The sequence below is a fragment of the Macaca nemestrina genome, unplaced genomic scaffold (genome assembly GCF_043159975.1).
Source record: "Macaca nemestrina isolate mMacNem1 unplaced genomic scaffold, mMacNem.hap1 Scaffold_488, whole genome shotgun sequence".
NCBI classification, from domain to species: domain Eukaryota; kingdom Metazoa; phylum Chordata; class Mammalia; order Primates; family Cercopithecidae; genus Macaca; species Macaca nemestrina.
In genome coordinates this window covers 1-128679 of record NW_027257680.1, presented here as the reverse complement: position 1 = coordinate 128679, position 128679 = coordinate 1, and the positions used below count along the sequence as shown (strand labels likewise).

Genomic DNA, 128679 nt, shown 5'->3' with positions numbered 1-128679 from the left:
TGTGGGGGCGGAGGTCATTTATCTGCTTTTCATTTCCTTCTTGGTTATACTTAGTAACTTTCAGGTAAGGCGTGGAAAGCATGGTACAGGGTGAATTGCAGGCCGCACTGTGGCGCGGTGGACGAGAGGCGTGGGCTGCAGCGGTGTACACAGGGGATGAGAGAAAAGAGGAGACTTCCATCCTCGAGGGAAACACACAACAATTTAAAAAACTGATCATCTAGCTTATATGAGGTCCAACAAATTCAGTTTGCAAAGTTTAACTTCCAAGTTAATTTAGTAATTTTTCTCCTAAGTCATTAATTTAGTACCTTACATTTAAATATATTTCTTTTGTCTAAAGCAAGTCATAAATTCTAAAATGAATGACTAAACATGGAATAATTTAGGAGTACAGCACCTGAAGGGAAAACTGCCAGTATGCTATAATATTGGATACAGATGCTTAAAAAATAGAATGTAGCATTCTTACAATGCATGTCCTTTTAGCATGTAACTTGGTGAGTAGTTTTAAGCTCTATTTGTAGGAATGTGTATCTTGAATACTTCAGGGCACCACTGCAGATGTGTGTGTGAGATGTATAAATACTGAATGTTCTTCTCCCTTCCCTTAAATGAAAAACATTAGCTCCCTTTTTTAAAATTTCAATTTTAATTTTTTTTTGAAGTGGACTCTTGCTCTTGTTGCCCAGGCTGGAGTGCAGTGGCACAATCTCGGCCCACTGCAACTTCTGCTTCCCGGGTTGAAGTGATTCTGCTGTCTCAGCCTCCTGAGTAGCTAGGATTACAGGCACCCACAACCATGCCCAGCTAATTTTGTATTTTTATTAGAGATGGGATTTTGCCATATTGGCCAGGCTGGTCTCAAACTCCTGACCTCAGGTGATCTGCCCACCCCGACCTCCCAAAGTGCTGGGATTACAGGAGTGCTCCACTGTGCCCGGCCAACTCCCTTCTGTACTGATTTATACAGTTGTTTTTGCTTTTTGTTTTTTTGAGACGCGGTCTCACTCTGCCGCCCAAGCTGGAGTGCAGTGAGGCAAATCTTGGCTGACTGCAGCCTTCCCCTCCTGGGCTCAGGTCTCCTCCCACCTCAGCCTCCTGAGTAGCTGGGAATAGACACATGTCACCACGCCCAGCTAATTTTTTTTTTTTTTTTTGTATTTTTAGTAGGGACAGCGTTTTGCCATGTTTTCCAGGCTGGTCTCGAGCTCCTGGACTGAAGTGATCTGCCCGCCTCAGCCTGCCAAACTGCTGGGATTACAGGTGTGAGCACCACATCTGGCCCATTTTTTTTTCCTTCCAGGATTAGTAGGCGACTTTCAGAAAATTCTTCAACCTTGCAAACTTAATTTTCCATAATAATATGCCTCTAGGATAAAAACAAGACAGAAACAAAGAAGTATGTGTGGACTATAGTTAAACATTTTCAACACAACATAGCTTAGGAGAGTTGACATTTACAAAGAGCAGGAGGCCCGTTCAGTGCCTTCTAGGCATTGGGAATGGCGGTCTGTGGGCGACCCTAACGTGTGGGGGTCCTGAGATGTGATCGTGGTGCTCACGCTTTTACCGAGGGCCTCCCCCCGGAGTACCCGAGGCTCTTCTGCAGTTGGCCAGCCGGGCAGCAGCTGCTGGAGAAGGAACAAACAGGAAAAGACAGATGTACACGGTGTTATTGTGGCAGAGAGGTTAAAACCAGGCTCACTCTGTTCTTACTGTTTTAAAAAGCTAATAATGAAGTTCTTAAATATGTATTGCATTTCAGGATTTTAAAACAGTTGTGGGTGTGTCTGTGTCTCTCTCTAGCTCCCGTTCGGGTCTGCGAAGAGAGCTCAGAGATGCCACCTTTTCTTGTTGAGATGACAGGGCCTAGAGAGATGTGAAACCCGTGGTAGGGGGTAACTGACCTGTGGGGAGGCTGGGTCAGCGTGGGGATCCACCCCACTCCACGTTCCTGTAGGGAATCCACAGTTCTAACTCTTTATGATATGGGTAAGATGAACCTGGAAGAGGTGTTGTTTTTTAAGAAGTAAGTGCCATGCTCTTTTTTCCTCATATTTCTCTGTGTTTAAGCAGCATTGAAGGATAAGGCACTAGTAGCAGGTTGGTTTGGAAACAACCTTGTTGGTTATTTTACGTTGAATCCGATATTAATGTTGTCTGGTAACAGAAGTTTTCCTTTAACAACATGGAACTCTGTTGAATCTGTTGCCCCGTTGGCTGAGCCGTCTGAAGTCGGTGCGGTGGCAGCTGAAGACGCCGCTTCCCCTGGGAGGAAGCCTCTGGCTTGGCAGAAGGCACAGCCCTTGATTGAGGGAGTGAGGCGCCTTTGCAGGGACCCCCACACCGCACCTGTGGCTCTCTCCTGCCCCTGTTGGCTGGCCAAGCAGCCTCGCGACAGTGTGCTCAGTGTGAACGTTCACGGGGCAGGCCAAGGCTTTTGTTCCAGAAACACTGACTTCGGAAACGGCCGGTGGTGTGTGTTGAGCATGGCAAGAAAGACTTACGTGTGTTTAAACTTCTTGAACAAAGCAAGCTGATGTTTCGAAGGCTAATGACTTTGCTATGATCAATGTTCAGGAGAAAATAGGGTTTGATGAAATAGAAAGATAGGAGTGGCAAGTGACGTGCTTGTGCCCCATATGACTAAGCGATGACCTGGCCCTTCCACACCAGCGCCTCTGAGCAGCCAGCGTTGCAGATACTGGGTCAATTTAGATGGGACTCCTGGAACTGTCAGTCCCCTGGGAGAAACACGAGTTCTGTGTGCCCACGATCATGGTTCCCGCTACTGTGTCCAACAATGTGCCGAGTTCCGATTTCAGCATCGGGGCAGACACAGCCCTGAACACTATCACCGACCTAAGTCCGTGTGTGCCCCACCAGGCGGGCGCCGGCTGACGCTAACCCGAGGGCCCCGGCCCTTTTTATCTACCAGTGCGCTAGAAACAGCCTTTTACAAATACCATGAATGAGAGCTTCTCGTTATTCCCCCCACCCCCAGAAAATTACGTTTTTAGACTCTGAACGTTTTTGATCTCATTCTCAAAAAAGTTTTACCGCCTCTTCTTCTGTGTGGCCACCGGCGGGGACGTAGCGTGGCCAATACCCCGGGAGTGCCCGTGAGTACCTGCAGTGCTGAGGAGGGCTGGGCCGCACTCTCTGTAAATGCTGAGCCTACATTTCTTTAAGCCTCCAATACCCATTATGATGAACCCCTGCCTTGATGCTGAGGGTAGAAATTGAACCGAATATTTTATAATTGTAGTCATTGTTCTGAACGCACCATTGCACTTGTTATCTCTTTGGTCTTGGCTGTTGACCTCATTTTCCCCTTTGTAAATTGGGGATGTTAAGTTACATCTAAGGCAATATTGGGGCTAGTTGAGTATTTTGCCAAGAGACAATAATAAAACATAGAAATATATTCTTCTCGTTTTTTGTTTTGTTTTGTTTTGTTTCTTTGTGAGACAAGGTCTTACTCTGTCACCCAGGCTTGAGTGCAGTGTTGCGATCTCGGCTCACTGCAGCTTCGACCTCCTGGGCTCAGGTGATCCTCCCACCTCAGCCTCCCGATTACCTGGGACCACAGGCACGTGCCGCCATTCCCGGCTATTCACGTGGGAGTCTGAAGATGCGTACCTAATGCAGGAAGCATTTCATTTTTTTTTAAATTTTAATGTCTAAAATTTTTCACTAATTCTCAAGTTTTAATTTTTCTTGTGCGACTTAGTTCTCAGGAATATTTTTCAGTTTTTCTTTCTTTCTTTCTTTTTTTTTTTGGAAACCCTTGGCATGAAACTTATTTCTGGCACTGGTAAATAAAAAAAAGTATTTAACATACAGCACCTATAGTAAGTAACGCTTAGCACTCGTTTCTTGCTTTTCTGAGCATCTTAAACTCTCTTCACTTTCTTTGCGAAGGAAACCTGCCCAGGTTTTCCCGTGTTCACTGGCTTTGGGGGCAACTTTCACCTTATTTTTGGCAGTCACTAATCTCTGACCTAGATGTTGCTTCTGTTTTCCCAGTGACGGGTGTCACGGCTTTGCTGCTGCGGGGCGGGCCCGGCTGTGGGCTGACCTTCGCGCTGGGAACATGAACATGAGTGTCTTGTTTCAAAGAGGGGATTCCAGCATGGCTTTCCCTGCTCTTTCACCAGCTTTAGCTGAATTTTTGGGTCTGTGAAAGTTGGATGGGCAATGGGAGGGATTGAAGCTTCTTTTTTCCCTAATTGTTACCTAATTAGATCTTGCCCAGAGGGAATGGGTGGAGAATTTGAGAGCAGTCACTGCAGTTAGCTGAGCATCTGAAAGATGTGGGACAAAGCTGGTGTTGAGCTCCCTGTGACTTTTTTTATTTTCAAGTTTCCACACAAAGCATAGGTCCTTGTGGCATGTGATGTACACTTTCAGGCATGAAAAAAATCTCTCTTTAATTCCAGGGTCCTCCGCTATAAATAACTTTCTATTTGTTGTTTTTCAGATTGTAAATATGTAACAAATGTGTAGGGTCAAAATTTGAAAACCAAAATACATGAGGCAAACACCCCACAAATGATCAGTTCCACCCCCTTTGACTTCCCTTGGAGGGACTGTGTGATTTATTATGCGATTGTTTTAAATTCAGTTTTTCATTCATTCGAGTTCCTCAAAGCTAGGTTAAACAATTTCATTTTCTTTCTTTCTTTTCTTTTCTTTTTTTTTTTTTTTTTTTTTTTGAGACAGGTCCTCACTCTGTTTCCCAGGCTGGAATGGAGTGGTGCAATCACGATTCACTGCAGCCTCCACCTCCTAGGCTTAGGCAATCCTCCCACCTCAGCCTCCTGAGTAGCTGGGACTACACGTGCATGCTACTGTGCGCATCTAATTTTTTTTTATTTCTACAGAAACGAGGTATCCCTGTGTTGCCCAGGCTGGTCTCAAACTTCTGGGCTCAAGCAGTCCCCCTGTCTTGGCCTCTGAAAGTGCAGGGGTTACAGGGATGAGCCACCGCGCTGGGCCTTAAGTTAACTGATTACAATAGAGAAAGAACTGGAGCGTGTAGTTAGTTGAGGCTCCCGTTGGCCAGGCACAGCCACCTTGGTAAGTGTATGTGTGTGTCCTCATTGCCCTTCTGATCCTGAGCTCCGAGAAATGAGGCTGTCTTGGGAGTGCTGTGGTTCTAGTCTCGTGATGGGTGAGTGACGCCGGCCGATCAAGGTCACCCTGGCGAATGCAACAGCTGCTCGGGAGCCAGGACAGGGATGAGAAAGCTGCTGAGGGTCCCTCTGTGGACCCCTGAAGGGAGAGGGACCGAGATGTGAACATGGCAGCTGTTTTCTCCAGAGTCCTGTTTACTGACGGCCAAACAGGATGAATCCTGAGAAGGTTTGGATTTGGGTCTGAACTGGGCTTGTCTGGCTGTAGAACAGGAGCTGGTGACGAACTCAGGACATGAGGGCATGAGGCGACTTGATGTGGATGGCTCCGGGTCGCTCCAGCCACTGTCCTGCAGCCGTCAGAGGCTGAGGATGGGTGGGAGTGAGCGTCTCTTCCCTGTCTGGCCACACCCTCTGTGCCCTGTGACTCATGGCCTGGCCCTGGGCAGCATTTATGTTTGGGGTCTGTGGATGGCTCCAGTTGTTCAGTAAATTCGGTGATTCTCATGGGGTGATTGTGCCCCAGGGGATGTTTGCACCGTCCAGGGAGGTTTCTGGTTAGAACTGGGAGAAGGGATGCTCCCAGCCTCTGGGGCTGGAGGCAAGGGACGCTGCGGAATGTCTCTCCAAGCACAGGGCGGGCTCCATAGTAGGAGTCTGGCTCAGGATGTGGCTGTGTTGTGCCCAGGACGCAGCCCTGGGCGGATCTGATGTGGTGAAGTCATCATCCTCAATCGTGATTTCCTTCTTGCCAGCATTGATGCTTAGATGACGCCACAACCCCTCAGAATCTATGCGGTGCTGGTGAGTGGGTCTTCCGGGCAGAACAGAATGAATGAAATACCTCAGAGCAGGTGTTACACATTCTCAGGATATGGCTGCAGGGAGTTTCTGTTGGACTCCTTTCATTCCCTAGCACTGGCTGGTGCATTACTCTGTCCTGTAAGCTTGATCAGGTCACATCAGAAACACAGTAGGTGGATGCCACGCTGCTGTCAGGTGTCACGAAGGTGACGGTGACCACAGCCTTGTGAGTAATTCCTTGTCATAGTGGCCCCACCACGGACCCAGGGGCCCGGCTGTGTTCGGTCTTGAGAGTTTTATGCTTTTCTGGGCAGGGTCTCCCCTGTCTTGAAGCTTCCCTCTCCTCTTTTGGAGACTGAAGGAAGGAGAAGAGGAGCGATAGGGAAGGAGGGGAGAGAGGATTTGCAGCAATGTGGCCATTCCCACAGATTTCAATGTGGAGTTAAGGAGCCGAGACCTCCCCCACCTGCCCTCTTGTGTGCCTCAGGCACCAGGTTACACACACCCTCCGGCTTCCGGTGAGGGCTTCTTGGAGACGCAACCAGCTCCCCGCAGCCAGTCTTGGTCAGTCCTGAGGTAGGGTATTCCCCAGGAAAGGAGTGACATCACCTGTCTGAAAAGCCTAAGGAGCCCCCCACATGGTTGGTGGTGCTGACGGGGCCACATCCTGGGCACCAGACCAGGGAGTATCCCCCAGATGAGTGTTTCTGGCTGGCAAGCAGGCTGGCATTTGGATTGAAGTCCTGCACAAACTGCCATGGCCAGAGCCTGCAAGGCAGAGCCTGTACAGAGCAGCCCAAGAGCTGGGCATGTGCTGGGCCTGGGAGGACGTGGAGGCCATGCCATGGGGTGTGGGGGACCCTGCTCACAGCTCACCTCGTGGTCGCCCAGCACTGACCCATCCACCTTACCCTCCTACCCACCACGCTGTGAACTCATCTGCCACAGATCTCCACCCACTGTCCGAAGCCCTCGGCCCACAATGCTTTGGGTTGCACCAGGGCTGCAGAGCCTGGGTCACTCACTGTTCAACTCTCCTGGGGCGATGTGGGCCCGGCCCTGCGTCCCAACAGTAGCATTTCTGCAGCAGATGTGAGGATATTCACAGTAAGAGGGACAAGTCCAAGTCCATAAACAGTTGGTTTTGCCGCCAAGTGGATGACAAAAATACCTTGCTGTGTGGGGCCGCTTGGAGGTGGGAACAGTGAGCGTGTAGACCTGTCCTGCTGTTACCTTGGTTATCACGTTGAGGTGGAGTCTGGAAAACCCCGGTGCACATGGGCTTCGGAACCGCTCCCCTTTTTGACACCAGAACCCATTTCCCAGTGGAACCCCAGAGCAGCAACTCGGGCTCTTGCTCGCCTGTGTGGCTTTGTGTGTGGCTTCCTGCTGGTGAGCAGAGATGTGGCGTGGGGCTGAGTGTGGCCCACCAGTAATCCAGCTGCATGCCTCCTTCCCTGCCTGAGCGTGGAGGCTGCCTCTGCACGATGAAGGCTGTCACTTGGTGTGGTCCTTACAGCTGTGGGCCCCATCCCACTGGTCGTGGCCTGCCTGCAGAAAGCTATAGGACTGGCTTTGCCTTTCAACCTGCTGATCGCCCTGGCCTCCCTTACCCACGATGAGATGCCAAGAGCTGAGCTGTCCCGCTCGTGACTAACTCGCCACTGCCTACAACCTGCGCCGCTGCCTGCCTCACACCCACCCTGCTGTGCTGCCTGCAGGCCTCCCCTTTCACGAGGACCTGGGCTGTGCCCAGGCAGCCCCCTGTGTCGCTGAGGCCTGTCCTGCTACCGCACGGCCTCCAGAGCTCCCCTCGGCCCCTTGACCCGCATGAACCGGCTTCCCCTGGTGATTCAGGCCCCTTCTGTCCCTTCCTGGACCGCAGCGCAGGCCCTGGGGCTGGCAGGTGAGCACCCGGCACCCCCCGCTAACCGCTTGGCCCTGCTGCTTCAGGCTTACAAAAGCGCGTGCGACATGGCCGAGGTGTGAGGCCGCCGCCAGGAGCTTTGCATCCCCCTGTGTGTGGTGCCGGCCACGATCAGCAACAATATCCCGGGCACAGAAATAAGCCTGGGCGCTGACACTGGCCTGAATGCTGTTGTCTGGGTAAGAGAACCCCGTTTCCTCCCATTGCTTTCTTTCACTTATTTTAGCAATTTGTTTCTTCTGTGCTAAGAATGAGCCAGATTTATTATTACTCTTCTCCACCCCCCACCCCCACTCTTTATTAGCTTGACTTTATGTCGGTCACACTGGCCAGAACAGGGTAAATTTTGTAGCTTCTCTGCCTTAGGGAGAATCTGTCTTTATTGATTAAAAGTGAGATGATATATTCAGTCCTTGGGGTCTTGTCTCTATCGCACCTAGACTAGGGGAGCGGTGAGCACCATTTCTCTGGAGCCTGCCTCTCCTGCCTGCGTTGACTAGCGAGGCTGCAGGGCCAGCTGTGGGAGCCTGCAGAAAGGGGTTTGAGTGCCTGGTATGTACGAGCTCTGGGACACAGCCGTGTCCACTGTGGGCCGCTGCCTGGAACCACAGCCTTCCTGGTGAGACGAGAGGTTCTTGAGAGAGCTGAAAGCAAGCCCTCCTGGGCAGGTAGCTTCACCAACATGTGCTTTGGGAGGAGTGGATCCTGCTGGTCATGGGCATGGTGCTGACACCCGCATGGTGGCCCCTCCGGTCCCTGATAAGCTGACCCACCTCTATGGTCATGAACTGGACATGAGGACCTGTGGGAGTTCCACAGGCCTTTGCTGCAGAGAGGGTCCTCACTCAGCTGCAGACGGGACGGTGGCCATCTTGGCAAGTAGGGTCATGTCAGTGGTTTGGCTGCCTGGTGCCTTCTGAAGAGCAGCCGCTGGCCTTTACCTTAGATGTTCACGTCCAAACCACCTCCGGAGTTTGCGGTGAAAACTCCCAGCCCTGTTGGAGACTCCTTAGTTCAGCTTGGCACAGAACCTCGGAAAACAGCAGTTCTGTTCTGGGTTCTTCAGAACTGACCTCCAGTGCAGGGAAGGGAGCAGAGGGGCCGTGAGGTCGGCTGCAGCCTCCTGTGCCTCACACTCGAGCTGAGGGCCATCTCTCTCCTGGACTTCTCCTTGTTGCGTTCCCTGGTGCTGTGCTGGCCCAGTTCCCTTGCAGAGGCTGGCCCCGACTCGTTCCCTGGACTTTCTTGGGCCCCGTGCTTGACCCCTGTTCATTGAATGCCATTGGGTTCCAGCCATCGCTGGCTTCGCTCTCCTTTAGCACCTTGTAGATGTCCACACATGCGGCGCAGCACTACCCCGGCCAGCGGCTGTGCTTTGCTGCAGGTCCCTTGCTGTAGCAGAGGCGGGACCCCCACCCCCTGCCCCGTCTGGCCACCGACTTCAGTAGAGGCTCGGCTGTCGTGAGGGATACCAGTCATGGGAAAACTGGTCTCCCTGGAGATTCACAGAGCAAGTGGCTTTTTTCTACCTTAACGCTGTAGCAAACGCCACCTTATCTTTCACCACCAATTTATAGTTCTTTACACCCACAGAGCAAAGTGCTGGTGATGTTTGAACTGTAGCCTGGGGCTCTCGCTCCCATGGGACTCCTTGGGGAATTTCCTAGCAGGATCGTGTGTGTGCCCTTTAGGGGTTGTATCTGCCAGGCGCATCCCATTGTGTGGCAAGAATGGCTGAGGTCACAGGCTCTGCCTGACGAGTGCCACTCACAGCTGCTGTCCACGCAGGGCCATGCTTGGGATCGGCCTTTTTCTTGTCAGTGCTACTTTGACTAATTGCCCGAGTCACGGCTGGAGTGACTTGCTATTTTTAGAAGCTAATTCAGGCTTCAGATGCCATCTAGGTAATGAGGAGAGAGTTCAGGAAAGCTGTATCTAAGCTCCAGCAAAGGCGGATTCTTCCATCACAGCTGTCACTGCGTTTACACTGAGAGGAGCACACGGTCGTGGGCGTGGCTCAGGTGTCAGGGCTGCGCTGTTCCACGCACCCACAGCAGCAGCCTGGCGGGACCAGAACTCAGACACTCTCGGGCACAAATCAGCCTCTTGGGAGAGCTGCCTTGCCTGCAGAATTCTTTTGCTATTAAGCGATGGATGTCATTCTTTGAATGAATGACAGTAATTCCCCACCTCAGGATGGGCTGCGGGGGAGATTCAGTTGGAAAAATAACCCATGAGGCTTTGTGCCTCTGGGGATCCTGATGCCCCACCCACATTTTCCTTCCCATGCCCAGGATTCTCTAAGACAAAGGGCAAGTCTTAAAGCCTTACGGCATCTTAAGTCTTAGATCGCAATTAGAGACCCACCCAGTACAGGTGGAACAGTGAAACCCTCAGAATTCTACACTGGCCCTTCAAGAAGGCAGTTGTGGGCTCTTTGGACCCTTGACGGGTTTCTGTCCTCCGTCCTTCCTAAGCACAAAGACGGGAATTCTTCCCATTGCCTGTTTCTCTCCCCATCTCGGCTTCTACACAATGCAAAGTGGCCCTCTAACTAGAGCCCGTATTCAGTTTTGAATACATCAACCAATTATTTTGGGAAGAAAAGAATCTGTCAAAAAACGAAGTATAGGTTGGAATGGTTTAATCAAGCCTATGTTTATTCAACAAAGTGCGCTTTTAAATTTCATCCGAGGTACTCAAGTGAAAATTTCCCAGTGGGTGTTAAACTTTCATGCACAGACTCTCATGTGGCTCCCAGTCTCAAGTCCACACCCCCACTTTATGTTTTTACTCTTGGCTGAGTCCCATGGAGGCCGGTTAGGGAATCCTGCAGGATCAGCCCTTGACCAGGACGGACGGACAGACGACTGGCTGAGGAATACTGTGCTTATGTCATTCAGAGACAAGTATTTCTTGAGCGCCTGCTGTTTGGGCTCGGCCGGGTCCTGTTGATGGTGCAGTGGTGTAAGCCTAGCCCACAGTTCCTGCCCTCATGGAATTTGCAGCCTAGTGCGGACTGCAAGTGAAATAACCACGAGGTAACTGCAGGGAGAGACACCGGGTTGATTTCTATGAAGAGAGGACATGGGGTGCCCCGAGAGCCCCTGACAGAGGGAACTTTGCACTCCTAGAAACCAGGCGGCGTTTTCCTGAGGAAATGACATTTCCCTCTGGGTCAGAGCTGAGGAAGGTGCCTGTGTGTGTCCCGTGGCCGCTGAGACCCTGACCACACACCTGGGGCTGGAAAATAATACTCACTCTCCCACAGCTCTGGAGGGCAGGAGCCATGGACTGAGACCAGAGTGTTTGCTCCAGGAGAGGCCCTCGTGGCCCATTCAGGTGCGCAGAGCTGCGGGCCTTGCACGCCTTGTTCCCTGGCGCCGCCTCCTCCCATGTGGGTGTGCAGCATCCTGCTCCAGGGCCTTCAGCCTCTGCACCCCTCATCTGCCGATGCAGGTCGTGGCACTTAGGGCCCACCTGGGTTGTCCTCAGAATTCACCTTTATCACCGCATGAGGGAACAGTCCCAGGTTCCAGGGATTGGGACCCGGATTCCTTTGGGGGTCGCTCTGCCGCCCATCACTGTGCCTGAATGTGATGCACACAGCGGCCAGCATATCCAGAGGCCCCAGGAGGACCTGGGGTGGCTGGAGCTAGAGCGGGACCTGGTGTCAGAACCAGGCGGAGCAGGGAACCTCGAGAAAGGCTTGACGTGTACTTGAAGTGAGCAAAGAGTTTTCAATGGATCAGATGAATGTTTTTTATAGATAGCTCTCCAGTCTGTGTGAAAAGATTGGAGGGTGCCGGGGTGGGAGCTGAAGCCCAGGTAGAGGCTTTGCAGAGGCCCCGCGAGGTGGGGCCCAATAGCCACCCCTTCTCCTCCCCTTGGCTATTGGGAGCCATGGTGGACTCATAGCCTGTTTAAGATATTGTGAGTAATATCGTCTCCCCCTCTGGAAATAATGAACTCTTTCACAGACGGGTGTACACCTTCAGTGTATTGCTCAGGAAACAGTGATATAATTCTTAAACATCAAGAATCGATTGTAATAATTATCAATAATACTATTAATTAATATTTTACAATTAATATGGATTATTTTAAATAGATGATGGATGACAAAAATTAATTTTTAATAATTATATCATTTATTAATGTTACTAATTTTTAATATTGTTTTTTGCCAGCATCACTTAGTATTGATTTAAGTAAGATTAATTGTTGATATCATTTTATTAATAGTGTTAATATTATTAATTAATACTCATCGTTAATATTCTGAATCAGTATTAATATTTAGTATCTTTGTCATTATTAATGTCGATGATTACTAATTTTTATTATATTTATTAATAATTAATAGGCTTGTTCCTCATATCCGGCAGGGAGAAGATGATATTACTCCCAATATTGCAGAAAGTGTACATTCCTCTATGATGTTTTTCCTAATAACCAGGGGGTAGAGGATGACATTATTGAAACTACCGCAGTGTGTGTACATCCTTTCGATCATCTTGTTCCTTCTATCTAGGGTACGAGAGGATGATATTACTCCCAATATCTCAAGGGGCGTGGATCTCCACTGTGATATTTTCCCTCACATCCAGCCGGGGAGAGGAAGATATTAGTAAAAGCCAGCAGGGAAGAGGAAGATATTACCCCCAATATCACAGGGGTGTACATCACCTTGTGATATTGTTCCTTATATCCTGGGATGGAGAAGATAATACTAGTGGCAATATCGCAGGAATTTTACACACCCACTGCGCTATTGTTCCAAACAACATGATATGACTCCTAGTATCACAGGGGGAGTACATCCTCCTGTGATATTGTTTCTTATATTCAAGGGGAGAGAATGATATTACTCCCAATATCGCAGGGTTTGCACACACCTCCTGCGATATTGTTCCTAATATCCCAAAGAGGAGAGCATAATATTACTCTCAATATCTCAGCAGGTGTACACCTCGTTTCTAATATTTTTCATAATATCCAAGATGGGAGAGGATGATAAGACTCCCAATATGCCAAGAAGTGTATAGCCGCCTGTGATATAGTTCCTAACATCCAGGTGGGGATAGCATGATATTACTGCCCATATCGCACGAGTGGTAAAACCCCTTCGATATTTAGCCTACGATCCTGTGGGGAGGGGATGATATTACTCCCAATATCGAAGAAGGTGTACACCCCCCTGAGACACTGCACCCAATATCCATGTTGGGTGACGATGACAATATACTCAATATCACAAGGGATGTACACAAACCCTGGGATATTTTTCCTTATATCTAGAGTGGGAGAAGACACTATTACTCCCAATAACACAGGGACTGTGGCTGTATACCCCTCCTGTGATATTATTCTTAATATCCTAGGGAAGAGAGGATGATACTACACCCAATATCGCAGGGGGAGTACACCCACCCAGTGATGTTGTTCTTAATGTACTCCATCTCCCTCCACCAGGGATATCGTTTCTAATATCCAGGGGAAGAGAGGATAACATTATGCCCAATATTGCAGTGGAGTGTACACACCTTCCGTGATGTTGTTCCTAGTATCCAAAGGTAGAGACGATGATGTTACTGGCCATATCGCAGGGGGTGTACACCTTTATGTGATATCGTTTTTGACATTCAGTGGGGGAGAGGATAACAGGAATCCCAATATCGTTGAAGGTGTACAGACCCCTGTGATGTAGTTTCTAATGTACAGGGGTAAGACCAGAATATTGCTCTCAATATCACAGGGGGTGTAACCACCCTGCCCCCTGTATGTTGTTCCTAATATGCAGCAGTGTGGAGGCTGATAGTACTCCCAATATCCCAGAAGGTGCCCACACACCTGAGATAGAGTTCCTAATATCCAGCGGGAAAGAGGCTGATTTTACTTTCGATATCGCAGTGGGTGTACACCGCCCCCAACCCCGGGGTATCGTTCCTAATATCCAGGCGGGAAGAATATGACATGGGTGATAATATCGAAGGGGGTGGACACCTCTTCTGTGATATGGTTCCTGATATCCAGGGGGTGAATGGATGATATTACTCCCAATAAAGTAGGAACCGTACAGCCACCCTGGGATTTTGTCCTTAATAACCACAGGGGAGAGATGATATTACTACCAACATTGCAAGGGGTGTACACACCTCCTGTGATATTGTTTCTTATATCCAGGAAAGGAGAAGATGGTATTACTACCAATATTGAAGAGATATACAACCCCCATGGGATATTGTTCTAAAGATACAGGTTGAAAGAGGATGAGACGCCATCCAATATAATAAGGGGTGTACACCCCACCTGTGATATGAATCGTAAAACCTAGAAGAAGAGAGAATGACATTGCTTCCAAAAACACACGGGGTGTACACCTACCTGTGATATTGTTTCTGTCATCTAAAGGAAGAGATGATGATACTACTCCCACTACCGGAGAAGGTACACACCCCCCTATGATATTGTTCCTCATAACTTGTGGGGGAGAGCATGATATTACTTCCAGTATGACAGTGGCTTGACACCCAGTCTGTGATATTGGTTCTGCACACCAACTCTGTACCCCTCGTTTCCCATGCATTCTCTCCACACTTTTGGAAGCTCGTGGGAGGCTTTGTCTTTGGTTACAGATGAAGAGACGAAGGGTCTGAGAGGTTAAGCAAGTTTGTTACTGGAAAGCGGTTCCGATCCAGACCTCAAGAGAGGTTTCCTGGATCTCACAGAAGAAAGAATTCCGGGTGAGTCCATAAAGTGAAAGCAAGTTTATTAGGAAAGAAAAGGAATAAAAGAATGGCTACTCTGGCTGGGCGCAGCGGCTCACTCCTGTAATCCTATAACTTTGGGATGCCGAGGAAGGTGGATCACCTGAGGTGAGAAGTTCGAGACCAGCCTGGTCCAACATGGCAAAACCCTGTCCCCACTAAAATACAAAAAATTAACTGGGCGTGGTGGCAGGTGCCTGTAATCCCAGCTACTAGGAAGACTGAGGCAGGAAAAATCGCTTGAACCCAAGAGGTGGAGGTTGTAGTGAGCCAAGATCACGCCACTGCATTCTAGTTCGGTCAACAGAGCAAGACTCCATCTCAAAAAAAAAAAAAAAGAAAAGAAAAAGAAAAGAAAGAATGGCTGCTCCATAGGCAGAGTGGTGCCGAAGGCTGCTGGTTGCCCATTTTCATGGTTATTTCTTGATCATATGCTAAACAAGTTTTGGACTATTCATGAGTGTTCCAGGAAAGGGGTGCGCAATTCACAGAACTGAGAGTTTCTGCCCTCCCTTCTGAGACCACGTAGGGTAACCTCCAGATGTTGCCATGGCATCTGTAAACTGTCGTGGCGCTGGTGGGAGTGTCTTGTAGCAGCTAATGCATTATAATTAGCATATAATGAGCCCTGAGGACAATCAGAGGTCACTCTCGTGGCCATCTTGGGTTTGGTGGGCTTTGGCCGACTTTACTGCAAACTGCTTTATCAGCAAGGTCTTTATGACCTGTATCTTGTGCCGACTTCCTATCTCATCCTGTGACTAAGAATGCCTAGCCTCCTGGGAATGCGGCCTAGTAGGTCTCAGCATCCCTTTACCCAGCCCCCATTCAAGATGGAATCGCTCTGGTTCACGTGCCTCTGACAAGTTGGCCTGGGTAGAGTGTTCTCTAGTGTGGTTGTTGGAGCTGTTCCTAGAAGTAAGAGGTATTTTCAGTAGGAAACAGGTCTCTGTTAGCCCGGGGACTGGCACTCTGCCCCAGTATGTCGGCCTCAGTTTAGTGATGGCAAAACTGGGGCTCAGAGACATCAACTCCCTCATCCCGAACCCCCAGACTGTCAGTGGTGGGCTGGGGTTTGAATGTGGGGCTTGAAGACCCATCATCTCCTCTGGTCCCCCAGTCTCTGCTGCCCAAGAGGAACAGGATCCAGGCCCCTCATGGCACCAGTCAGGGTGGGTGTAGATGGGGAGGCAGAGTTCCAAAGCTCCCCAGACTCTGAGGCAGGTCGGGGACCAAGAGCAACCCGGACCTTGGGGCCCCACCCCGAGAAGAATGGCTGCAGGCCCGGCCCAGTAGGCAGGAGGTCTGTGTCCTCAGTCAACGTGACGGCGCTTCCAGCTGCTCCAGCCAGGCCGTGCTGTCTTCACGTTTCCAATCATGCAGCCTCCTCTCCAATTCCCAAGCCCAACCCACAGAGACAGCGATCTGGGGTCTACATGAGGTTTGTCAGCAGCTCTGAGCTGCAGCTTCCAGCCAGCCCCACGGCCGGTTCTGGAAAGCTCTCTGCTGCCCCCTGGTGGGGAGGCTCAGGGTAGGGCTCTGGCTGCAAGCATGGGGTCCCAGAACCTCTTGATTCTGTCACCTCTGCTGGGTGGAAAACCAACCCAGGACTGAACCAGCAGATGGGTGCCTGATTCCTTATTATCAGAGCTCCGCCCACTGGCAAGTCTCTCTCCGGACCTCAGTTTCCCCTTCCGTTAAAGGAGGGGCTTGGGGGATACCAAGAAGGGGTAACTGCTTAGTGAGGATGGGAGGTTTCTTCTGGGGAGATGAATACATTTTGAAACTAGATGGCGAGAGTGGTTGCACAGGACTGTGAATGCACAAATGCCACCACATTAATTGCGTTGAAATAGTTAATTGCATGCGATGTGAAAGTCACCTCATTTAAAGTGTGTAAAAAAGGGGCCTGGGAGAGTGCAGTGTATGTGAGAATCACGTGGGACACCCATAGTCTCTGAACCTCGGTTTTCTTGCGTAAACTGGCAAAGAGACCGTGTGAGCCGTGTTCCCTGGGGCCAAGAGATTCCAAGAAGGAAAACCTGGGATTCCTGGGACTAGGATGAGGGCCAGGGGCCGGAAGGGGAGGGGCATGTGGGGATGGCTGGGGTCAGCCCAGATAAGGCTTTCAATACTGGGTAGCAGCGTCTACACAGGCGGAGATCCCTGCATCTCACTTCCTGCGGGCTGACCAGTGGCCAGAGGTGGGACTGGCCAGGCTCGGCCCAACCAAGTCTGAGAGCAGAGGACACTGAGTGAGGGATCCCCGTCGCCACCCTCACTGGCCTGTGGCTCTCCTGACACCACAAGAGAGGTCCAGGAGCTGACTTTGGGTCCCAATGGGGGACACCATCCAGGCTACAGGCTGGCAGGGTGGTGTGGTGGTCAGTGTACTGGGCTCTGCGTGTCTGCCCCTACCTGCTGTGTGACGGTGGGCCAGACACCTAACCTCTCTGTGCCTCTATTTCTTCAATGGTGAACAGGGACACTAGCAGCCCCCACATCCGATCACAGTGGCCTGAAGGTTAAAGGCAACGGCGGCACGAGACGTACAGTAAGAGCTCTGAGCAGGGAGAGCAGGGAGCTGCCCAGGGAGTTCCACCACCATCTCCCATCTGGCCGCCGAGGAAACCGAGGCTCATGGTGACCTGGCCAGGTCTGTTGGACTCAGGATCTTTCTCATCCCGAAGATCAGAGAGCTGTCACCAGGGAAGGAGCTGGCCCCTAGACACAGCCCAGGAAGCACACAGAGAAGGATGCCCTGGGGACTTCGGTATGTTATTGCAAAAAAAACATTAATTGCTATTTGAACCCTGCTTTCATGCCTCCATTTCCCAGAAAATGAGCCACGGAGACACCAGGAGAGGCAGGAGACCATCCTCCTTGCACAAAACCCATTCCCTTGGATGCTGTCCTCAGCGAGGGTGGCTGAGGGCCAACCAGGGGGCCCACCCGCAGAGTGGCAGAGGAGGTAGGTTGACCCTGCGGATGTTGAGCTCTGTGGTGAAGGTCCTGGCCTTCTGGTAGAAGAGGATAAACTTCTCACGGTCCAGGAGGAAGTTGTGGGAGATGGTGGCCGGCCACGTGTAGGTCTTCAGCTGTGCCCTTCTTGTTGCCCAGGTCCATGGCGGCTGCCAGGGCCAGCTGGTAGTACCCGGCTGCATCAAACGGGTCCTGAAGGGGACAGGCCATGCTCAGCAAAAGGGGGACTCAGAGCCCGTCTTCCCAGAGGCCGTTCCTGTCTCCAGGTCATTCCACATGTCCAGCCAATGCTGGCTCACCCCATGAGCCCCGAAGCCTGTGACACTGCTGTGGTCTCAGCTGCAGGAGGTGGGGATGACCCTGATACCCCTGGAAGCCTTCCTGAGTGTCCCTATGCCCCACTCACCCCAAGCCTCCTGCCCCAGTGCCACCCTTTCTGTAGGCAGTGGCTGCTTTCCCCATGGGCTGAGGTCAGGGCAGATCCTGCCTGCTCTGACAGTTCCATGCAGGACTCGTGGCTCCAAGCCACAGCAGGGGCAAAGCGTTGAGTGACCCAGGCTCCCCTCTGGCCCCTGTCCATACTGACCATTTCCAGGCCCTCCACGGGACAGGCCAGGTACAAAACCATCTCACAGGTGTCCTCCCTAGCAATGATCCCTGAAATATTGATGGAGTGTGACTCCCCAGACATCCACTCTTGTTTTCAATGCATCTTTGGCTCAAACTCACCATCCCTGGGTTGGGATGCCGTCTCCCAGACCTCCTCCTTGACCCTCCCATCCCCCACCCGGCACCTCTTCCACATGGGGGTCACCCAAGGAACCTCTCTAAGACCCATGCCTGGCCTGTTCCTCTTTGCCATCTCAAGATGGCTCCCAGGGCCAATGAGAAAGTCCAAGACGCAGCAGTCCATTCCCTCACTGCCCCGCCCCACACACAGAGCAGGGGCGTGAGAAGGCCCCGAGTCACCGCCACTGCTCATCCAATGGCCCCCGCCCAGCCGAACACTGGACTCTGTGCTGGGTGTGTGGCTGAGCCTAACGTCCTTGATCCCAGTCTGAGGGACCTGGGAGTGAACACTGACCACACAGGGTGGCCCAGGCTGTGGCAGAGGGAAGCCCAGGAGACCCCAGACTCAGCCGGGGATGGAAGGCAAAGGCTTCCTGAAGGGGTGGGGGCTTCCCAACTAAACAGGAAGGAGCCAGCCAATGCATATGTCTCTGCGTGTGCCTGTGTGTGTGCCTGTGCGTGTTTGTGTGCCTGTGTGTGTGCACGTGTCTGTGTGTGGGCGCCTGTGTGTGCATGTGCATTTGCGTGTGCATTTCCATGTGCCTGTAGTGTGTGAAGCAGCTGTGAGCAGCAGGCTGAGCCAGGACACATCTAATCCACCCTATTCCAGGGCTCACTCTCACATGTAGACTAAAGGGGACCCCATTTTAGAGGCAATCGGCAAAGATGCCCATTTACCTCTGCTTCTCTGCCAGCCTTCCAGGCCCCATGCAGCCCGGCTTTTTCTCCCACTCCTCTGGGCCCTGGGTCCAGGGTCTCCTATACAAGGAGGAGGGTGTAGCCTTGGAAAGACAGCCGCCCTTGGGGAATTCTGAGGGGCCCTCCCTGTGGGAAGCTGGCCTGCGCTGACAGCATAGTCACGATGAGGCCCAGAGGGCTGTGCATGGGAAGGAGGTGAAGGAGGCCTCTGCCCCTCGACCCCAACCGTGGACTTTGGCCTTTCAGGTACTACTTGGCCCTTTCCTTTCTCCTGGACAGGGGGAGTGGGCGGCAGGCTTGACCAAGTGAGATAAAGGCCTCTTCTGGGAGGTCGGTCCCCTTGGGTCCCAGGAGAGACCCTGGGCAGTGAGCAGTGTCCCTCTGGGTCTGACACTTGGCACCTCCCTGTCTGGCTGGGACTTGGGAGGCCACAGGGACCACTTCTGATCACCAGGTGTCGCCAGCACTGGGCAAGGGCCTCCCGGGCAGCCCCAAGCCTGTGGTGGGGGATACGGGGCAGGGTCTTAGGGCTGCCCCAGCTCCTCATGTTGTTCTAAGGCCCCCAAGATTTTGGCCCCTGGACTGGAGTGCCCTGGCCTCTCAGCCCCTAAGGAGCACTGACGAGGTGCCGGTGCGATGCTGAGGAGGGGTCGTGCCTGCTGGGCAGAGGGGTGGAGACACCCCAGGTCTGAGTCTGCCAGTCCCAGCTCTCTACCCCTGCAGGGCTGGGGGCAGAGGGAGCACAACACCTCCCCTCAAGACAGACCCGACCCAGCAAGGTCTCAGCCTGGCTGGCTGGGCCCCCGCCCCACTACACCTGCCCTAAGCTGGGGTTTCCCTGTCTGTGAACCCAATGGTAAGACACTGGGGTCCCACCCAACCCTTCCTGGGTGGTGTGAAGATTCAAGGTGTCTCGGGACTCCAGGAAGGAGTTACTCAGTGCAGGCTGGCACCCTGGGCAGGCTTCCTAGAGGAGGCGCCAGGATTTGGGTTGGATCTTGCAACGTGGATTCAGTGTGAGGATGATGCCGTCCTCTGAAATGTCCTTCTCCCGACCCTGTTTTCTTTGTTAAATGCAACTTGACACTTGACTGTCAAGACTCAGTTTGGTGTCACCTCCTCCAGGAGGGCCCCCCTGACTACAATCCTCCTTCTTTACCCAGAGGCCACCATTGCCCACTCATGTGTCAGCCTCCCTGGCTGAGACTGAGTTCTTGAGGGTGGGGCCTGGCCATCTTGGGAGCTTGGTTGTATCCGCTAACCTTGCCGGCTCCTCCAGCTGGGTGCAGAGCTCCAGGGAGGCCACTGGGCCATTCCTAAGGAAGGCTGGAACCCAGGCCTCTGGGGTGTGGGTGGAGATCCCACTCCAAGGGGTCTGGGAACACCCCGTGCCCTACCCCTGCCACCCACCTTCAGGTCATAGAAGATGATGTCACCGAGCACCAGATACATGTTCACGTAGTAGACGGTCTCCTCGTCGAACTCCAGCAGCGAGTTGCAGAGCTACAGGGCCTTGAGGTATAAGTGCTCCACCAGCTTGCCATGGCCCAGCCGGTGGTGCAGGGCGGCCAGCCGTGGTAGGCCATGCGCTCGTTCACTGGTCCCCTGGGTGCAGGCCAAAGGTGCAGGTGTGAGGACGTGGCTCCCTGGGGCAGGGAGGGCTCAGGCCCCTCAGGAGCAGGTATGCAGACCCCGGGCTGCATGCCTGGCTTGCCTCCAGGCACCTGTGGTCACCTGGGCAGCTCTGGCCAGTCCCTTCCAGGTTCCCAGACTCACTTTCCCATGTGCAAAGCAGAACTAATAAGGCCTGCCCCTGTCTACTGTGAGGCTTTGGAAAGTCGGACTTGGATGGCCCAGTTCTGTGTCTACACAGAGCCACCTGCCTTTGCTCACTGGTTTTAACCAGGAGAACCCAAAAGCCATGCAGTCCAGGTGCTCCTGGGCTCCCCGGCTCCAGGCAACCCACAGACGTGACATCCGACTCCTCCTGGGTGTGGCACGATCAGAGCCCCCTACCTTGGGGAGTCAGCTGCACACCTACTGTGTAATGGGCCACGGGGCACAAGGCGCTGGGGCATGTGGCCTGCCTAGGGTTCCCTGTCTCTGGAGGGGGACAGACGACCCTGGCACAGCACCAGGGGATGCCCGGCCTTAAGGGGCGGACTGCTGGAAGGGGAACTGGGATTTTATCAGCCAGAGAGCTGTGTGGTTGATGATGGTGGGAAGGGCACAGGAGAAAGGGAATGTGCCACTCAGCCTGGCACAGGGACCAATGAGATGCCTGGCATGTCTGGAAGGCAGAGGGCACACTGGGCGGCCCTTGTGGTCAGCAGCAGGAACAGGCAGAGGAAGCAGAGCTCAGGCAGGCAGGGAGCTCTGCACTGCGTGAGAGACCTTGGGCTGTGCCCCACAGCCGGACGGGGAAGCCTGTTGGGCAGATCTGCCTGCCTGGACAGGAGACCAGGAAAATCCAGCAGCTGTTTCAGCTCCTGGCCTGCAGACCTGGAGGCTGGGCTCTGGCAAAGTGTGGGTCCTGGCAGGGTGGGGGCTCAGGGGACTTACCCAGAGTGATGCTGAGTGCTAGGGCCATGTAGGCAAACTCCAAGCCCTCCTGGGGCTTCTCCAGTGTGGCCAGAAGTGCCACCAGCTTGTTGCACAGCTGAAGCTGCAGCTCCACCTTGCGGTTGCCCGTAGTCACTGCCAGGGGCAGGACCTGGTCCTACCACACAGGCAGGTGGGGTCAGGTTTCCCACAGCACCCACCTTGCCCAGCGCCCTCCTCAGAGCTCAAACATGTACTTGGAGCTTCCCATGCCCCAGCTACCCCTGCACCTCGGCACAGCTCTGTGCTCTGGGATAACACACAGTTCAGACACCAAGTTGGGGGCTGAAGAGTCACCTGAGGCCCATCCAGCTACACCTGACAGCCTCAGACCAGCCTCTCCCACCTGGGCACCGGGGGTCTGACTGGGGGGAGCCAGCACTCCTCTCTGCTCTAAAAACACCACATTTATCTGTGCCCAGGGCTGAGCAACACTGTGAGCTCAGAGGAAGGGAGAAGCCGTCCCACTTCGGGGTACATGCAGACCTGGGTCTCCCACTGATGCTGTGTGTCCTTTGACATGTCCCTGTGCCTCTCTGAGCCTCAGTTTCCTCATCTGGAAGATGGGGACAGGACTTCTCACTCATGGTTGCTTGAAGTCATCAGGTACAAGGGTAGAACCCTTGTCACGTCCAGGCCCCGAGCGTTTGTCTCGGGCAGGGGCATGGTCAATATCATTCCCGGTGAGACCACTTGGAAACTCATCATGTGCATGGGTGGCCCTGCCTCCAGGTGGGAGACCTCTACCCTGCCACACCTGTGCCTCAGCCCTCCAGGTGCCCCACTGAGGCCCACCCACATCAGCCCACAGGCCAGCTCACCCGGTAGAAGGACATGCCTTCCTCCCGCTCCCAGGCCCCATTGAAGAAGATGTCTCCAGCTGCCTCAAACAGCTCCAGCCCCAGGTTGGGGTCGCCTGTGTACAGGTCCACATTCTGTGCCACCTGAAAGGAGACAGAAGTTCCCTCAAGACCCACACCTAGCGAGGTGGCCACGCGCACCTTTGCCAGCCTCCTTCCTCTCACACACTACAGGTACACTTGAGTATTTTTCAGACCCTGTGCATGAGGGCTGCCCCCACCACTGGCATGAGGACAATGAACTGATGCACCTGAGTGCCAGGAGGTGACTGAGCAGCTGCAGCCCAGGAGCCCGATACCTGTGAATCCTACCACCAGGGCTAGCCCTAGCCCACTCCCCCTGCACTCAAACCAGTCTCTGTGGCCCCCAGATTGCTGGGAGCCCACCCCCTGGTTCCTTTCTGCGTTGCCACATCCCTGCCACATCAGCAGTGTTTGTGGGTGGGCCTGGTCCCCTCTTGGCCATGAGCTCTTGATCCTTCTCCTCAGCTCAAGGAGGTATACAGCAGGTGCTCAATAATGAAAACTTCACCAGGCTCGTGGGCTTCACAATTTGTTCCAGATCACACTGTGTTTGGGAAAGCCTCTGAAAACAGTCACTATGATAGATTCATTTTGTAAGGAGATGTGCCACGTGTCGCTTGGAGCAAGTTCTGTGTGTTAACTGAGTGGTCGCATTATTTGAGCATGTGCTGTATACCCGCAGATGCTGTGCACTGTGAGGGGCCACGCCTCTGCCCTCAGGGAAAAGATGCTGGCCACTGGGGGAGGATGTGAGGGAACCAGTTGGAGGGAGGGAAAAGGCACACAACAGGTGCTCAGCAGTGGTTTAGGAATGAGTGGATGGATGAATGAATGGATGAGAAGATGTAGACACATGGATGGAAGGATGGGCCTGTGGCTAGATTAATGCTTGGATGCATGGATGGATGGATGGATGGAATGATGTGTGTATGTCTGTATGTATGTATGGGTGGGTAGATAATGTATGGATGGGTGGAGGGTAGATGATGTATGTACACGTGGATGGATAGATGGTGGATAGACGAATGTATGGATAAACAAATGGACAGATAGATGAATGGAGGGATGGATTAATAGGTAGATAGGTGGGTGGATGGATGATGGAAGAATGGATGGATGAACAGGTGGATGGATGGATGATGGAAGCATGGATAGATGATCGATAAATAGATATGTGGATGGATGATGGATGGATGGAAGGAGGAACGGACGGATGGAACAACAGGTGAATGGATAGATAAAAGGATGGATAAATGATGGATGCAGGGATGGACGGATGGATGAATGGACAGATGGATGGATGATGGATGGATGGAAAGATAAACAGATGAATGGATAAATGGACAGATGGATGAATGGTGGATGGATGGATGGAAGGATAGATGAACAGGTGAATGGATAGTTGATGGAAGGATGAATGGACGGATGAATGGATGAACAGGTGAATGAATGGATGATAAATGGATGAAGGATGGATGATAAAAGGATGGATGGATAGATGATGGATGGAAGGATGAACAGATGAATGGATGGATGAATGGATAAATGGATGGATGGAAGGATGAACAGGAGATGAGTGGATGGATGGATATATGGTTGAATGGATGGATGGATGAAGGATGGATGGATGGAAGGATGAACAGGTGAATGGATGGATGATGCAAGGATGGACAGATGGATGGAACAACAGGTAAATGGATGGATAAAAGGATGGATAAATGGTGGATGGAGGGATGGACAGCTGGATGGATGATGGATGGAAAGATAAACAGATGAATGGATAAATGGACAGATGGATGAATGGTGGATGGATGAATGGTGGATGGATGGAAGGATAGAAAGATGAACAGGTGAATGGATGGTTGATGGAAGGATGAATGGACGGATGGATGGACGAACAGGTGAATGGATGGATGATAAAAGGATGGATGATGGATGGATGGAAGGATGAAGAGATGAATGGATGGATGATGGAAAGACGGATGGATGGAAGGATGGATGAATGAATGGATAAATGGATGGATGGAAGGATGAACAGGAGATGAGTGGATGGATGGATGGATGGATGGAAGGATGAACAGGTGAATGGATGGATGATGGAAGGATGGATGGATGGTCTCTGAATGAACGGATGATAAAGGAATGAATGAATGATGGATGCACGGATGGATGGATGAATGGAAGGATGAACAGGTGAATGGATGGATGATAGAAGGATGGATGGATGGAAGGATGAGCAGGCGAGTGGATGAATGATGGAAAGATGGATGGATGATGGATGGAAGAATGAACAGGTGAATGGATGATGGAAGGATGGAAGAATGGATGGAGGGATGGATGAACAGGTGAATGGATGGATGGATGATAAAAGGATGGATGATGAATGAGTGGATGGATGGACGGACAGGTGAATGGATGGATCATGGATGGATGGAAGATGGTTGGATGGATAACGGAAAGATGGAAGGATGGACGGATGGACGGACCAAGAGGTGAACAGAAGAATGATGGATGGATGATGGAAAGATGGAAGGATGGATGGATGGATGGATGGACGAACAGGTGAATAGATGGATGGAGAGGTGAATGAATGGATGGTTGCATGGAAAGATGAACAGGTGAATGGATGGATGATGGAAGGATGGATGGATGGATGGAAGGACCCACAGGTGTATGGGAAGATGATGGATAGATGATGGATTGATGGATAGAAGGATGAGCAGGTAAACAGATAGATGATGGAAGGATGAATGGATGGGTGGATGGACAGAGAGTGAACAGCACAGGGGTCCTCCTGCATCCCTTGTCACTCACCTGGATGTACAGGTCCACCAGCTCGCTCTGCCGCAGGACGTAATAGATCTTCCCTGCTTGCAGCCAGGCATGCGCCGCCTCCTCTTTCCTCTGGAGGTCAATGAAAATCTCCAGACTTTGTTTGGTGTAGTCCAGAGCGGATTTGTAGGCCCTGGAATCAGACGCAGGTGTCAGAACAAGGGCTCTCATCCTCCTGGAACCAGTCTGCCTCCTCCCGTGGGTCTGGCGACAGATGAACTGGAATGTGCAGATTGGGAACAGCCCTCTTGTGTGTGCAGTGTTCTGCCCTTCCCAGGCTGCTGGGAGGGCCAGGGTGAACACACACGGCATGGAAAAGATGAAGGACATCCTTCTGAGGGAATCAAGCATCATGCTGCCCTGTGGCAGGAGGAGTGTGCTAGTCCATCTCCCCTGCCTCCCAGACATGGCCTGTGTCTTCTCCAGATGCACCAGGAGCCGTTAGTGTTCAGAGGCTATCTGGGCCGATGATTCTCAAGGTGTGCAGGCATCACAGTCACCCGGAGGCCTGTCCTTATAGCTTGCTGGCCCTGCCCCTAGAGCTTCCGGCTCCACAGGCCTGGGGCAGGCCCTAGAACTCCCACTTGCCACAAACTCCTAGGTGACATGGATGCTGCTCTACTGGTCCAGGGACTACACTTTGCGAAGCATAGCTCTAGCACACTGGCCCATTTTCCTTCTGTGAACCTGAGGCCAAGACTGGAGCCAGTCTCCCAGGTCCCCATGGAATCTGGCTCCTTCCCTGCTCTCTCAGTAAGTCCAACACTCGAGGGGGTGTGACTGCAGCAATGTCACTGGGCCCTATGGGTGGGGTGGCCAGGGCCATGGTTACCCCACCAGGTCAGGATGCTTGGGGGAAGGGGAGTAGGCCACATATGGGACGTGAGACCTTGAAACCCTGCCCCAGGGAAGGAGGTGACACAACTGGCTCTGTCTTCTGTGGGAGAGAAGCCACAGGTGGCTGCTGTGGTCACATTTAAGGGGACAGATGAAGGCCAGGAGTGAAGATTCAGGGCAGGCAAAGATCAGATGACAAAAGCCACCATAATAGGAAGAACAGCCCAGAGTGCACGTACTGCCTCTGCTGGGGTTGAGATGACCTTTGACCCAACAAGGGAGGCTCAAGCTGGGACTCACGGGCCAGCAGCAGCCCTGGGACGACCCCAGGCCCACCAGCTCAAAGCATCTGATGCCAAAGAACCAAATGATCAAAAGGAGAGGGGCTGATGGCGCCCTGAGCCAGCTTCCCTGTGCCCCCCTCCCTGCCCTGCCCGCCCCCACCTCCACCACTGCAAAGCCAGCCCTTACCACTCCGTGCCCAGGGACAGGTAGAGCTGACTGATGGTCTCCAGGATCTGCCCCTCCAGCACCTTGTCGGCCACTTTGTGGGTCAGGGAGAGCTGGAGCTTGTGGTAGATGACACACTGGGCCTTCCTGGGCATGATGACGCTGTAGAAGTAGCACAGCCACTGGACGGCCCGCAGCTGGCCTGGGCAGAAGACAAAATGGAAGATGTTAGTCTCCCAGCATTGAAGCAAGGCTGGCTGTTCTCGGAGGCCCCTGCGCCATGCTTGCCTCTTTCACCTCTGTGAGCCTGGGTCCCATAGGCGGGGAGCCTGAGCGCAGACAGGCCATGCACCTGTGCAAGGGCAGATGCCAAGCACACCGTGACATGGGCACAGCTTGGTACAGATGCTCATGGTACAGGCCGGCCTTCTTTACAACTCCCAGGGCTGAGATCCTGGCCAGGCTCGGCCCCTGCACCAGGCCATCTATTTCTGCTTCACAAAGTCCCTCTGGTCAGGACCAGGGCCACCTTCAGCCTGAGCTGATGAGGCCAGGGGCACAAGTAGCCCCTGTCACAGATGGAACTCGCAGAGAGCAAAGCCAAGCGTCATGTCTGCCACACACGGCATCATGTTGGGGGAATGGGGTTCAAAGCCGGCCCCTGGCGTTCCCACACATGCTTCTCTCATGCAACCAGGCTCCCAAGCCACAGGCTCACTGGCCTCTCCCAAAGCCAGGGCGCTGGGAACAGTGGAAAGCTTCTGATTTTCTAGTGTGAGAAACGTTCCGGAGATTAATACAGGAAACCAGGTACGCCGAATGGACATCTGTCACACACGCCCCCCAACAACAGCTGAATACACCGTCCTCTCGAGCACCCATGGGATATTCTCCATGACGGACCATGTGCCAGGCCACAAAATGAGCCTCAGTGAATGGAGAAGGACTGAGACCAAAGCAGAGGTGTTCTTCAGCTGTACTGGCACGAACACTCGAAATCGACAGTGAAGGAAATGTGGGAAATTCAAAAATACGTGGAAATTACACACTCCTAAACAACCAGTGAGTCAAAGAGACCATCAGGGAAACCGAAAACTAATTGGAGAAGAATGCAAACAAATGCACAGCCCGGGCCAGCGCGGTGGCTCACGCCTCTCATCCCAGCACTGTGGGAGTTGAGGCGGGAGGATCGCTTGAGTCCAGGAGTTTGAGATCAGCCTGGGAAACATGGTGAAATCCTGTCTCTATAAAAAAAAAAAAAAAAAAAAAAAAAAAAAAAAAAAAAAAAAAAAAAAAAAAAAAAATTAGGCGGGTGGGGGGGTGGTGGTGCACAAACATCTGTAATTCCAGCTACTCGGGAGGCTGAGGCATGAGAATGGCTTGAATCTGGGTAAAAGTTGCAGTGAGCCAAGATTGCACCACTGCACCCCAGCCTGGGCAATAGAGCAAAACTCTGTCTTAAAAAAAAAAAAAAGCACAGCGTATCAAAAATTCCAAGATGCAGCTAAGGCAGTGCTGAAAGGGAAATTTATAACTGCAAATGTCTACATTCAAAGAAAGAAGAAAAATCTGAAATCAAAAACCTAACCTTCCGCCTTGAGAAACTAGAAAAAGAACTAAACGCAAAGTGAATAAAAGGAAGAAAATAATAAACGTGAGAGTGGAGATGGGAAGTAAAAATACAGAGAATGGAAAAACAAGACATAATCAACAGAACCGAAGGTGGGTTTTTTGAAAATAATAACAAAATTGACAAATATTTCACCAGACTAACCAAGAAAAGAAGGGACACAAATGACTAAAATCAGAGACTGAGCACCATGGCGCACGCCTGTCATCCCAGCACTTTGTGAGGCGGAAGTGGAAGGATCGCTGAGGCCAGCATTGAAGACCAGCCTGGGGGAACATGATGAGACCCCATCTTTAATAAAAATAAATAAATAAATAATTAAAAGCCCAAGTTTCTAAAATCAGAAATGAAAGAGGAAACATTATTGCCGACCTGACAGAAATAAAAGGATTCCATGAAAACACCATGAACAATTGTACACCAAGAAATCAGACCATCCAGACACAACAGCCACACTCCTAGAAGGACACAAACTACCGAAAGTGACTCAAAAATGACCCCAAGGAAGCATGTGGGGTATCAGCGCCGCCCTCGGTCTCCTCGACCGTTCAGCGCAGGGTGGGGAGACAGGGAAGCATGATCCCCGTTCCCTGGCCTGCATTTCCGAGTCTGAATCCCCCAGCACCCCGGGGAGGGCCTCGTAGGAGGAGGTGTCACAGGCTGTTGTGCCAGGAGCCACCGGAGGCTGCAGTGGGGGCTGGGGCGCTGGGTTCCTGGAGGGTCTCCTTCCAGTCAGAGAATGCCCCTGGGGAAGAAGCCTGGGTCAGAACCCCCCACCCCTCCTTGGGCAGATATGTGGGACCAGGGCCCCTTCACACGGTCCTTTCCAAAATCTCATCCCTCCTAGGGCCAGGAGTGGGTGCCAGGCCTGTGCTGGGAAATGGGCAGGTTTGGTCACAGCCCTTGGGGCTCTGGTCCAGGCCACAGGAGGCACCTCTGAGTGGTCTCACTATGCCATGACAAAGCGCTGCAAGGCAGAGGGGACTCAACAGTATCCCTCGACTCAGCCATTTCCCTGGACTCAACTTCCTCATCTATCCCCTGTGGCCTAGATTTTGGACAGCCCTGCCCACCTGCTGTCCGTTCACTGCTCAGTCTGCAGTGACTGTTCAATAGCACCCCATGGCTCCCCAGTGCTCTTGGGGAAAAGGCCAAGCCACAGCCTGAGGCCCCAGGCCCTGCTTAGCTCTCCAGAAGAGCTTCTCACCATCCAGCACCCAACCCACCCGCTCCCAACTCTGCACCTCCCTGCATAAGCCCTGCTCACTCACCCCCGCTCACACCCCACTCATCCCCGCTCACATTCCCACTCACTCACCCCCACTCACACCCCACTCATCCCCGCTCACATTCCCACTCACTCACCCCCACTCACTCATCCCCGCTCACATTCCCACTCACTCACCCCACTCACTCATCCCCGCTCACACCCCACTCATCCCCGCTCACACTCTCATTCACTCACCCCATGAAACCTCCGCTCACCAGCACTCACACCCCACTCATCCTCGCTCACTCACCCCCACTCCCTCAACCCTGGGCCTTCACACAGGCTACATCACCAGCCCCTCCTCCACCACCTATTAGTTGACTAAATCCTCTCAACCCTCTGGTTCTAGACTAAAGAGACTTCCCTAACCCGGAGCCAAGTGCTGCCCCACCATCACGCCACTCACCCTTTTGTGGCTTCTGTGGCCTGAAGCTCACATTCCTACGCTCAGTCTCTGCCACCCCAGGACCCTACAAGCCCCATTTGTGGGTGGGGCCTGGCACACTCTGCACACAGCCCCTCCCAGCCACTACCCTGGCCTCCGGGGCAGCTGGAGAGCCACGTGCCTTTGCTCCAGAGACTTTGGCAGAGGGTGGAACCACCCCCTCCCTGAGGCAAACCTACAACAATCTTCCCTTCCCCACTGGCTTCCCGGGCCTCCTCTGGAACCTTGTGCCTGCATCCCAAATGTACTGGGATGGATCCCATTCCCCGGGAAATTCCAAGAGCCCTTGGTGCGTCCATATCACCAGGCTGTCCACATGTGGACCCTGAGGGGAAGAGACAGAGCTGCAGAGGGGAGACGGGAGGGCCTCCCTGAATCAGCCCCTCAGGAAGAAGCAGACCTTTCAGGGACATCAGTTGAGGCCCCTGCAACCTAAGGCTCTGAATTCTGCTACCCGCTGAGGGCAGTGTGGCCTCCCATCTCTGAGGCAGAGCACAGGGTGAACTGCAGCTTCTCCAGGTCATGAAGAAGGAACCCACAGCTATATGTGGGCCCCAGCACTAGAAAGGATGCCCCACCTCGGTTGGGGACCAGGCGGGGGTCAGCATGTTCATTGGCAGAAGTGTGGGACCCCACGGCCTCGAGTGCCAGAGTAGACGGGAGGTTCAGGCCCACCTCAGGCGACATCCTCCAAGCCCCCAGCCCACACCACAGAGGGGTGACTGTCGCATCCAATGCCCACCGTACTCAGCTCTGTCACCACCCCCCGCGTTACCCCAAGGCCCAGCTCATAACCAGAGGAAGCCTGAGCCACGCGCAAAACCCACCTTGTTCCTGCGGCTGCTCGGTCTCAGCTTCCTCTACTGAGTCTGGCAAGGGAGAAAAGAGAAGCAATGAACACCCCCAGCCAGCACCTCTGGTTCCATGTCAGGTTCAGCTGGGTGTCGGTGTTGCAGGGTGAGAGCATTGCAGGGTGCAGGTGTTGAAAGTAATATCATCTGAGGGCCGGGCGCGGTGGCTCAAGCCTGTAATCCCAGCACTTTGGGAGGCTGAGACGGGTGGATCACGACGTCAGGAGATCGAGACCATCCTGGCTAACACGGTGAAATCCCGTCTCTACTAAAACATACAAAAAACTAGCCGGGCGAGGTGGCGGGCGCCTGTAGTCCCAGCTACTTGGGAGGCTGAGGCAGGAGAATGGCGTAAACCCGGGAGGCAGAGCTTGCAGTGAGCTGAGATCCAGCCACTGCACTCCAGCTTGGGCGACAGAGCGAGACTCCATCTCAAAAAAAAAAAAAAAAAAAAAAGTAATATCATCCTCTTCCCTCCTGGATCATGGGAACAACATCACTGGGGGGTGTATACTTTCTGTGATATGGGGAGTAATATCGTCTTCTGTGCCTTGGAATATTAAGAACAATATCATGGGGGGGCGTGTACATCTTCTGCAATATTGGGAATAATATTATCCTCTCTCCCCCTGCATACTAGGAAAGATAGCAGAGTGGGTGTTCACCTCCCGTGATATGGGGATTAATACCATCTTCTCCCCTTCCGGATAGCAGGAAGAGTATCACACGGGGGTCTACAGTGTCTGCGATACTGGGAGTAATATCAACCTCTCAGCCTTGGAATATTAAGAAGAATATCACAGGATGGATGTACACCCACGGCCATATTGGGAGTAATATCAGCCTCTCCTCTCCATGGATATTAGGAATAATATCCCAGGATGTACGCCTCCTGCTCTATGGGGAGTCATATCATCCTCTCCCTTCCAGGATATTAATAACAATATCACAGGGCGGGTGAACACTGCCTACGATACTGGAATTATTATCATCCTCTCCCCCTCCAGATACTAGGAACCATATCACAGAAGAGCTGTACCCTCCCTGCGATATTGGGAGTAATATCATACGCTTCTTCCATGAGTATTAGGAGCAATATCACCGGGTGACTGTCCATTCATTGCTATGTTGGGAATCATGTCATACTTTACTCCCTGGATATTAGGATCAGTGTCACAGTGTGAGTGTACACCTACTGCGATATTAAAACTAAGATCATGCTCTCTGTCCCTGGATATTAGGAACAACATCACAGGTAGGTGTACACTCCCTCGATATTAGGAGCAATAATATGATTAATTAGTAAACATCAATGATCAATTTTAATAATTATCAGGCTGGTCTCGAACTCTTGACCTCAGGTGATCTGCCCGCCTCAGCCTCCCAAAATGCTGGAATTACAGGGGTGAGCCATCGCGTCCAGCCAACACTTCTTTACATCTCTTTTTGGACCTCAAATTTAGCATGCCCAAAATGCACTTTTGATTCCTCCTGCTATAACCCACTCCTCCCATAGTCTTCCCGATCCCAATAACAGCATCTCTAGCCTTCCAGTTACTCAGGCCAAAATCCTTGACATCATCCTTAAAACTTCTTTTTCTCTCTCTTGTCATCCGAGAGAGACTCTCCTTTCAAAATAAATGCCAGACCTAACCCCTTCTCACCTTCCTCATCATTTCCAACCATGTCCAGCCCTCATCATAGCGCTCTGGGTTACTGTAAAAGCCTCCCAATCGCCAGGCCGAGTGGCTCACACCTGTAATCCCAAGCACTTTGGTAGGCCAAGGCAGGTGGATCATCAGAGGTCAGGAGTTCAAGACCAGCCTGGCCAACATGGTGAAACCCCTCTACTAAAAATACAAAAAATTAGCCGAGCATGGTGGTGGGTGCCTGTAATCCCAGCTGTTCGGAAGGCTGAAGCAGGAGAATCACTTGAACTCAGAAGGCAGAGGTTAGAGTGAGCCGAGATCGTGCCATTGCACTGCAGCCTGGGTGACAAGAGCGAAACTCCATCTCAGAAGGTTAAAAAAAAAACAGCCTCCCAACCCAGCTCTCTCCTTCCGCCTTTCACCCTGCCCTGCATTCTACCTTCCACTCTCAAACATTTCAGAAAAAAAAAAATTATATCCACAGAAAGAGAAAAAGAAAGTGCAAATGGGGTGAAATGTTTGGGGAATCTGAGGGAAGACCATACGGGAATTCTCTGTACTATTTTTGCAACTGTTCAATAAGTCTGGATTATTTCGAATTCAAGAGTTAAAGAAAGAGGCCGGGCGCGGTGGCTCAAGCCTGTAATCCCAGCACTTTGGGAGGCCGAGACGGGCGGATCACGAGGTCAGGAGATCGAGACCATCCTGGCTAACACGGTGAAACCCCATCTCTACTAAAAAATACAAAAAAACTAGCCGGGCGAAGTGGCGGGCGCCTGTGGTCCCAGCTACTCGGGAGGCTGAGGCAGGAGAATGGCATAAACCCGGGAGGTGGAGCTTGCAGTGAGCTGAGATCCGGCCACTGCACTCCAGCCTGGGCAACAGAGCCAGACTCAGTCTCAAAAAAAAAAAAAGAGTTAAAGAAAGAAAGAAAAAAAATCTCCCTTTGTGAATCCATCCTGTATTTCCCCTGGCAACTTAAGGACGCTCTTAACTAAGCACATCTATTTTTTCATGAACACTTAAAGAACCCTTGCCTAGTTTTGACTTTCTGTGCTTGGCAGAAGTGTGTGTGTGTGTGTGTGTATTTCATATATATGTGTGTGTGTATATATGTGTGTGTGTGTGTTTTGTGTATATATAGAGAGGGAGAAATATATACTTGTGTGTATATATAAATCTATATTGTATATTTACTATGGTAATATATATATCTGTGTGTGTGTGTGTACATATATTACGTACCCCATAGCCTGTCCTTAACCAGTTCTAAACTTAGTGGGAAAAATACATACCTAAGCAGAGAATTTCAAAATAATATGATGAATGTTTTGATACAGGGATGTGTTGCTGTGGAACACGCTGCTAAGACACAAAACCTCCTAGATGGGACAATGAATGAACGAAGTATTGCACCTATAGGCACCCCCTCTGATATCCCCACAAATGTTTATAGTTATATGCATTTGCTTCCCCCAGGACCCCCGTTTCATAAGGGTTAGTCCTAGAGCCTAGCAAGTTCCTACTACGGTTGGCATACATATGCCATTCAAGAAAGAATGACTGAGTGAATGACGAGTTAAGAACCATTTGTCAGCCAGTGCTCAGTAACACAACATGCACTGGTATGCAAATTATATTTTTGTTGAAAGCAAGGGCAGGATCACAAATTATCCTTCCAGAGAAAGCAAACCTCAAAAGCTTCTTTACCCTACTAAAGCACATTATAAGAAGCTCCCCTTATATAAAAGAAAACCTCCTCGTTCATTATCAATGGCGTGTAAACCAATAAGCCTTCACCTCTGATGACATCTCTTCCGTCACCAGGGCTAGATAAAGGAGGTTCCGGAAACCCTGGTAGTTGTGAAGGCGGCTCCCAGCTCTGACACTCTTGAACCCTGCGGGGGCGGAGGTCACACAGCAGAACAACCGAGGGAAGCATCATCAGGTTTCGAATATGTTTGAACCAGAGACGGCAAATAGGCTTCAACCAGCTGAAAACACCAGAGATTCATGGTGGCCACCTGAGGGGTTGTGCTCTTAAAAAACAAAAATTAAAAATAAAATTAAAAAATTAAGAAAGGAAGGGGTCAAGAATCCATCAGGTCTGACTGAGATGTGTATCAGTGACTAACACCCCGTAAGGCAAAAGTGCTCCGGTGCGCTTTGGGTTCTCTTCAGCAGTATTTAAAGGCGTGTGCTTCCCTAAGACTAAGCCACGGGAATACCCCTAGCAACACTGCCAGGAGAAACGTCTACCATGGATTTGGCTAGAAATACAGTTGTCTTTAACAAATTAACACTGAATAAATCCTGCCTTATTAGAGCCTGAGAGGATGACATTCTCAATGATAACAGTTATCACTACAATCTCCAAACATCTGCGATCCTGCAAGGAGGAACTGTGACAGCACAGGTCACGTGTCCAGAATGCTTCCCAGACTGCCTGTTACAGAATAAAAGAAATGAAACCCCCCCCCAAGAATGTCTTCTCTCACATTTAGCCAGTTGTTCCTTTGTGTGCATCTCTGCGCTAAAATGGCCATTCTTCCCCACAGCCTGAAGTCATACACTAAAATAAATGAGACTCACATGAAGCCAGAAACGTGCAGATGCGAGGAAACCAACACAACTGAAATGGACTGGAGAGTGTGGCCAGGAGGATGGTACTTCCCAGGAAGCAATTACTTCATCTCTGCCCATGAAGCAGGCAGCTGTCACTGTCCCCCAGGCCCACACCAGCCACTCGAAGTACGTTCTAACCAAACAACCTCCAACAATCAACATCAATACACCACACAATTGGCTTCTGAAAGGACACCTTGCAACCAACAAGAAACTGTTAGCACAACTTTGAAAACCTGTGCAACTAAAAACCTTGGAAAGGGATAAACACTGCCACATTTTGACTCAAATACTGTCATGGGGTAGCACTGCAATAATTCACTGAAACAAAAGAATGAATGAGGAATACGTTTATATAGGAATCAGAGGAAGCATGACTAATCATTTAAAGAAATAGGTCAAGAAACTGCTAGGTTCAAATGCTACCGTGAGACACTGTCAGGGCCTTAGGCAAATTCACTTCTCTTGGTCCTGTTTCTAGGTTCATCAAAAACCAGCTTTGGACTAGGGAATCTGTTGCTTCCCAAAGCCTTCCTTCTGTGATTCCAGCCCAGATTTTAGGACTGCTCTCCCACTTGGTATATGAAAGTGCTTTCTGTGTAGAATAGCAAGAGTACATTTCTGTGTTGAATGAGGTTTGGGACCTACTCTATGAGGCAGAATATCATCATGTAACTTTAAGCATGACGACAAGGCGCACTCTAGAATAAGGATAACACATAAGATGTGGCCATACACCTGTGCGTGCCTGGCAGGGAGATGGAGAAGTCTCATTTAATGAAGCCGCGGTGCCTGTTGCACCTGAATATCCTCAGTCCACGTCAAGTTCACAACGTCCTTCTGACATCAAACCACATGTATCCCATACTTTTCCATACTTTCTACCCAAGATTAAAATATGCAGAGCACCGTGATAAAGACGCCTCCATCCCCAGCATGTTGGCTCTCGTTCTGTAGAATTACATACTTGAGGTACAAAATGATCACCAGGCTGCAGCGGCAAGCAAGACTGGGCTCCGTGGGGACAGCAGGCCCTGCAGCAGCCACCACTCCTGTCCCCACAGTCTGATGCAGCTGCAGAGAAGCTGTGGTTGAGGCCATTCACTTTGTGAGAGAACCACACAGGAGGGAAAAGGTAGGGGAGGTAGGGAAGAGGGCAATGTCAAGCCTCTGAGCCCAATCCAAGCCACCGCATCCCCTGTGACTTGCACGTATACACCCAGATGGCCTGAAGTAACTGAAGAATCACAAAAGAAGTGCAAATGCCCTGTCCCACCTTAACTGATGACATTCTACCACAAAAGAAGTGAAAATGGCCGGTCCTTGCCTTAAGGGATGATATTACCTTGTGAAATTCCTTTTCCTGGCTCATCCTGGCTCAAAAAGCTCCCCCACTGAGCACTTTGTGACCCCCACTCCTGCCCGCCAGAGCCAGAGAACAACCCCCCTTTGACTGTAATTTTCCTTTACCTACCCAAAGCCTATAAAAGGGCCCCACCCTTATCTCCCTTCGCTGACTCTCTTTTTCGGACTCAGCCCGCCTGCACCCAGGTGATTAAAAAGCTTTATTGCTCACACAAAGCCTGTTTGGTGGTCTCTTCACAGGGACACGCATGACAGGCAGGTGCAGAGCCAGGGAAGGACCTGTCATGAGAACAGAAAGGAATGTGCCTCCCTGTACGCACACTCGGATTTTATGACAATGTGGGCAGGGGGCTGAACAGGATGCCTGAGAACATTCCTCCAAGTTCTTTTGCTGATTTTCTAAATATTGGTGTAAAATCTGAACTCAGACAAATTTCTTTTTAAATCGTTTCAATCAACATCTTTGGTGCTCAGCATCATGTCTACATGATCATCTAGAAAACCAACTTCTGTTCTAAGGCTCACATCTTCCTATTAAGTCCCAGGGATTTTACAAGGGAATACACCTCTCATTCGCATCAAGCACACACACAACTACCATTACAGAAATGCTTAATTTGCCTACATAATTTTTTAAACACCCAGATTTGAAATACAATAGAGAAGACAACTTTTTGATAGCTCTGCTTTCCAACTGCGAACTGCGGGTCGAGAAAATAACCTGCCATGATTTCTAACCAGTCAACAACCTGTCTTCCCTGGCTGCAGTAGGAGCAATCTTTCTGAGCTCAGGATGAAAAAGAACCCAGCTGTTCAGGGGACAGATAGTCATCAGTTCTCAGCGGGCTTCCTGGGTCCCAAATCCCCATGTGATACGTGGAAGTAAAAAGCTATCAATGACCAAGCATCTGAACTCTTATCCCACCTCGATATCTGCTTCTCCTGCCATGTAAATTTAAAATTAATAAGCCTGCTATTAGAGAACAGAGTTGGTGCTGCATGGCTGTCTTCCTAAAATTATGGATAATTACCAGCCCACAATGGCTTCTAATCAGATTTGAGTAGTCCCTTAGACAGGAAGCTAAAGTGCCTCAGCCCTAAACTGAGAAGAAAACAGAAACTGGAATGCTCTAGGTTTGATTTTTTCCCCCTTGTTCTAAAGTTGATGTTCCCGAATCTCCTTCTACTGTCTTGCTTATAAAATGTATGAGAAACAGGGAAATTTAAAGACATGATAGAAATGGCCACTTTTTCTAGGTACAAACTTTGTGAACATTATTTTCAGCTGCTGGGCTTTTTCTCCACAAACTGTGAGCCTGGAGGACATTTTCTCCCTCGTGGTTACACATTCAGAGTCAGGGAAGGTGGCTTTAGCAGTAAAGAGGGGAGTGCAGTGAGAAGTGACCGGACACTGAGAAGGGCAGACAGGGACTCTACCTCGGTGGCCTGCAGCACTCCTGAGCCTCGGCCTTTACTTTTCTATCTGTACAAAGGATCTAAAGGCCTGTGATTCTAGGCCACGACAGCTCTTCATACACACATACACAAACATCACACGCCTATGTGAAAAGCTGTGACACTTGGCTGATTTCCTGAAGAGGTTATCTTGTATCATTTCTACTCATGTACTCCACCTCCTTCCAAACAAGTATCTGAGGATGATGGGCTATCCCACAGCCATATGTGTAACCTCTCCTGCTTACGATCCCTGTTCACATAGCATTTTCCAAAAGCATTTGGTGTGAAGTGCCAGAAGAAAGAAGAATAAGGTTCTTTCAGCCCATTCATTCATTCATTCATTCAACAAATATTGACTGACTATCTACGTGCTAGACACTGGTGATATAACAGCGAACATATATTTTTGTAGGTAGAGACAGACAACCAAAAAGTATGTTAAAGAGTGATCGATGCTGTAGAGGAAAATACACCAGGAAACAGGAAAGAAGAATACCCCTATTCTAAACAGGAAAGAAGAAGCCACCCTACACTGGGGTGACGCTAGTGTTACAAAATGGAAACAGCGGCCGGGCGCGGTGGCTCACACCTGTATTCTCAGCTCTTTGGGAGACTGAGGCAGGCAGATCACCTGAGTTCAGGAGTTCAAGATCAGCCTGACCAATATGGCAAAACTCTGTCTCTACTAAAAACATAAAAATTAGCTGGACGTGGTGGCACACGCCTGTAATCCCAGTTACTCAGGAAGCTGAGGCACAAGAATCACTTGAACCTGGGAGGCAGAGGTTGGAGTCAGCCGAGATCACACAACTGCACTCCAGCCTGGGTGACAGAGGAAGACTCTGTCTCAAAAAATATAAATAAATAAAAATAAAAATAAAAATAAAATGTAAACAGAGAATACGATACCAAAAGAAAGAACATGAACAACTAATTGTAACAAAAGCCTTTGTAAGCCGATACTTTCCTTCCTGGATCCTTGTCCCTTACAAATGGAAAAAAAGGGTGGGTAGGGGGTAGCATCAAAATGATGTTTTAAGATGGCTTGGGGTTTCACATGTCTGACAGCCATACTCACGTACTTCAAGGAAAAAGCTCTAGCTCTATAAGCCATCTGGGCAATGGTTTAATGTCTTTTCCTTTTTTTTTTCCCCAGAGTTTTTAAAATACAGGAAAACATGTCTGTTTATTTGGCTGCTCTGTGCCCGCACACGTGCAAACTGTGCTAACAGGTTTTTCCATGTTTTGCTGAATTTGCCAGCTTGCCATAAACAGGCTTCCATGTCGTAATTGTCTATAAATGGCACAAACACACGAAAATGCAAATCAAGACAAGCTGTCCCTTCCACTGCTGTTGCCATGATGACAGGAGAGCGACCATTGGCCAAATCAATACGCGGAGACTGCAGCTGTCTGGCAGAGAGCACAAGGTCGACTGCTTTTCCCATAGCATTTAAAGAAACAAGCGAAAACGGCTCTCCACACAGGACAGACACGTCCTTTGTTCTTTGAATCAATACTGCCAATGCCCAAAATACTTTCTCCATCACACTATCTATATGGAATTCAAGTTCCTTCCAATGCCATGAGTAACGCCAGTGATAGACTATGTTTAGTCATAATGACCCATTAGCATTCTTTTTCCTCTAAAATGTTGAAATAATAACATTGAGTGTGCACTCACGAGGTGCCAGGCTCTGAGTTTGATCTCGTTTGGTTCTCGTTGAAATCCTGTAAGATCAGTACCATATTCTCTCATTTTTCATAGATGAGGAAACTGAGGCATAGAAAGGCTAAGTAAGTTGTCCATGGTCACAGGTTATTTAGGAACTTTTCTCCAAACTTTCAAAACTTAACCACTGCCACTATTACAAATGGGTTTTTGTTTGTTTGTTTTTGTTTTTTTTTTGAGACAAGGTCTTGCTCTGACCAGGCTGGAGTGCAGTGGCGTGATGATGGTTCACTGCAGCCTCGACTTCCCAGGCTCAAGTGATTCTCGCACCTCAGCCTCTCCAGTAGCTGGGATTACAGGCAGGAGCCACCACATCTGGCTAATTTTTTAATTTTTATTTTTTCTAGGGATGGGGTTTCATCATGTTGCCCAGACTGGATCCAAACTCTGGGCTCAAGAGATGCTCCCAGGTGGGCCTCCCAAAGTCCTGGGATTACAGGTGTAAGCCGCTGTGCACAGCCCTACAAATGTGACTTATACAAAGTCAGAGCAGTGAGCAGGAAGAGAACAGAGACTTCAGCGAGTCTCCTGGCTGTGGCAACACCATATCCCTCCTCCATACCGTAATGTGTCTACACCCACCAAGCTCCTAGACGTTGAAGGCAGGCCAGCTCAGAGACGAAACAGTAGTCAAGAAAGAGAAGATGCAGACATGTGTCTTGATTTCAGCTCGAGCGTGCCTCTCTGCCTTGCAGCTGCACAGGCAGAAACCAGGGGCGGTGAGTCTGAGACAGTGTGTTTGGTTCCTGGCAGGTAATCTTTTGGGAGACCATCCCATACAATTAGTGTTACACTTCTCAAAAAGGAAGTGTGACTTTTATAGAAAAATCATTTCCATTTGGGAGAAAGGCCTAATAAAACCACAAAAGGATAATACATTCATAAAACAACAAATTCAATTCATCTGTCACAAACTGAAATCCCAAATCCCTCTGGGCACACAGCTGCTTTTCTGAGCTGAAATTCAACTCCAGTTGAGAAACAGGTCAATTTTTCTAAAAAATTTTCTTTTTCACATGCCTTAAATAAAAATTCCTTCCCCTCACTTGTCATTTTCCAGATTTAATGGCTCTGTTGGTCTTCCTCTCATTTAGGCCATGAGCACTGGCTGCATGTCTGCTACGGCCCGGACTCCAAGGGAGGCACCCTAGGGAACACAGATGACCTCAGATGACCTCAGCACAGCGACACCCTCAAGGAGCACACACGGAGAAGGCAAGATGATACAATCGCAGACTTCACACAGAAAAGAACGTGGCATCCATACCCCATCCCATTTCTAGAAAACAACGATGCTGAGTCAGTAACATTTACCGAACAGCCTGCAGTGTGGAGGCAGGCACGAGGGGGCTCCATACAGGGAAGAGCACCTTCAGAAGGGGGCATGCAAACAACGTGGAGGCAGGAGACGCCCCCACGCACAAGGGCCAGCCTGGGGGCCTGCAGAAATGCCCATGCATCTGGGAAGAGGGAGAGAGGACAAGATACTTAAATGCTCCAAAATGAATAGAAGCCTCCCAAGAACTTCCCCCGAAATGGGGCAGGGATTTACAAAAGACCAAACCGAGCATTCGCAGTTACCTGAGCATAGCGCCAGGAGAGCAAGCTATTCCAGGAAGAAACAGGGTCCCTAGAAGCCTGAGCCTCTACTCCCAGCTCTGCGACTCATTCACCCTATGACCTTGGTGAAGGCTCTTAGCTTCTGTGAGCCACAAGAGAATCACGCGAAAACAGAAGATATGAAAACTGCTCTGCCTTTTTCACAGAACTGCTGAGGGAATAAAATCAGATCATGGATTTTAAAATTCTCTGTGAATTACGAAGTAAAATACAAAAATATGAAATCATTCTTACCATTAGTAACAGCTCTGTAAAATTATGAGCAGAGGTAAGATCACAGCATTTTCCACCTCCCGACTCCTGAGAGAAATAGTGAGTCCAGCCGATGTATTTGTGCAACCCCAGTATCTAGGCTTTGAGAGCCTCAAACCGCTCATGAACTCTGACAGTATCACTGCAGCCCACTGCTCATTAAGTTCTCCAAGACAGTCAACTGACATAAAATACTACAGCTTTTTCAGCTGGGCTTGAAGCCCAGCACACAGCACAGCTAAACAGTGAAGAGGTTTTCTGCCACTAGACTCAAAAGCTGGCTTTTGTAGATTCCCATAGAAAGAACATTCAAGGCCAGGCATCACGGCACATGCCTGTAATCCCAGCAATTTGGGAAGCCGAGGCAGGAGGATCACCTGAGGTCAGAAGTTCAAGAACAGCCTGGCCAATATGGCAAAGCCCCATCTGTACTAAAAATACAAAAATTAGCCGGGCATGCTGGTGGGCACCTGTAATCCCAGCTACTCGGGAGGCTGAGGCAGGAAAATCGCTTGAACTTAGGAGGCCGAGGTTGCAGTGAGCTGAGATCATGCCACTGCACTCCAGCCTGGGCAACAAGAGTGAAACTCCATCTCAAAGGAAAAAAAAAAAAAAAAGAAAGAAAGAGAATTCTTTTTTGCTGATGTTAAATTTCCTGTGCTTAACACAGAGAAATCATACAACACTGAAATCCTGAAAACATATCATAAAAAGCATTTAGCGACTGAAAAGACATTCAATATAACCTGTAACAGTGAGTTCCCCTCCTCTTTCCAGCCAGCTCCACTAACGCTGTGACCCTTAACAATGCTTCCACTAACAGAGAGGAAAATTAATAGGACCGCTTACCCCTCTCAGCTGACAGCTAAACCAGTGCTTCTCCCTGGGCTCACTAAAGATGACCTTTACCCAAAACCAGGCTGCAACGACCCTGTAGATGTTGACTAACGATTTCAAAATTCCCATATTCTTTGTCCATTCCTAAGGAAGATGAACTGAAGCCAGGTGTCTCCAAGTCAGAACTAACAGAGGCCTTAAACATCAGATGGCCCGTTCCCTTCTTTGACAACTGGGGTATCTAAAGCTGAGCTTATGGAAGAAAACAGCCTGTTTAGTAACAAAGCGAAAACCAAAGCCTAGTCACCCAACCTCTGGTCTGGAACTTCTTCGACAATCCAGCACCCATACAGGATGAGTCTCCCTAACCAGAAACTCTGAAATCCGCAACTTTTGAGTGCCGACGTGATGGTCAACGAAATGTTCATTGGAACAGCTCAGACTCTGGATTTTTGAATTCAGGATGCTCAACCAGCAAGTATAATACAAATATTCAAAAATCCAAAAATGTAAAAACATCTGAGACACTTCTGGTTCCAAGCAGTTTGGATGAGGGATATTCAACCTGCATTTTTTGTTTTTTCCTCTAATGAAGGAAATTAGAAACGAGACCCGAGCAAAGTCATTCAATCCATACTAAAGTCATTCAATAGTTTAATGAGTACCCATTTAGAGTTAAGTGCTACCCGCAGATATTTAAAAGGATGAATACATACATGCCTATAATCCCAGAACTTCGGAAGGCCGAGGTGGGAGGATCACCTGATGTCGGGAGTCCAAGACCAGCCCGGCCAGCATGGTGAAACTCCATCTCTACTATAAATGCAAAAATTAGCCTGGCGTGGTGGCTCACACCTGTTATCCCAGCTACTCTGGAGGCTGAGGCACAAGAATCGCTTGAACCTGGGGGGAGCACGTTGCAGTGAGCCGAGATCACACCACTGTACTCCAGCCTGGACCACAGAGCAAGACTCTGTCTCAAAAAAAAAAAAAGAAAAAAGAAAATTTAAATTGTGTTTTCACATGGAGCCCATGTTCCCAGAACACAAGCCCTGCTCTATGCTCCAAAGGCACACAGGGTGCCCCTTTATCTTAATGCTCACCATATTCCATGGCAGCCACTGGCACGTGTCTGTCCATCGCACTAGACTTCCTGCGCATGAGGCAGGGATTATATATTATTACCTTTCTGTCCCCAATGTCTGGCCTAGAAGACACTCAGTAAATGATTACTGAACTAAGTCAGTTACTAAGACATTTTAAACTTGTATTAACAAAATTGATTTAATAAGTTTGCCAATGCAGCCTTCATACCACACAGCTTAAATCTCAACCTGCGGATTTATCTTGTGTTCTGCTAGATTATCACCTATTAACATTCAGGAGACACCTAGTATGTGCTAGGCATTACTAATTGCTGGGAACCTAGCAGTGACAAAACAACATTCCTTGTTCAAAGAGAAGTTCTAGTATAAAGAGGAATAGAAGGAACAGGCTAGATTGATGAGAGAGATAAGAAAAGGACAGGCTGCCATGGGAAGCACCTGGTCTTATCTGGATGGTACACAGTTAACGAAGACTTAGTGCTTCATATAGCATAAGATGATCTCCTCCAAAGAAGCGAATGAAGCTTTGATTCCCCAGTACCAGAAGTCATCATAAAGTTGCGTACAGCCCCATGCTTAGTGTAGGAAGTGAAACCAAACAAACAAACAAAGCTCCAACTTCCAGAGGAAACGGTCCAATTATGAAATCCTCTGGCTACGTTCCATTGAAATTCAAGGTATTCAAGAGGCCAATATTTAAGTGATAAATTTACCCAACCACTTAAAACTAAAGTAGTCTTTGGTTCAAGGGGTAAAGGTATAGTACCTTTTACAAATTTATTAGCTCTTAATATTTACATTTAAATATGATGATGATGGTGTAATAATAACTTTACTGAGTAGTTACTATGTGTTAGGCACCAAACTAAGCACGTTACACACACATTTGCACGATCCTGTGAGATGATCATGACCCCTTGTCATCCCATTTCATAGATGAAAGTCATGTTTATATAAGCTTAAAAACTTATCCCAAATAACACAGCTAGTTAGCAAAACTCAGGCAGCCTGACTCCATAGGCCTTAAAGAAGTAATATTTATAAACTGTCCAGCACAGCAGTGGTACAAACAAGAGTTCAATAAATGCCTAAAGGGTACTTCATACCCAAAATTGTTTCCCGCCAATCAAACTAGACTTACCCTGGTTCTGCATAAGCAACTGTCAAATTATTGTTCCACGAAGAAAAGGTGGAATGGGTAGAGATCAGAATAGAGTGAATAACTGGTAAATATACTTCATGACAGGTAGTAACAGGATGTGGCATTTAGGGTATTTCCAGGTTTGTTTGCATAACACTTTTTCACAGTTCTAAAGCACAAGAACCATTCTAAGCTGGTGAAAGCATAAGGCATGTCTATGATCCAGGACTCCAATTCACTGTGGATCAGTGGATCTCAACCTTTACTCAACCTTTACAGTATATCAGAACCACCTGTGGGTTTTTAACAACACTAGAGCTGCCCAGGCTCCATTCCTGCAGATTCTATTTCAACTGGTCGGGAGTAAGCACGCATGCTTTTTTCACAGCCCCCCAGATGCAGCTAGATTTGCAAACCACTGTCCAAGATGCTCTCACACTTCCGCTCAGTTCACTCACTGAGATTCTAAGCACTACGAATCGGGCTAAGTTAACAAGTCAGGCTCCACTCCCTAATAATATTGGCAAAGAAACCAAGATCAGAGATTTATTCCAGTCCAAACCAAACAAATTGCCGGGTGAAAAAAACGCCCTGGCATAGTTTGCCATACAAAACAACTTCCTGCATCTTCCCAGTCAGTAGCCTAGAGACTGACTCTGAGCCATGAGAATTCAGAGTCAGGGGAATATGCCAATCTGAGGCATCTGCCACACTCCTAGCACACCCTCAAAAGCGCCCAGCTACATTTCACATCCACTGTCCTAACAGGGGTCGAAATAGGGAAGAGCAGTGCATTACAGAAAACAGAGCCTGCTGGGCATCAAAAGGCTGGAGAATTCCAGTCCTAGCCCTGCTACCAATCGGTCTGGTCACTTCTCTCTGGTCCTGGTGTGGCCAACAGTTATGCGAGAGGGTGAGGCATAAAAACACAGATGTCAGGCAAGCTCCAGCATGCAAAATACATAGAAATTAAAAAGCATTAAGGTGATATCAAGGAATGTATGCCATCAACCAGAAAAGTAACTGAAGTGTTCCTTTTCCCATTCTTCAGAAATCAAAAGTGGAAGCAGAAAATTGAGCAATCAGCCTACCAAGTTGACTGGGGCAACAGAATACACTCACGGATTCTGCTCACAACAGCGGGGGTGGCAGACCAAAAGGAGAAATGCAGAGCGTCCCTCTCTCCTCTGTCCACCTATGCCACCAGCACATGAATGCGTCCACACGCAGCGCCCAGTCTCCTGTTCCACTGACGCCAGCGTCCACTCACCACAAGCCTACTAAGTGCCACATGTGCTAGGATGCTCCCTCATCTCATCACCATAGACATCCCTGCTGGAGGTTAGTATGTGACAGACGAAAATCACGGAGGCCTCGGGAGGTTGAGACCCACATTCCCACTGCCGTGAGAGTGAGCTTGAGAGGGACCCCAAGGCTGGGCCCTCCATGCCGCTCTCCTCAGTCATCACTCCCAGACCAGAGCAACGAGGGTGAATTTTCTTCCTCTCACTATTTTCAGCCCCTTGGCTGACCCACCATTCCCCAGAAAGCTATCGAGTTCTGGCAGCTCTGAGGCCACAAACCCATAAACGCACGGGACACACAGCCCATCTGTCTCTAATGGGTCTTTTACTTGTCATGCTGGTCATTTCTAAGAGCAGATGGGTTAAGAAAGACTTGGCAAGTTACCACGAAATGACCCCTCCATTCCTCCCTGGGAGAAGGCTGACTAGCGAGCAGTCAGGCCGGCTTTCTTCCCCCACTCCCTGCATTCCTGTCCCTAAGGAGCCACAGACAATCCCACCAAATATAAGCAGGAGACAGCCGCCTCCTTCCTACAGCTGGAGGGGGGAAGGGTCCTCTCCGGCCTTTCTAACTGCATGAAAACCAAACTGTGAGCTGTACTGACCCGGGCCTCACCCATGTTGCAGGCATGTACAACCCAGATGTCCAGTGGTATCATCAGGCAGAACTACGAATGTGCTTTCCATCGTTTTCATACACTGATTCCAGAACCGCTATCCACACAGCTCCACTTCTCACACATACGACGTGCTTCACGGATTACACAGCATGTTCACCATGCCCCTCATCCGCTCCTCCCAGTAGCCTTGTGTGATCCCTTGATGATGCTTCCTCATACTGAGGTTTGAAACCAAAACTTTCCCAAGAACATCCAGCTAGTGTTAGAAGCAGGATATGAGGGCTTCTGATTCTAGAACGAGTATTTGTGCCACTATTCCCCATGGGACCCTCCAGGGATTTCTGCCTGATCTTAAAATGCAGACAGCAAATCCGTCTCTCTACAGTCCTGGGGTTCCCTATAGACAAGAAGTCAAACTTCTAAGAGAAAACTTATACTTATTTGGAAGGTTACCTGGGATTTTTTTTTAAGTTAGTTTGTTCACGTTTTGGAAAGATTGTTCCAGTGGCAATGCGGGGCATGAAGTGTAGAAACGATTCCATGATGAGACAGAGAAACAATTCGGGGGCTCTTACAACTGTTCAAATGAGGCATGAGGCGCAACCAGAAAGGACAGAGGGGAAATGCATTGGAAAGAAATGCAAAATGAAATCCACTCAGACCCAGGATGGAAAAAAAGGGAGTAAGCATGATGGTGGTTTGTAGTTTGAAAGACTGATGAATCATTAACTACTGTAGAGTTGTATCTGGGGACTGGGTGCACCAGTTTGTTTAACCATTCACCTGCTGAGCAGTCTCTGGGCTGTGTCCAGTTTCTAGCCTTTATAAATAATGCTGCTATGAACAGATACATAAAGGCTTTTGTGTGAACATAAGTCTTCATTTCTCTGGGATAACTGCCCATGAATGTGAGTGCTGCCTCCTACGGCAATTGCAAGTTTAGTTTTTTCAGAAACTGTCAAGCTATTTTCCAGAATGGCTGTACCATCTTCCATTCCCACCAGCCAAGTGTGAGTGATCCCGTTTCCCCGCATCCTCACCAGCATTGGTCTTGTTACTACTTTTTATTTTAGGCATTCTGATAGGTGTATAGTGACGTGGCTTCAGTGTGCATTTTTCTGATGGCTCATGATGTTGAACATCTTTTCATGTGCTTATATGTTATCTGAAATGTCCCTTCAGGTCTTTTATTCATTTTCAAAGTAGATGATTTGGTTTCACTGCTGAATTTGGATAGTTCTTTATATATTATAGATATGAGTCCTTTATCAGACATGTGGTTTGCAAATAGTTTCTCCCAGTCTCTAGCTTCTCTTTTAATCTTTATTTTGCATTTTACATTTTAGTCCATGATCCATTTTGAGTTAATTTTTGTATGAGGTATGAGGTTTAGATCAGAGTTCAGGTTTTTTTCCTATGACTAATCAGGTAGCCAGTAATTTCTTTTAAGAGACAAGGTCTCACTGTGTCACCCAGGCTGGAATGCAATGACAAGATCAGAGTTCACTGCAGCCTCGACTCCTGGACTCAAGTTATCCTCCTACCTCAGCCTCCTGGAGTAGCTGGGACCACAGGCAGGTGCCACCACGACCAGTTAATTTTTTTAGTTTTTGTAAAGACAGGGTCTTGTGCCATGTTCCCCAGGCTGGTCTGGAACTCCTAGGCTCAAGTCATCATCCCACTATATGGGGCCAGGCAGTGGCACATGCCTGTAATCACAGCACTTTGGGAGGATGAAGCAGGAGAATCACTTGAATCCAGGAATTCCAGACCAGCCTGAGCAACAGAGGGAGGCCCTGTCTCTGCAAAAAATTTTAAACATTACCTGGGCATGCTGTTGTACACCTGTGGTCCCAGCTACTTAGGAGGCTGAGGTGGGAGGATCTCTTGAGCCTATGAGGCTGAGGCTGCAGGGAGCCATGATCGCACCACTACACTCCAGCCTGGGAGAAAGTGAGACTTTGTCTCCAAAAAAAAAAAAAAAAAAAAAATGCTAGAGCATCACCTATATTAAAGACACACATTGTCTTTTTGAAAATTTAATTACAGTTATATAATGGACATGTAAAATGTCCAGTTTGAAAGTTTGAAAAATACATAACTCTAAGTATTCTTACCTTAAAATTCTGATTCCTACCTAAGATATCACATACTGTTTACATAAGTATCATAATGCCTGGACAACAACTAAAAATGTGTAAGAGGGAGAAAAATAAGCGTATATACCTACTAATTAAAGGATATTTCCCCCTTATTACTTAAAAAAGTCATCACGGCAAACCCCGTGACTGTATCTAAAGCAAACCTACAGTTTTACTTCTCTGTATTCCAAAATGCAAGGCTAAAATTCAAATACTACACATTTCCTGAAGCCAAGGGCAGTTTACTTAAAATAAATGCTTAGGGTCTATATCAAAAATATGAAAAAGCTAGTTACTTCATAGCCATTCCAATCTAAGTTCAGCTTTTTCTTTTTTAATTGACACATAATTGTGTACTGTACATATGTATGGAGTACACATAGTGATGTTATAATACATGTAATGTATGTGATCAGCATAATTAGCATATCCACCATCTCAAACATTTATCATTTCTTTGTGTTGGTAACGTTCAATACCCTTCCTCCAATTATCTGGAACTATATATTCTATTTTTTTTTTTTTTTTTTTTTTTGAGACAAAGTCATGTTCTGTTGCCCAGGCTGGAGTGCAGTGGTGCCATCTCGGCTCACTGCAACATCTGCTTCGCTTGCCAGGTTCAAGCTATTCTCCTGCTTCGACCTCCCTGGTAGCTGGGGTTACAGGCACCCAGCACCATGCCCGGCTAATTTTTGTATTTTTAGTAGAGACGGGCTTTCACCACGTTGGCCAGGCTGGTCTGAAACTCCTGACTTCTGGTGATCCACCCACCTCAGCCTCCCAAAGTGCTAGGATTACAGGCATGAGCCACCGCTCCCAGCCTGAAACTATATATTCTTGTTAACTATAGTCATCCTATGTTATAGAACACTAGAATTTATTCTTATCCAGCTATAATTTTGTATCCTTTAACAAATTTCTCCCTATCTCCCTCTTCCCCCACCCTTCTCACCCTCTGGGATCCTCTGTCTACTTTCAACTTCCATGAGATCCACTCCTTTTTGCCTTCCACATAAGAGAACATGTGCTGTGTAACTTTCTGTCCCTGGCTTATTTCATAATATCTTCCAGTCCCATCCACGTTGCTGAGAATAACAGGACTTCATCCTGTGTTATGGCTGAATAGTACTCCACTGTGTATAAAGACCACATCTGCTGTTGGACACCGAGGCTGATTCCATATCTTGACTATGGTGAACAGTGCTGTAGGAAACAAAGAGGTGCGGATGCCCCTCCGACACTGATTTCCTTTTCTTTGGGTATCTACACTGTAGTGGGACTGCTGGATCACACTGTAATTTCATTTGCAGTTTTCTGAGGAACCTCCATACTGTTTGCCATAGTGGGTGCCCTAGCTTACTCTTACTCTTTTTCTTTTTTCTCTTTTAGACAGAGTCTCATTGTTGCCCAGGCTGGAGTACAGTGGTGCAATCTTGGCTTGCTTACTGTAGCATCCGCCTCCCGGGTTCCAGTGGTTCTCATGCCTCAGTCTCCAGAGTAGCTGGGATTATAGGCACCCGCCACTGCACCCGGTAAATTTTTGTATTTTTTAGTAGAGATGGGGTTTCACCATGTTGGCCAGGCTGGTCTGGAACTCCTGGGCTCAAGTGACCCGCCCACCTCAGCCGCCCAACAGTGCTGGGATTACAGGTGTGATCCACCGCTCCCAGCTAATTTTTGTGTTTTTAGTAGAGACGGGGTTTCACCATGTTGGCCAGGCTGGTTTCAAACTCCTGACCTCAGGTGATCTGCCCGCCTCGGCCTCCCAAAGTGCTGAGATGTCAGCGTGCACCCCGCGCCCAGCCAGCTGCTCTAGTGTACAGCCCCCTACAATGTGTAAGAGCTCCTTTGTCTCCATATCCTCACCAGTACTGGTTATTTTTTGTCTTTTTAATAATACCCATCCTAACAGGTGAGATGATACCTCAGTGTGGTTTTGCGTTTCTCTGATTATAAGTGATACTGAGTATTTTTTCCACATATTTTTTGGCCATTTGTATGTCTTCTTTAAAGAAATGTCTGTTCAGTTGGGTGTGATGACACAGACCTGTAAGCCCAGCACTCAGAACGCTAAGGCAGGAGGACAACTTGAGCCTAGACCAGCCTAGGTAGCATAGCAAAACCCTAGCTAAAAAAAAAAAAAAAAAAAAAAAAAAAAAAAAGAGAAGAAAAAAGAAATATCTGTGTCTGTTCAGCTTTTTAACCTCCAAAAATTAAGAGCCCATTTTGGAATCTGACGACCTGCCTGATTCAGAGACAATCTGTGTTGGGTTCTACTCTGCTACTTCCTATGTGACTTGGGAAGTTCCCTTGGCCACTTTGAGCTCAACTTCCCCAACATTAACCAGGAATAAGTACCGCCTGCCTCTGCTGGTTAATGCTGAGGACTGAAAGGAGAACCTCCACAACGCCACTTGACAATGCCCCCTGGCGGAAGCCCTTCAATGCGGGGCTGGTAGGATCATCTGAAGCTAAGTACAACTTTCCTTTCCACTGTCCCAGGCTCACTCTGCATATGATTAGCAAGGAATAGAGAATAAAGGAAACCAAAATACTTGCTTAATTTTTAATAAGAAATGTTTAAAAAGTGGGGGTGGTGGAAAAATAGGAGTGAGAGGAGGGAAAGGAAAAGCAGCCGATCAGAAGTTCTAGTCCAGGGCTCATCCCCGGCCTCCTCACTCAGGCAATCACCAGTCCCCACCTCCTGGGGAGGGATACTTTCTCGGCTGGCTTCACCCACATGGAAGGCACTGCCACAGGTGTTCAGAAACCAGGAGCACCTTGAAATGGGCAATGTGCTTTGGGTAGGAGACCTACAATTTCCCCCAAGGAAATCACGGCACAAAAGTGACCCACTTAGGAGGTACCAAGGGCTGTAAATACTTGGTGGCAAAAACTGATGTCACACCTTCTGTACAGGAGACACACACACAAATAAAACTTGACAAAATAGCAGAGAAAAAAATACAGCAGACATCCAGTGCCATTCTGTTAGAGAAATATTTATATCCCAAAGCCAGGGACTTCTCTGGAACACTGTGTTTATTTCCACGTTTCATGGAAGATGTCTGAGTGCTCTCACCTATGTCTCAACAAACTTCCAGTCCCTGCTCTAAACTCTGTGGCTTCTCAGCAAAACCCAAACACAAGTATCAGTTTTCCTTCCAAATGGGAAATTTCCCGACCTAGCGAAAGCAGCATCAAATCCACTTATTATGAGATAGCTGATTACAGGCGAAGCCCTCTAGTCCCAGGATGACTCCCCTCCTGCAGGAGCGGGAGGGATGGGCATAGCACTGGCCTGCCAGACCACATCTTCAGGCAGTTTGAAACCATGGCTGCTCAGGTGAGCCATGATAAAAATCAAAATCAAGTATCTCTGAAAAGTGTACATGTCAAGAACCAGACCTCGGACCAGACTCAGCAGAAATGGATGTTGCAAGGTTTGTTCAGAGACCTCCTCTCCATGCCCCCTCTCCCCGGGACCTCCCTCCTTGCACTAGGGGCCCAGGGACAATGGACCACTCCCTTACCTCTAGCCCAGTGCATTTTCAGGAACAGTTCCCAGACTGTACCAGACCCTGAAATGTATTCACTGAATGCACTATTTCTTGAAAAGATCGTAAATCACCTACTATAACAAGAATTGTTTTAAAAGTGTTGTCTCTCTCTCGGGAATCATGCCATGAGTTTGAGCAAGCAGCTTTGCTTATCTCTACTGCAATTCTATCATTTGCAAAATGTTAACAATTACTGTGTTCACCTATAGCATTGTTGTAAAAAGCCTTAAGACCCACTTCATGTAGCCTGCCTGGAGCACAGACCCTGTCACGTGGTAAATGCCCACTGAAGGTGAGTTATCTGTAGCTATTATAACCTGCCACTCCAGCGAACAAAAGGAGTCAATCAGGACTCATCATATCACCATGAAAGGATGTCCATGTAGACTGCGCAGTGGGAGTAGGGGGACTCAATGTTGATCAGGTACTATTTTGTTTTTTACAATGTGTACATATATATTTGTAGGTACACTGGAAAAGATCTGGAAGGAAATACACCCAGTGTTAATAGTGACCACCCCAAAGACACATTCATCCAAACACACAACAGAAAAACACTCACTATCTTTCTGTCTTCCATATCATTTGAACTATTTTCAATAAGCATCTATGGCTTTTGTAAAGTTTTTGAAAGGAATCTATTGCATTTTTTTCTGGAGAAACAAGCACGAGCATGAAAAAGGTGGAAACAGAAGGTAAAATGGAATGGGACTCAATGGAATTGAGTCCAAGCCAGGCTCAGCAGGCACACGAACCATGCACCTCTCACTACAACTCAACACCAGCTCTCTCTTCTCTTGGTCCAATGGCCCAAGACTTAGAGATAAAATCTTTATTGTGATCACATCAATCACACCAAGGAGCTTGGAACCACCCTTCCAAACGCCTCTGGTTCTGTGTACCTGCCCGGGGCTGTCAGCTTTCCTCCTGTGTCTTTGGCTGACCTGTAATCCCCTAGTGGTGGAAATGCACCCTGACACTTAGCCATCATCCCCACAACACTCAGCACCACAGAGAGACCAGGGCAGTGATGCCCACTCGGACTGTGATTCTACTTATAAAGCAAAGGATCAGGGGCCAGATGCGACATGTCTTTGGTAACTCACCAGCTATTGTTTGAACCAGAACAAAGCCAGGTCTCCTGATGCCCAGAAAAGAGCTAGTGCCTGTCCCACTAGAAACGTGGTGAAAATTTTTTGCTTGCTGTGAAAAGATGCACTACTGGAGAAGATGGGTGCAACTTCTCATGGAGGCACTCAGCCCAGATCACGAGGACACAGGGCTGCCAGATGAGACACTCGGCCCAGGTCACCAGGAAACAGGGCTGCAGAATGAGACACTCGGCCCAGGTGACTAGGAAACAGGGCTTCCGGATGAGACACTAACCCGCCCACCGGAAAGGAAATCTGGCTGGGCAGCGGAGGGAAATTTCACACAGCCCAACGACAGCAACAGCATGAACAAAACAAAAAATACCTGACTGGAAAGTCATAGCCTGGCTAGCAAATTCGAAACAAAGCCACAATCCTAGCAGCACACATCACTGCAACACAGAGCTTCAGTCAGTGTGCGCGCACTTTAAGTAGAAATGTAAAATGTCCATGTTTTTGGAACAAGGAGGCTATTTGTGTGTGTGTGATGTCAAAGAAAACAGATGAGAAGAAACTGTTGGCAAGGAAATAGAAATAGGCGCCCTTACACATTGACAGTGAGATAACGGTATGGCCCTAATGGAAGGGAATCCGGCAACACCCATCAACATTTAAAATGTGCAGAACCCTGGATCCCACAATTCCATTTCTAGCAATGCATCCTATGAACATATTCACGCAAATATGCAAGAATTATGTACAACTCAGCAGTGATTAATCGAAAAGGTTGGGAACAACCTAAATACTTACCACTGGACAACCATGTTTATCTTATGCCAACATCTGTGTTTTTAAAAACAAGACACATAGGCTGGGCGCAGTGGCTCACGTGTGTAATCCCAGCACTTTGAGAGGCTGAGGCAGGTGGATCGCGAGGCCAAGATATCCAGACCACCCTGGCCAACATGATTAAATCCCGTCTCTACTAAAAATACAAAACTTATCTGGGCGTGGTGGCGCACACCTGCAGTCCCAGCTACTAAGGAGGTTGAGGCAGGAGAACCGCTTGAACCTGGGAGGCGAAGGTTGCAGTGAGCTGAGATCACGCCAGCCTGGTGACAGAGCAAGACTCTGCCTTTGAAAAACAAACAAACAAACAAACAAACAAACAAAAACTGGCAACAGTGGTCACAGGGCAGTGATGGGAGTAGGACTGTCTTTCACTCTCCAGGACCTTTTGAATGTCACTCATATTACATATTCAAAATATATGACTACAGCAAATATTTTCAAAGTAACTATGAAAAACTGGGAGAATAATAATATCTAACACACAGGACTGCTGTATAATAAAAGGATGAAAAACATTAAGCACTATCAGAGTTCAAAGGAAGAAAGATTAATTGTAGCTTGGATGTCAGAGCGGGGATGATGGAAAGGAAGTATTTCAAGTCTTGAAGGATGGAGAAGATTTAAAGAGGCAGAAGTGTGGAGATGATGTCCCAGATGGAGATAAGAACATAGGCGAAGACGATGAAGAGATGAGAAGGTATAAATTCTAAGTGCAGCTCTCAGGCTAGGCTTCAGAACAGGGCTTAGACAAGAAGCTGGAGTGCAAGGCTGATGGCGGGAATGGAAACACTGAAACCCAAACTTGCATATTACGCCCTGATCATGAGCATTGATGCCAAACCAGGGAACCCATCCTTGATCTTAACAATGAAAAATCACTGGGCCGGGTGTGGCGGCTTATGCCTGTAATCCAGTGCTTTGAGAGGCTGAGGCGAGAGGACTGCTTGAGGTCAGGAGTTTGAAACCACTCTGGACAACACAGCAAGACTCTGTTCTTACAAAAAATTTAAAAATTAGCTAGGCAGGATAGCACACCTGTAGTCCCAGCTACTCAGGAGGCTGAGGCGGGAGGATCACTTGAGCCCAGGAATTTAGGGTTACAGTGAGCTGTCATGGCATGCCTGCATTCCAGCCTGAGCAACAGAGCAAGGGCATGTCTCAAAAATCAAATCAAATGAAATAAAATCACTAAAAGTTTGTATAGACATGAAGTATAAAATCATACCATATATGATTTAATCCAGATATATAATATAAATTAGAGGGGGAAAAGAGAAATTAGGAAGCTATTATAAGAAAACAAGACTCAACTAAGACATGAGCAAAGGCCCTGGGCTCACAGTGCAATCTTTATATAAAGGAATGAACTATCACATTTATTTTCATGGCATCAACAACTTAGATACAGGCTACAGTATTCTGGAACCATCTCTGTATCAGTCAAATCAGATTGCCATAATACCGTAGGCAAATACCATAAAAAATACCATAGGCTGTGTGGTTTAAACATTAGTTTATTTCTCACAGCTCTGAAGGCTGGAAGTCCAAGATCAAAGTGTTGGCCAACTCAGTTCCAGGACAGGAACCTCTTCCTGGCTTGCAGACAGCCACCTTTCTTCTTGTTTCCTCACACCAGGGCAGTGGGAGCTCTCTGCTTTCTCTGTTTTTTTTTGAGACAGAGTCTCATTCTGTCACCAGGCTGGAGTACAGTGGCACAATCTCAGCTCACTGCAATCTCTGACTCTCTGGTTCAAGCAACCCTCCTGCCTCAGCCTCCCGAGTAGCTGGGATTACAGGCACGTGTCACCACACCCAACTAATTTTTGTATTTTTAGTAGAAACAGGGTTTCAGGATGGTCTCAATCTCCTGACCCCGTGATCTCCCCACCTTGGCCTCCCAAAGTGCTGGGATTACAGGTGTGAGCCACCACACCCGGCCTGGTTTCTCTTCTTCTAAGGGCACTAATCCTGTCAGACCAGGGCCCACACTCATGACCTCATCTAACCCTAATCACTTCCCAAAGGTCCTACCCCCTAATACCATCACACTGGCAGTTAGGGCTGCAGTACAAGAATCTGGGGGAGACATAAACATTCAGTTTAGAACAATGTCTTTTCAATCCTGTTGAAAAAAACAACCAAATGAGGAGGCTACAAACTACCTTATATGTAAACAATTCAGGACTTTTCATATTTCTGCTAACACACTAAGGTCAATTCAAAATGTCTGATAACAAGAGTCAGAAGCAGAGATAAATGAAAGTTAGTTACTCTGCATTTTAGACCCACATTGAGCTGTCTTTCAATGACATTGTGGCACAAAGAACACTGCTTTCTATTCCTGGTTTTGCCACCAAAAAAGCTGGAACATTTCCCTGTATTTCTGTTTATCTCTAAAATCACTGGGATGACCTAGCAGACCTCCAAGGTCCCTTCCATTCACAAATTCCACAAATAACTTCCTACCAACAGAGGCTACACAAATAAACTACACTGATGAAGGGGAAAGCTAACACTAGCAAACAATGAGATGCACACAAGACAAGACGTATAGAGAACTGGATCAACCACAAACTGGTGGACGATGAGCCGGCGGTGGATAAAAACACATTCCCTAACGATGGACAGAGAGGCAATGGCGCCGAGGTAGTATTGTTGAAGATTTCCTATTTTAAACTTTCAAGATAAATGGCTCAATTGTTTATATTCATTCTGATTAAATGTGAACGTGAAACTTCTTCCAGCGGACACAGACATCTAAAAAGTTCACAATGTATCCAATTTGTCATTTGATATTTTTACTGACAAGAAAAATGAGGGACTGAATATACAAACAGTCCATGCCTGATCATATGTATAAAGACAGAACTCAGACCACAACCTGTAGCTGCCCACCCAGGAAACCAATCCCCTATCTACAGTCAACAGCCAGGAGGCCAGCCAGGCTAGCACATCAGACAGGAAGCCAGACTTCTCTCTCTCCACAACCCAGAAACTAAACCACAACTCTGTCCCACGTGGCCAGGACTTGACTCAAAACTGACAGCCACCCTAATTTTGGTCCCTGTTTCCAGTTAGGATCATTCATAGAAAGCCAAATACGTCCCTAATGAACCAAGGACACCCCGCTTCTGCACAGCCGCCTCCAGCCCCCACAACAGCCTCCACTGGGAGCCGTTCTTTTCCATCCTGAAGCTTCCCCACTCCTCATCCGCCACTCACTTGCATGTCAGTCTCTGCCACACGCAAGTGATGGTGCTGACTTTCTTGCCACAGCAGCTGTGAGAAAGTCGCCTCTGCCTGTCTCATGTGGGCGGCCTTCATTTATTTCCCCCCAAAAATAAATCTTAAATGAGGGGCTTCTCTCTATATGGCCAAGTTATACAATTCAGAAGCCCAGCATGGCAGATTCCAAGCCTGGAAAGACCATACACCCCTCAGGTCCTCTTTCTACAAAACACAGCTTCCTTGAGTTTTTCAGTCACTCCCCACCAACCAGGAAATGAACCACGTGTTATGGAAAGATCAAGGGCCTTGAAGTCAAACTTCTGGGTTCATCAAGTACTTCATCTTTGCACTTAAGAAATTACATGGCCTTGGCCAGATGTGGTGGCTCACACCTGTAATCCCAGCACTTGGGGAGGCCGAGTGGGGCGGATCAACCGAGGTTGGGAGTTCAAGACCAACCTAACCAACATAGAAAAACTCCGTCCCTACAAAAAATACAAAATCAGCCTGGCGTGGTGACGCATGCCTGTCATCCCAGCTACTCGGGAGGCTGAGGCAGGAGAATTACTTGAACCTGGGAAGCAGAGGTTGTGGTGAGCCGAGATCGCACCATTGCACTCCAGCCTGGGCAAGAAGAGCAAAACTCTGTCTCAAAACAAAACAAAACAAAACAAAGCAAAACAAAACAAATGACGTGATCTTGAACAATTTTCTTAATTTCTCTAAGCCTCTATCTTCATCTTCAATAAAATAATTTTACCTCCAAGATTACATTAAATGGAATCCCACATGTAAACCAGCTGACAAATATCAGGGGCCCAACAGCTGTGCGCTCCTACTGCCGCCCCACTTTACCCCAAGGGAGAAGCGCAAGATGTCCTGAAAAAGCCTGTTGATCCCTACACCTCAGCATCCTGTGTTCATACAAGGCGCAGTGGCATCCAAAATTACCAGGGTCACCCAAATACAAGACATGTTTTGATTTTTCAACTTAGGTACACATGGCTTTTAAAGTTCACCATATATGATCCATAATTTAGAAGAGATTCTCCTACACTACCCCGTGGTTCTATTTTAGCAGACTTAGATGTGCCATAATAGCTCACTCTCTTAAGCCCTCTTCAGTATCAAAAACAAAACTTTAATCTGTAACACAGTTATCAGTAGTGAAAGTGGAAAAGGTACCTATGAGTCAAAATCACCCTCTGCTCCGCCCCGCCCCACCCTACAAAAAGCTGTTCAGGAGTATTTGGGCTGCTTATGAGAATGCTGTCTGTATTCCCAGGGACAGACAAACGCCTACCCTGGTTAGAAGCTGCGCTGCTCAGCCTCCAGGGTAGAAAGCTCACCACATCCTCTACCCAAGGAGAAGAGAAGCAAATGGGGTGGCCAGGCTCCAGGATGTGGATGTTTAGTGTGGTTTCTGCAGTCCAGGTCACCGCCATGGGTGAAGCTCTTCCTTCCTTCCTTTCCACCCAAGTGGCCAAGGTCCTACGGCTGCTGTAAGGCCTCTTCCCTATGAGGCAGCGCAGCCATTCGCCTTCCCCCTTCTTCTTCTTCTTCTTGTTTTTTGAGATGGAGTCTCGCTCTGTCACCCAAGCTGGAGTGCAGTGGTGTAATCTTAGCTCACTGCCACCTCTGCCTCCCGGGTTTAAGTAATTCTCCTGCCTCAGCCTTCCAAGAACCTGGGATTACAGGCACCTGCCACCACGCCCAGCTAATTTTTATATTTTCAGTAGAGAGGGAATTTCAACTTCTTGGCCAGGCTGCTCTTGAACTCCTGACCTCAGGTGATCCACCTGCCTCGGCCTCCCAGAGTGCTGGGATTACAGGCATGAGCCACTGCATCTGGCCGAGTCAGCCCAGCCATCCTGACTTTTTGTTCTGGCAAAATTACTCTCTTCCACGTCTACCTTCCAAGTAGCTATATCAGAGATCTGGCCCCTGGGGCAGGCTTGAAGAATCCCTGTTTTTGGTCCTCAAGAGGTCCTACCAGGGTCTGGGACAATTCCAAGACTTGTGTTCTTAAAGAGGAAAGAAACCTCACATACACGGCTCTCGCAGAGCTCAGGCGAGCCCGTATCGGAGACAAGGCTTGGGAGGCGGCCCTAAGGTTTGTGTGTGCCATCTATGATAACAGCTAAGAGATCTGAAGCCAGCTGTCTGGGTTCAAACCTCAATTCCAACAGCACTGGCTGTGTGATGTTAGACAACGTCCCCAGCCTCTCTGTGTTTCAGTTTCCTCACTGTAAAAGGGCCACAATAATAGAGCTGCTCTAAAAATTAAGTGAATTGGTGCATATAAGGTTTTCAGAACAATGCTTGGCACATGAGGAGTTCAATAGACACGTATTGAACAGAGTAACTTAGCAATTACTAAATATACTCATGCAGGCCAGGCGTGGTGGCTCATGCCTGTAATTCCAAAACTTTGGGATGCTGAGGTGAGAGGGTCACTTGAGCCCAGGAGTTTGAGAGTAGCATGGGCAACAGAGCAATATTCCATCTCTAAAAATGTGTGTAACATACATGTCTATATACACTCCAATGTTCACAGTGTATTTATAGTATACAAAATAGCTGGAACACAGACTTAACTATTCACAATGGTTACTTCTAGAGAAGGGGGAATGCAAATTTCAGCTTTTTACACCACACATATATTCTTGTATCATCTGAAATATTTAAGCAAATTGTATGTATAAATTTGCCCCAAAACACATAGCAGAACAATGTAGTTTTGACTCAAAAATCTTCAAATCGTGATGGAATTGTCCTGTGAAAGTAAAGTTATAGAGATGAAAATTCTCCCTCTAGCCTAAATGCTCTTTCATATGACCTATATTACACAAACCAATGCAGAGGCCCAATCCTTTCCCCACTGTCATAAGAATTTTTCAGTGAACTGCATTCCCCTTTACAAACTAGATGATAGTTAGAGTTACCAGGCAAGAACGTGGATCCAGTTCTGCTTTTTCAAAGCCCAATGTTCCTCACATAATAGCAATGCATTCTTCAACCGGTCAACTGCCCCCAACACCTGAGCTCTCTGTTGTACACAACTCAGCGAGGCCTGGGAGAAAGCAGGTGCAAATTTCACTTACTCAGTAACAACACATCCCGCCTGATTCTTCTGCTGGGCTAGTTCTCAAGTCATCTTTTTCTAAGCTTTCATTTGGCTCTGCCACACGTACCTAGGCTGGGTAAAACACTTTATGATTCTCCTGCTTCAACCTCCCAAGTAGCTGGGACTACAGGTGTGCCACCACACCTAGCTAATTTTTGTATTCTTAGTAAAGATGGGGTTTCACCATATTGGCCAGGCTGGTCTCAACCTCCTGACCTCATGATCCGCCCGCCTCGGCCTCCCAAAGTGCTGGGATTACAGGTGTGAGTCGCCGCACCTGGACTACTTTACCAGTTTTGTTCCTGAATTAAACCTGTTATTACTATCAATAATGTCAATCAGTGCCATTTCATTCACCGTATGACACACACACACAAAGCACTTCATACTCGCTCCACCTATCTGCTTTTCTGCAATGGCCTCAGTGTTCCCCATCTTACATGAGAGGCACAGAGAAAGATAATGACTTCTCCAAGGTTTTGTAATTCACAATCAGTGGCAGAACCAACTAGCCCAACCAGGTCTGGCCAAGGCTTGTGTTTCAGCCACACCACCTGGTTGCTGCCCCTAAGGTTCAATGGGCAAGTAACAGATCACTCCGATTGCAGAGGCTTCAGAAATGCCTTCCGCCATAGTACAATGGACGGTTCGCTCTCAGGAGGGGAGGCAGGGGTGGGAATCAGCACACGGTTCTGCTCGGTTTCTCATGCAGGGCACAGACTATGTATTTTGTGCCTTGGTTTGGAGGTGAAATGCCTCCTGCCCCCTGTACAACATCTTTCTTTGTCCTCTCCACATAAAAGTACAACTGAGTTCCTCAGGGGCAGGCAGTGATCACTGCCCTGTGCCACACCTGACTGATGTACCAACAGGTGGACACACAGGCTCTTCTCTTATGGCCCAGGCTGCCCCCATCTCCTAAGCATCGAAAACTACACACAGGATTTGCAGAACATTAATGACATGGAGGTGACTGCTTCATCTCTGTTGAAAACTTACTGCAGTGTTGTAAAGAAGAGAATTCAGGAAAAGCTGAACATCTGAGGCTGGCTGGCTGTAATCTTCAGCTGCTGAGAAAGCCTCAGCTGCTCGGTTCCACGGTGGAAATCCAACTCCTCCCTCAAAGTCCAACTCAAGTACACCTCCTCTGCGGTGCCTGCCCCTTCCTCCCTTTCACAAGCACGTGCTCCCTCTGCAGTCCCAGAACATACTATCGCCACCTGTGGAGCCACACTGTCCCAGCCGACAGCCAGCTCAGTGCACAGCTGCCTCTCCCTGTGTGTACCTGCAGGCCCCACCTGGGCTGGAAGGCTGCCTCCTTCTCCTCCACACGGAAGCGGCACTCAGGACCTACTGAATGAGGGAGTGAGTGGATGAGCAAGATCAGCCAAGGGCCACAGGGAGTGGCCTGCAGCTCCCAGCAGGAAGAGCCCCTGCCCTGCCAATCCGGAGGTGCTGGCTCTGTTCTCAGCAGGGCTGCTAAAAGTTCCCTTATAACAGCTCTAGGCCACAACGACCAACTTGGTGTCAGGCCCTAGAGACACCAAAAATTGTAACAAATAAAGAGGCCGGGTATGCAGCATGCTGGTTAAAAGCACAGGCTTCAGAGTCAGAGCTTGAATTCCACTTATTAGGTGACCTTGAGCAAGTTACTCAATGCATCGATCTCATTTTGTCACCGGCAGAATGAGGACATTATCTGCCACGTGGTGTTGCTGAAAAAGTAAGAGAGGTGGCAGACGCAAAGTGCTTGGCACTTACTCTTACTGGTTTATTACAAAGAAAAGAACACAGGAACAGCCAAATGCAAGAGATGCACAGGGCACACCACGGGGCAGAGAGGTCGGGGCTCCCATGCCGTCCCTGGAAGTGCCACCTCCCCAGCACCAAATGAGTTCACCAAACCAGAAGCTCTCCAAACCCAGTATTTAGAGGGTTTTATGGCGTTTTCATAACATAGACATGATGAAGTCATTGGCCACCCGTGACTAGCTCAATCTCCAGCCTATCTCGTCTCCCCTCCCAGAGATAGGGGTGGTGCTGATATGTCCAACTCTTTACTCATGACTCATCTTTCTGGCAACCAGCCCTAATCCTGAACCTGTCCAGGGGCCCGAAGCCACCTGTCATCTCATTATCATACAAAAGACACTCCTATCACCCCAGAGATTCCAAAAGTCTGAGAAGCTCTTGTGTCAGGTATTGAAACCCCACAATATTGTACTATGTATCCCACTATCACAATACTTTTTTTCTGAGACAGAGTCTACCTCTGTTGCCCAAGTTGGAGTGCCGTGGTGCGATCTCAGCTTATGGTGCGATCTCAGCTCACTGCAACCTCCACCTCCCAAGTTCAAGCAATTCTTGTGTCTCACCTTCCTGAGTAGCTGGGACTACAGGTGTGCGACACTACAACTAATTTTTGTATTTTTTAGTAGAGACGGGGTTTCACTGTGTTGGCCAGGCTGGCCTCAACTCCTGGCCTCAAGTGATCTGCCTGCCTCGGCCTCCCAAAAAGCTGGGATAAGTCATGAGCCACCATGCCTGGCCTCACTATCACAATAATTATACTGAGAGGATGGGGGAGAAAAACGTGGGCAACAAGAGGAGGGGGGAGGGTAAGCAACCTGAATCCTTGTCTTCCACAGTAGGACATCTCCCTGTCTTCCACACAATCTAGAAGAACCAGCTAAAACATAAACACAGTAACCTCCAAGGAGCAGGGATCAGGGTGGAGAAGGGTAAGGTAGGGGATTGCTGGGTTTTGTTCTAAGCCTTGTTAATTTCTGACTCTTAGAGCTGCATGCCTGTACAACTTTGCTAAAAATGAATATTTACCTGTAATCCCAGCACTTTGGGAAGCCAAGGTGGGCGTATCACGAGGTCAGGAGATCGAGACCATCCTGGCTAACACGGTGAAACCCCATCTCTACTAAAAATACAAATATTATCCAGGCGTGGTGGCGGGCACCTGTAGTCCCAGCTACTCAGGAGGTTCTGGCAGGAGAATGGTGTGAACTCAGGAGGCAGAGCTTGCAGTGATCTGAGACCATGCCACTGCACTACAGCCTGGGTGACAGAGCGAGACTCCATCTCAAAAAAAAAAAAAGAGTATTTAATTTTTAAACAAAATCTGATACTTGACCAACAACAATAGTATATTAAGTGATACGGTTTTTTGGGTTTTTTTTTGGAGAGAGGGTCTTGCTCTGTTGCCCAGGCTGGAGTGCTGTGGTACAATTCTAACTTACTACAGCCTCAAATTATTGGGATCAGGTGATCAACCTCCCGAGCAGCTAGAACCACAGGTGTGCACCACCACGCCCAGCATTTTTTTTTTTTTTTTTTGGTAGAGGTGGAGGTCTCGCTATGTTGGTGGTCTTAAGCTGCTGATCTCAGTGGATCCTACTGCCTCAGCCTCCCTAAGTGCTGGGATTACAGGTGTGAGCCACCACACCAGGCCCAAGTGGCGTATTCTAAAATTTTTTGGAATCCAACCACTTTGAAAATGTATGGAGAGCTATAAATCGTCTCCCCATAAACACACATGGATGCATATACACAAAATTGTTGCACAGGATTTTGGGGACTTCATAAATTTCTGAAAGCCAGGTTAAAAACCTTAGGATTATAGATTCTGGTTTCTTTTTTTTTTTTCTTTTTCTTTTTCTTTTTTTTTTTTTTTTTTTTTGAGACAGAGTCTCGCTTTGTCGTCCAGGCTGGAGTGCAGTGACGTGATCTCGGCTCACTGCAAGCTCCGCTTCCCAGGTTCATGACATTCTCCTGCCTCAGCCTCCCGAGTAGCTGGGATTACAGGTGCCCGCCACCATGCCTGGCTAATTTTTTGTGTTTTTAGTAGAGGCAGGGTTTCACCATAGCCAGGATGGTCTCAATCTCCTGACCTCGTGATCTGCCCTCCTCGGCCTCCCAAAGTCTGGGATTACAGGCGTAGCCACCGCGCCCGGCCCTAGATTCTGGTTTATTAAAGGAAATGTATTTCAAGTCAGAGCTTGTCATTTATTGCACAGGAAAATGAAAACTTCATTTAAAAAATCAAAAACACCCACATGATAAAATGAGGTCCTGCGTGGTTTTAAACTACTTGGTGACCACCATCAGTTGTTTTCTTGACCACGGGATGCACCTAATTCCTAACTATGAATAAAGATGCAAACATTGTTTATTGTTCTTTTGGCTTCAGCCTTGAAATAATCAGATTCTCTCAAACTCAGGAATGTGAATCGCTGTTTGGTTGATGCAGCTATTTCCATTCTAGAAATAGATCTGGAATCATGTACTTTTGCCCATGAAGAGTCCTTTCTGTAAAACTTGAAAAGGCAAGGTCCCAAATTCCCCATATGGGTGTTTCTTCCAGTAGAAGAATGACTCTAATGACCTCTTAGCAAAACTTACATAATCAGGGCAGGCCATCAAAATACTCCAAAACACAAAGTTTAGTTCCGTTTCTTGTGGACTTGTCTCCACTGCTATCAATCTCACCAACAGCCTCACATCAAGTCAGAGGAACGGTTTTTTCATTTAAGAAGGATCTTCATTGCTGGGTGTGGTGGCTCACACCTGTAATCCCAGCACTTTGGGAGGCCAAGGCAGGCGGAACATGAGGTCAAGAGTTTGTGACAAGCCTGGTCAACATACTGAAACCCCGTCTGTAGTAAAAATACAAAAATTAGCCAGGCTTGGTGGCATGTGCCTGTAGTCCCAGCTACTCAGGAGGCTGAGGCAGGAGGACTGCTTGAACCCGGGAAGTGGAAGTTGTGGTGAGCCAAGATTGCACCACTGCCCTGCAGCCTGGGCAAGAGAATGAGACTAGGTCTCAAAAAAAAAAAAAAAAAAAAAAAAAAAAAAAAAAAAAAAAAAGGGATCTTCATGTTCCTGCCAATTTGCAAAAAAGAAAAAAAAAATTGGTATCTGTTAACCAGAGGCAATGAAAAGCACCTCCCAGGCTGCTGTAGTAAGTGGATCAGTAACTGTGGTGGGAGATTCCAACCCCCGAGACCTGTGACTATGTCACGCAGCAAAAGGGCTTTGCCACAGGCCTTAGGAGGAGTATCCTGGGCTACCCAGGGAGGTCCAGTCTAATCCCATGAGCCTCTAAGAGCATAGAACTGGCCAGGCATGGTGGATCACGCCTGTAATCTCCACACTTTGGGAGGCTAAGGCAGGCGGATCACGAGATCAAGAGATGGAGACCATCCTGGCTAAAATGGTGAAACCCCATCTCTACTAAAAATACAAAAATTAGTCAGGCATCGTGGCGGGCACCTGTAGTCCCAGCTACTCAGGAGGCTGAAGCAGGAGAATCACTTGAACCTGGGAGGTAGAGGTTGCAGTGAGCTAAGATCACGCCACAGCACTGCAGCCTGGGTAACAGTGCGAGACTCCATCTCAAAAAAAATTTTAAAGTAGGGCATAGAACTTTCTCTGAGTGGAAGAACAGAAATGCACACAGGGGAACTGGAGAGCCTGACCAGGTCCCTGGCCTAGCTAGTCCTGAGCTGATGGGACCACGTGCAAAGACCAGATAGAGGCCTCAGGAGCTGAGGGCAGCCCCCAACAGATGACCAGCAAGGGAACAGACACCTCAGTCCTGCAACCACAAGGAACTATATTTGGCCAAAAGCGCTTGGAAACAATTCTCCAGTGAGGAATGCAGCCCAGCCCACACGGTGATTTTTGTCCAGTGACACCCACGTCAGACTTCTGCCCCACAGAACTATGAGATGATACAATTTCAATTGTTTTAAGCCATTAAATTTATGGAAATGTGGTAAAGCAGCAACAGAAATGAATACAGTGATTTATGTGGAAACCACTAGAAGAGTGTCTGGCACCGTGTTGACACCTGACAAGCGTTTCCTGATTTCCTTACATCGCAAGGCAGGGCTGGCCACACTCCATCCACAACAATACATGATAGACTTGTTCTGACAAAACAGATTCAGTGAATTATAAATGGCCCAGAACACCTACAAATTTCAGGTTTCAGGTAAGTGATTGCCTTTCCTTTCACTTAGAAACCTCACAATGCTCATCTTACTGATAAACTCTAAGTACCAGGCAGGAGACTGAACACCAGACAAACCCAGCCCCAGATGCCCCGAGGGAGCCCATCCCAGCACTCACTCCGCTGCACTGAAATGATGTCCAGGTCAGTTGATCCCACTAGACCAAGAACTCCAGCTCTCCATGTGTGAGTCACCAGTGCTGCCTCTGCATCGCTGCTTCTAGGATGGTGCTTCTGCACTTCACAGGAAATCTGTATCAATGTTTGTCAACACTATATATGACAGTGTAACTTAATGTCTGCACAGAAAACATCAATTCTTTGAGGACCAGGGCCGGGTTTATTAGCCTTTGTCCTCCCACTGCCACTGTCTGGGACATCAGAGGCACTCGGTAGAAGTTGCTGAAGAGAAAGTAAAGGCAGAGGAGAGACAGGAAAGCAGGACCAACACTGCAGACACAGATTCTGACGCGGCTGGAGGAGAGGCAAGCCAGAGAAACTTCCTGGATGCTGGAATGGGGTTCACTGTGATACCTGCTGCTGAATTTCAAATGTCAAAGGTGGTGCTTTGCTGACCTTGACCTCTGACTGCCCTTTAGTTTTCCCAACCTCAACACAGGGCACTTAGAAACTGCTATGTCAAGAAATTATGCTTCATTAAGGCATGGGAATGTTATTTACATGGACATTCATTACTGCATTTTTTACATGCGAATGTAAATAATTGAAGAGATTGTTAAAGACTAAATCATGTGCATTCAATAACTTTGTAAAATATTAATGAGAACTGAAACACAAATTTTGATATTCCCCCAAAATGCTAAAATATAAAAAATACTGGCCAATTAAAGATAGAAAACAATCCTAATGAAGCTCCCCAACAGACACATTAAAACTTCTCTGTACATTAAACATTTGGGATTTCAAAGGAAAACTCAGATTCATTCCATTCTTAATATGGCATTTAAAAAAAAATCTTAGGTAATACAATATTTCATTTAAAATTTACAAAATTCCATTACATTCATGATTTCATTTGATCCTCAAAACAATCTCCTGAGTTAGGCAGAACAGGTATTACTAACAACTAACTCCATTCTACAGGTAAGGGAACTGAAGTTCAGAAAGCACTTGGACTTAACAAAAGCTTTAATAGGGCCACATATCGAAACCAAATCTTCTGCTCAAAAGAACTAGAAGAAGTTATCTTTTACATATTATTCATACTTACATCCTGTCAATATCCAACAATGTTTTGAAGTCACCTGCAATAATAGACACCTATCCAATAAAAACATTAAAATGAAAAACGGGGGGGGGAACAGCAGGTGACATGGGAGACAGAGGAAGGTACATAGCAAAGACTGAGACTTATAATCTAAGAAAACTTCATCTCTGACCTTCCAGTTCCAGGCAGATAATACTAAAGGAAACAACATGGTTCATAGACTCATCAACTGACAAAAGAGAGGTTGCATCAGTTCTTAACTATGAAACACTCCTAGCAGCCATAGCAAATCTCTAGGACAACATATCAATGGCATCAAAGCAAGAGTATACTTCAGTGATAGAGTGAATTAAGTTCCCTGTTTGGGACCCAGGCCAGGGCTAGAGAAAAGAACTCTGAAATGTAGAGCTCAAAAATGTATCCTCTGTCAGCCAGGTGCAGTGGCTCACACCTGTAATCCCCAGCACTCTGGAAGGCCGAGGCGGGCAGATCACGAAGTCAGGAGATGGAGACCATCCTGGCTAGCACAGAGAAATCCTGTTTCCACTAAAAATACAAAAAATTAGCCGGGCATGGTGGCAGGCGCCTATAGTCCCAGCTGCTTGGGAGGCTGAGTTGGAGAATGGAGTGAACCCAGGAGGCGGAGCTTGCAGTGAGCCTAGATCCTGCCACTGCACTCCAGCCTGGGCAACAGAGCAAAACTCCGTCTCCAAAAAAAAAAAAAAAAAAAAAAAAAAATACATTATATATGTGTGTGTGTGTGTGTGTATATATATATATCCTCTGTCTTCTCCATACCCATGTGTTCCCTTCTGTGAGAGACTTCCTTACACCACTGCTGGGAAGAGAATTTTTCTCTGCTATATTTGCTTGGAAGAATTAAAGGTGTAGGGCAAAAATTCTTGGAAATTATGTACTTTACGATCCTCAAAAGTGAGAAAAATGAAACCCAGAAGAGAAGGCCTTCCAGGAAAATTCCAGAGCCGAAGGTAGACCCAGTACATTGTTTTTGTTTTGAGAGGAAGTCTCACTCTATGGCCCAGGCTGGAGTGCAGTGGAGCCATTTCACTCACTGCAACCTCCGCCTCCTGGGTTCAAGCTATTCTCCTGCCTCAGCCTCCTGAGTAGCTGCGATTACAGGCACCCACCACCACGCCGAATCAATTTTTGGATTTTTAGTAGAGATAGGGTTTCATCATGTTGGCCAGGTTGCTCTTGAACTCCTGACCTCAAGTGATCAGCCTGCCTAGACCTCCCAAAGTCCTCGGATTACAGGCATGAGCCACCGCGCCTGGCCGACCTGGAAAGTTTTAATCAATTACTCTGAACCATGAAACAAACATTAGGAAGTAATAGAAAAAAAAAATTAATCTAAAAACCCTCTGGACAGTCAAAGAATTGCAGATTTAAAATAGTATGAATACTTGGATTCATGGTTTTGAAAAAGGACCTCGCATTTACCCGCATGTACAAACTGCCTGCCCACCTCTATCAGAGCATTTTTCAAGCTGTGCTACAGTTAACTATGTACTGCCCAAAGTTAATCTGTCCCTGCAGATCATAAGCTCTTCAAGACCAGGACTTCAGGAGAACAAGCAAAACTTCAGAGAGAAAGGAGCCACCGAAACAGAGTTCATAACAATGGGTCGGCAGGAGCTGATGACTGGAGGTGCGCGGTAGCTTTGGGGTCTGGGACAGCGGAGGGCAGAGAAGGCAAAAGGGCCTGCATGACACGCTACAGGGCTAGGAGCATCAGCTGCAGTGATTAGTTCAGTTTTGTCTCGTATGCCTGTTACTTATACACCATCTCTTGTTCAGAAAGAACTTCAGGTTGAGTATTTGGACTCCTTGAGTCTTCTGCTGTTTGTCTCCGGGACGTTTAACAGTCTTAAAAGGGGAAAACTGTCCAGTTCGATTTTCCTTCCTGGGACATTACAGGTTTTTCAAAAGTTTGATGAAAGCATTCACTAAGGAGTGATTCCACCTTCTCTGGTGGCTGAGAAATACGCGTCTGAGGGGCAGCATCAGGTCTTCTCATCAAGCTGAGGTCGGAGTCTCCCCACCTACGGACCTCACCCTTGCTCTCCCCTCATAAATCTGACTTCTAACTGTAACTGCCTTGGCTTCATTCCGTGGGTGTGGATGCTCCTGCTTGAAACGCATTTTCCAGCCCGCCAAATTTTTGGGAGAGTTTCTTCCACTCTCCAAGCGCCGAGAGTTACAAAGTTCAATCTACCTTTCCAGATTTTTTTTTTCTTCCCATTACTAACGGAAGAAATCAAGAAAGCCAGGCAGAAGGGCCCTGCTCCCTCCAATCAGAACCCAGCCCGGGGCCAGAGCAGGAAGTGCGGCGGTGGAACGCGCAGTGATAGCCCCTCGCCCCCCTGGACCCGCCGGCCAGGGCAGAGGTCCGTGCGGCCGCTGTGCGACAGCTCCGGGCCCGCGCCTCTCGCTTCCTCCCGCCGGGCAAGTGAGAGGATAAACCATGGGGCGGGGTCAGCGCGCCCCCACCAACCGCGACCCTCGCGCACGGACCCCCACTACACGCGCGTCCCAGGCGGAGTCGACCCAGAGGAGCCACGGGGCAGCGCACAGCCCCACTAGCAGGGCGGCCAGGACCCACGCGCGCGGGTCCACGAAGCCACCTATATAGGTGACAAAACACTCAGGAAGCCGTCATGCGGGGCCAGGAAAGAGCCCCCACCCAGAGTCACGGACTCCCTCGTCCGAGGGTCCGCGCAGTCCCCTCGGTGAGTCTAGCGAAGCAGTCTCGCTGCGAGGGAGGTCGGGGAGGGCGGCGGAGTCTCCCACTCGCGGTGACCCAGACCCCGCCCCACGAGTGGGTCCTCGCAGGGCCCCCTCTACCGCACGCGGGGACCAGCCACGCCTCGGAAGACCGGGCAGAAGCCAGCGCCCGGGTCCATGCAGTGCACTCCGCGGCAGACGCGGGGAGCCGGGGAGCAGTGGGGACCTGCCGCCACCCGCAGGGCGACCAGGATCCCCGCGCAGGCCCATGCGGTATCGTAGCAGGCGCGAAGCCCCCGGTGCCACCCGAGGCCGAGACAAAGTCCAGGAGCAAGGACCCCGAATCCCGACCTCGGACCCTGAGGAGTCCAGCTCGGAGCTGCCACGCCCGGGGCAGAGACCCCGCTCGCTCTGGAGACCCCGTTGCCCGTCGCGCCGTCTCACCTCAGGCCGCCGCCTGGCAGCGCTCGCTCCTCGCCGCGGCGCCTGGGCCGACTGGAGCGCAGCTGAGCAGCCGACAGAGCTGTGGCAGCCTCAACAATGGAGCCCCGGGGCGGGGCCGCCGCCGCCGCTTCAGCCCGTGTTCCCCGCTCAGGATCCGGCTCGGATCAAGGAGCTGCAGCTGGCGCGGGGCTGCGGCCGGGACACACACCGTGCAGGTGCACACGGACCCGCCCGCCTCCCGCCGCCCCGCCCCCAGCGGAGCCGGGCGCCAAGGGCCCGCCCCCCGGTCAATGGGGAACGAGCCGTGTGGAGAGGGCGGGGTCTGGGGGAACAAATGGAGGTTGGGCGGGGCGGCGCTGGGACTGGGCGTGCAGGGTCCCGCGGGAGGACCGGACCCAAGAGCTGGTAGGATCCTGGCCTCCTAGAAGACCCAGCTCAACGTCCACCTGGAGTCTGCTCTACAGGACGCGCTCATCTCAAGCCCAGAACTCAGGCTTTTAGGGCAGAGAGCGAGAGACAGGCTTGCTTTACAAAAAGTGAAACTGAGGTCCAAGGAATAGGATTGCCTGCTGCCCGAAGTCATGTAGTCCCATTCACTCGTTCACCTTGTCATTCAGCAAACAGTTGGAAGCAGGTATGGTGGGCGTTAGGAGTGAAGTAGGGCCTGTAATCCCAGCACTGTAATCCAGCACTTTGTGGGGCCGAGGCAGGTGGATCACTTGAGGCCAGGAGTTCGAAACCAGCCTGACCAACAAGATGAAACCCCATCTCTGCTAAAAATACAAAAACTTAGCCGATCGTGGTGGCGCGTACCTGTTGTCCCAGCTACCGGGAAGACTGAGGCAAGATAATCGTTTTAACCCGGGAGCTGGAGGTTGCAGTGAGCTGAGATGGTGCCAACTGCATGGGCTCCGGCCTGGGCGACAGAGTGAGACTCTGTCTCAAAAAAAAAAAAAAAAAAAAAAAAAAAATTAATAGATGGGAAGTAGAAGCGAACTTAGGCCTTCCCTGAAGGAGTTTGGCCAAGGAGTATCTGAAATGTCTCTGCATCTCTTTAAGGTCTGATAAAGGAACCAGGAGCAAGCACTAATCACTTCCCTTTCCTGCCTCATAGCTTTCATGTGTTTGCTGTTCCCCGCCCGAAATGCCAAGTACCAATGGTGTTTATTTATTTATAGAAATAGGGTCTCCCTATATTGCTCAGGCTGGTCTCAACCTTCTGGCCTCAAGCTATCCTCTCGTCTCAGCCTCCCAAATTGTTGGGATTACAGGCATGAACCACTGTCTCCAGCCCTGATCGTCTTTAAAACGTCTTTCCTCATCTTATTTGAGCTTCCTGCTTCACGTGCCCCCACACATTGGTTTCCCTGTACTTCCATAGCTGCTCCTCGGTGGGTTCTGAGGACCCACCCCCTTCTCTGCCCAACTTGTATATGTCTGGACTCAGGCCAAATGCCCTTCCATTTGCAGTGGGCACTGCCACAGGAAATGTCATGCCCTTGCGGGCTTCACAAACCAACCACATGCTCTGCTGCCTGCCAGAGACATCCATCCCAGTCAGATGCCCAGCCCTGACCTTTCCCAAAGCCCCAGCTGGACACAGGGAAACATCTCAAATTGTCCGCGGCCAAAACAGAGTGGTTTATTAATGCCCTAACCTGCTCATCCACATTCTTGTGATTCTCTGTAAACAGCCCCTCCATCCACCCAGCTGCTCAGGTGAAAATCTCAAATCCTCCTCCAGTCCTTCCTCCCCGAACCTCTCATGCAGCCCTCTGCCTTCCTAGGACGCTGAGCACCCCTCACTCCCAGCGCCAGCTGGGGTGCTGTCTGAGTGGCTGCCTCCCACGTGACATGAAGTGTGACCTCTCGCCCGATGTGGTGGCTTACACCTGTAGTCACAGCACTTTGGGAGACTGTGGCAGGCAGATCGCTTGAGGCCAGGAGACTGGGACCAGCCTGGCCAATATGGAAACTAAAATACAACAATTAGCCAGGCATGGTAATGCGTGCCTATCATCCCAGCTCCCCTACCCAGGAGGCTGAGGCAGGAAAATTGCTTGAACCTGGGAGGCAGAGGTTGCAGTGAGCCAAGGTCACACCACTGCACTCAAGCCTGGGCAACAGAGTGAGAATCTGTCACAAATTTAAAAAAAAAAGAAGAAGAAGGAGAAGAAGTGTGACCTCTCTAAGGCAAGGGAGTGTCCCACTCTGATTCACTTCCATGTGTAAAACAGGACCTGCACCCTGAAGGCATTCACTCAGGGACGCTGCTGGGATGGGTGGATGCACGGTTAAGGTCTTCATGGTAGCTGGGGCTGACCCCATCCCTATCGCTCTTCCCACACACACCTGCACACTCATCACTCCCACGCTCACACCCACCACTGAAAGCCTGGCCCCTAATCTGATTTGCCTAACAAGGTCCCCAGATGAACAACACAGGCTTCCCTACCTCTCCCCTGCTAGGGCCCCACCGTGTTCTGGGATGTACTCAGGGATAAGGAGAACAAAACCTCAGGGAGTGAAAGGACATTCCAGGGTGCAGGCCTCTGCATCCCCCTCCATGCCCTCACCCCTGCCTGACACACCCTCACCCCTGTACCTGGCCAGCTCCTACCAGCCCTTAAAGTCTCACCGAGTTCAGTGGTGGCAGCCACACCCTAAAGTGACTGACCCCCCAATGACCTATGCCCTTGCATAGTCTTCCTGACCTTGGGTACGAGCAAAACCGGTGACTGGCTTCTAACCCATAGAGCCTGGCAAAAGCAATGGGATGTCACTGTCACAGTGCATCACCTTCGCACACTAGAGAGAAAGGTTCCACCTGCAGGCGCTCCAGGAGCGAGATGCTCTGCTGAGAAAGGACCTTTGTAGGAGCCCCGTAGGCAAGGAAGCAAAAAGCTGGGCCCTTGCCAAGCGGGTCCAAGCAAATGAATTCTGCCAATAACCTCGGCGGACCTGGAAATGTATTCTGCCTTGGTGGAGCCTCAGATGAGGATGCAGCCCATCTGCTTAGCATGAGATCCCAAGCACAGGACCTGCTAAAATGTGCTCAACTCCTAGCTTGCCAAAATTGGCTTAAAGGTGTTTGTTACTTTAAGCTTCTAAGTTTTTAGTTATTGCCTATGAAAGTGTTAAAATATGAGACAATAACTTATGTCCCCTCCCCATCACACACATTCTTCTTTCCGACATTCATCACAATTCTACTTATTGATTTCAAATCTCCCTCTTGACTGGGTGCAGTGGCTCAGGAGTTCCAGACCAGCCTGGCCAACATGGTGAAACCCCATCTCTACCAAAAATACAAAAATTAGCTAGATGTGGTGGTGCAGTCCTGTAATCCCAGCTACTCGGAAGGCTGAGGCAGGAGAATTGCTTGAATCCAGGAGGCAGAGGTTGCAGTGAGCCGAGATGACACCATTGCACTCCAGCCTGAGTGACAAGAACAAAACTCTGTCTCAAAAAATAAAAGAAAAAAAAAGTCTCTTGCCACTAGCATGAAGGTCCCATGAGAAGAAAAATGGGAACTCTTGCTCATAACAGTGCCCCAAATGCCCAGCACGGTGTAGCTCTAGGGCAGTTGGTCGATGGTGGACACTGCTGGTTGGAGGGCCCAGCTGGCCCTCCCAACTGCCTCCTCCCTGGTCACGTTCCATTATAGAGAACAGAATAGTTTCTTGCCTTTCCAGAGTCCCTCTTAGTGGAGATTGGCCAAGTGACATTGTCCTGCCCCGGGAGATATAAGTGGAAGTTGGCTGAAAGGTTTCTAGCCTTGGTGTGCTGGGAGGATTTGAACCAGGACATGACAGCTGACCGTCCATTGTTCGAGAATTCTGCAACTTGGTTGTTCAACACATTCAGTACTTCAAAATATTAAATAATGTAAACTCGCAAATTAAAAAATGCATTAGACCAGATGCAGTGGCCCACGTCTAACACATTGGAAGCCTGAGGCAGGAAGATCACTTGAGCCTAGGAGTTCAATACCAGCTTAGGCAAAAAAGGAAGACCCTGTCTCTACAAAAAATTTTAAAATTAGCTATGCATGGTGGTGTGTGCATGCAATCCTAGCCACTCAGGAGGCTGAGATGGGAGGATCGCTTGAGCCATCTGTTCAAGGCCCCAATGAGCTATGATAGTGCCACTGCACTCCAGCCTGGGTAACAGAGCCAGACCCTGTCTCAGAAATAAATATATTTCATATATTAAAAGATTTATAATAAATGTATGTATATACACATTTAAGTATAATACTTATATATTTAGATATAAATATATATTTCTTGTTTTATTTATTTATTTATTTATTTTGCGATGGAGTTTAACCCTTGTCACCCAGGCTGCAGTGCAATGACACAATCTGGGCTCACCGCAACCTCCACCTCCTGGGTTCAAGTGATTTTCCTGCTTCAGTCTCCTGAGTACCTGGGATTACAGACATGCACCACCACGCCTGGCTAATTTTTGTATCTTTAGTAGAGATGGGATTTCTCCATGTTGGTCAGGCTAGTCTCGAACTCCTGACCTCAGGTGATCTGCCCACCTTGGCCTCCCAAATTGCTGGGATTACAGGTGTAAGCCACTGTGCACAGCCTATATGATACATTTATATATTATAATTATGTATATTAATTTTATATAATTATATATAAATATAAATATAAAAACTTTCCTTGCCTTCTCTTGTTTCTACCTTCAGTCAGTCCCATGACTTCAAATACTATCTACAGGTAGTAATTTTAAATGTGTATTTTATATTATATATATATATATTTGTTGTTGTTGTTGTTGAGACAGAGTCTCGCCCTGTCGCCAGGCTGGAGTGCAATGGTGTAGTCTCAGCTCACTGCAACCTCTGACTCCTGGGTTCAGGCAATTCTCCTGCCTCAGCCTCCCAAGTAGCTGGGCTTATAAGCGTCCACCACCACGTCCAGCTATTTTTTTTTTTTTTTAGTAGAGACAGGGTTTTGCCATGTTGGTTAGTTTGGTTTTGAACTCCTGACCTTAACTGATCGTCCACCTCGGCCTCCTAAAGTGCTGGGAATACATGCGTGAGCCACCTTGGCCAAAACATTTTTCTGTTTCCAAACATTTTACATGAGAGGAAAGTGGAGAAGAAATCATCTGACACTCTACTGTAAAAAAAAAAAATCATTGTGCCTCTCTTCTTTTCATCTTTCCTAAGTGTACATATTACCAAAATGTCTTTAGGTTGAGGTCCCCACGTGAAAACTTTACAGGGTGCTGTGTCCTCAGCCACCCTCCTGTCTTTTCCTAGTCCTGGCATTTTAGAACTGTCTGGGGATGACCCAGGATACCCACAGTGGCCATGTCTATTGGAGGGTCTAGTGAGTATCAGCCCCGGGGTCATCTCATCGCCAACGACAGCCTGAGGTAGGGAGTAGAGTCTCTCAGGGGAGCAGTTGGATGCTCCTGGCCTTAGAGGAATCTCCTGGTATAGTTTCATCTAAAATGGTGACCCCTTAGGGTTATTAAAATTTTAGGACATTAAAATGAATGGACAATACAACGTAATGTCTTTAAAGATAGGTCATTAAAACTGTTCCTCCAGGCCGGGCACGGTGGCTCAAGCCTGTAATCCCAGCACTTTGGGAGGCCGAGACGGGCGGATCACGAAGTCAGGAGATCGAGACCATCCTGGCTAACCCGGTGAAACCCCGTCTCTACTAAAAATATACAAAAAAAAAAAACTAGCCGGGCGAGGTGGCGGGCGCCTGTAGTCCCAGCTACTCGGGAGGCTGAGGCAGGAGAATGGCGTAAACCCGGGAGGCGGAGCTTGCAGTGAGCTGAGATCCGGCCACTGCGCTCCAGCCTGGGCGACAGAGCGAGACTCCGTCTCAAAAAAAAAAAAACAAAAAACAAAACAAAACAAAACAAAAAAAAAACTGTTCCTCCAGCCGGAGCTTTTATTCCTCGGACACACATTGACGGTCTGCAAATGGGATGCTGATATTGAGAGGAAAAGGCAGAAAGGATTTCTGCTCTCTAAATTGTCTCAGACTTGTGAAGAGAGAAAAACTGTCCCAAAGGTCAAGGAAAACCCACCCCAGAGAGGATATGCAAGAACCTGAATATGAAAATGCACTGAAGGCACACAGGAGGACAAAGAGCAGTGCCAGTGCCTCCTAGGTGGTCACTGAGGACTTTACTGAACAGGATGGGTGTCCCGAGGGATAGAAGGGCCTGCCGTGACACTTAGAAAGGTCTGTGTTGGAGTCAGCACTGCCTCTCTCTGAGTTTGTTACCTTGATAAGGCTTGTCCGCTTATTTGAGTTTCAGTTTTTCATTGACTGTAAGATACATGTTGTCAGTACAGCTTGAAAGATAAAGGTACTATTTCTAAAGTAGCAAGGTAAAATGACATATTTTATTTGCTAAAAGTTCATATTTCTTTCTTCCCCAGAGTGAGTGTAGTAAGTTTTAAAGGTCTGTTCTTTTCAAGGGTAATGTCAAATGGAATTGTAACACTCAGCTTTGTCAATGCTACTAGTGAAATAAAAGTGTGATAGATAAATTGATGATTTACAAAGATTCACCAAAATGTCAGTTTCCCTCTTGTAGCATGGTGAAGAATTTATGACAGTGGACACATCTGTATCCTCTTATCTGGATATCTGAGGGGTTTTTTGGTGTTGTTTTATGGTTTTTTTGGAGACACTGTCTTGCTTTGTAGCCCGGCTGGAGTGCAGTGGCACCATCTCTACTTACTGCAACCTCTGCCTCCCGGGTTCAAGTGATTCTCCTGTGTCAGCCTCCCGAGTGGGATTATAGGCACCCACCATCACACATATCTAATTTTTGTATTTTTAGTAAACATAGGGTTTTAGGCCTGGCGCGGTGGCTTATGCCTGTAATCCCAGCAATTTGGGAGGCCAAGGTGGGCGGATCACGAGGTCAGGAGTTCCAGAGCAGCCTGGCCAACATGGCGAAAAACTGTCTCTACCACAAATACAAAAAAATTAGCTGAGTCTGGTGGCAGGCACTTGTAATCCTAGCTACTCGGGAGGCTGAGGCAAGAGAATTGCTTGAACCCGGGAGGTGAAGTTTGCAGTGAGCCAACATCTTGCCACTGCATCCCAGCCCAAGCGACAATGCAAGACTCCGTCTCAAAAAACAAACAAACAAACAAACAGCAAAAAGGCGGGGTTTTGCATGTTGGCCAGGCTGGTCTCAACCTCCTGACATCAGGTGATTGCCTGCCTCAGCCTCCCAAGGTGCTGGGATTACAGGCGTGGGCCAGCACACCCGGCCCACTCTATTTTCTTTTAATTCCCTAAATTTTAACATGTTAGAGTTTGTCTGTTCCTTTATTACTGTTTTCTTACATAAAAGAAATTCTGTCTAATCCTTCGTAAAAAAAAAAAAAAAATCTTCCTGTGACTTCTGAAAGTGTTCTGGTTTTATCTTTCGTATTTGAATATCTAATACATTGATTATGGTTCATGGAATAGAGAAGAATGCAATGTATTTTCCCAAGTAGACGCCAGCCTGGTTTGCCTCATATTTTAAAGTGCATGTGATTTCTTTTTCTATTCTACGGTGCCTACTCTATCATTCGTCAACTTTCCACATAAATGCTGGGTCATTAAGACTTTTCTTCCCGTTGGTCTGCTTGCTCATCTCTCTGCTAATACTGAGATGTCCTGAGTATTTTCGTTTGAAAATCTTAGAAGTATGTTAGACAAGCCATCACTCTTTTTTTAGATGACGAAAAAACATTAGTCATTTGTCATTTTTACTACGCATGAAAAAGTAATTTTTCCTGCCTAAAAACAACCTGATTTGGGAATTTATGTGATTTCATAGGAATAGCATCTGGAAGTGGTGACATTAATGTCATTTTAAAATGCCTTGACATTGTGCAATAGAAATTTTAAAAATTATTGTATTAGTATTGTTAAATATCAATTATTGGTTTCATTTACTACTCAATTAAATTTAATAATCCTACTCTCTCTTGGTATAATCACATGGAATGGGCTCAACTCCCCAGTTAATAAGTGACAGCACGTATAAAATATTGTCTACCAGGGAAACTCATTGAACACTTAGTGTTCAGACTGTGTTTTGGTGTCTGGTTTCCTAAGCACCACTGTAGTGAAAATAATAGACCTTCGGCAGAAAAAGTTTTGGTAAATATATTACATAAGCCATTTAAATGCAGTGAGTCATTCTTATTACTTGGTTTGGTGGAATCCCTTTCAAAATGTAAGTTACCAATACAAACAAAGATGGAATTTTGTGAGCAGGCATTTTTAAGAATAAGTAGTCTCAGGACTGATAATATTAACTCCCTTATGCACATCAGGTAGGACTTTATTATGACAGATACTAGAAATGTACAAAGTGAAGTTAAAAGGTAACTCCCAGCAGCACATCTTACTCCCTGGATTCTCTAATGAGATGGGTGTTTCTACTTTGCTGTTGCCTTTTTGAATAGTTCAATTCTAGCAATAGTACTGCTGTGTGGGAGGGAGTATGTGTGAACAGAGTAAGAGTTGTGACAACCAAGTCACAGAATAAATGGTTGGAAATTTTAGAATTATGTAAACAGCTTTTGGATTGAGTATAGATTCCCAGTGCTGTCATTCTCACCCGTCCTTCTATCCACAAGTGTGGAATGTTCTAGGACTCCATGGCTTTTGAGGATGTGGCTCTGAACTTTACCCAGGAGGAATGGATTTTGATAGATTCTTCTCAAAGAACCTCTACAGAGAAGTGATGCAGGAAGCCTGCAGGAATCTGGCTTCTGTAGGTAAGAATGACAACACATTTCACTTAATTACAGAAGTATTTCCCTATCATCAGTGCTATTTGTGATTTGGAATGTGGCAAGGGAATGATTTGGTGAAGAAATCAGGCATGGGCACTGTGTACAATGAACATGAAATCTAGTAATGTTTCTGTAGTTTGTAATAATTCATGATAATTTTGTGGGTCTGCATTTTAGGAAACAAATGGAAAGACCAGAATATTGAAGATCACTTTGAAAAACCTGGGAAAGAGATAAAATAATTTGCACTGAGAAGAGGAAATAAAGTCCTCTGAAGGAATCTTAGCTTGTCATGAACTTAGAAACAAGCAACCAAAACAAATAAGAGTCACTTGAAATTTATTTTTTTTTAGAAAAATTTCACCCAAAATGTAATATACTTCAGTGTAGCAGTCAGTGTTTGGAAAACAGTTTAATTGAAAGTAGCACTACAAAAATGTGTATATGAATGTTACTAATTTGGTCATAGCCATGCAGGTGGTAGCTGTGTTTTCAATAGTAACCCATTTACTTTCAAATAATTCAATCATGGCAAAAAATATATAATAATAACAATGCATTTTCCTTGATATTGGGAGCAGTGTAAGCCCAAGACCTATTAATAAGTAGAAAGTTATTAAACCAACCAATAATAATGTGCTTTTCATATTTTTTACAGAAATCATGTGATACAGAGACTGTGTGAAAGCAAAGAAGGTAGACAGTATGGACAAGTTGTCAGCCAAGTTCCAAATCTTGATCTGAATGAGAACATTTCTACTGGATTAAAAAAAATGTGAATGCAGTGTTTGTGGAAAAGTCTTTGTACATCATTCCCTCCTTAATAGGCATATCCTGGCTCACTCAGGATACAAACTATATGGAGAGAAGCAATATAAATGTGAACAATGTGGGAAATTCTTCGTTTCTGTTCCAGGTATTAGAAGACACATGATAATGCACAGTGGAAATCCAGTTATAAATGTACGATATATGGGAAAGTGTTTTATTTTCTCAATTCATTTGAAAGACATCAGAGAACTCACACAGGAGAAAAACCCTATAAATGTAAACAGTGTGGTAAAGCGTTCACTGTTTCCGGTTGTTGTGTAATACATGAACGAACTGACACTGGAGAGAAACCCTAGGAATGTAAGGAATGTGGGAAAGCATTCAGATTTTCTTGTTATTTTAAGATGCGTGAAAAGACTCACGCTGGAGAAAGACCCTATACATCTACCAAATGTGATAAAACCTTCAGCTGTTCCACTTCCCTTCGTTACCATGGAAGCATTCATACTGGAGAGAGACCCTTTGAAGGTAAACAATGTGGCAAAGCCTTTAGTCATTTGAGTTCCCTTTGTAACCATAGAAGTACTCATACTGGAGAGAAAGCCTATGAATGTAAACAATGTGACCAAGCCTTCAGTCGTCTCAGTTCCCTTCACCTCCACGAAAGAATTCATACTGGAGAAAAACCCTATGAATGTAAGAGATGCGGTAAAGCCTACATTCGTTCCAGCCATCTTACTCGCTATGAAAGAAGTCATGATATAGAGGCTGGGTGTAGTGACTCAGCCTATAATCCCAGCACTTTGGGAGGCCAAGGTGTGTGTATTGCTTGAGCCCAGGAGTTCATAACCAGCCGGGATTAAAACAATGTGAAACAACCTGGGCAACATGGTGAAACCCTGTCTCTAGAAAAAATAAAATAATGCCGGGCATGCTGGCTCAAGCCAGCTACTCAGGAGGTGGAGACAGGAGAAGGGTGTGAACCTGGGAGGCGGAGCTTGCAGTGAGCCGAGATCGCACCACTGCATGCCAGCCTGGGCGACAGAGCAAGACTCCATCTAAAAAAAAAAAAAAAAAAACACCAAAATAATTAACTGGGCATGGTGGCACATTTCAGTTGTCTTAGTTCTTTTTCAAGGACATAAAAAGCCATGGGGTGTTGGGGGAAAGCCCTGTGCATGCAGATCACGAGGTCAGGAGATCGAGACCATCCTGGCCAACATGGTGAAACCCCGTCTCTACTAAAAATACAAAAATTAGCTGGGTGTGGTAGCATATGGTTGTAATCCCAGCTACTCAGGAGGCTGAGACAGGAGAATCGCTTGAACCCAGGAGGCGGAGGTTGCAGGGAGCCGAGATTGTGCCACTGTGCTGCAGCCTGGTGGCAGAGTGAGACTCCATCTCAAAATTAGAGAAAATAACTAACTAACTAACTAAATAAATAAAGACCCTTGAATGTAAAAAATGTGGTAAAACATATACTCTTTCCCATTCCCTCATAAACATGAAAAGGCTCACATTGCACAGAAACCTTAAGAATGTAGGAAATGTGGTCAAGCCTTCAGATTTTCCTGTTTTTGAAAATTTGGGAGGACTCAGAGGGGAGAAAAGCCTTTTGAATCTAAATTTGTGGTAAGGCCTTCAGTTGTTTTAGTTCCATTTGAAGACATCAGCTCATTCCTGAGAAAAACCCTATGAATGTCCAGAATGTGGGAATGTTTCATTTCTCTCATGCCCACTCAAGAACATATGAAAATGCACACTGTAGCTGGCTGGACCTTGTAAATACAAGAACGTACACAGGATTAAAACTCTAATAGTTTGGAAACTGCAAGAATATTTTCAGTTTTCACATTTACTTGAAAAGTCATGTGAAAACTCCCATGGGAAAGAAGTTCTATAAGTGAAGCTTTTCTAATTTGGAAAGCCTGATGTAAATTAATTATGGTGCAGTGTTTGAAAAAATGTATGAAATGTTACACAAGTTACAAGTATATTGTTTTTATCAGTGGCTCATTCTTAAAGAGTCTTGAGTAGGCATTTCATCTTGTTTTGCAGGGAAAGCTTGAGGTGAGAGTTCTGTAAATGCTCTTTAAGCAGTAGTACTTGAGTTTCATAGATAATGATATTAAGTTTGTTGGTAGAATTTTTGTCTATTCATTTGATAATGTGCTGGATTCACGGTTGAATTTTAATGTTTTCTAATATGAAGGTAAGTTTAATTTTTTAATTTCATTATTATCTTTTTTGGAGATGGAGTCTCACTCTGTTGGGCCCAGGCTGGAGTGCAGTGGTGAATCTCGGCTCACTGCAACCTCCGCCTCCTGGGTTTAAGTGATTCTCCTGCCTCAGCCTCCCGAGTAGCTGGGACTACAGGTTCCCGCCACTACGTCCAGCTAATTCTTTGTATTTTTAGTAGAGACAGGGTTTCACCATGTTGGCTAGGCTGGTCTTGAACTCCTGGCCTCATGATTTGCCCACCTTGGCCTCCCAATGTGCTGGGATTACAGACATGAGCCACTGCACCCGGTCAGGTAAGTTTCATTTGTGTGTATTGTCCTGTGATTAATGGACAAGTGAATAATGATTGTGAATTTTTGGGATTGTCTTACTAGCCTCATTTGGCAAATTTCGATTATCCCTTGTTCATTATACACATTCCACCTTTCTTTATTAAAGGAAAAACTACTCTTGATGTAAAGATGTTTATTTTTTCCTAATAATGAGTTGGTATTAATTCCTAAGTAAATAAATTTTACCATAGAGTATCATCTCATGAGTTCTTTGCATTTGTTGCCCTTTATTCTTTATTATTTCTGTCTATTATTTGGATCATTCACTTTGAATGAAGGAGAGAGGACTGTGATGGGACAATATGTTGTAACCAATCTGAGGGAGGAAGCATTCAATCTCTCAGTCACATATGATAGCGTTGGGCTTTTCATCGATGCCTTTCTTATTGTAGTAGATAGTATTGCACCATTATGATATGATAGTTTATATATTGTATTTTAGAGTATTACAGTCTTACCAGTCAGTGTGACATGATTCAGTTCTCTACCAGCCAATAGACAAACCAATCACATACTCCTGTATGAACAAAGGAACATCCTCGGCCGGGTGCAATGGATCACACCTGTAATCCCAGCACTTAGGGAGGCCGAGGCCAGTGAATCATGAGATCAGGAGATCAAGACCATCCTGGCTAACACAGTGAAACCCCGTCTCTACGAGAAATACAAAAAATTAGCCATGTGTGGTGGTGTGTGCCTGTAGTCCTAGCTTCTAGGGAGGTTGAGGCAGGAGAATGGCGTAAACCCGGGAGACGGAGCTTGCAGTGAGCTGAGATCACACCACTGCGCTCCAGCAAGGGTGACAGAGAGAGATTCTGTCTCAAAAAAAAAAAAAAAAAAAAAGGAACATCCTCACTTTTTTCATGCTATACCACTCTCTGCTCCTAAGTTAATCCCTGTTTGGGCCTGTGGGAGCTTACACCATCCTCCTAAATGTAATTAATAACTGATGTCTGGCTTATCTGTTCAGTAATAGATGTTATGTGTTTAACGGTGCCAGTAAACGTAGGGTGCTCATTCCTTCCTCACCAGTGGGGTGCATGAGACGCTATTGAAACAATTGGCAACACAAACGAAATGGACCAGCCCTCATGCAGGACACCTGCTCAACTTGACCTACCTGCTGTCGGCTGACGGTTCCGTAACACATCATCAGTCACCTGAGTCAGACCGTGAGCTGACGATGGGCCTTCCCTTTGATCTGCACAGCATTTTGTGGTCTTCAGGTGTTGTCATCTTCTCCCACACTAAAATGCTCTGATCTCCTAGACATGAATGTTTAATTACACCCCAGCATGACATTTGGCCTGTGCTTAGCAGGCAGTTTTGAGGCCCTGGCTTGTTAATGCACAAAAGCGCAGCACATAAGCTGACACTTAAGTCGTAATTAGCAAGGATCAGGCTGTATCTCTGTAGTCCCTGCATCTACTCTGGTCACCATCTCTGTATGCTGAGGGCAGCCATGTGGACATTATTAATTATTGTATACTCCAAGACAATAGTTATTATGTAGGGAGAAGTAGTGGCCTTGTTTGTTTCTTGTGCTGCTGCTCCCCTTACCGCTGTCCCCTACACCCTCCTGATGAGGTGTATATCTAAGGTGCCTCATGGTTCAGTCACTGATGAGTAAAGAAAATGGGAAGAAAGAGTTTGATATTAGCCCCTATCGAAGCATATGAAGAAGAGTCTCAGCTGCTTTCATTGAAAAATTCCTAGCAAGTGTGTGGGCTTTTCTTATCACTGCTGCTTATCAGCATGCCAAAAGTTGGATCTTCGGACTGCAAGTCTTGCCGGCCTTAGACATAATGGCCTTACTGCATGTGGAGCTAACCCCAGGAAGATGGAGTGACAGTCTCTGGAGGATTAGGTGGTCTCCTCCAATATGGATTGATGGGCTCCTGAACTCTTTCCTGTAACCATGCAGAGAGTCTACACTGCCAGCGATCATGTGCCTCCACTCTGTAGATATAGAAACTCAAAATATTTAAAATATTCTGAAACAGTTTCCATTGAAAGGAAAGAGAAAGACAGTTAGGTGCCACGCTCCGGTCAAGAGAACTAGTACACGGCTCACAAGAACACTCTGTTGCTACTGTCTGTGCCTCTGTCACAACAAATATCCTGATCCTTCAGTTTTAAGGGTGTAGGGCCATTTTCCTTCCTTTCTTACTGGTAGTTCTCAAGATAACTGTATGATATGCTGGGAAGGCAATATGCTGAAAATCAGGTGACATTGGTCAGAACAGCCCAGGCTCTGTTATAGTCCCTGCTTGAAACAGAATGGCCTTTAACGCTTGTGTCCAGCAAACCACATCGTGAGAGAAAACCCAAGGTAGGCTACTTTCTGGGGTCCCTCTGTTGTACTGCAAGTGAAGCACTTACAGTCAAAACTCCATCCATCTGCTCTGGGTAGCCTTCCTGAGCTTGGGGTAGTGGTTCATATAGAATCCTAGACTTCTGTTGTCTTTTGTTTGCTATTTGTAAGTAATAAATTCACTTCGTGGAATTTATGTATGAATGTGTTTGGTCTCATTGTACTCAGAAAAGTTGGTAGCCATTGCACAGTGAACCCGCTTCATAATTGGTAAAAACACCTATGCCACCCTTGTGCCACAGCAAGAAGGTTAATTCAGCCAAACATAAACTTCATGTTCATAAAACCCTGTAGCACAATTATTACCATGTGGGAGGCCTTTAACAATGGTGATGCTGATTCGAAGAACTCTGAAGGAAGAAATTTACACAAATGTGTTGGGTACATGGGAGTCCCTCCTAACTTAAAGCAATCCTTGCTCCCCTCTGCCTAAAAAGAATGGAGAGGCCAGGCACGGTGGCTCAGGCCTGTAATCTGAGTACTCTGGGAGGCTCAGGTGGGCAGATCACAAGATCAGGAGTTCAAGACCAGCCTGACCAATGTGGGGAAGCCACATCTCTACTAAAAATACAAAAATTAGCCGGGCGTGGTGGTGGGCACCTGTAATCCCAGCTACTTGGGAGGCTGAGGTGGGAGAATTGCTTGAACCTGGGAAGTGGAGGTTGAAGTGAGTCAAGACCATGTCACTGCACTCCAGCCTGGGTGACAGGGCAAGACTCCGTCTCGGGGGGGTGGGGGAAAGTGGATAAGAACTGAAACAGGTTTAAAATTTCACCTAATTGGAAATGCAAACTTTACAAAAATAATATTTAAAATAAAATGCTAAATGAGTGCTCATTGAATTTTATGCCTCCACAAAGTAGGTTGTGAACTAACTTCCACATCTGTTGCAAGCCAGCAAAGTTGGGCAGCCTCTGTGTCTGAAATTCACATGTGGCTCAAATAAGAATTATACCTGGGGATACCCCAAAGTTTAAATATGGTATCCCCTGTGATATTATGAGGAATTACTGTACATAAAACTGGTTGTCTTCCCTTAAATCGGAAAATAATATTATCTTGCCTAAATTCTCCAAAATGCTTCGCTCTGCAGTATCCTATAGTGGACATAGGTTTCCTGACCAATGAGCACTAAAAGTAAGTGTGTGTGACTCACCTATGTTGTTATCAAAATGGAAATCCCTGAAGCCCACCAGTTAGAATAACATGTCAGAATGTCAGATTTTTGGAATATATAGGTTTTCTGTAAGGTTATTAGGCATTGATTCCATTTTAAAAATAGATATCAATATATTTAGATGACCTATTTCTCCTATATTTTAGTATTAATAGATTGTGTCTTTTAATTCATCCAGTTGGTCTAAGTTACCAAGTTTGTGGGTTATGGAGATTGTAATATTCTTTATTACTTTATCATCCATGGGCTCTCTAATATAAAGGCCTCTTTTAATTCTTCTATTATTAGGTTGGTGCCAAAGTAATTGTGGTTTTGGACCGTGAATTTTAAATTTTTATAATTAGGCTGCAACACATCTTTATTAATCAAAATAGAACCCATTACAATGGACTGAACACAGTGGCTCACGCCTGTAATCCCAGCACTTTGGGAGGCTGAGGCAGGCGGATCAGGAGGTCAGGAGTTTGAGACCAGCCTGACCAACATGGTGAAATCCCGTCTCTACTTAAAATACAAAAAGTAGCCGGGTGTGGTAGCATGTGCCTGTAATCCCAGCTACTCAAGAGGCTGAGGCAGGAGAATCTCTTGAGCCCAGGAGGCAGAGGTGTCAGTGAGCCGAGATTGCACCTTTGCACTCTGGCCTGGGCGACAGAGTGAGACTCGGTCTTAAAAAAAAAAAAGAAAAAAAGAGAGAAACCATTACATTGAACACATTTTTGCCAATGAGAAATAAACTTGTTTATTCCCTGCTTTCAGGGTTCGATGAACTCTTGGAAAGCATTTTCTTCATCCTGCTGGTTGTGTAAGTGTTTTCCCTGCAAAAAGTTGTCAAGATGCTTAAAGAAGTGGTAGTTGTTTGGCAAGAGGTCAGATGAATATGGCAGATGAGACAAAACTTCATAGCCCAGTTTATTCAACTTTTGAAGCCCTGGTTGTATGACAGGTGGTCATGCATTGTGAAGAATTGGGCCCTTCATGTTGACCAGTGCCAGCTCCAGGTGCTGCAGTTTTCCATGCATCTCATCGATTAACTTGGCATACTCCTCAGATGTAATGATTTCACCAGGATTCAAAAAGTGTAGTGGATCAGAAGACCAGCAGCTGACTACCAAACGGTGACCATGACCTTTTTTTGGTACAAGTTTGACTTTGGGAAGTGGTTTGGAGCTTCTTCTCAGTCCAACCAGTGAGCTGGCTGTTGTATGAAATCCACTTTTTGTGGCATGTCACAATCTGATCAAGAAATGTTTCAATGTTGTTTCATAGAACAAGAGAAGATGACACTTCAAAAGGATGATTTTTAAAATATTTGCTCAGCTGATGAGGCAACCACTTATCAAGATTTTTCAGCTTTCCAATTGGCTTCAAATGCTGGATGACCGTAGAATGGTCGACATTCAGTTCTTCGCCAACTTCTCGTGTATCTGTAAGAGGCTTGAATTCAGTGGTTGCTCTCAATTGGTCGTTATCAACTTCTGGCCCAGAGCCTGGGGCTGAGGCTGCCATGACCACCCTGTTCTCTTCCTTCTGGGGTCCCCAGGAAGCTCACAGGACTGAATGATTCCCACAAAATACAGTGGCCAGGATGGGAGGGCTGGAGGTCAACTACCCCTCACCCCTGTCACCACAACCAAGAGGCCCCCATGGAGGTTGGCCCTGAGCTGTGGGTCCCTGTGGGATGCAGGCTCCCACAGAAACTTCAGGGGATGAGCATGGGTCCTCCTGGCTGACAGAGCCTGGTGGGCACTGGGTGTGTGGGGCCTGTGTAGGTAGATTGGACAGCACTGGGCCTTGCCAGGGAGCCGGGGACTGGTGTGGCCAAAGTGGGCAACAATATGTTGCCAGAACCAAAACTACAGTGCAATCAGCCCAGCTGGTAGGGAGAAGGAGGCCTGCCTAGCAGGACCATCCACCACTGTCCTGGCCCCAAGTCCAGACTGCCTGCCTGTACTGGACATTGCCTGGTCCAGGAGGCCTGGGCATGATGGTCAGGTGGTGTGTCCCTGGGTTCCAGGCCTTGGTGGTCCCTTGGCAGCTGAGCATCCTCTGGGCAGGAGGAGGGCCCGCGGTCCACTGTTTGCATCGGCCCCTGGGGGTGTGCCCTCACCCCAGCTTCTCAGCGCACAAGGGGGCATGACCAGGGCTCCTCACCTGCTGTGTGGCTCTAGCTCTGAACAGTTCACTGGGTGACTCTGACAGCTTCCTCCCCAAAGCTTGGGTCCTCCTCTTTGGGAATGGGGTGTCCCAGGCCCCAGCAGGCAGGAATCAACCCCCAGCTCCTCTGGTGGGCCCTCCTGGGCTTTCTTACCTACTGGCTTGTGAGACCCGTTTGGCCAAACGTGGTGTCCTATTTTTATTTTGGCCTTTTTCTTAGTGTGTGTTTTCTGTAACTACTGCTGTGTAGATCTTCTATTTGAGTTTTAGGTAGAGAATCTTGCCCACCCAGAGGTCCCCTACCCCAGAGAGCCTCCACTTCAGCCCCCCCGGGCTGGTCCTGCCTGTGCTCCGCTTGGTGTGAATGTTAAGTGTGATGGATCCACATGGCTGCTTGACCCTGCATCTCCTTCCTTCTTGTTGCTGAGGCCAGTTCTGTTCTCTCTTTCTCCACCTGAGCTGCACTTGAAGCCAAGATGAAGGATGGGAAGTGGTTGCTACGAAGGACCCTCCTGCAGCGAATCCGCTGTGAGGAGGCTGTGCTGGCCCGACCTGTCATTTACTTCTCTAAACTCATTCCAGAGGTCGGCAAGGGGCGGCCTGTCCCCGCCTGCTCTAGTCGCCCATGAATCAAGAATGGATTTTACATTTCCAAATGGTTGAACAAATAAAAAAATAACACTTCATGACACTGAGAAATTTCCATGTCCATAAGTAAAGTTTGATGGGGGTGCGGTCATGCCCATCTCTTCACAGGCCACCTGCAGAAGGCTGCTGTCGTGCAGCCATGGCAGAGTTGCATGCTTGAGGCAAAGATCAGTTGGCAAAGCTGAAAATACTGACTCCTGGCTCTTTAGGGAAACAGTTTCCAGTCCCTGGTATAAGGGCTGTGTGGCAGAACCCCAGGATCTTGGTCAGCTTGTTCCTCACTCAGGGCCTGCTGCGGCCTTCGCTAGTATGTCTGCAAAGTCTGCGTGCTATGGTGCCTCTCATGGGACTTTGAGCTCTGTCGCTAGATTTCAGGGTATCTGCCTCATGGTCATCTGTCTCACCAACAGAGACCCTGTGGCCAGATTCAAAGTAGCAGGAACAGTTGGTCTTTGGCAGCAAGGATACCTTAGAGCTGAACTGCCACCCATCCTGAGGTGGTCCCATGACACCCACTGTCTGAGTCAAAGTTGGGGCAGAGCTGGTGTCCTGAACTGCCCTGCGATGTGGATCATAATAGCCAGTGGGGAGAGGGGTTGCTATTACTCCCCATATCGCGGGGAGTGCCTCACCCCCTGAGATGTGGATCGTAATAGCCAATTACTCCCTCCTGCAATGTGTGTCCATTATTAGCAGTCTCTTTTGTTCAGGATATTAGGAACAATTTCACAGGTTGTGTGTACACAGCCTGCGATAGGAGAATGAATACCATCCTCTGCACCTCCGGATATTAGGAACCATATCACACAATGGGTGTACACTTTTTGGGAGATTTGGGATAATGTCGTCCTGTGTTTCCCTGAATATTCGGAGAAATATTACAGGGTGGCTGTACACCCACTACTCTCTTGGCAGGAACATCATACTTTACCTACTGGAAATTAGGAGCAGTATCACAGACTGGGTGTCAAGACACTGTCATACTGGAAGTAATATCATGCTCTCTACCACAAGTAATGAGGAACAATATCACAGCGGGTGTGTACCTTCTCCGGTAGTGGGAGTAGTATCATCATCTCTTCCTTTAGATGACAGAAACAATATCACAGGGTGGGTGTACAATCCGTGTGTTTTTGGAAGCAATGTCATTCTCTCTTCTTCTAGGTTTTACGACTCATATCACAGGTGGGGTGTATACCCCTTGTTATATTGGATGGAATCTCATTCTCTTTCAACATGTAACTTTAGAACAATATCCCACGGGGGGTGTCCATCCCTTCAATATTGGTACTAATACCATCTTCTCCTTTCCTAGATATGAGAAACAATATCACAGGAGGGTGTACACCCCTTGCAATGTTGGTAGTAATGTCATCTCTCCCCTCTGGTTATTAAAGACAAAATCCCAGGGTGGCTGTACGGTTCCTACTTTATTGGGAGTTATATCATCCACTCACCCCCTGGATATCAGGAACCATATCAGAGAAGAGGTGTCCACCCCCTTCGATATTGTCAGCCATATCATCTTCTTCCTGCTTGGATGTAAGGAATGATACCCCGGGGCTGGCTGCGGTGTACACCCACTGCGATATTGAAAGTAAAAACAGCCTCTTTCCCGCTAGATATTAGGAACTATATCACAGGTGTGTGTGCACCTTCTTGGATATTGGTAGTACTCTCAGCCTCCACCTCGCTGCATATTAGGAACAATATACGGGGGGCAGGGTGGTTACACGTCCTGCAATGTTGAGAGCAATATTCTTCTCTTTCCCCTGTACATTAGGAACCACATAGCAGGGGTCTGTATGCCTTCTGCGATATTAGGATTAATGTTATCCTCTCCCCCACTGAATGTCAAAAACAATATCACAAAAGGGTGTACACCCCCTGTGATATGGCCAGTAATATCATCGTATCTACCTTTGGATACTAGAAACAACATCACAGAGGGTGTGTATGCTCCCCTGCGATATTGGGCATAATGTTATCCTCTCTTCCCCTAGATATTAGGAATGATATCCCTGGTGGTGGGAGGTGGAGTACATTAAGAACAACATCATTGGGTGGGTGTACACCCCTTGCGATATTGGGTGTAGTATCATCCTCTCTTCCCTAGGATATTAAGAACAATAACACAGGAGGGGTGTACAGCCCCAGCCCCTGCGTTCTTGGGAGCAATAGCATCTTCTCCCCCTCTCGATATAAAGAACAATATCCCAAGGTAGGTGTACATCCCCTGGGACATTGGGCGTAATGTCATCATTTCCCAAAGTGGATATTGGGCATAGTGTCCCAGAGGGGTGTACACCTTCTTCGATATTGGGAGTAATATCATCTTCTCCCCTCAGGGTCGTAGGCAAAATATTGAAGGGGTTTTACAACTCGTGCGATATGGTCAGTAATATCATCCTCTCCTCACCTAGATGTTCAGAACTATATTACAGGCGGTTGCATACTTCTTGCAATATTGGGAGTCATATCATCCTCTCCCACTCTGGATATAAGGAACAACATGACCGAAGGGATGGACACACACTGCAAAAGTTTCAATAATGTCATCCTCTATCCCCTGGCTATTAGGAATAACATCATAGAGGGGTGTACACTTTCCTCGATATTGGGAGTAATATCATCCTCTCCCAGCTGGATATCAGGAACAAGTCTATTAATTATTAATATTAATAACTATAGTAAAAAATAATAACAATTGTCAATATTAATAATCACAATAAAGATAGTATAAATTAATATTGGTAAAAAATATTAACGATTAGTATAACAATTAATCATAATATCAATATTAACAATAAAATAATGATATCAGCAATTAATGTTACTTATATCAATACTAAGTGATGTTGGTAATAAAATAATAATTAATATTAAGAACTAATAATATTGTTAAATGACATTAATATTACTAATTATTTTCAAGCATGCATAATCATATATTTAAAATAATTATCCATAATTAATAATGATATCGTATTAATTGTGTGATTGATAATTATTAAAATCTACATAGATGTTTAATAATCATATTATTACTCCTAATACCACAGGGGGTGTACACCTACCTGTGATGTTGTTCCTAATATCCAGGGACAGAGAACATGATTTTAGTTTTAATATCATAGTAGGTGTGCAATCACCCTGTGCCACTGATGCTAATATCTAGGGGGTAGAGTATGACATGAATCCCAACATAGCAATGAATGGAAAGCCACCCAGTGATATTGCTCTTAATATTCACAGAAGAAGCGTATGATATTACTCCCAATATCACAGGGAGGGTACAGCTCTTCTGTGATATGGTTCCTAGTATCCAGAAGGGGAGAGGATGTTAATAATTCCAGTATCACAGGCTGTGTTCACCCATCCTGTGATATTGTTATTTATATCCTGGAAGGGAGAGGATGATATTACTCCCCATAGAGCAGGAGGCATACACCTAGCCTGGGATATTGTTCCTAATATCCATGGAGAGGAGAGGCTGATATTACTTCCAATATGGCAGGGGGTGTACATCCACCCTGTGATATTCTTCTTAATATTCCAAGGCCAAGAGGTTGATATTACTCCCAGTATCACAGACACTGTACACCCCTGTGTGATACTCTTCCTGATATCCAGAACGGGAGAAGATGGTTTTAATCCCCATATCACAGGAGGTGAACACACACTCTGTGATATTTTTCCTAACATGCAAGGGGAGAGAGGATAATATTATTCCCAATATTGCAGAAGATGTACACATGTCCCCGCGTGATATTGTCCTTAATAATCCAAGGCACAGAAGATGATGTTACTCCCAATATCACAGAAAGTGTACATCCCCCAGTGATGTTGTTCCCATGATCCAGGAGGGGAGAGGATGATATTACTTTCAATATCGCAGGGGGTGTATACGCCCCCAGTGATACTGTTCCTAATTTCCACCGGGGAGAGGATGATACTACTCTCAATATCGCAGGGATTAAAAACATGGGGGTGTACAGTGTCTGTGATACTAGGAGTAATATCAACCTCTCGGCCTTGGAATAGAAAGAAGAATATCACAGGGTGGATGTACACCCCCTTCCACATTGGGAGTAATATCCTCTCCCTTCCCAGATATTAATAACAATGTCACAGAGCCGGTAAACACAGCCTGTGACACTGGAATTATTATCATCCTCTCCTCTCCCAGATATTAGGAATCATAACACAGAAGAGCTGTACCCTCCCTGCGATATTGGGAGTAATATAATACGCATCTTCCGTGAATATTAAGAGCAATATCACTGGGTGGCTATCTATTCATTGCTATGTTGGGAGTCATGTCATACTCCACTACACTGAATATTAGGATCTGTGTCACAGGGTGAGTGTACACTTATTGTGATATTAAAACTAAAACCATGCTCTCCCTCCCTGGATATTAGGAATGACATCACAGGTAGCTGTATACACACTGCAGTATTAGGAGTAATAATATGATTAATTATTAAACATCAATGACCAATTTTAACAATTATCGATTATACTAATAATTAATAGGATACCATAATTAATTAAGGATAATTATTTTAAATATATGATTATGTATGCTTAAAATTAATTATCAATATTAATGACATTTAGCAATGCTAGTAGTTCATAATATTAATCATTATTTTATAACCAACATCATTTAGTATTAAGTAACAATAATTGCTGATATCATTTCATTACTAATAGTGATATTGCTATTAATTGTTACTACTAATTGTTAAAACATTTTTAAACAGTATTAATTTTTACTATCTTTATTGTGATTATTATTGTCAATGATTACTATTAATTTATATTATATTTAATAATAATAATAATTAACAGACTTGTTCCTGATATCGAGCTAGGGGAGGACGATGTCAGGTGGGGAAGCTTCGTGCAGGTTCCCCATGACAGGGGGAAAAGCAATGGAATCCAAATGACAGTCCTTACTTGGGAAGCTTAGAAGATCACTGTGAGGACGGGAAGGTTGGCACATGAGGGAAGGTGCAGAGGTGGAAAGGGCACAAGAGTTCCACTTATTTATCACAAAACACAGAATGGAAATGGGCCAGAGACTGAACTCTTCCTGTCTCCTAGGGAAAACTGGATGCATGGCCTGAACTTTTTCTCTTCTGCAGGCAAAAAGACCCGCAGAGGAAGGCTCAATTCCAGAACTTTTCTGGGAAACCTTTGGAGAAGCCGCTGCCAGATCGAAAAGAATCCACGGAATCTTGGATTTATCTGAGAGTGACTGTCACTCTGGGTCCCTGTTCTTTGCTCCACTAGGTCACTCTGGTTGATTTCCTTTCAGGTTCCTGTGTGCGTGAGGGGATCGGGGAAACCCTCTTCCCTGCCTTCTTGGGGTCAGGGACTCCACGATCCTCCCAGGTCCATTTGATTCCAGGTGAAGGCATCTGAAGGTGCCGTATTTGCTGTTGCTTTCTCTCCGTGCAATGATGGCAAGCCTGCCAACAACATCTTCCTAGTGGCCTGAGGAAATTAGTCCCTCAGGGGCCCCAAACATGGAGGAGGCTCACCCCAGGAACATGCATGTTTTCAGAAAAGACGTCCTGGGAACCCTTGAGCCACCAACCTGCCTTCAGAAGGGCATTAGTCCGTCCCACTTCACGGAAGGCTGAGTGGAGGCGCTTTGATCCAGTGAATGCCCAAGACACAGTCTTCAGAAAAATGGTATTCTTAGACCATAGCTCGAGAGTGCATTTTTCATGGGTCTTGTCCCGATCAGCACTCACGTTGAGGATCTGTCCCTACTTCCAAGGACCGCCTGTCCATACCGTATTAAGAATTTCCTGCTGTGTGCACCTCGTCATTGGATGTGGTTGATTTCCATGTTGGCTCCATGCCGAGGAACCTCTAACGTGTGTGGTCTCCTTTCTTTCAGGTTGCAAGCAGGCCAATGCCGGTGCACACAGCCAATAAGAGGCCACGCGTGGACCCTGCCCTCACTGATGGCTCAGCTACCAAAATGTCTGACACGGTATCCGTCTTGGCTTCGCTGTCTCCCCTCAGAAAAGCCAGTCCGAGCTCCTCGTCAAGTCTCCGACCGAAGGAACGACAGACAGGGTCTGTGGCCGACATCCCTCAGCCGGGAGTCAGGCAGCAGGGCCCGGAGCCTCTCGTCGTGGTGAAGCCGACACACAGCAGGCCTCAGGGTGGCCGCCGAGAAGTTCCCCAGGCTGCCTCCAAGCCCCACGGCCTGATCCGGGTCATCAGCCCCCAGGCACAAGACAAACGTCCTGCGGTGACCTCACAGCCCTGCCCACCAGCCGACACACACAGCTTGGGCCTCGGCTCCAATCTCAGTTTCAGGCCAGGAGCCAAGAGACCTGCCCAGGCTCCGACTCAGGCTTGCCTGAACTTCCCCAAGAAACCGAGAACGGGTCCCTTCCAGATGCCCGAAAATGCCATCCAGGGAGGTGAGCTGGGGGCCCCGGAGACTCTCCAACCTCCGCCAGCTGCAACCGAACTCAGACCAAGTCCGTCGCCCCAGATGAGCAGGGGGACACCCGCCCAGGTGCCCAGCAGCGACCGGCAGCCTCCGCGCAGCAGACCTTACCTGCCTACTGCCCAGGCCTGCACCATGTCCCATCACCCAGCGGCCAGCCACGATGGGGCCCAGCCTCTCAGAATGCTCTTCCGGAGACTGGAAAACGGATGGTGGAGCTCCAGCCTCCTGACAGCTCCCTCGTTTCCCTCTCCTGAGGAGCCGGGAGACTTCCTCTCTCACAGCCCTCACGTCTCAGAGAAGTCTGAGGCTCCCTGTGTTCCTGTCCCGCTGAGTGTCCTCTATGAGGACCTTCAGGTTTCCTCCTCCTCAGAGGACAGCGATTCTGACCTGGAGTGAGACTACAGGTGGCCGGGGCTCCATTGCACCCAGCTCCCGTGACTCGGAGGGGTCTGTGGGACTGAGGAGCACGGAGCAGAGAGCAGACTGTGTGTGGTGACTCCCAAGCTCCCCGGCTGTGGTGCTTCTGTGGATGTTGGAGCCCAGGCCAGGCAGGGACCACATGCAGAGACTCTGCCTCATCGAATTCTGGTGAGGGACATTGTAGTTCGCAGGGCTCTCCGGAAACCCGCCACCAGAAGCTTCTGTGCCAGTGATTCGTTGCCTCAGAAACTGGGTGACGGCGACGCGCGGGAGTCAGACTTCCGCTGTGATGTCAGTAGGAAACTGGGGAATGACTGTGTGTTTGCTCTCTAGATGGCTGAATCAGGGAACAGTTAGGGAACCCTGAGAGATGCAGGCCTTCAGCTGTGCCCCGCCCTGACAGCAGTGTTTTGGACGCTGTGAAGCGTTCTGCGCATAGCGTTCTTGGGGTGTTTCCTCAGCCTGGAGAACTGGGCTCTGGAATGCCGTTGGAAATAGGTGTGTTTAATTTGTTTTGAAGTGAATAAAATTCTCAAAAAGATGACGTACTCTCTTTCGACTTTCATTCCGTGTTTGTGTGTAACTGATTTTCCAAGGGCTTGAAAATGTCTTGACTTGTCAGTAATCCAAGTCATTATGTCTCCGAAACAGAGTTGACTGAGGGGACCGCAGGTCTTCGCAGGACCTGTGACTTCTTAAACATCCACAGGGGCAAGAGAACCTCAGCCCCACTCTACCAACACGCACCTAGTCAAATTCCACCAAGTGAATCTCACGCACGCTAACACGTGGGGAGCGTTGCTTGCACCACGAGTCCCCATTTGGCTCAACGCGATGCCACGTGTGGGGTTCAAACTGTGACGGCCCCCATGAAGTGGTTTCCGGATGTGCGTATGAACGAGGCACACTTTCATTCGCCAAGTAGAACCCAGTAAAGCTGAAGTAAACTCCCAGATTTGGGATGTACTTCAGAGGTAGAATATTCGTCCCGTCTTCTTTCCGGATGCCTGAGCACCGGGCCTTTCCATGCTTCTCCCCCGATCCTAAGAGTAGCTGAGGTCGAGACTCACTGAAAGCTCTAGGTAAAGATATCCCACCATGCACAGGCTATCTCCGTTCTCTGACCTGGGAACAACTCTGACCAGGATTCCACATCTAGGAGGCCTGGGAACTGAGTGGGATTTTCTGAGCAATGCCAAATGGCTGCTCCCTTTCCGCCGCCGTTGAGGGTCGTTACCTTGGTTGTCCAGATCACCTAGAAACTATCAGTATCCAGAATCAACAAGATCAACTCTCTGCTCCTCTGACAGCAGAAGGAGCATGACCAAAATGAACCAAAGAGCGTGGCAGGAAAGGATGTGACCGGAAAGCTCAGAGAACAGCCACAGGGGGATGTAAGCAGGCGTTCCCACCTGATCATGAATAATTAATGAAGCGCCAATCCAGGGGGAATCGAGTTTCAGCAGGTGCAACTCATCCAACGGGAGATCGCCGGAGGGCCAACAAGATTCAGCAACTGAGAGTCGGGTGTAGTGTCAAGTGGGACGCGACTGGTTCCAAAGCTCTAGAAGACCATGGGGTCACTTGGACCACGTGAGAAAATGCCCCCAGTGTGCTGGTTCAGCATTCTGACTCCTGCCTGTCTCTTCCCGCCCAGGGAACGTGGACCCTAACTTGTGCAGGTGCAGATGACGAAGAGCAGAATGAGGGGACGCGGCACCCAAGTTCCCCGACAAGAGAGTTCCACAGAAAGTCCGCTGGATCTTCGCAAATCCAGAGAAATGGCAACGGGACCCAAGGACATAGAGCCCCACCGGTGTCCTGGAGACTCTTCAGGCATAACGCCTGGAGCCGCAGGACGAGCTGAAAAAGGAGCCAGGCACCGAAGGACAAAGCGGTGTAGACGTTCTTCATCTGGGTTTCCCAGTGCAGTCCAATTCACGGTGGTTTCCAAGGGCCTCCTGGAGGAGAAAACACGTGAGGGTGTGGTCAGGGTTTTCTGCTGACACACTTACCGTGGGGAAGAAGGAGAAGCTCTGAAGATGGATAACGACCGAGATTGCATGTCAAGGTGTACCTCCTTGATGACACTGAGGCCTACGTTGAAATAGAGTGAATATGGTCCAATTACACTGTGTCTATTTTAGCACCTTGTTTAAAAAAAAAAAAAAGATGTAAAACAAGACAGGGGTACATGCACCAGTAGTACATACCTGACGGGAAACATCTATTCTTCAAAGCTTGCGGCTGTACAGGTAGGTCTTAGAATGTCTGTCCATAGTGAACATCGTCTTAGAGGGGGCTGGGCAAACAGACTTTCCAGGTCATGTAATGGGATTCAGTTGATTAGGTTAGGGTCCGTTTCGCGTCAGGGGTCCAGAGGCAGTATAAAAGGCAGCCTGGAAAGCAAAGGTCCCTCTCTGCCCCTTCCTCCGGCTTCCTGAAGGCTGCACCGCTTCCAGCAGGGCTGCTCCAGCACCTGCCCATCTGAGCGCCAGCGCACCTGTTCATCTGAGCGCCAGCCGAGGAAAGAAAGTAGACCTGTAATTTCAGGTAAGTTTCCCTGAACGACTGTTTGTTTCGCCTAATCCCTGAGGAGTTGGGGGAAAAGAGACAAAGGAGAGTGAAAGAAACAGATCACACTGGGGCTCGCTGATGGGGTAGGATGTGTTCTCCTTATCCGTAATTCTTGGAACAGAAAGCGAGAAAACATTTCCATCTCCGTGCCCGGGATAAGAGCCAGATGGAAATGCAAAAAGAAATGTACTCCAGCACGCTGAATTGGTGGGTAAATGGAAAAAGAACTTTGGAAAAGGGGTGGTTTGCCCTTTAGCCATGCAAGAGATTCATATGCCACTTGTTCAGCGTTTGTTTAGATGAATTCGTATGGCGTGTGTAAAATACCAGAAAAATAAATAAAGAGGGGCTGGAGCTAAAGCCAAAAAGACAGAGCAGGAAAGACCATCACCTGCTAGTGTGGTAGAGAGGGAGATAACTTCTCTCGATGAATTTGTGTTTGGAAGTTGCCTAGTGAAACGGCAAGAGTAGCGATTTGAGTTATGATAGGAAGCATCCCTTATCCCTGACTTCAAGCAGACCTGCCAAGGGGTGACATCGGCCATGCCCTGTAGCTTCGATTCTTTTGTCCCTCAGGGGAGAGAGAATCATTGTGTCTTCTACTGGAGTGAATGGTGAGAGACCTAAGTCCAGTCTCCAGAATCAGTTGTTTGGGTGGGATTGAAATCTCAACTCCAACTCCACATACCTAGGCCGTGGGCCGTGTGGCAGGCCAGGTTTACTCTTGGACCAGGTGGTCACGGCAGAGGAACACACAATATGTGAGGATGCACACACCACATTGTGATCCACAGATTTGACCGACGGGTGGTGAGGTCTCCTCATGACCACACCGTCATGGAATTAGCTGGGGGTTTCTTGTGGGTGTGTGAATATCCAGTGTGCCTAACCATCGCTTTTCGTGTGTTTGTGTGTGATTCAGGTGACCCAACCATCAACCCCGGAAAAAGGCGGCCATAAAACGCCCAGGAGACGAAGATGATGGCACGTCGTGACCCCAAAAGTGGGGCAAACAGACTCGTGAGAGCCCAGACCCTCCAGAAGCAGCAGAGGGCCCCAGTTGGGCCAAGGGCTCCCCCACCCGATGAAGAGGATCCCAGGGTACGTCTAGCCCTGGAATCTTTTGGGTATCGAGGGGGGAGGAGCGGGCGAGTGTCACACGGTCCTCAGAGACTGGGTTGGATTCCAAAGAGTTCTGCCAGCACCACCCGGGTTGCTTTTCCCATCCAAGGTGGGCCTGGCTTGGGACCTCCTCCCCGGCCCGACAGGTCCCTGGAGAGACTCTTGGGAGCAACCTCCCTTTCCACTCAGAATCCTGTGTAGCCAGGTTGGGCTGTGCTGTGGACATCGGGTTCACGATCGTCCCCGCTAGAACCCTGAGTCCTTCCTTTGAGAGTTCCTCCGTCACATGGGCTTTGGGAGGGAACATCGTAACCGAACCCTCCCTCCACTTCAGGGCCCCCATGCCGGTGTCCCCTCTTTGGAATCCTCACTCAGTTCTGAATTCACAGTCCGTCTCAATGTTGACTTTGGATCACTGCCTGTGGCTTCAGCTCATTCACTGACATCCCTTCCTTTCCACCCACAGATCAAGTGCAAAAACTGCGGGGCCTTTGGGCACACGGCCAGAAGTACCAGGTGCCCCATGAAGTGCTGGAACGGAGCCCTGGTTCCCCAGACCTTTGGGAGAAAGGAAGGGAAGGAAAACCTGAAACCATGGAAGCCCCAGGTTCGAGGGAACCCTGGGCCCTTGAACAAGGAAAAGGGAGAGAAGGAAGAGAGACCGAGGTGAGCAGTGGGAGGGGTTTTCACCATCCTTAGGGTACTGCCACCTAAGGACACGGTGTCTCTGCACCTGCACACCGTGTGCCTTTCCGTCTCCGGGACAGGGAAGGAACGCTGCAGAGAAACAGACCAGAGCTCCGTGTCCTCCTGGGTTCCCCACCCAGGAGCTCCTTTGGCTCTGGGAGATTCAGGGACGGGGGAGAGGCGGGGCCGCTTCGTGCAGGTTCCCCATGACAGGGGGAAAAGCAACGGAATCCAAATGACAGTCCTTACTTGGGAAGCCTAGAGGGCCACCGGCAGGATGGGAAGGTTGGCACATGAGGGAAGGTGCAGAGGCGGAAAGGGCACAAAAGTTCCATTTATGTATCACAAAACACAGAACGGGACTGGGCCCCAGCCAGGGTTCTCCCTGTCTCCTGGGGAGAACCGGGGGGCAGGGCCTGAACTTTTTCTCTTCTGCAGGCAACAAGACCCGCAGAGGAAGGCTCTCCTCCAGATCTTTTCCGGGACACCTCCGGAGAAGCAGCCGCCAAATCGAAAAGCATCCATGGAATCTTGTGATTATCTGAGGGTGAGTGTCACCCTGGGCCCCTGGTCTTTTTCTCCTCTAGGTCACCCTGGTTGATTTCCTTTCAGGTTCCCGTGTGCGTGAGGGGATCGGGGAACCCCTCCTCCCTGCCTTCTTGGGGTCAGGGACTCCACGATCCTTCCAGGTCCATTTGATTCCAGGTGAAGGCATCTGAAGGTGCCGTATTTGCTGTTGCTTTCTCTCCGTGCAATGATGGCAAGCCTGCCAACAACATCTTCCTAGTGGCCTGAGGAAATTAGTCCCTCAGGGGCCCCAAACATGGAGGAGGCTCACCCCAGGAACATGCATGTTTTCAGAAAAGACGTCCTGGGGACCCTTGAGCCACCAACCTGCCTTCAGAAGGGCATTAGTCCGTCCCACTTCACGGAAGGCTGAGTGGAGGCGCTTTGATCCAGTGAATGCCCAAGACACAGTCTTCAGAAAAATGGTATTCTTAGACCATAGCTCGAGAGTGCATTTTTCATGGGTCTTGTCCCGATCAGCACTCACGTTGAGGATCTGTCCCTACTTCCAAGGACCGCCTGTCCATACCGTATTAAGAATTTCCTGCTGTGTGCACCTCGTCATTGGATGTGGTTGATTTCCATGTTGGCTCCATGCCGAGGAACCTCTAACGTGTGTGGTCTCCTTTCTTTCAGGTTGCAAGCAGGCCAATGCCGGTGCACACAGCCAATAAGAGGCCACGCGTGGACCCTGCCCTCACTGATGGCTCAGCTACCAAAATGTCTGACACGGTATCCGTCTTGGCTTCGCTGTCTCCCCTCAGAAAAGCCAGTCCGAGCTCCTCGTCAAGTCTCCGACCGAAGGAACGACAGACAGGGTCTGTGGCCGACATCCCTCAGCCGGGAGTCAGGCAGCAGGGCCCGGAGCCTCTCGTCGTGGTGAAGCCGACACACAGCAGGCCTCAGGGTGGCCGCCGAGAAGTTCCCCAGGCTGCCTCCAAGCCCCACGGCCTGATCCGGGTCATCAGCCCCCAGGCACAAGACAAACGTCCTGCGGTGACCTCACAGCCCTGCCCACCAGCCGACACACACAGCTTGGGCCTCGGCTCCAATCTCAGTTTCAGGCCAGGAGCCAAGAGACCTGCCCAGGCTCCGACTCAGGCTTGCCTGAACTTCCCCAAGAAACCGAGAACGGGTCCCTTCCAGATGCCCGAAAATGCCATCCAGGGAGGTGAGCTGGGGGCCCCGGAGACTCTCCAACCTCCGCCAGCTGCAACCGAACTCAGACCAAGTCCGTCGCCCCAGATGAGCAGGGGGACACCCGCCCAGGTGCCCAGCAGCGACCGGCAGCCTCCGCGCAGCAGACCTTACCTGCCTACTGCCCAGGCCTGCACCATGTCCCATCACCCAGCGGCCAGCCACGATGGGGCCCAGCCTCTCAGAATGCTCTTCCGGAGACTGGAAAACGGATGGTGGAGCTCCAGCCTCCTGACAGGTCCCTCGTTTCCCTCTCCTGAGGAGCCGGGAGACTTCCTCTCTCACAGCCCTCACGTCTCAGAGAAGTCTGAGGCTCCCTGTGTTCCTGTCCCGCTGAGTGTCCTCTATGAGGACCTTCAGGTTTCCTCCTCCTCAGAGGACAGCGATTCTGACCTGGAGTGAGACTACAGGTGGCCGGGGCTCCATTGCACGCAGCTCCCGTGACTCGGAGGGGTCTGTGGGACTGAGGAGCACGGAGCAGAGAGCAGACTGTGTGTGGTGACTCCCAAGCTCCCCGGCTGTGGTGCTTCTGTGGATGTTGGAGCCCAGGCCAGGCAGGGACCACATGCAGAGACTCTGCCTCATCGAATTCTGGTGAGGGACATTGTAGTTCGCAGGGCTCTCCGGAAACCCGCCACCAGAAGCTTCTGTGCCAGTGATTCGTTGCCTCAGAAACTGGGTGACGGCGACGCGCGGGAGTCAGACTTCCGCTGTGATGTCAGTAGGAAACTGGGGAATGACTGTGTGTTTGCTCTCTAGATGGCTGAATCAGGGAACAGTTAGGGAACCCTGAGAGATGCAGGCCTTCAGCTGTGCCCCGCCCTGACAGCAGTGTTTTGGACGCTGTGAAGCGTTCTGCGCATAGCGTTCTTGGGATGTTTCCTCAGCCTGGAGAACTGGGCTCTGGAATGCCGTTGGAAATAGGTGTGTTTAATTTGTTTTGAAGTGAATAAAATTCTCAAAAAGATGACGTACTCTCTTTCGACTTTCATTCCGTGTTTGTGTGTAACTGATTTTCCAAGGGCTTGAAAATGTCTTGACTTGTCAGTAATCCAAGTCCTTATGTCTCCGAAACAGAGTTGACTGAGGGGACCGCAGGTCTTCGCAGGACCTGTGACTTCTTAAACATCCACAGGGGCAAGAGAACCTCAGCCCCACTCTACCAACACGCACCTAGTCAAATTCCACCAAGTGAATCTCACGCACGCTAACACGTGGGGAGCGTTGCTTGCACCACGAGTCCCCATTTGGCTCAACGCGATGCCACGTGTGGGGTTCAAACTGTGACGGCCCCCATGAAGTGGTTTCCGGATGTGCGTATGAACGAGGCACACTTTCATTCGCCAAGTAGAACCCAGTAAAGCTGAAGTAAACTCCCAGATTTGGGATGTACTTCAGAGGTAGAATATTCGTCCCGTCTTCTTTCCGGATGCCTGAGCACCGGGCCTTTCCATGCTTCTCCCCCGATCCTAAGAGTAGCTGAGGTCGAGACTCACTGAAAGCTCTAGGTAAAGATATCCCACCATGCACAGGCTATCTCCGTTCTCTGACCTGGGAACAACTCTGACCAGGATTCCACATCTAGGAGGCCTGGGAACTGAGTGGGATTTTCTGAGCAATGCCAAATGGCTGCTCCCTTTCCGCCGCCGTTGAGGGTCGTTACCTTGGTTGTCCAGATCACCTAGAAACTATCAGTATCCAGAATCAACAAGATCAACTCTCTGCTCCTCTGACAGCAGAAGGAGCATGACCAAAATGAACCAAAGAGCGTGGCAGGAAAGGATGTGACCGGAAAGCTCAGAGAACAGCCACAGGGGGATGTAAGCAGGCGTTCCCACCTGATCATGAATAATTAATGAAGCGCCAATCCAGGGGGAATCGAGTTTCAGCAGGTGCAACTCATCCAACGGGAGATCGCCGGAGGGCCAACAAGATTCAGCAACTGAGAGTCGGGTGTAGTGTCAAGTGGGACGCGACTGGTTCCAAAGCTCTAGAAGACCATGGGGTCACTTGGACCACGTGAGAAAATGCCCCCAGTGTGCTGGTTCAGCATTCTGACTCCTGCCTGTCTCTTCCCGCCCAGGGAACGTGGACCCTAACTTGTGCAGGTGCAGATGACGAAGAGCAGAATGAGGGGACGCGGCACCCAAGTTCCCCGACAAGAGAGTTCCACAGAAAGTCCGCTGGATCTTCGCAAATCCAGAGAAATGGCAACGGGACCCAAGGACATAGAGCCCCACCGGTGTCCTGGAGACTCTTCAGGCATAACGCCTGGAGCCGCAGGACGAGCTGAAAAAGGAGCCAGGCACCGAAGGACAAAGCGGTGTTGACGTTCTTCATCTGGGTTTCCCAGTGCAGTCCAATTCACGGTGGTTTCCAAGGGCCTCCTGGAGGAGAAAACACGTGAGGGTGTGGTCAGGGTTTTCTGCTGACACACTTACCGTGGGGAAGAAGGAGAAGCTCTGAAGATGGATAACGACCGAGATTGCATGTCAAGGTGTACCTCCTTGATGACACTGAGGCCTACGTTGAAATAGAGTGAATATGGTCCAATTACACTGTGTCTATTTTAGCACCTTGTTCAAAAAAAAAAAAAAAAAAAAAAAAGATGTAAAACAAGACAGGGGTACGTGCACCAGTAGTACATACCTGACGGGAAACATCTATTCTTCAAAGCTTGCGGCTGTACAGGTAGGTCTTAGAATGTCTGTCCATAGTGAACACCGTCTTAGAGGGGGCTGGGCAAACAGACTTTCCAGGTCATGTAATGGGATTCAGTTGATTAGGTTAGGGTCCGTTTCGTGTCAGGGGTCCAGAGGCAGTATAAAAGGCAGCCTGGAAAGCAAAGGTCCCTCTCTGCCCCTTCCTCCGGCTTCCTGAAGGCTGCACCGCTTCCAGCAGGGCTGCTCCAGCACCTGCCCATCTGAGCGCCAGCGCACCTGTTCATCTGAGCGCCAGCCGAGGAAAGAAAGTAGACCTGTAATTTCAGGTAAGTTTCCCTGAACGACTGTTTGTTTCGCCTAATCCCTGAGGAGTTGGGGGAAAAGAGACAAAGGAGAGTGAAAGAAACAGATCACACTGGGGCTCGCTGATGGGGTAGGATGTGTTCTCCTTATCCGTAATTCTTGGAACAGAAAGCGAGAAAACATTTCCATCTCCGTGCCCGGGATAAGAGCCAGATGGAAATGCAAAAAGAAATGTACTCCAGCACGCTGAATTGGTGGGTAAATGGAAAAAGAACTTTGGAAAAGGGGTGGTTTGCCCTTTAGCCATGCAAGAGATTCATATGCCACTTGTTCAGCGTTTGTTTAGATGAATTCGTATGGCGTGTGTAAAATACCAGAAAAATAAATAAAGAGGGGCTGGAGCTAAAGCCAAAAAGACAGAGCAGGAAAGACCATCACCTGCTAGTGTGGTAGAGAGGGAGATAACTTCTCTCGATGAATTTGTGTTTGGAAGTTGCCTAGTGAAACGGCAAGAGTAGCGATTTGAGTTATGATAGGAAGCATCCCTTATCCCTGACTTCAAGCAGACCTGCCAAGGGGTGACATCGGCCATGCCCTGTAGCTTCGATTCTTTTGTCCCTCAGGGGAGAGAGAATCATTGTGTCTTCTACTGGAGTGAATGGTGAGAGACCTAAGTCCAGTCTCCAGAATCAGTTGTTTGGGTGGGATTGAAATCTCAACTCCAACTCCACATACCTAGGCCGTGGGCCGTGTGGCAGGCCAGGTTTACTCTTGGACCAGGTGGTCACGGCAGAGGAACACACAATATGTGAGGATGCACACACCACATTGTGATCCACAGATTTGACCGACGGGTGGTGAGGTCTCCTCATGACCACACCGTCATGGAATTAGCTGGGGGTTTCTTGTGGGTGTGTGAATATCCAGTGTGCCTAACCATCGCTTTTCGTGTGTTTGTGTGTGATTCAGGTGACCCAACCATCAACCCCGGAAAAAGGCGGCCATAAAACGCCCAGGAGACGAAGATGATGGCACGTCGTGACCCCAAAAGTGGGGCAAACAGACTCGTGAGAGCCCAGACCCTCCAGAAGCAGCAGAGGGCCCCAGTTGGGCCAAGGGCTCCCCCACCCGATGAAGAGGATCCCAGGGTACGTCTAGCCCTGGAATCTTTTGGGTATCGAGGGGGGAGGAGCGGGCGAGTGTCACACGGTCCTCAGAGACTGGGTTGGATTCCAAAGAGTTCTGCCAGCACCACCCGGGTTGCTTTTCCCATCCAAGGTGGGCCTGGCTTGGGACCTCCTCCCCGGCCCGACAGGTCCCTGGAGAGACTCTTGGGAGCAACCTCCCTTTCCACTCAGAATCCTGTGTAGCCAGGTTGGGCTGTGCTGTGGACATCGGGTTCACGATCGTCCCCGCTAGAACCCTGAGTCCTTCCTTTGAGAGTTCCTCCGTCACATGGGCTTTGGGAGGGAACATCGTAACCGAACCCTCCCTCCACTTCAGGGCCCCCATGCCGGTGTCCCCTCTTTGGAATCCTCACTCAGTTCTGAATTCACAGTCCGTCTCAATGTTGACTTTGGATCACTGCCTGTGGCTTCAGCTCATTCACTGACATCCCTTCCTTTCCACCCACAGATCAAGTGCAAAAACTGCGGGGCCTTTGGGCACACGGCCAGAAGTACCAGGTGCCCCATGAAGTGCTGGAACGGAGCCCTGGTTCCCCAGACCTTTGGGAGAAAGGAAGGGAAGGAAAACCTGAAACCATGGAAGCCCCAGGTTCGAGGGAACCCTGGGCCCTTGAACAAGGAAAAGGGAGAGAAGGAAGAGAGACCGAGGTGAGCAGTGGGAGGGGTTTTCACCATCCTTAGGGTACTGCCACCTAAGGACACGGTGTCTCTGCACCTGCACACCGTGTGCCTTTCCGTCTCCGGGACAGGGAAGGAACGCTGCAGAGAAACAGACCAGAGCTCCGTGTCCTCCTGGGTTCCCCACCCAGGAGCTCCTTTGGCTCTGGGAGATTCAGGGACGGGGGAGAGGCGGGGCCGCTTCGTGCAGGTTCCCCATGACAGGGGGAAAAGCAACGGAATCCAAATGACAGTCCTTACTTGGGAAGCCTAGAGGGCCACCGGCAGGATGGGAAGGTTGGCACATGAGGGAAGGTGCAGAGGCGGAAAGGGCACAAAAGTTCCATTTATGTATCACAAAACACAGAACGGGACTGGGCCCCAGCCAGGGTTCTCCCTGTCTCCTGGGGAGAACCGGGGGGCAGGGCCTGAACTTTTTCTCTTCTGCAGGCAACAAGACCCGCAGAGGAAGGCTCTCCTCCAGATCTTTTCCGGGACACCTCCGGAGAAGCAGCCGCCAAATCGAAAAGCATCCATGGAATCTTGTGATTATCTGAGGGTGAGTGTCACCCTGGGCCCCTGGTCTTTTTCTCCTCTAGGTCACCCTGGTTGATTTCCTTTCAGGTTCCCGTGTGCGTGAGGGGATCGGGGAACCCCTCTTCCCTGCCTTCTTGGGGTCAGGGACTCCACGATCCTTCCAGGTCCATTTGATTCCAGGTGAAGGCATCTGAAGGTGCCGTATTTGCTGTTGCTTTCTCTCCGTGCAATGATGGCAAGCCTGCCAACAACATCTTCCTAGTGGCCTGAGGAAATTAGTCCCTCAGGGGCCCCAAACATGGAGGAGGCTCACCCCAGGAACATGCATGTTTTCAGAAAAGACGTCCTGGGGACCCTTGAGCCACCAACCTGCCTTCAGAAGGGCATTAGTCCGTCCCACTTCACGGAAGGCTGAGTGGAGGCGCTTTGATCCAGTGAATGCCCAAGACACAGTCTTCAGAAAAATGGTATTCTTAGACCATAGCTCGAGAGTGCATTTTTCATGGGTCTTGTCCCGATCAGCACTCACGTTGAGGATCTGTCCCTACTTCCAAGGACCGCCTGTCCATACCGTATTAAGAATTTCCTGCTGTGTGCACCTCGTCATTGGATGTGGTTGATTTCCATGTTGGCTCCATGCCGAGGAACCTCTAACGTGTGTGGTCTCCTTTCTTTCAGGTTGCAAGCAGGCCAATGCCGGTGCACACAGCCAATAAGAGGCCACGCGTGGACCCTGCCCTCACTGATGGCTCAGCTACCAAAATGTCTGACACGGTATCCGTCTTGGCTTCGCTGTCTCCCCTCAGAAAAGCCAGTCCGAGCTCCTCGTCAAGTCTCCGACCGAAGGAACGACAGACAGGGTCTGTGGCCGACATCCCTCAGCCGGGAGTCAGGCAGCAGGGCCCGGAGCCTCTCGTCGTGGTGAAGCCGACACACAGCAGGCCTCAGGGTGGCCGCCGAGAAGTTCCCCAGGCTGCCTCCAAGCCCCACGGCCTGATCCGGGTCATCAGCCCCCAGGCACAAGACAAACGTCCTGCGGTGACCTCACAGCCCTGCCCACCAGCCGACACACACAGCTTGGGCCTCGGCTCCAATCTCAGTTTCAGGCCAGGAGCCAAGAGACATGCCCAGGCTCCGACTCAGGCTTGCCTGAACTTCCCCAAGAAACCGAGAACGGGTCCCTTCCAGATGCCCGAAAATGCCATCCAGGGAGGTGAGCTGGGGGCCCCGGAGACTCTCCAACCTCCGCCAGCTGCAACCGAACTCAGACCAAGTCCGTCGCCCCAGATGAGCAGGGGGACACCCGCCCAGGTGCCCAGCAGCGACCGGCAGCCTCCGCGCAGCAGACCTTACCTGCCTACTGCCCAGGCCTGCACCATGTCCCATCACCCAGCGGCCAGCCACGATGGGGCCCAGCCTCTCAGAATGCTCTTCCGGAGACTGGAAAACGGATGGTGGAGCTCCAGCCTCCTGACAGCTCCCTCGTTTCCCTCTCCTGAGGAGCCGGGAGACTTCCTCTCTCACAGCCCTCACGTCTCAGAGAAGTCTGAGGCTCCCTGTGTTCCTGTCCCGCTGAGTGTCCTCTATGAGGACCTTCAGGTTTCCTCCTCCTCAGAGGACAGCGATTCTGACCTGGAGTGAGACTACAGGTGGCCGGGGCTCCATTGCACCCAGCTCCCGTGACTCGGAGGGGTCTGTGGGACTGAGGAGCACGGAGCAGAGAGCAGACTGTGTGTGGTGACTCCCAAGCTCCCCGGCTGTGGTGCTTCTGTGGATGTTGGAGCCCAGGCCAGGCAGGGACCACATGCAGAGACTCTGCCTCATCGAATTCTGGTGAGGGACATTGTAGTTCGCAGGGCTCTCCGGAAACCCGCCACCAGAAGCTTCTGTGCCAGTGATTCGTTGCCTCAGAAACTGGGTGACGGCGACGCGCGGGAGTCAGACTTCCGCTGTGATGTCAGTAGGAAACTGGGGAATGACTGTGTGTTTGCTCTCTAGATGGCTGAATCAGGGAACAGTTAGGGAACCCTGAGAGATGCAGGCCTTCAGCTGTGCCCCGCCCTGACAGCAGTGTTTTGGACGCTGTGAAGCGTTCTGCGCATAGCGTTCTTGGGATGTTTCCTCAGCCTGGAGAACTGGGCTCTGGAATGCCGTTGGAAATAGGTGTGTTTAATTTGTTTTGAAGTGAATAAAATTCTCAAAAAGATGACGTACTCTCTTTCGACTTTCATTCCGTGTTTGTGTGTAACTGATTTTCCAAGGGCTTGAAAATGTCTTGACTTGTCAGTAATCCAAGTCCTTATGTCTCCGAAACAGAGTTGACTGAGGGGACCGCAGGTCTTCGCAGGACCTGTGACTTCTTAAACATCCACAGGGGCAAGAGAACCTCAGCCCCACTCTACCAACACGCACCTAGTCAAATTCCACCAAGTGAATCTCACGCACGCTAACACGTGGGGAGCGTTGCTTGCACCACGAGTCCCCATTTGGCTCAACGCGATGCCACGTGTGGGGTTCAAACTGTGACGGCCCCCATGAAGTGGTTTCCGGATGTGCGTATGAACGAGGCACACTTTCATTCGCCAAGTAGAACCCAGTAAAGCTGAAGTAAACTCCCAGATTTGGGATGTACTTCAGAGGTAGAATATTCGTCCCGTCTTCTTTCCGGATGCCTGAGCACCGGGCCTTTCCATGCTTCTCCCCCGATCCTAAGAGTAGCTGAGGTCGAGACTCACTGAAAGCTCTAGGTAAAGATATCCCACCATGCACAGGCTATCTCCGTTCTCTGACCTGGGAACAACTCTGACCAGGATTCCACATCTAGGAGGCCTGGGAACTGAGTGGGATTTTCTGAGCAATGCCAAATGGCTGCTCCCTTTCCGCCGCCGTTGAGGGTCGTTACCTTGGTTGTCCAGATCACCTAGAAACTATCAGTATCCAGAATCAACAAGATCAACTCTCTGCTCCTCTGACAGCAGAAGGAGCATGACCAAAATGAACCAAAGAGCGTGGCAGGAAAGGATGTGACCGGAAAGCTCAGAGAACAGCCACAGGGGGATGTAAGCAGGCGTTCCCACCTGATCATGAATAATTAATGAAGCGCCAATCCAGGGGGAATCGAGTTTCAGCAGGTGCAACTCATCCAACGGGAGATCGCCGGAGGGCCAACAAGATTCAGCAACTGAGAGTCGGGTGTAGTGTCAAGTGGGACGCGACTGGTTCCAAAGCTCTAGAAGACCATGGGGTCACTTGGACCACGTGAGAAAATGCCCCCAGTGTGCTGGTTCAGCATTCTGACTCCTGCCTGTCTCTTCCCGCCCAGGGAACGTGGACCCTAACTTGTGCAGGTGCAGATGACGAAGAGCAGAATGAGGGGACGCGGCACCCAAGTTCCCCGACAAGAGAGTTCCACAGAAAGTCCGCTGGATCTTCGCAAATCCAGAGAAATGGCAACGGGACCCAAGGACATAGAGCCCCACCGGTGTCCTGGAGACTCTTCAGGCATAACGCCTGGAGCCGCAGGACGAGCTGAAAAAGGAGCCAGGCACCGAAGGACAAAGCGGTGTAGACGTTCTTCATCTGGGTTTCCCAGTGCAGTCCAATTCACGGTGGTTTCCAAGGGCCTCCTGGAGGAGAAAACACGTGAGGGTGTGGTCAGGGTTTTCTGCTGACACACTTACCGTGGGGAAGAAGGAGAAGCTCTGAAGATGGATAACGACCGAGATTGCATGTCAAGGTGTACCTCCTTGATGACACTGAGGCCTACGTTGAAATAGAGTGAATATGGTCCAATTACACTGTGTCTATTTTAGCACCTTGTTTAAAAAAAAAAAAAGATGTAAAACAAGACAGGGGTACATGCACCAGTAGTACATACCTGACGGGAAACATCTATTCTTCAAAGCTTGCGGCTGTACAGGTAGGTCTTAGAATGTCTGTCCATAGTGAACATCGTCTTAGAGGGGGCTGGGCAAACAGACTTTCCAGGTCATGTAATGGGATTAAGTTGATTAGGTTAGGGTCCGTTTCGCGTCAGGGGTCCAGAGGCAGTATAAAAGGCAGCCTGGAAAGCAAAGGTCCCTCTCTGCCCCTTCCTCCGGCTTCCTGAAGGCTGCACCGCTTCCAGCAGGGCTGCTCCAGCACCTGCCCATCTGAGCGCCAGCGCACCTGTTCATCTGAGCGCCAGCCGAGGAAAGAAAGTAGACCTGTAATTTCAGGTAAGTTTCCCTGAACGACTGTTTGTTTCGCCTAATCCCTGAGGAGTTGGGGGAAAAGAGACAAAGGAGAGTGAAAGAAACAGATCACACTGGGGCTCGCTGATGGGGTAGGATGTGTTCTCCTTATCCGTAATTCTTGGAACAGAAAGCGAGAAAACATTTCCATCTCCGTGCCCGGGATAAGAGCCAGATGGAAATGCAAAAAGAAATGTACTCCAGCACGCTGAATTGGTGGGTAAATGGAAAAAGAACTTTGGAAAAGGGGTGGTTTGCCCTTTAGCCATGCAAGAGATTCATATGCCACTTGTTCAGCGTTTGTTTAGATGAATTCGTATGGCGTGTGTAAAATACCAGAAAAATAAATAAAGAGGGGCTGGAGCTAAAGCCAAAAAGACAGAGCAGGAAAGACCATCACCTGCTAGTGTGGTAGAGAGGGAGATAACTTCTCTCGATGAATTTGTGTTTGGAAGTTGCCTAGTGAAACGGCAAGAGTAGCGATTTGAGTTATGATAGGAAGCATCCCTTATCCCTGACTTCAAGCAGACCTGCCAAGGGGTGACATCGGCCATGCCCTGTAGCTTCGATTCTTTTGTCCCTCAGGGGAGAGAGAATCATTGTGTCTTCTACTGGAGTGAATGGTGAGAGACCTAAGTCCAGTCTCCAGAATCAGTTGTTTGGGTGGGATTGAAATCTCAACTCCAACTCCACATACCTAGGCCGTGGGCCGTGTGGCAGGCCAGGTTTACTCTTGGACCAGGTGGTCACGGCAGAGGAACACACAATATGTGAGGATGCACACACCACATTGTGATCCACAGATTTGACCGACGGGTGGTGAGGTCTCCTCATGACCACACCGTCATGGAATTAGCTGGGGGTTTCTTGTGGGTGTGTGAATATCCAGTGTGCCTAACCATCGCTTTTCGTGTGTTTGTGTGTGATTCAGGTGACCCAACCATCAACCCCGGAAAAAGGCGGCCATAAAACGCCCAGGAGACGAAGATGATGGCACGTCGTGACCCCAAAAGTGGGGCAAACAGACTCGTGAGAGCCCAGACCCTCCAGAAGCAGCAGAGGGCCCCAGTTGGGCCAAGGGCTCCCCCACCCGATGAAGAGGATCCCAGGGTACGTCTAGCCCTGGAATCTTTTGGGTATCGAGGGGGGAGGAGCGGGCGAGTGTCACACGGTCCTCAGAGACTGGGTTGGATTCCAAAGAGTTCTGCCAGCACCACCCGGGTTGCTTTTCCCATCCAAGGTGGGCCTGGCTTGGGACCTCCTCCCCGGCCCGACAGGTCCCTGGAGAGACTCTTGGGAGCAACCTCCCTTTCCACTCAGAATCCTGTGTAGCCAGGTTGGGCTGTGCTGTGGACATCGGGTTCACGATCGTCCCCGCTAGAACCCTGAGTCCTTCCTTTGAGAGTTCCTCCGTCACATGGGCTTTGGGAGGGAACATCGTAACCGAACCCTCCCTCCACTTCAGGGCCCCCATGCCGGTGTCCCCTCTTTGGAATCCTCACTCAGTTCTGAATTCACAGTCCGTCTCAATGTTGACTTTGGATCACTGCCTGTGGCTTCAGCTCATTCACTGACATCCCTTCCTTTCCACCCACAGATCAAGTGCAAAAACTGCGGGGCCTTTGGGCACACGGCCAGAAGTACCAGGTGCCCCATGAAGTGCTGGAACGGAGCCCTGGTTCCCCAGACCTTTGGGAGAAAGGAAGGGAAGGAAAACCTGAAACCATGGAAGCCCCAGGTTCGAGGGAACCCTGGGCCCTTGAACAAGGAAAAGGGAGAGAAGGAAGAGAGACCGAGGTGAGCAGTGGGAGGGGTTTTCACCATCCTTAGGGTACTGCCACCTAAGGACACGGTGTCTCTGCACCTGCACACCGTGTGCCTTTCCGTCTCCGGGACAGGGAAGGAACGCTGCAGAGAAACAGACCAGAGCTCCGTGTCCTCCTGGGTTCCCCACCCAGGAGCTCCTTTGGCTCTGGGAGATTCAGGGACGGGGGAGAGGCGGGGCCGCTTCGTGCAGGTTCCCCATGACAGGGGGAAAAGCAACGGAATCCAAATGACAGTCCTTACTTGGGAAGCCTAGAGGGCCACCGGCAGGATGGGAAGGTTGGCACATGAGGGAAGGTGCAGAGGCGGAAAGGGCACAAAAGTTCCATTTATGTATCACAAAACACAGAACGGGACTGGGCCCCAGCCAGGGTTCTCCCTGTCTCCTGGGGAGAACCGGGGGGCAGGGCCTGAACTTTTTCTCTTCTGCAGGCAACAAGACCCGCAGAGGAAGGCTCTCCTCCAGATCTTTTCCGGGACACCTCCGGAGAAGCAGCCGCCAAATCGAAAAGCATCCATGGAATCTTGTGATTATCTGAGGGTGAGTGTCACCCTGGGCCCCTGGTCTTTTTCTCCTCTAGGTCACCCTGGTTGATTTCCTTTCAGGTTCCCGTGTGCGTGAGGGGATCGGGGAACCCCTCCTCCCTGCCTTCTTGGGGTCAGGGACTCCACGATCCTTCCAGGTCCATTTGATTCCAGGTGAAGGCATCTGAAGGTGCCGTATTTGCTGTTGCTTTCTCTCCGTGCAATGATGGCAAGCCTGCCAACAACATCTTCCTAGTGGCCTGAGGAAATTAGTCCCTCAGGGGCCCCAAACATGGAGGAGGCTCACCCCAGGAACATGCATGTTTTCAGAAAAGACGTCCTGGGGACCCTTGAGCCACCAACCTGCCTTCAGAAGGGCATTAGTCCGTCCCACTTCACGGAAGGCTGAGTGGAGGCGCTTTGATCCAGTGAATGCCCAAGACACAGTCTTCAGAAAAATGGTATTCTTAGACCATAGCTCGAGAGTGCATTTTTCATGGGTCTTGTCCCGATCAGCACTCACGTTGAGGATCTGTCCCTACTTCCAAGGACCGCCTGTCCATACCGTATTAAGAATTTCCTGCTGTGTGCACCTCGTCATTGGATGTGGTTGATTTCCATGTTGGCTCCATGCCGAGGAACCTCTAACGTGTGTGGTCTCCTTTCTTTCAGGTTGCAAGCAGGCCAATGCCGGTGCACACAGCCAATAAGAGGCCACGCGTGGACCCTGCCCTCACTGATGGCTCAGCTACCAAAATGTCTGACACGGTATCCGTCTTGGCTTCGCTGTCTCCCCTCAGAAAAGCCAGTCCGAGCTCCTCGTCAAGTCTCCGACCGAAGGAACGACAGACAGGGTCTGTGGCCGACATCCCTCAGCCGGGAGTCAGGCAGCAGGGCCCGGAGCCTCTCGTCGTGGTGAAGCCGACACACAGCAGGCCTCAGGGTGGCCGCCGAGAAGTTCCCCAGGCTGCCTCCAAGCCCCACGGCCTGATCCGGGTCATCAGCCCCCAGGCACAAGACAAACGTCCTGCGGTGACCTCACAGCCCTGCCCACCAGCCGACACACACAGCTTGGGCCTCGGCTCCAATCTCAGTTTCAGGCCAGGAGCCAAGAGACCTGCCCAGGCTCCGACTCAGGCTTGCCTGAACTTCCCCAAGAAACCGAGAACGGGTCCCTTCCAGATGCCCGAAAATGCCATCCAGGGAGGTGAGCTGGGGGCCCCGGAGACTCTCCAACCTCCGCCAGCTGCAACCGAACTCAGACCAAGTCCGTCGCCCCAGATGAGCAGGGGGACACCCGCCCAGGTGCCCAGCAGCGACCGGCAGCCTCCGCGCAGCAGACCTTACCTGCCTACTGCCCAGGCCTGCACCATGTCCCATCACCCAGCGGCCAGCCACGATGGGGCCCAGCCTCTCAGAATGCTCTTCCGGAGACTGGAAAACGGATGGTGGAGCTCCAGCCTCCTGACAGCTCCCTCGTTTCCCTCTCCTGAGGAGCCGGGAGACTTCCTCTCTCACAGCCCTCACGTCTCAGAGAAGTCTGAGGCTCCCTGTGTTCCTGTCCCGCTGAGTGTCCTCTATGAGGACCTTCAGGTTTCCTCCTCCTCAGAGGACAGCGATTCTGACCTGGAGTGAGACTACAGGTGGCCGGGGCTCCATTGCACCCAGCTCCCGTGACTCGGAGGGGTCTGTGGGACTGAGGAGCACGGAGCAGAGAGCAGACTGTGTGTGGTGACTCCCAAGCTCCCCGGCTGTGGTGCTTCTGTGGATGTTGGAGCCCAGGCCAGGCAGGGACCACATGCAGAGACTCTGCCTCATCGAATTCTGGTGAGGGACATTGTAGTTCGCAGGGCTCTCCGGAAACCCGCCACCAGAAGCTTCTGTGCCAGTGATTCGTTGCCTCAGAAACTGGGTGACGGCGACGCGCGGGAGTCAGACTTCCGCTGTGATGTCAGTAGGAAACTGGGGAATGACTGTGTGTTTGCTCTCTAGATGGCTGAATCAGGGAACAGTTAGGGAACCCTGAGAGATGCAGGCCTTCAGCTGTGCCCCGCCCTGACAGCAGTGTTTTGGACGCTGTGAAGCGTTCTGCGCATAGCGTTCTTGGGGTGTTTCCTCAGCCTGGAGAACTGGGCTCTGGAATGCCGTTGGAAATAGGTGTGTTTAATTTGTTTTGAAGTGAATAAAATTCTCAAAAAGATGACGTACTCTCTTTCGACTTTCATTCCGTGTTTGTGTGTAACTGATTTTCCAAGGGCTTGAAAATGTCTTGACTTGTCAGTAATCCAAGTCCTTATGTCTCCGAAACAGAGTTGACTGAGGGGACCGCAGGTCTTCGCAGGACCTGTGACTTCTTAAACATCCACAGGGGCAAGAGAACCTCAGCCCCACTCTACCAACACGCACCTAGTCAAATTCCACCAAGTGAATCTCACGCACGCTAACACGTGGGGAGCGTTGCTTGCACCACGAGTCCCCATTTGGCTCAACGCGATGCCACGTGTGGGGTTCAAACTGTGACGGCCCCCATGAAGTGGTTTCCGGATGTGCGTATGAACGAGGCACACTTTCATTCGCCAAGTAGAACCCAGTAAAGCTGAAGTAAACTCCCAGATTTGGGATGTACTTCAGAGGTAGAATATTCGTCCCGTCTTCTTTCCGGATGCCTGAGCACCGGGCCTTTCCATGCTTCTCCCCCGATCCTAAGAGTAGCTGAGGTCGAGACTCACTGAAAGCTCTAGGTAAAGATATCCCACCATGCACAGGCTATCTCCGTTCTCTGACCTGGGAACAACTCTGACCAGGATTCCACATCTAGGAGGCCTGGGAACTGAGTGGGATTTTCTGAGCAATGCCAAATGGCTGCTCCCTTTCCGCCGCCGTTGAGGGTCGTTACCTTGGTTGTCCAGATCACCTAGAAACTATCAGTATCCAGAATCAACAAGATCAACTCTCTGCTCCTCTGACAGCAGAAGGAGCATGACCAAAATGAACCAAAGAGCGTGGCAGGAAAGGATGTGACCGGAAAGCTCAGAGAACAGCCACAGGGGGATGTAAGCAGGCGTTCCCACCTGATCATGAATAATTAATGAAGCGCAAATCCAGGGGGAATCGAGTTTCAGCAGGTGCAACTCATCCAACGGGAGATCGCCGGAGGGCCAACAAGATTCAGCAACTGAGAGTCGGGTGTAGTGTCAAGTGGGACGCGACTGGTTCCAAAGCTCTAGAAGACCATGGGGTCACTTGGACCACGTGAGAAAATGCCCCCAGTGTGCTGGTTCAGCATTCTGACTCCTGCCTGTCTCTTCCCGCCCAGGGAACGTGGACCCTAACTTGTGCAGGTGCAGATGACGAAGAGCAGAATGAGGGGACGCGGCACCCAAGTTCCCCGACAAGAGAGTTCCACAGAAAGTCCGCTGGATCTTCGCAAATCCAGAGAAATGGCAACGGGACCCAAGGACATAGAGCCCCACCGGTGTCCTGGAGACTCTTCAGGCATAACGCCTGGAGCCGCAGGACGAGCTGAAAAAGGAGCCAGGCACCGAAGGACAAAGCGGTGTTGACGTTCTTCATCTGGGTTTCCCAGTGCAGTCCAATTCACGGTGGTTTCCAAGGGCCTCCTGGAGGAGAAAACACGTGAGGGTGTGGTCAGGGTTTTCTGCTGACACACTTACCGTGGGGAAGAAGGAGAAGCTCTGAAGATGGATAACGACCGAGATTGCATGTCAAGGTGTACCTCCTTGATGACACTGAGGCCTACGTTGAAATAGAGTGAATATGGTCCAATTACACTGTGTCTATTTTAGCACCTTGTTTAAAAAAAAAAAAAAAAAAAAAAAAAAAAGATGTAAAACAAGACAGGGGTACGTGCACCAGTAGTACATACCTGACGGGAAACATCTATTCTTCAAAGCTTGCGGCTGTACAGGTAGGTTTCAGAATGTCTGTCCATAGTGAACATCGTCTTAGAGGGGGCTGGGCAAACAGAGCTTTCCAGGTCATGTAATGGGATTCAGTTGATTAGGTTAGGGTCCGTTTCGTGTCAGGGGTCCAGAGGCAGTATAAAAGGCAGCCTGGAAAGCAAAGGTCCCTCTCTGCCCCTTCCTCCGGCTTCCTGAAGGCTGCACCGCTTCCAGCAGGGCTGCTCCAGCACCTGCCCATCTGAGCGCCAGCGCACCTGTTCATCTGAGCGCCAGCCGAGGAAAGAAAGTAGACCTGTAATTTCAGGTAAGTTTCCCTGAACGACTGTTTGTTTCGCCTAATCCCTGAGGAGTTGGGGGAAAAGAGACAAAGGAGAGTGAAAGAAACAGATCACACTGGGGCTCGCTGATGGGGTAGGATGTGTTCTCCTTATCCGTAATTCTTGGAACAGAAAGCGAGAAAACATTTCCATCTCCGTGCCCGGGATAAGAGCCAGATGGAAATGCAAAAAGAAATGTACTCCAGCACGCTGAATTGGTGGGTAAATGGAAAAAGAACTTTGGAAAAGGGGTGGTTTGCCCTTTAGCCATGCAAGAGATTCATATGCCACTTGTTCAGCGTTTGTTTAGATGAATTCGTATGGCGTGTGTAAAATACCAGAAAAATAAATAAAGAGGGGCTGGAGCTAAAGCCAAAAAGACAGAGCAGGAAAGACCATCACCTGCTAGTGTGGTAGAGAGGGAGATAACTTCTCTCGATGAATTTGTGTTTGGAAGTTGCCTAGTGAAACGGCAAGAGTAGCGATTTGAGTTATGATAGGAAGCATCCCTTATCCCTGACTTCAAGCAGACCTGCCAAGGGGTGACATCGGCCATGCCCTGTAGCTTCGATTCTTTTGTCCCTCAGGGGAGAGAGAATCATTGTGTCTTCTACTGGAGTGAATGGTGAGAGACCTAAGTCCAGTCTCCAGAATCAGTTGTTTGGGTGGGATTGAAATCTCAACTCCAACTCCACATACCTAGGCCGTGGGCCGTGTGGCAGGCCAGGTTTACTCTTGGACCAGGTGGTCACGGCAGAGGAACACACAATATGTGAGGATGCACACACCACATTGTGATCCACAGATTTGACCGACGGGTGGTGAGGTCTCCTCATGACCACACCGTCATGGAATTAGCTGGGGGTTTCTTGTGGGTGTGTGAATATCCAGTGTGCCTAACCATCGCTTTTCGTGTGTTTGTGTGTGATTCAGGTGACCCAACCATCAACCCCGGAAAAAGGCGGCCATAAAACGCCCAGGAGACGAAGATGATGGCACGTCGTGACCCCAAAAGTGGGGCAAACAGACTCGTGAGAGCCCAGACCCTCCAGAAGCAGCAGAGGGCCCCAGTTGGGCCAAGGGCTCCCCCACCCGATGAAGAGGATCCCAGGGTACGTCTAGCCCTGGAATCTTTTGGGTATCGAGGGGGGAGGAGCGGGCGAGTGTCACACGGTCCTCAGAGACTGGGTTGGATTCCAAAGAGTTCTGCCAGCACCACCCGGGTTGCTTTTCCCATCCAAGGTGGGCCTGGCTTGGGACCTCCTCCCCGGCCCGACAGGTCCCTGGAGAGACTCTTGGGAGCAACCTCCCTTTCCACTCAGAATCCTGTGTAGCCAGGTTGGGCTGTGCTGTGGACATCGGGTTCACGATCGTCCCCGCTAGAACCCTGAGTCCTTCCTTTGAGAGTTCCTCCGTCACATGGGCTTTGGGAGGGAACATCGTAACCGAACCCTCCCTCCACTTCAGGGCCCCCATGCCGGTGTCCCCTCTTTGGAATCCTCACTCAGTTCTGAATTCACAGTCCGTCTCAATGTTGACTTTGGATCACTGCCTGTGGCTTCAGCTCATTCACTGACATCCCTTCCTTTCCACCCACAGATCAAGTGCAAAAACTGCGGGGCCTTTGGGCACACGGCCAGAAGTACCAGGTGCCCCATGAAGTGCTGGAACGGAGCCCTGGTTCCCCAGACCTTTGGGAGAAAGGAAGGGAAGGAAAACCTGAAACCATGGAAGCCCCAGGTTCGAGGGAACCCTGGGCCCTTGAACAAGGAAAAGGGAGAGAAGGAAGAGAGACCGAGGTGAGCAGTGGGAGGGGTTTTCACCATCCTTAGGGTACTGCCACCTAAGGACACGGTGTCTCTGCACCTGCACACCGTGTGCCTTTCCGTCTCCGGGACAGGGAAGGAACGCTGCAGAGAAACAGACCAGAGCTCCGTGTCCTCCTGGGTTCCCCACCCAGGAGCTCCTTTGGCTCTGGGAGATTCAGGGACGGGGGAGAGGCGGGGCCGCTTCGTGCAGGTTCCCCATGACAGGGGGAAAAGCAACGGAATCCAAATGACAGTCCTTACTTGGGAAGCCTAGAGGGCCACCGGCAGGATGGGAAGGTTGGCACATGAGGGAAGGTGCAGAGGCGGAAAGGGCACAAAAGTTCCATTTATGTATCACAAAACACAGAACGGGACTGGGCCCCAGCCAGGGTTCTCCCTGTCTCCTGGGGAGAACCGGGGGGCAGGGCCTGAACTTTTTCTCTTCTGCAGGCAACAAGACCCGCAGAGGAAGGCTCTCCTCCAGATCTTTTCCGGGACACCTCCGGAGAAGCAGCCGCCAAATCGAAAAGCATCCATGGAATCTTGTGATTATCTGAGGGTGAGTGTCACCCTGGGCCCCTGGTCTTTTTCTCCTCTAGGTCACCCTGGTTGATTTCCTTTCAGGTTCCCGTGTGCGTGAGGGGATCGGGGAACCCCTCCTCCCTGCCTTCTTGGGGTCAGGGACTCCACGATCCTTCCAGGTCCATTTGATTCCAGGTGAAGGCATCTGAAGGTGCCGTATTTGCTGTTGCTTTCTCTCCGTGCAATGATGGCAAGCCTGCCAACAACATCTTCCTAGTGGCCTGAGGAAATTAGTCCCTCAGGGGCCCCAAACATGGAGGAGGCTCACCCCAGGAACATGCATGTTTTCAGAAAAGACGTCCTGGGGACCCTTGAGCCACCAACCTGCCTTCAGAAGGGCATTAGTCCGTCCCACTTCACGGAAGGCTGAGTGGAGGCGCTTTGATCCAGTGAATGCCCAAGACACAGTCTTCAGAAAAATGGTATTCTTAGACCATAGCTCGAGAGTGCATTTTTCATGGGTCTTGTCCCGATCAGCACTCACGTTGAGGATCTGTCCCTACTTCCAAGGACCGCCTGTCCATACCGTATTAAGAATTTCCTGCTGTGTGCACCTCGTCATTGGATGTGGTTGATTTCCATGTTGGCTCCATGCCGAGGAACCTCTAACGTGTGTGGTCTCCTTTCTTTCAGGTTGCAAGCAGGCCAATGCCGGTGCACACAGCCAATAAGAGGCCACGCGTGGACCCTGCCCTCACTGATGGCTCAGCTACCAAAATGTCTGACACGGTATCCGTCTTGGCTTCGCTGTCTCCCCTCAGAAAAGCCAGTCCGAGCTCCTCGTCAAGTCTCCGACCGAAGGAACGACAGACAGGGTCTGTGGCCGACATCCCTCAGCCGGGAGTCAGGCAGCAGGGCCCGGAGCCTCTCGTCGTGGTGAAGCCGACACACAGCAGGCCTCAGGGTGGCCGCCGAGAAGTTCCCCAGGCTGCCTCCAAGCCCCACGGCCTGATCCGGGTCATCAGCCCCCAGGCACAAGACAAACGTCCTGCGGTGACCTCACAGCCCTGCCCACCAGCCGACACACACAGCTTGGGCCTCGGCTCCAATCTCAGTTTCAGGCCAGGAGCCAAGAGACCTGCCCAGGCTCCGACTCAGGCTTGCCTGAACTTCCCCAAGAAACCGAGAACGGGTCCCTTCCAGATGCCCGAAAATGCCATCCAGGGAGGTGAGCTGGGGGCCCCGGAGACTCTCCAACCTCCGCCAGCTGCAACCGAACTCAGACCAAGTCCGTCGCCCCAGATGAGCAGGGGGACACCCGCCCAGGTGCCCAGCAGCGACCGGCAGCCTCCGCGCAGCAGACCTTACCTGCCTACTGCCCAGGCCTGCACCATGTCCCATCACCCAGCGGCCAGCCACGATGGGGCCCAGCCTCTCAGAATGCTCTTCCGGAGACTGGAAAACGGATGGTGGAGCTCCAGCCTCCTGACAGCTCCCTCGTTTCCCTCTCCTGAGGAGCCGGGAGACTTCCTCTCTCACAGCCCTCACGTCTCAGAGAAGTCTGAGGCTCCCTGTGTTCCTGTCCCGCTGAGTGTCCTCTATGAGGACCTTCAGGTTTCCTCCTCCTCAGAGGACAGCGATTCTGACCTGGAGTGAGACTACAGGTGGCCGGGGCTCCATTGCACCCAGCTCCCGTGACTCGGAGGGGTCTGTGGGACTGAGGAGCACGGAGCAGAGAGCAGACTGTGTGTGGTGACTCCCAAGCTCCCCGGCTGTGGTGCTTCTGTGGATGTTGGAGCCCAGGCCAGGCAGGGACCACATGCAGAGACTCTGCCTCATCGAATTCTGGTGAGGGACATTGTAGTTCGCAGGGCTCTCCGGAAACCCGCCACCAGAAGCTTCTGTGCCAGTGATTCGTTGCCTCAGAAACTGGGTGACGGCGACGCGCGGGAGTCAGACTTCCGCTGTGATGTCAGTAGGAAACTGGGGAATGACTGTGTGTTTGCTCTCTAGATGGCTGAATCAGGGAACAGTTAGGGAACCCTGAGAGATGCAGGCCTTCAGCTGTGCCCCGCCCTGACAGCAGTGTTTTGGACGCTGTGAAGCGTTCTGCGCATAGCGTTCTTGGGGTGTTTCCTCAGCCTGGAGAACTGGGCTCTGGAATGCCGTTGGAAATAGGTGTGTTTAATTTGTTTTGAAGTGAATAAAATTCTCAAAAAGATGACGTACTCTCTTTCGACTTTCATTCCGTGTTTGTGTGTAACTGATTTTCCAAGGGCTTGAAAATGTCTTGACTTGTCAGTAATCCAAGTCCTTATGTCTCCGAAACAGAGTTGACTGAGGGGACCGCAGGTCTTCGCAGGACCTGTGACTTCTTAACATCCCACAGGGGCAAGAGAACCTCAGCCCCACTCTACCAACACGCACCTAGTCAAATTCCACCAAGTGAATCTCACGCACGCTAACACGTGGGAGCGTTGCTTGCACCACGATTCCCCATTTGGCTCAACGCGATGCCACGTGTGGGTTCAAACTGTGACGGCCCCCATGAAGTGGTTTCCGGATGTGCGTATGAACGAGGCACACTTTCATTCGCCAAGTAGAACCCAGTAAAGCTGAAGTAAACTCCCAGATTTGGGATGTACTTCAGAGGTAGAATATTCGTCCCGTCTTCTTTCCGGATGCCTGAGCACCGGGCCTTTCCATGCTTCTCCCCCCATAAGAGTAGCTGAGGTCGAGACTCACTGAAAGCTCTAGGTAAAGATAATCCACCATGCACAGGCTATCTCGTTCTCTGACCTGGGAACAACTCTGACCAGGATTCCACAATCTAGGAGGCCTGGGAACTGAGTGGGATTTTCTGAGGCAATGCCAAATGGCTGCTCCCTTTCCGCCGCCGTTGAGGGTCGTTACCTTGGTTGTCCAGATCACCTAGAAACTATCAGTATCCAGAATCAACAAGATCAACTCTCTGCTCCTCTGACAGCAGAAGGAGCATGACCAAAATGAACCAAAGAGCGTGGCAGGAAAGGATGTGACCGGAAAGCTCAGAGAACAGCCACAGGGGGATGTAAGCAGGCGTTCCCACCTGATCATGAATAATTAATGAAGCGCAAATCCAGGGGGAATCGAGTTTCAGCAGGTGCAACTCATCCAACGGGAGATCGCCGGAGGGCCAACAAGATCAGCAACTGAGAGTCGGGTGTAGTGTCAAGTGGGACGCGACTGGTTCCAAAGCTCTAGAAGACCATGGGGTCACTTGGACCACGTGAGAAAATGCCCCCAGTGTGCTGGTTCAGCATTCTGACTCCTGCCTGTCTCTTCCGCCCAGGGAACGTGGACCCTAACTTGTGCAGGTGCAGATGACGAAGAGCAGAATGAGGGACGCGGCACCCAAGTTCCCGACAAGAGAGTTCCACAGAAAGTCCGCTGGATCTTCGCAAATCCAGAGAATGGCAACGGGACCCAAGGACATAGAGCCCACGGTGTCCTGGAGACTCTTCAGGCATAACGCTGGAGCCGCAGGACGAGCTGAAAAAGGAGCCAGGCACCGAAGGACAAAGCGGTGTAGACGTTCTTCATCTGGGTTTCCCAGTGCAGTCCAATTCCAGGTGGTTTCCAAGGGCCTCCTGGAGGAGAAAACACGTGAGGGTGTGGTCAGGGTTTTCTGCTGACACACTTACCGTGGGGAAGAAGGAGAAGCTCTGAAGATGGATAACGACCGAGATTGCATGTCAAGGTGTACCTCCTTGATGACACTGAGGCCTACGTTGAAATAGAGTGAATATGGTCCAATTACACTGTGTCTATTTTAGCACCTTGTTTAAAAAAAAAAAAAAAGATGTAAAACAAGACAGGGGTACATGCACCAGTAGTACATACCTGACGGGAAAACATCTATTCTTCAAAGCTTGCGGCTGTACAGGTAGGTCTTAGAATGTCTGTCCATAGTGAACATCGTCTTAGAGGGGGCTGGGCAAACAGACTTTCCAGGTCATGTAATGGGATTCAGTGATTAGGTTAGGGTCCGTTTCGCGTCAGGGGTCCAGAGGCAGTATAAAAGGCAGCCTGGAAAGCAAGGTCCCTCTCTGCCCCTTCTCCGGCCTTCCTGAAGGCTGCACCGCTTCCAGCAGGCTGCTCCAGCACCTGCCCATCTGAGCGCCAGCGCACCTGTTCATCTGAGCGCCAGCCGAGGAAAGAAAGTAGACCTGTAATTTCAGGTAAGTTTCCCCTGAACGACTGTTTGTTTAGCCTAATCCCTGAGGAGTTGGGGGAAAAGAGACAAAGGAGAGTGAAAGAAACAGATCACACTGGGGCTCGCTGATGGGTAGGATGTGTTCTCCTTATCCGTAATTCTTGGAACAGAAAGCGAGAAAACATTTCCATCTCCGTGCCGGATAAGAGCCAGATGGAAATGCAAAAAGAAATGTACTCCAGCACGCTGAATTGGTGGGTAAATGGAAAAAGAACTTTGGAAAAGGGGTGGTTTGCCCTTTAGCCATGCAAGAGATTCATATTGCCACTTGTTCAGCGTTTGTTTAGATGAATTCGTATGGCGTGTGTAAAATACCAGAAAATTAAATAAAGAGGGGCTGGAGCTAAAGCCAAAAAGACAGAGCAGGAAAGACCATCACCTGCTAGTGTGGTAGAGAGGGAGATAACTTCTCTCGATGAATTTGTGTTTGGAAGTTGCCTAGTGAAACGGCAAGAGTAGCGATTTGAGTTATGATAGGAAGCATCCCTTATCCCTGACTTCAAGCAGACCTGCCAAGGGGGTGACATCGGCCATGCCCTGTAGCTTCGATCTTTTGTCCCTCAGGGGAGAGAGAATCATTGTGTCTTCTACTGGAGTGAATGGTGAGAGACCTAAGTCCAGTCTCCAGAATCAGTTGTTTGGGTGGGATTGAAATCTCAACTCCAACTCCACATACCTAGGCCGTGGGCCGTGTGGCAGGCCAGGTTTACTCTTGGACCAGGTGGTCACGGCAGAGGAACACACAATATGTGAGGATGCACACACCACATTGTGATCCACAGATTTGACCGACGGGTGGTGAGGTCTCCTCATGACCACACCGTCATGGAATTAGCTGGGGGTTTCTTGTGGGTTGTGTGAATATCCAGTGTGCCTAACCATCGCTTTTCGTGTGTTTGTGTGTGATTCAGGTGACCCAACCATCAACCCGGAAAAAGGCGGCCATAAAACGCCCAGGAGACGAAGATGATGGCACGTCGTGACCCCAAAAGTGGGGCAAACAGACTCGTGAGAGCCCAGACCCTCCAGAAGCAGCAGAGGGCCCCAGTTGGGCCAAGGGCTCCCCCACCCGATGAAGAGGATCCCAGGGTACGTCTAGCCCTGGAATCTTTTGGGTATCGAGGGGGAGGAGCGGGCGAGTGTCACACGGTCCTCAGAGACTGGGTTGGATTCCAAAGAGTTCTGCCAGCACCACCCGGGTTGCTTTCCATCCAAGGTGGGCCTGGCTTGGACCTCCTCCCCGGCCCGACAGGTCCCTGGAGAGACTCTTGGGAGCAACCTCCTTTCCACTCAGAATCCTGGTAGCAGGTTGGCTGTGCTGTGGACATCGGGTTCACGATCGTCCCCGCTAGAACCCTGAGTCCTTCCTTTGAGAGTTCCTCCGTCACATGGGCTTTGGGAGGGAACATCGTAACCGAACCCTCCCTCCACTTCAGGGCCCCCATGCCGGTGTCCCCTCTTTGGAATCCTCACTCAGTTCTGAATTCACAGTCCGTCTCAATGTTGACTTTGGATCACTGCCTGTGGCTTCAGCTCATTCACTGACATCCCTTCCTTCCACCCACAGATCAGTGCAAAAACTGCGGGCCTTTGGGCACACGGCCAGAAGTACCAGGTGCCCCATGAAGTGCTGGAACGGAGCCCTGGTTCCCCAGACCTTTGGGAGAATGGAAGGGAAGGAAAACCTGAACCATGGAAGCCCCAGGTTCGAGGAACCCTGGCCCTTGAACAAGGAAAAGGGAGAGAAGGGAAGAGAGACCGAGGTGAGCAGTGGGAGGGGTTTTCACCATCCTTAGGGTACTGCCACCTAAGGACACGGTGTCTCTGCACCTGCACACCGTGTGCCTTTCCGTCTCCGGGACAGGAAGAACGCTGCAGAGAACAGACCAGAGCTCCGTGTCCTCCTGGGTTCCCCACCCAGGAGCTCCTTTGGCTCTGGGAGATTCAGGGACGGGGGAGAGGCGGGGCCGCTTCGTGCAGGTTCCCATGACAGGGGGAAAAGCAACGGAATCCAAATGACAGTCCTTACTTGGGAAGCCTAGAGGGCCACCGGCAGGATGGGAAGGTTGGCACATGAGGGAAGGTGCAGAGGCGGAAAGGGCACAAAAGTTCCATTTATGTATCACAAAACACAGAACGGGACTGGGCCCCAGCCAGGGTTCTCCCTGTCTCCTGGGGAGAACCGGGGGGCAGGGCCTGAACTTTTTCTCTTCTGCAGGCAACAAGACCCGCAGAGGAAGGCTCTCCTCCAGATCTTTTCCGGGACACCTCCGGAGAAGCAGCCGCCAAATCGAAAAGCATCCATGGAATCTTGTGATTATCTGAGGGTGAGTGTCACCCTGGGCCCCTGGTCTTTTTCTCCTCTAGGTCACCCTGGTTGATTTCCTTTCAGGTTCCCGTGTGCGTGAGGGGATCGGGGAACCCCTCTTCCCTGCCTTCTTGGGGTCAGGGACTCCACGATCCTTCCAGGTCCATTTGATTCCAGGTGAAGGCATCTGAAGGTGCCGTATTTGCTGTTGCTTTCTCTCCGTGCAATGATGGCAAGCCTGCCAACAACATCTTCCTAGTGGCCTGAGGAAATTAGTCCCTCAGGGGCCCCAAACATGGAGGAGGCTCACCCCAGGAACATGCATGTTTTCAGAAAAGACGTCCTGGGAACCCTTGAGCCACCAACCTGCCTTCAGAAGGGCATTAGTCCGTCCCACTTCACGGAAGGCTGAGTGGAGGCGCTTTGATCCAGTGAATGCCCAAGACACAGTCTTCAGAAAAATGGTATTCTTAGACCATAGCTCGAGAGTGCATTTTTCATGGGTCTTGTCCCGATCAGCACTCACGTTGAGGATCTGTCCCTACTTCCAAGGACCGCCTGTCCATACCGTATTAAGAATTTCCTGCTGTGTGCACCTCGTCATTGGATGTGGTTGATTTCCATGTTGGCTCCATGCCGAGGAACCTCTAACGTGTGTGGTCTCCTTTCTTTCAGGTTGCAAGCAGGCCAATGCCGGTGCACACAGCCAATAAGAGGCCACGCGTGGACCCTGCCCTCACTGATGGCTCAGCTACCAAAATGTCTGACACGGTATCCGTCTTGGCTTCGCTGTCTCCCCTCAGAAAAGCCAGTCCGAGCTCCTCGTCAAGTCTCCGACCGAAGGAACGAGAGACAGGGGCTGTGGCCGACATCCCTCAGCCGGGAGTCAGGCAGCAGGGCCCGGAGCCTCTCGTCGTGGTGAAGCCGACACACAGCAGGCCTCAGGGTGGCCGCCGAGAAGTTCCCCAGGCTGCCTCCAAGCCCCACGGCCTGATCCGGGTCATC

The 128679-nt window shown here is 49.4% G+C and overlaps 5 protein-coding genes, 1 long non-coding RNA gene and 1 pseudogene across 6 annotated transcripts; all 7 read left to right on the top strand.

The window, feature by feature from the left end:
- Positions 1-17312: 17312 nt before the first annotated feature.
- On the top strand, positions 17313-81006 carry LOC139361425 (uncharacterized). The gene is made up of 5 exons (XR_011618997.1): positions 17313-17415; positions 40836-44233; positions 45749-46038; positions 79704-79844; positions 80521-81006. It is a non-coding gene; the product is annotated as an uncharacterized lncRNA (long non-coding RNA).
- LOC139361419 (collagen alpha-1(I) chain-like) lies at positions 70367-71487 on the top strand (annotated as a pseudogene).
- Positions 81007-89387: 8381 nt separating the features above from the next.
- On the top strand, positions 89388-96439 carry LOC139361420 (protein FAM90A5-like). The gene is made up of 3 exons (XM_071090016.1): positions 89388-89495; positions 94672-94821; positions 95477-96439. Exons 1-3 carry the CDS (start codon positions 89388-89390, stop codon positions 96437-96439), a joined length of 1221 nt encoding a protein of 406 aa, XP_070946117.1.
- A 3579-nt stretch (positions 96440-100018) lies between these two features.
- On the top strand, positions 100019-103015 carry LOC139361423 (protein FAM90A5-like). Its single transcript, XM_071090019.1, has 4 exons — positions 100019-100141; positions 100629-100828; positions 101288-101396; positions 102053-103015. The coding sequence occupies exons 1-4, from the start codon at positions 100019-100021 to the stop codon at positions 103013-103015; spliced, it is 1395 nt and encodes a 464-aa protein (XP_070946120.1).
- Positions 103016-106604: 3589 nt separating this feature from the next.
- Positions 106605-109601, top strand: LOC139361424 (protein FAM90A5-like). The gene is made up of 4 exons (XM_071090020.1): positions 106605-106727; positions 107215-107414; positions 107874-107982; positions 108639-109601. The coding sequence occupies exons 1-4, from the start codon at positions 106605-106607 to the stop codon at positions 109599-109601; spliced, it is 1395 nt and encodes a 464-aa protein (XP_070946121.1).
- A 3578-nt stretch (positions 109602-113179) lies between these two features.
- LOC139361421 (protein FAM90A5-like) lies at positions 113180-116176 on the top strand. The gene is made up of 4 exons (XM_071090017.1): positions 113180-113302; positions 113790-113989; positions 114449-114557; positions 115214-116176. The coding sequence occupies exons 1-4, from the start codon at positions 113180-113182 to the stop codon at positions 116174-116176; spliced, it is 1395 nt and encodes a 464-aa protein (XP_070946118.1).
- Positions 116177-119770: 3594 nt separating this feature from the next.
- On the top strand, positions 119771-122767 carry LOC139361422 (protein FAM90A5-like). The gene is made up of 4 exons (XM_071090018.1): positions 119771-119893; positions 120381-120580; positions 121040-121148; positions 121805-122767. The coding sequence occupies exons 1-4, from the start codon at positions 119771-119773 to the stop codon at positions 122765-122767; spliced, it is 1395 nt and encodes a 464-aa protein (XP_070946119.1).
- The last annotated feature ends 5912 nt before the right edge of the window (positions 122768-128679 follow it).

Excerpts from the sequence above, each read along its gene's own strand:
- LOC139361422 (XM_071090018.1), top strand. The coding sequence starts at position 119,771 with ATGATGGCACGTCGTGACCCCAAAAGTGGGGCAAACAGACTCGTGAGA. Across the intron at positions 119,894-120,380 it reads CCGATGAAGAGGATCCCAGG|ATCAAGTGCAAAAACTGCGG; the intron begins GTACGTCTAGCC and ends TTCCACCCACAG. Across the intron at positions 121,149-121,804 it reads AATCTTGTGATTATCTGAGG|GTTGCAAGCAGGCCAATGCC; the intron begins GTGAGTGTCACC and ends CCTTTCTTTCAG.
- LOC139361420 (XM_071090016.1), top strand. The coding sequence starts at position 89,388 with ATGAAGGATGGGAAGTGGTTGCTACGAAGGACCCTCCTGCAGCGAATC. Across the intron at positions 89,496-94,671 it reads TCTCTAAACTCATTCCAGAG|GGAAAACTGGATGCATGGCC; the intron begins GTCGGCAAGGGG and ends CCTGTCTCCTAG. Across the intron at positions 94,822-95,476 it reads AATCTTGGATTTATCTGAGA|GTTGCAAGCAGGCCAATGCC; the intron begins GTGACTGTCACT and ends CCTTTCTTTCAG.
- LOC139361421 (XM_071090017.1), top strand. The coding sequence starts at position 113,180 with ATGATGGCACGTCGTGACCCCAAAAGTGGGGCAAACAGACTCGTGAGA. Across the intron at positions 113,303-113,789 it reads CCGATGAAGAGGATCCCAGG|ATCAAGTGCAAAAACTGCGG; the intron begins GTACGTCTAGCC and ends TTCCACCCACAG. Across the intron at positions 113,990-114,448 it reads GAGAAGGAAGAGAGACCGAG|GCAACAAGACCCGCAGAGGA; the intron begins GTGAGCAGTGGG and ends TCTCTTCTGCAG.
- LOC139361423 (XM_071090019.1), top strand. The coding sequence starts at position 100,019 with ATGATGGCACGTCGTGACCCCAAAAGTGGGGCAAACAGACTCGTGAGA. Across the intron at positions 100,142-100,628 it reads CCGATGAAGAGGATCCCAGG|ATCAAGTGCAAAAACTGCGG; the intron begins GTACGTCTAGCC and ends TTCCACCCACAG. Across the intron at positions 100,829-101,287 it reads GAGAAGGAAGAGAGACCGAG|GCAACAAGACCCGCAGAGGA; the intron begins GTGAGCAGTGGG and ends TCTCTTCTGCAG.
- LOC139361424 (XM_071090020.1), top strand. The coding sequence starts at position 106,605 with ATGATGGCACGTCGTGACCCCAAAAGTGGGGCAAACAGACTCGTGAGA. Across the intron at positions 106,728-107,214 it reads CCGATGAAGAGGATCCCAGG|ATCAAGTGCAAAAACTGCGG; the intron begins GTACGTCTAGCC and ends TTCCACCCACAG. Across the intron at positions 107,983-108,638 it reads AATCTTGTGATTATCTGAGG|GTTGCAAGCAGGCCAATGCC; the intron begins GTGAGTGTCACC and ends CCTTTCTTTCAG.